The 140,329-nt window shown below is 42.7% G+C and overlaps 13 protein-coding genes across 16 annotated transcripts in view; 9 read left to right on the forward strand and 4 right to left on the reverse strand.

Annotated features, from left to right (window-relative positions):
- Nucleotides 1–4,894: 4,894 nt before the first annotated feature.
- Nucleotides 4,895–13,425, forward strand: lrrc8da (leucine rich repeat containing 8 VRAC subunit Da). Its single transcript, XM_080503182.1, has 2 exons — nucleotides 4,895–5,142; nucleotides 8,807–13,425. Coding segments are annotated over exons 1-2 (2,529 nt in total). The 5' UTR covers nucleotides 4,895–5,141; the 3' UTR covers nucleotides 11,335–13,425.
- A 3,187-nt stretch (nucleotides 13,426–16,612) lies between these two features.
- LOC308135637 (uncharacterized protein) lies at nucleotides 16,613–21,734 on the forward strand. Of its 2 annotated transcripts, none has more exons than XM_080503715.1 (11): nucleotides 16,613–16,749; nucleotides 16,954–17,042; nucleotides 17,569–17,665; nucleotides 18,202–18,613; nucleotides 18,759–18,834; nucleotides 18,960–19,026; nucleotides 19,337–19,484; nucleotides 19,631–19,691; nucleotides 19,788–19,918; nucleotides 20,030–20,119; nucleotides 21,528–21,734. In XM_080503715.1, exons 1-11 carry the CDS (start codon nucleotides 16,673–16,675, stop codon nucleotides 21,546–21,548), a joined length of 1,269 nt encoding a protein of 422 aa, XP_080359841.1. In that variant the 5' UTR covers nucleotides 16,613–16,672; the 3' UTR covers nucleotides 21,549–21,734. The 2 variants fall into 2 exon arrangements, with proteins under 2 accessions (XP_080359841.1, XP_080359842.1); XM_080503716.1 differs by having other exon boundaries at nucleotides 18,220–18,613.
- Nucleotides 21,735–21,997: 263 nt separating this feature from the next.
- znf644a (zinc finger protein 644a) lies at nucleotides 21,998–38,530 on the reverse strand. The gene is made up of 6 exons (XM_080503763.1): nucleotides 38,433–38,530; nucleotides 27,896–30,368; nucleotides 26,713–27,306; nucleotides 26,032–26,157; nucleotides 23,630–23,732; nucleotides 21,998–22,867 (listed from the first exon to the last, which is right to left on the reverse strand). Exons 2-6 carry the CDS (start codon nucleotides 30,363–30,365, stop codon nucleotides 22,672–22,674), a joined length of 3,489 nt encoding a protein of 1,162 aa, XP_080359889.1. The 5' UTR covers nucleotides 30,366–30,368; nucleotides 38,433–38,530; the 3' UTR covers nucleotides 21,998–22,671.
- A 2,073-nt stretch (nucleotides 38,531–40,603) lies between these two features.
- Nucleotides 40,604–52,170, forward strand: hfm1 (helicase for meiosis 1; the record flags this gene model as incomplete). Its single annotated transcript, XM_080503053.1, has 34 exons — nucleotides 40,604–40,674; nucleotides 40,763–40,878; nucleotides 41,312–41,450; nucleotides 41,774–42,108; nucleotides 42,517–42,558; nucleotides 42,687–42,757; nucleotides 42,872–43,004; nucleotides 43,445–43,596; nucleotides 43,727–43,804; nucleotides 44,096–44,251; nucleotides 44,347–44,547; nucleotides 44,638–44,726; nucleotides 44,822–44,865; nucleotides 45,194–45,295; nucleotides 45,644–45,789; nucleotides 45,889–45,983; nucleotides 46,100–46,233; nucleotides 46,346–46,393; nucleotides 46,535–46,615; nucleotides 46,762–46,853; nucleotides 47,112–47,218; nucleotides 47,884–47,931; nucleotides 48,030–48,127; nucleotides 48,209–48,343; nucleotides 48,509–48,594; nucleotides 48,914–48,997; nucleotides 49,319–49,476; nucleotides 49,692–49,795; nucleotides 50,324–50,389; nucleotides 50,516–50,640; nucleotides 50,818–50,900; nucleotides 51,019–51,046; nucleotides 51,702–51,897; nucleotides 52,070–52,170. The coding sequence occupies 34 exons, from the start codon at nucleotides 40,604–40,606 to the stop codon at nucleotides 52,168–52,170; spliced, it is 3,744 nt and encodes a 1,247-aa protein (XP_080359179.1).
- Nucleotides 52,171–54,845: 2,675 nt separating this feature from the next.
- Nucleotides 54,846–59,507, forward strand: cdc7 (cell division cycle 7 homolog; the record flags this gene model as incomplete). Its single annotated transcript, XM_080503054.1, has 11 exons — nucleotides 54,846–54,936; nucleotides 55,449–55,535; nucleotides 55,667–55,802; nucleotides 56,477–56,570; nucleotides 56,675–56,817; nucleotides 56,930–57,305; nucleotides 57,491–57,598; nucleotides 58,205–58,359; nucleotides 58,595–58,677; nucleotides 58,848–58,997; nucleotides 59,116–59,507. 11 exons carry the CDS (start codon nucleotides 54,846–54,848, stop codon nucleotides 59,505–59,507), a joined length of 1,815 nt encoding a protein of 604 aa, XP_080359180.1.
- A 631-nt stretch (nucleotides 59,508–60,138) lies between these two features.
- On the reverse strand, nucleotides 60,139–66,586 carry glmna (glomulin, FKBP associated protein a). The gene is made up of 19 exons (XM_080503934.1): nucleotides 66,553–66,586; nucleotides 66,213–66,276; nucleotides 65,350–65,475; nucleotides 65,129–65,242; nucleotides 64,568–64,676; nucleotides 64,194–64,482; nucleotides 63,791–63,890; nucleotides 63,381–63,562; nucleotides 63,166–63,219; nucleotides 62,923–62,953; nucleotides 62,465–62,554; nucleotides 62,345–62,386; nucleotides 62,106–62,179; nucleotides 61,923–62,007; nucleotides 61,718–61,827; nucleotides 61,461–61,524; nucleotides 61,101–61,233; nucleotides 60,533–60,603; nucleotides 60,139–60,442 (listed from the first exon to the last, which is right to left on the reverse strand). The coding sequence occupies exons 2-19, from the start codon at nucleotides 66,249–66,251 to the stop codon at nucleotides 60,353–60,355; spliced, it is 1,803 nt and encodes a 600-aa protein (XP_080360060.1). The 5' UTR covers nucleotides 66,252–66,276; nucleotides 66,553–66,586; the 3' UTR covers nucleotides 60,139–60,352.
- A 367-nt stretch (nucleotides 66,587–66,953) lies between these two features.
- rpap2 (RNA polymerase II associated protein 2) lies at nucleotides 66,954–74,886 on the forward strand. Its single transcript, XM_080503819.1, has 12 exons — nucleotides 66,954–67,025; nucleotides 67,116–67,161; nucleotides 67,804–67,918; nucleotides 68,583–68,681; nucleotides 68,759–68,824; nucleotides 68,924–69,012; nucleotides 69,129–69,164; nucleotides 69,262–70,189; nucleotides 70,608–70,714; nucleotides 70,927–71,007; nucleotides 72,571–72,639; nucleotides 74,659–74,886. Exons 1-12 carry the CDS (start codon nucleotides 66,974–66,976, stop codon nucleotides 74,801–74,803), a joined length of 1,833 nt encoding a protein of 610 aa, XP_080359945.1. The 5' UTR covers nucleotides 66,954–66,973; the 3' UTR covers nucleotides 74,804–74,886.
- Nucleotides 74,887–75,723: 837 nt separating this feature from the next.
- gfi1aa (growth factor independent 1A transcription repressor a) lies at nucleotides 75,724–78,117 on the reverse strand (the record flags this gene model as incomplete). Its single annotated transcript, XM_080503699.1, has 6 exons — nucleotides 75,724–76,008; nucleotides 76,158–76,323; nucleotides 76,430–76,567; nucleotides 76,749–77,146; nucleotides 77,661–77,858; nucleotides 78,006–78,117. 6 exons carry the CDS (start codon nucleotides 78,115–78,117, stop codon nucleotides 75,830–75,832), a joined length of 1,191 nt encoding a protein of 396 aa, XP_080359825.1. The 3' UTR covers nucleotides 75,724–75,829.
- An 8,501-nt stretch (nucleotides 78,118–86,618) lies between these two features.
- On the forward strand, nucleotides 86,619–90,526 carry rpl5a (ribosomal protein L5a). The gene is made up of 8 exons (XM_080503759.1): nucleotides 86,619–86,729; nucleotides 87,057–87,126; nucleotides 87,948–88,063; nucleotides 88,158–88,292; nucleotides 88,391–88,593; nucleotides 89,018–89,195; nucleotides 90,042–90,130; nucleotides 90,353–90,526. Exons 1-8 carry the CDS (start codon nucleotides 86,727–86,729, stop codon nucleotides 90,453–90,455), a joined length of 897 nt encoding a protein of 298 aa, XP_080359885.1. The 5' UTR covers nucleotides 86,619–86,726; the 3' UTR covers nucleotides 90,456–90,526.
- A 3,004-nt stretch (nucleotides 90,527–93,530) lies between these two features.
- dipk1aa (divergent protein kinase domain 1Aa) lies at nucleotides 93,531–101,051 on the reverse strand. Its single transcript, XM_080503855.1, has 6 exons — nucleotides 100,862–101,051; nucleotides 95,725–95,859; nucleotides 95,448–95,555; nucleotides 95,131–95,307; nucleotides 94,900–95,031; nucleotides 93,531–94,535 (listed from the first exon to the last, which is right to left on the reverse strand). The coding sequence occupies exons 1-6, from the start codon at nucleotides 100,913–100,915 to the stop codon at nucleotides 93,855–93,857; spliced, it is 1,287 nt and encodes a 428-aa protein (XP_080359981.1). The 5' UTR covers nucleotides 100,916–101,051; the 3' UTR covers nucleotides 93,531–93,854.
- A 3,742-nt stretch (nucleotides 101,052–104,793) lies between these two features.
- mtf2 (metal response element binding transcription factor 2) lies at nucleotides 104,794–114,716 on the forward strand. 2 transcript variants are annotated; one of them, XM_080503845.1, is made up of 15 exons: nucleotides 104,794–105,000; nucleotides 106,685–106,883; nucleotides 107,251–107,332; nucleotides 107,888–107,998; nucleotides 108,094–108,194; nucleotides 108,874–109,049; nucleotides 109,139–109,234; nucleotides 109,731–109,799; nucleotides 109,995–110,118; nucleotides 110,437–110,504; nucleotides 110,633–110,803; nucleotides 111,268–111,403; nucleotides 111,623–111,681; nucleotides 111,867–111,968; nucleotides 112,508–114,716. In XM_080503845.1, the coding sequence occupies exons 1-15, from the start codon at nucleotides 104,996–104,998 to the stop codon at nucleotides 112,881–112,883; spliced, it is 1,875 nt and encodes a 624-aa protein (XP_080359971.1). In that variant the 5' UTR covers nucleotides 104,794–104,995; the 3' UTR covers nucleotides 112,884–114,716. The 2 variants fall into 2 exon arrangements, with proteins under 2 accessions (XP_080359971.1, XP_080359972.1); XM_080503846.1 differs by lacking the exon at nucleotides 109,731–109,799.
- A 1,617-nt stretch (nucleotides 114,717–116,333) lies between these two features.
- ccdc18 (coiled-coil domain containing 18) lies at nucleotides 116,334–129,649 on the forward strand (the record flags this gene model as incomplete). Its single annotated transcript, XM_080503119.1, has 23 exons — nucleotides 116,334–116,465; nucleotides 116,605–116,711; nucleotides 116,946–117,074; nucleotides 117,300–117,396; nucleotides 117,493–117,614; nucleotides 117,804–118,086; nucleotides 118,178–118,265; nucleotides 118,715–118,932; nucleotides 119,063–119,173; nucleotides 119,288–119,419; nucleotides 119,505–119,639; nucleotides 119,726–119,803; nucleotides 119,896–120,012; nucleotides 120,143–120,310; nucleotides 121,967–122,109; nucleotides 123,107–123,270; nucleotides 123,451–123,664; nucleotides 124,546–124,645; nucleotides 124,813–124,950; nucleotides 125,803–125,943; nucleotides 126,074–126,211; nucleotides 127,874–128,233; nucleotides 128,324–129,649. The coding sequence occupies 23 exons, from the start codon at nucleotides 116,334–116,336 to the stop codon at nucleotides 128,969–128,971; spliced, it is 3,963 nt and encodes a 1,320-aa protein (XP_080359245.1). The 3' UTR covers nucleotides 128,972–129,649.
- A 6,209-nt stretch (nucleotides 129,650–135,858) lies between these two features.
- scinlb (scinderin like b) overlaps nucleotides 135,859–140,329 on the forward strand; it is a 13,637-nt gene continuing 9,166 nt past the window's right edge. Inside the window, exons 1-3 of one of the 2 annotated variants that reach the window (XM_080503180.1) lie at nucleotides 135,859–135,995; nucleotides 138,187–138,374; nucleotides 139,452–139,606. In XM_080503180.1, coding sequence (XP_080359306.1) covers nucleotides 138,194–138,374; nucleotides 139,452–139,606 — 336 coding nt within the window. In that variant the 5' untranslated portion in view covers nucleotides 135,859–135,995; nucleotides 138,187–138,193. Of the gene's footprint in view, nucleotides 136,016–138,186; nucleotides 138,375–139,451; nucleotides 139,607–140,329 lie in introns of both variants that reach the window. The other variant, XM_080503181.1, reaches the window with a different exon arrangement.

A 140,329-nucleotide genomic window follows, 5' to 3' on the forward strand; every position in this document is an offset into this window, starting at 1 on the left:
GGAACATTTTGATCTTATCTCTTCCATGTTTCCTGTTTGTCAGGCAAGTTATTATATTGTTCACTGTCTTTTGTTTTAATCCCAGGTGACATTTTTGTTGTGTGGAAAAGAACTGTGGTACAAAAACAAAACCGCATCCATGTTGAGGCATTTTCGTGCTTTGCTTGAATATACTGAGGGGAATTTGGCAGACCCAGCCAGTGAGTGGTTTCAATATTGTATAATACCACTGTTGGACTTACTTTTCCATTCCTGACATGTTGCCTTATCAACTATAATGATGAAAATGACGGAACTTACCTATTCTTTGTTATTTGAAACTTGTATTATTTTCTCCCGGTGACCAGCAAGAAGGAGCTGGTTGAGGCCTTGGAGTCAATGATCGTCAGAGACACACAACCATTCAGCATCGTGGATGACAAATGATTCAGCGATTTAGTGGCAAAACTGGATCCAAAGTGTGTCCTCCCAACAAGAAAGGTGTGTTTTGTGACAGGAAGGAAGCATGAGAGTACTAATGAAATTAACTAATTTGAATATCATATAATGAAGAGCTGAAGGTTTGCATTGAGTCTGGACCTGTCTGCAGATGCTCTTCTCACCTTCATTTCTTCTTTTCCTTTAGGATGTGAAGGCAATGGTTGAGGAAAGGTAGAGAGATACAGAAAGCGAAAGCGGCTGTGGCGAATGAAGCAGCAGCATAACAGAGGTATATGTGGACATCTATTCACCTGCTCACATGGCTGTAACCTGCAGTGAAATTCTCTCAGACACACACAGCCAAAACAAAAAAATCTAGCATGTATGGATGAATGAGGAATAGCACATCTGTTTATGTTGTGTAACCCCATATACTATATACTATACTACTATATACTGATGACGAGAGGAAAGAGTTGTGTAATCTGTTTATTTTATCAATGTTCATTGTTACCATGTGTACAATCCTCATATTTAAATGTTAATCTTTGAAAGAAAAATGTATTTTGCTTATTTTATTTGTTGAACACTGACCGAAGAAATAATAAAATAAAAAATAAATAAATAAACACAGTATCATACGTCCACATTTACTGATTTAAAAGTTTTATCTCTAAAAATGTGGTCAGTTTGATCAGACCGGCTTATGATTCCATGACTTTGTATGCAAAGATGATTTTAAACACACACAATTAATTACTTTGACTTTGACTTTGACTTTTTGACTTTGCATACAATTTTCTGTGGTTTCTTCAACTTTTATAATCTCTTGGTGATCACAGTTAAAAAATGACCGGTCATTACATACTCACACTCTCAACATATTTCAGTAACATAAAACATTCCTTGTATACAGTTTGTAATGTATTTCTGAGGCCTTGCTCACAGTAGACTGTGCATTGACATCAATAAAGTATTCCTATGGCAACTTAATTTTACAAATGCTTGTGAAGTAGATGACTTTTTCATGACAAAGCAATGCAAACTGATTCTTTGGCATCTTTTCCGCATCAAATATCTCACCAGTGCCAAGTTTCTTCAAAGACGAAGAAAAGGCCTATAAAAAGTCCATCTGACAGAGCCGGCCTGTGTCTCTGACTCAGTACCAGCCTCTGACTGCACTGCTGCTCTGCATCATACTTCTCGCAGCTGTATAAGAAACCAGAGTCACAAAGAATCACTTGACTTGGTCTAGTTTTCTGGTGACGAAAAGAAAAATTCACATCTGTGATACAAACGAAATATCTACAGCTGAAACCGCTAAAATGCGTGTTTTATTTGGAACAGAAAGTCTTCGTTCTTGTTTTAATCCAGGTAATCTAAATGCAGTTTAGTCATAACCGCTGTTGCATCAGTCAGGAGTTTCTGTATGCAGCAAGACAACAGCAGGTGGAGCTAAACAAAAAGCAGCAGCTTTAGGAACATGATCAGGTTCCACCCCTCTGCACTGATCCACATTGTTCCTGGATGATGATTGCAGTTATTACTTTTCGCGGACAGATCATTGGGTGTTAATCTCCTAACATTGGAGGCCAAACATGTTGGAATCTACATTTTAGGTCAGATGCGTTTGAATAGTAATGGGGCACTCAGCCTTTTCGTCAACAGAGGTGTCAATTTGCCCAGGACAGGTCATTTGAAAGGAGCAGTTTCACTTGACATCTGGCCTGTGTTGACAATTCTGTTGGTTAAAAGACTTTAAGACATCCAGCACTGACCAGGATTAGAAAAAAAAAAACCCACTAACAAAGAAATCTATGTGTGAATCTATGTGTGTGACTGAAGATATGAGTGTAACATGAGCTGTACTAATGTTTTATTGCTACGTGGTGATAGATTTCTGGCTTAAAAAAGGAACATATTTTGAGTAAATATTTAATAGACGTTTCTCAATGACGGCGCACATTATTTTCCAGGCTCACTGTGTGCAAACTCTACCCACAGGAAGAGTCAAAGGTCAGAAAGACAGATATCACAGGTACACAATAGAAGTTAAAATTGCACATGCTCTCTTAATCACATATGTAAACATAGCCACTCAAATGTTCCTTATTGCCTGACTTAATTCTGGGAATAGTTGAGAGCTCCTGTGTTTACTGTGCATACATGAAATTTACTGCAATGGAAACTGATGAGCTTGTTATCAGTTTGTAGCTGTGGAGAAAAGAAAAGAAAACTACATTGGCTGAGCGATTGCTCTCACTTCCATGTGGGCCTAATGTTGTGCAGCTCCAATAGCCCAGGCTGGATACGACAAGGTGTATTCTTTACAAACCAGAGGGGGAGGTCCACGCTGAATAATTTATACCTCACTGAGCCGAGCCTCAACTCACCGAGGTTGTTGCTAGGGGCATTCCAGCCTCGACGGTTGACCCCTGCAGGGGAACGGAGAGAAACCTCCTCGCAGCTCAGCCTCTACTTCCTCTGCTGCCTTTAGAGGGTTAAGATGTTTTTGTTTCTCCCCGCCGCGCCACCAACCACACATCTCATCAATAGTGAAAACATGACTAAAGTTTTGTTTTCCTATTGTTACACTGGTTAATTTTCACCCTGTTACCACTAAAAGGATAACATATAAACACATAGAGCACAAAACAAAAAAAAAAACGACAGAGAGTACCAGTTAAGCATGGGATGTTTTATTGCATTAATTTGTCTTTATTCATATTTACATTCACATATACTAAAAGTATGGCAAAATGACATTGGATCATTTTTTGAATCAACAAACAATGTTGTTTTAATCTCCTAAATCATTATGCAATTTAGCTGAAAAAATACAAATAAAAATGGAGCTCAAAGTGTCAATTTAAAAAAAAAAAGGTCAATTGATTCCAGTCAATTGTGACTTGTGATTTAAAACTAGTTACATATGTATGTCAAATTAGTGCTCATAAAATGTCGTACCAGCATTATGAAGACTGAAGACGTGCAGCGGAAGGTATAAGGCCATTACCCTCATTTATGCCTGCATTTATATGATAAGCACATAACTACAAGTGATGGATTAGCAACAGGTAATGCAGGGCAGAAATTTGAGACAGGTCATATGCAAGAATCACACAAATATACTTGAAGATGATCACACAAACGTGGCTGCATCACCTCACCCTGAATACACACTATTTGTTTTCTCTGGAGGCTGCGGGGGTGGCCAGACAAGAGCAGATACCAGTGTAATGTGTCTGTGGGTTTGGCGTTCATTCAGACACCGCCTCTACATATAAACTTGCATCACTCAGCACGCCTCAGTGGTTACTTTTCTCTCTTTCCCTCCCCCCCCCCCCCTTCCTCTCAAAGTACAGTGGTAGCGTGAGCGAGAACAGACTGGCAACAGCCAGCAGCCCAGGACCGGTTGAAACCTGAATGGATTGCTACTGAGAAGACACTTCCTCCACCCAGTGCATCATCAACCAAATCCAGACAGAGCTGGATATCATGCCAACACACACATCAGATACATACAAGGATGGGCAGATAGCTAGATATGTAGGTAGGTAGGTAGATAGATAGATAGATAGATAGATAGATAGATAGAATTGTTGCATGTGTGAACATAATGCAGTGTGTCGTGTGCACAAAAAGCACATGTGGTGAGTCTTCATAAGTCAGCATTCTGTCTCAGAAACACAGGAAGAAGCTGGTGCTGTGTTCAGGGTGTATGGGAAAGATGATATATCATTAGTTTTGGATATTCTCAGCTTTCCTTGGAGTTTTACAATCCTAAACGTGCTCATCAAAACCGCACTCCGAAAATGAAATATTTAATTAAAAAAATGTCCTTTATTTGCGTAACATGGAAATATATATTTTTTTCCGTTTCAATGGAGTGGGTTTGTTTTATACATGTACGCCATCACTACCTTATGTTTAGTAGTTGTAACGATCTCACATTCATATTTTTAGAAGCACCATGTGACGTATTTGCGCGCAACGTTTATTACATTAAAAACAAATGTTGGTAGTAATAGTGTTTGACGTTTCTGGATATTTCATTCACTCATTTTATTGGATATGTATTTTAAAAAAATCACATTATTTATCGCGGTAGCGGCATAATGTAATAAAGACCAATGGAAGTTTAAAAAAAAAATACGCCCAGTTCATGCTTGTGTGGGTCTTTTCACCACTACGTTTCTCACCTTTTGTCCTCTTGTGTCGTCCGCTTTAAAAGCAACACGTTGAAACGCCCCTCCTCTCTCAGCGTTTGCGCGCCGTGCCCCGCGCGGAGACCCTCGTTTCCCAACGCGGCCTGAACGTAGCATCAGATAAAGTCGCGGGCGGCGTCTCGGCGAACTTGCCGATATCGTCGTCCTCCAATGAGAAGCGCCCTTCACGCCCACAGCAGCGGTCCGTGCAGCTCCATATTGGATCCGTCTCCGCTTAGAAATTCGCCGCTCCGGAGCTCCACCTGCGCGCATTGTCCGACAAAGCAAAGCCGACTGTGGCCGGCGGGCTTCAGGTATGACGGCTCCCCGCCGACCGAGCGCCCCTACACGGACCAGCGTGTCCCCCGGAGCTTCGTTCCACCGAGCGGCGTCGTTCCCTCTGCTTTTTAACGGCGGTGGGAAATTAGGTTAAAGACGCACCTGAGGAGCGGATTGAAAAGTGGCATGCAGGCTGAAGGAGGAATAATTGGATTGAGATAACGCCACACGGGCAGTGAGTATTTTCTCGTTTTACTGGATTCAAACGTGAATATTATTATTTTTTTTATTTTTATTGTTTTGTATCAGCCTAAACTTTTACAGATATGTTGTCCTCCTCCTCCCCGCCTGTTAAGAATATGTGGTAGTTTTATAGCTGAAGTGTGTGGATGCGGGACGCACGCTCACGTTTCTCTCCAGGTCACCTGATCCAAGAGCAACACAAAACAACTTGGTTCCGCAGAAACTCTTCCTCTCGGGATTGTCTCGTTCTCCTCCTCCCCTCCAGGCCGCCACTGATCCATAATACAAACATGTGCCTTCATGTCTGTAGCCTTTGTTTTACCCTGAGATCTGACGTTAACCCTTCTGCCTCCTCGAAGAGGATGTTATTTCCAAGTGATTAAAAAATATTCACAGTAAATAAACGAGTGATAATGATAAAAACCTTCTAAATCAACCCAAACTCAGTGGTAGAGATGGCTCAGTCACTATAATTTATTGATTTTTTTTTTCCTAAACAAAGGGTGAAGTTGTAGGGTTAAACACGGTGACACCAGGTCCTCTGGTCTTTTAAATGTATGATTTGTCTGAATGTTCCCAGTATTCTGCTCAGCAGCAGCAGCAGCCATCACGTGGCAGAGTCCAGGTTCATGTATTCTGTGTGAACTCCTCCACCAGACAGGGACTCTGTGCCACCGGGAGGCCCTCCTGCCAAGGCCCACCTATGGTGGCATCACACTCCTCCCTTTACCCCCCCCCCCCCCCCCCCCCCCCCCCCTGCCCACTCCTCTGCTGTGTGTGCAAAGACAGGGTGTGGGTTGGTAATCACAAACCTCTGGAGAGCCGCAGTACACTTTTGTCACAGTGGTATAGCACACAGGCAGCACGTCCCTGTTCCAATTCAAAGGTTGAGAAATTGTAGAGCTTTTCTATAAAATCGGTAAAAGACAACTTTTGTGCAAAGGCCGAGCCGTTGCCGATTTATTCTATTCTGGTAACATTGCTATTATTGCACTATTCAGACAATCGACAAAACGTCTCTTGCGTCCTACATGTTGCTTCCTTTTAGTCTCTTTAATTCACCGTCTGTCTTTTGGCGCTGGTGCCCCACTGCTGAACGTCAAAAGAAAACTCATGATCGGATCCATTAAAAGGAGGAAACGATGACGGCGTCTCGCACTTGGCGGCAGATTTTTCTGGCTGCACGAGGACCGAGCAGGAGCCTTTTGCATGTCCAGCAACCCCCTTGCCATTCCAGCCTAATCAAATTTCTCATGCGCTAAAAGCCTGTTGAATGCAGGCTTTCTTTACCGCACATATTTCAACCTGTCACAACTGGGGAACGCTCAGGTGTTGCTAATGATATTAACGCCGGGCGCCGGTCTGTCGCGAGTTTTCCCGCAACAGTGAGCCTGAACGCACTGTCCCTTCACTCTCAGACTGACGCACCCGAGCAGGAGCGACTTAATTCCATTATCTGCAGCGGCGGACGGGAGGAAATACCGTTGACGCGTTACGGGACCCGGAGAAAACGCCAACATCTGCTCAGCTCAGTGACCAGTTGTCGCTTTTTTGTTTTTCACGCCACAGTTGGAGGGGACAAGATGCTGGCTTAGTTTTTAAAAGTCAGATAAGCCGTTTTGTCTGTGATCTGTTTGTTTCATAATGAGTTCAAGTTGACCATACTTTAGCTTGTTCAGAGCAGCCGGTGCTCTCGCTGGACTTACTTTGTAGTGATTTTCAAATCCCCTCTAACTAGTCTTTTGATGCTTTAAATCTCACAATATAACACCCATCTCTTAGATATATACAGCAGGAGATCTTGAAGTAAAAAAAAAACCTGATCGGTGACATTTTAAAGCTAATGTATATAAAATCCGCAGCGTGGAAGATTTACATCACTATTTACTTTAAGCTGCCGTTTATAAACACATGATATTATACCACAACCATTTCTAATCAGCTGTTTATCTTAAATATGCAAGCTGCACAATTCTGAATAATCTATTACACCAAACGTGGACTGAGTGGAAAACAAACACTGTGGCTCTCTCTGCATGTGTTATGGTATTGAGTCAAGACGAGACACAAGTGAATGACAGAAATCTAAAGTCCTATAGTTGTGCCACAAGTGTCGAAGAAGACAAACTGTTAATCAGTGCTTTGCATATCAGTTAATCATTTATTAAAGCTTCAGGATTATGTACTCAAGCAGATTATTTGCCTTTATGAAAATCGCATCACAGTGGGTTGATGGATTTAAAAGGGTAAAAATATCAGCAGATATTAATTCAGCTTGTGAACCTTATTAAATCTTACTAATCCGATAACTGTATTACTCTTGTTCAGTCTCTTTAATTTCACTAAACACAACAGGGTTATTGCCATCCTGCTGGCAGTAAGGAGGCCTTTGTCTCTTTTTGCTCCAGTGCAGTGTCACGCGAAACGCAGAGGAGTCGACTTTGCACTGCTACTGACGTATACCCCAACATAATTTATTTCTTCTGTCTTTGTATCCAGCTAAATGAGATGTAGATTGTCATCTGACTCTTTACAGAACGCAAAATAGTGAAATGTACTGTAACGCGAATCCAACTAAAACATTCAGTTGTACGCTCATCTGCTGGCACGAGTCGGTCGTGAGACTTAAAAAGCAGCCCGAGCCATGTACGAGTACTACTTCCTTGGAAAAGTGGTGAAGTATTTAGTGGTTCACTTAAACGAGACACATGTGCCAAAGGTCTCGGTGAGTCAGAGCCGTCGGCCAAAGACATCAAAGGGTTGTGCACAGCCACAGAAACAACACGCCGTAATGCGCCTGGATTTAGCTCAACTTTGGCCCGCCGCTTAAACACGGTTTAAAGTTTTACTGATTTGAAACTAGAGGGAAAAGTTAGAAGCAGTAGAGGGCTTATTGCTGCACGCCACGGGCCACAATGTAATTAATGATCCTGCTCCTCCTCGACAAAGCCTTTCCATAGACTTATCCACAGCTTGTGGGCGTCACGTTTAGCAGCACTGTGATTCATAAATCTTCCCAACCTGGTATGTACAGTATTTGGCCAACAAATGATTAACTTCCTGTACTGTTTGTGCTCCAGAGGATGTTTTGATTAAAAGCACACATCAAAGAGGTTTCATTTCCAGGTTGGAACATAAATGCCACTTTAAAATGTTTAAATTGTGCCCGTTTTTATATGAACTAAAATCAGGAGTTTCATTTTTTCCCACTTAAACGCCAAATACAAAGATGCCATACACAGCTGATACACAACCGCTGACGTGTTCAGGTAAAGTATGAACATGCTGCGGACCAAAGATGATCAAAGAGATGAAACGTAGCATGTGACGGGCATCAGAGCAGAGGTTCTCCATTTTTTTTTTTTTTACATGTTTTATACTTTTTAGAATGTTTAGGTGCACTAAAAGTGTCTAATATGCTCTTCTGCTGTTTATGCTAGTGTAAACCCTGAAGACTAAATTGTTATTCTTTCTTTCTCCTTTTGTTCTCTCTCCTGCTTTCGCCCAGTCTCGGATATCACAAATATCAACAAGTGTGTACACAGTCATTCATTTGCCAAGTGAATTTATAATTGTATTAATCGATTCATTCTTCTAAATGATTAAAGAAGGCATGTATACCAAAATAAGATGAACTCTTCCTCTTTTTGTTGCAGTGATGTTCACGCTCACTGAGGTTGCGTCCTTGAACGACATCCAGCCCACATACCGCATCTTAAAGCCATGGTGGGACGTCTTCATGGATTACCTGGGGCTGGTCATGCTCATGCTGGCCATTTTTGCAATGACCATGCAAATCACCAAGGACCAAGTGGCTTGCCTTCCATATCTGGACGAACTAGATGAGGCCCCAGGGCCCAAACCTGAGCAGAGTGCCCGGGAGGTGGCCTCGGCGGCCACCACCCCGGCCCCTGGGCTCACCAGCGTCCTGATGGACACTAAGGACTTGACGGACGAAGCCGTCCATGAAATCCACGTGGCACACCAACCCGTCAGTCAGCCTCAGCCGACGGGGGTCAAAACTAATCTGGACTACCAACAGTATATTTTTATCAACCAAATATGCTACCATGTTGCCTTGCCCTGGTATTCCAAATACTTTCCATACCTCTGCCTCATCCATACCCTCATCCTCATGGTCAGTAGCAATTTCTGGTTCAAATACCCCAAAACCAGTTCGAAGATTGAGCATTTTGTCTCCATCCTGGGTCGATGTTTTGAGTCTCCTTGGACGACGAAGGCTCTGTCCGAAACGGCCTGCGAGGACTCCGAGGAGAACAAACAGAGGCTGACCGGAGCCTCGTCTGTGCCGAAGCAGGTGTCGTCGGAGGGGAAAGAAGACGCCACCAATGTCAACTCGTCCACGCCCATGCTCGGGGTGAAATTTTCCGCAGACAAGCCCCTTGCAGAGGTCCCAAGTAGCATGACAATCCTGGACAAGAAAGACGGAGAGCAGGCCAAAGCCCTGTTTGAGAAAGTTCGAAAGTTCCGAGCTCACGTGGAGGACAGCGACTTCATCTACAAGCTTTACGTTGCCCAGACTATCGTCAAAACGGTCAAATTCATTTTGATACTGTCCTACACGTCGACTTTTTTAGCTGAAATCAATTTCAAGCACGTGTGCGAGCCGGAGATAAAACATCTTACGGGATATAAGCAGTTCTTTTGTACGCACAACATGGCTTTCATGTTGAACAAGCTGCTCATCAGCTACATGGCTCTGATTCTGATCTATGGCATGACATGCTTGTACTCTCTTTTCTGGGTGTTTCGACGCCCGCTGAAGGAGTATTCATTCGAAAAGGTCAGGGAGGAGAGCAGCTTCAGTGACATTCCTGACGTCAAAAATGATTTTGCATTCCTCTTACACATGGTTGATCAGTACGACCAGCTTTACTCCAAGCGCTTCGGCGTTTTCCTATCTGAAGTCAGCGAAAACAAGCTGAGGGAGATCAGCCTCAACCACGAGTGGACTTTTGAAAAACTCAGGCAGCTCGTGACCCGAAACGTGCAGGACCAGCTGGAGCTGCACCTCTTCATGCTCTCCGGGCTCCCCAACGCCGTCTTTGACCTGACGGACTTGGAAGTGCTCAAACTCGAACTGATCCCCGAGGTGAGGTTCTCGGCGAAGGTCTCCCAAATGACCAGCCTGCAGGAGCTGCATCTCTGCCACTGCCCGGCCAAAGTGGAGCAGACCGGCTTCGCTTTCCTCCGGGACCACCTCCGCTGCCTCCACGTGAAGTTCACAGACGTTGCCGAGATCCCAGCGTGGGTGTACTTGCTGAGGAGTCTAAGGGAGCTCAACCTAATCGGCAACTTGAGCTCCGACAACAACAAAATGATCGGCCTGGAGTCCATGCGAGATTTGAGGCACTTAAAGACATTGTGTCTCAAGAGCAACCTCACCAAAATGCCCACGAACATCACAGAGCTTTCGCCGCACCTGATCCGGTTGGTGGTGCACAACGACGGCACCAAGCTGCTTGTACTGAACAGCCTGAAGAAAATGGTGAGTCTGATTGAACTGGAGCTGCACAATTGTGAACTGGAGAGGATTCCTCACGCCATTTTCAGCCTGACCAACTTGCAGGAGCTTGACCTGAAGTCCAACAACATCCGCACCATAGAGGAGATCATCAGCTTTCAGCACCTGAAGAGGCTGACCTGCCTCAAACTGTGGCACAACAAAATCATCACCATCCCCTCCTCCATCGGGCAAGTCAAGTCCCTGGAGGCGCTGCACCTCTCCCACAACAAACTGGAGTCCCTCCCCCCGGCCCTGTTCACCCTCCCCAAGCTGCGACACTTGGATGTGGGTCACAACTCCATCACGGTGCTTCCTCCAGACGTGGGCCTGCTCCACAACCTCCAGCACCTGGCCATCAACTCCAACAAGCTGGAGGCGCTGCCCAAGCCCCTGTTCAGGTGCACCAAGATGAAGGTGCTGTGTCTGGGGAACAACGCGCTCACCGTGCTGCCGGAGTCCGTGGGTCAGCTGGTGCAGCTCACTCAGCTGGAGCTGAGGGGGAACTGCCTGGACAGGCTGCCGGCGCAGCTGGGAAACTGCCGCCTGCTGCGCAAAACTTGCCTTGTGGTGGAGGACCATCTTTTCGACGCGCTGCCCGTGGATGTCAAGGAGAGCATCAGCCGAGACACCACGGTGTCTTTTACCAGTGGCTTATAGCAGAAAAAAAAAAAAAGCACAAATCAGATGGTCCGGCAAGAAGTGAATTAAGGAGACTTTTTTTTTTTTTTTGTATTATTCATAACAATGAATGCATTTTGTAGACTCTTTTAATGGGTTGTCTTAGTTGATCACATTTTAATAGAGCTTAGAAAACCGCAGCGTGTTTTTCCATGTTGCTCAGGCTGGGTTTAGTAACGCTTTTTCGTCTGTTATTTTTGTAGGTTATAGGAACGAAAATGAGAACATCTAAGCCCTGGTCCCACCACACACAAGTGCCGGGACGGAGTGGAGCGGTACGGAGCAGTATGGAATAGAGACCCCGACTGAAATTTTGGGTCGCGTCCCCACTGCAGAGAGGAGCGTGAAAAGTGGGCGGGGCTTATGAGCTCCGCAGAAATGTGACATTATAACAGAAAAGAACGTCGTCAGATGTAGATCTTATGAATCCTCTGTTGTTGTTTAAATTCTCCACTTTGCAACTGTTATTTTTTGCAGCGGAAAAAAAAAAAGTTACTTTTTGCAGCGGAGAGCTGCAGCGCAACTTCAGTGTTTGTTGTGAGAGAGCGAACGCTCGGCCACTTGCCGGCGACTTGGGGCGACGTGCCCCGCACTCGAGCGCTCGGGTGCGGGGCAAGTGGCCGGAGCGTTCCCCCCGGTTGGCTGAGGCACAGACACGGGAGTCTGAGCTTTCTGCTCAAACGCAGGAGGCTCTCCACTCCGTCGCTGATCGCGGTCCGGCAGCTCAGCGTTGGAACACGGAGGCGCCGAGCTCCGAGCTCCTTTTCATCGCTTCCGCAGTCCGTCCCCGCGATAAAGCGCCACTGACCGCGGCTGAACAGAACGCTGACCGCCTCTGGAAAGCGGAGCTGCCGGAGCGAGGTCAGCGCCAGAGACGAAAGCTCCAGACTCCGGTGTCCCGGATGCGCATCCACGCCACGGCGAGCGCTATGCTGCAAACAGAAAACTCCAACGCGATGCAAAGTCCCGAGCCCCGGTCTCCCCCTGCCTCAAGTCGCTCTTTCACAACAAACACTAAAGTTGAGCAGCAAAGAAAAGAAAATGAAAATAAAAACAACCAGTGCACAGCTGACCACACTGACAACAGAGGATTCAGCCGGCACATTAACATATTGAGGGCGTGTAGTAAATCACTGACCAATCAGCAGACAGCAGCTCAAACTCAGACCCGTTCCATGGTCCCCGGCACCCCAACGGAAGGGTAGCGGAAAAGCGGTCGCCTTTGGAGCGGTTTAGACCGCATTCCTGTCGTGACATGCGAACCGGAGCGGTTTAGATCGGTCTCGGCCGGTACTTTTTGTGCGGTGGAAACGGGGCTTTAGCTTCTTTATGTACCACTCTGTAGACCAAAACCTTGCTACCACTGGCACAGTATAATTGTCATTGTTTAGATACTCAGGTATAATTGTAATAATGGGAACAATCTTTTTTGCCTTAACTGCAACTTTGTTTTCCGTTTTGTACATTAGACATTTTCACAGACGAAAGGCCAAAAATAAATTGTTTTCTTATCATTTTTTTTTTCCCCCCACTATTCACTGAGCTCTTTATAGATGTGACGGGATCAAACCCAATGCAACAATGCAGTTTGGTTTTTTCTTCTTGTTTGAAATCGTGTAACCTACAAATATGTTTCTTTATTTGTAACGTGTTGTAGCCGACAGACTCGAGTCCATGTAGTAACACTCAGGTGGAAACGGAAGCACCAGAAATAAACCTTTACCTTATCGTTGTAGAGATTGTAATACTACGGCCTGTAGTCATTCATTTGCACATTAAAACCCGATGATGTAAAGACGGGTGAATGTCTTTTGTGATGGGCAGAGACCAATGTAAGCTGACACAAGGGGAAGTCTGGATGCGTATTTGAGTCTTGAAAATACAAACGTGTGTGTGTGAACAAATTTGGTCAGTGGGAAGGGGCTTGATCGTCCCCCCCCGTCGTCACAATCGTGTAATTGACACCTGCCTTCGTTTTTGTTTCTCGGTGTACCTCCATGTAGGCCTGTGTGCATTTGTTCTGCACAGCTTCTGTACTCCCTCGGTGATCCGACGCTCAAAGTTCACAACTTTACGGTACAATAAAACAAGGTTTTTAGATAAACGTCTTATCGTTCGTCTGACTTTGCACTCCACCTAAATCACATTGCTGCGAATACAGTGGCGCTGACTGCCAGTTTGTAAATTGCGATTTCATCTTGATTTAATGAGCAGCTCGTTATCGGGCCTTCTGCACAGCGCTGATGTCACATTCGATAGATTTAACTTCGAGGAAGACGTGGGATGATGACCCTGCATGTTGTTTTTGAAACTAATAACCGTATTGATTAGAAAGTAATTTTTCCAGATGGCTCCTGGTCGTAGCCCTGCAAATCCACGATCCCACATGTTTTTAGATGGTTGCCTGCATGGAATCCCTCCATTCTATGAAAGGCGTCTTTGTCAGTCTCCGTACCGTCATATACAACATGTGTGCTGAATAAAGATATTGGCGCCTCTTTAATGAACTGCAGCAAAGTATTTAAAATTAGTGCTTTTCCAATGTCCTCATATTTAAGAGAGCTTGGTGAGAGAATCTCCAGAAAACTGAAGACATGCTTTAACGAGGTCAGTTACTGTGAGAATATTGACGATTCCTCGAAGTTCATTAGTGAAACTATCTGAAATCAAGTTACTTAATTAAGTGTATGAGCTTCAGATATTTTTTTATTAAATAAGTTTGTGATTATGTTCGACCTCATCAGTGTTTCCTGACTCCGGCTGACGAGAAGTCGTGTAAAGATGCTAAAACCTTCACTTTTTCCTGAATGCAATATTTAGATCACATGGTTTGAAAATGTAAATAATTATTTAAATGTTGACCTAAAATGTAATGATATTAAGCATTAATTAATTGACTCTCCACTTTGACTCACGTGGTCGGTTGCATTTCCTTTGAACCTGGATGCTGTACGTGTCAATGCTCCTCTGTCCAGCTTCAACAGGTGAGTCAAGTTGCACAGCCGACGCTTGAATTCATCATGAAATTCAAAACTTAAAATGTGAAACATAAAGACGGAAGTCGTACCACTAATGACGACTGTGTCACCACAGTCACTGGTTACACGCTTCTGTTTAACGTGGTGTTCAGACAGACACCTGATGCTGATGTGACAAATATATTTATATGATCTCAGCCCGATAATAGAGTATTTATTTACATGAATGTCTCTTGTGCATGTGTGTGAATGTCCTACAATGTAAAAAAAAAAAAAAAAACTTTTCTGAGGATTTACATCACAATAATTCTTCAACTGGAATGCACAGCGGTGGAGTGTTCAACATTCTTGCTTCATGGTTAGAATAGTGTGCGTGTGTGTGTGTGTGTGTGTGTGTGTGTGTGTGTGTGTGTGTTGGTGACCCTGCATTGAACCACAGTGTGTTGAGTTCAACTCCACTGACAGAGCTGAGTGTGAAAGATGAATGGATAGTCATCCATATATTTACACTTTTTATTGTCCAGCTGTATCGTATTAAAAAAAAAGAAAAATTAACTGATGTTCTTCTCTGTTAACCTCCTAATCTCATCTGAAGTTTTGGCTTCACTGGAGAGTGACGATCAACAGGACGGTTCTGAAACTTGTACTTGTTGAACTCAAACCTGCTGATACCAGTTTTAGTACCTGTTTTTTTTTTTTTTTCTTTTTCAGCGTGTCATGTGCACTGTGCATCATGGCCTGCATTTTGCTGCCATCTGTTGGAAAGTTTCAACTTATGGTTGTTAGGTTTTTTTTTTTAACATGCGCTGTACTTTTTTTTTGTCTTTCACTAACTGACTCACTGTAATCAATCACAGTTTGTTTGTTTTTTATCACAACTTTTGGTATCATCTCCAAATCATCAAATATGGAAACCTTTGACCCACATTGCTTTATTCATTTACTCAGAATCACAGCACGATTAAACATGCAAAATAACAATCTTAATCAGACAATGTGGGCATTTGAACTGTTCAAATGTTTTCTTATCGTAGTGATGGGACAATAGGGAAGCTTAAGATCCTTCATGCTTCGTGAAAATGTATGTCCAAATGAAGTGATAAAATCCCATTTTTAAATTTTTTTGGGGAATTGTGAGTAAAATGTGAATTGAATGATTTGTAAATACTTCCAACAGAAGTGACGTTCAAAGTGAGACATTCTTCCATTTTGTGAGAAAGGTCACACAAAACTAGTTATTACTATTCATCAAACAAATAACTCTTGTATTTCTTTGAATAGTTTCTCTCAGTGTTCCCTGTCTTGATGATGTACTCTTATATATGTACAGTTTTGAAGTTATGCTCTTTGAGACTGTCTGCAGTATCTTGAGTTTTGTTTTCTGCTCTTTGCTGTGGATTTCAACACTGTTACTTTGGACGTGTAGGCAGAAGCATGTGATGGATAGGTTGCATTTGAGTGAAAGCTGCATAGTGATGGGGTGTGTCAAACGCTCATCGCATGGCAGCGGGATCGTGGGTCTGAGCCCAGACTGGGCCGACGCATCATGTGTACTTCTTTTAACAGGTGTACATTATCAGTTACATTAAATCCAGTTGTGTTCGTAAAGTCAGATACTGAAAAGCAAGAAACAGTAGACTTAGACAGACCTTATTTGTCATTTATATTTGCATCAAAATAAAAATGTAGGTGCAATGGCTCAGAGCACAGCAGGAATACGGATAGAAGCAGTAAATGAGAAAATAGAATGCATTTTTTTGTATGAAAAATGCATAAAAGATACATACATTGCACAGCGAATTTCAGAGGACCTCGAGCACAAGTAATATTAGGGCAGCCATAAAGTAAACTTGGATGTAATTTACTATTCTCGAAGGTTTGATTCGTCTTTACCAGCTGGTGGCGGTAATGTTCTATTTTTGATGATGGACATCGAGCAAGAAGAAGAGGCCTGTCGGACGGAGAAGGCGTCGCAGCCATAGACATATGTGAGTAGACGCTTTGTTTAGCTGCAGCGGGACCTCTTCTTTCCCAGGGCGTTCACTTGTCATATGAAGGAACTCTTTACACAATTGAAATAATCGTAAACCTCCCCAAATTCTGAACGCATTATTACGCAGGTTGTTGTTTTTTTTTTGATAAACATCAGACAAAGACCTCTTGGTCCTCATCCAATATGGCGGTCAGGCCTAAGTCGTCAGCTCCGACACAGCTGTGGTGTTTTTGTTGAGTCTACGTGTATATGTCTATGATTTTCCTCCTCGGGTCAGTAAATGGCAGAGAAACAGAAGAAGACAGGAGGAGCACCAAACACAGTCAGAACATTCCGCTGAGAAACAATGCATCGCTGGAGAAATGTCCCCTACAATCCTTCAGCCGTGCCTCCTCCAGGGACCAAACCACCGCCGCCTGAAAGGTAACTCGTCCTCTGCGGGTCCAAAAAGCGTCGGATTGTGTTGTTTGGACAGAGTTTTCAGATGCTCACGGTCTGACTCAAATCTGCACGCACGCTGCAAAACCAAACGGTGTTGTTTACTTTTCAATTTGCAGCCGAAGCACGGGAGCAGAAACTGTTTCCCTGAGCTGTTTTTGTTTGTAGCTAATTTGTACTTATTTAAAGAAACAGAGTACCAGAAGCCTTCATAGAAGCGATGAAACGACTGGCATCAGAAAAGTCTGGCAAGACTCAGCAAGCGAACCAAGGCAAAGGTAACTATTGTCATTTTCTCCTGCCACGTTGTTCAAATTCTCCTCAATACACATATCAGATCAGACAGTCACCTGGACATGACGAAATAGATCTATGTACATGACCAGTTCAAATTGGGCCTCAGCTTGAGTCTATGCAGATATTTTATTGATCCAAAAGGAAATTTCAAATGGATTTCTATGTTATGTTGAACACGCAGGGACAGGGAAAGAACCAGGCTCTAACACCAGTACTGATAATGAAAATGAGCCACCACTAGACCCATGTTGATATTTATACCGTCTGAAGTTGTTCTCATCATGTTTTCTTTGATTATTTCAGTGTGGTGGAGTGTGTCCAATGTGCAAGTTTTGTCATAGTTGGTATATAGAAAGTCTTTTCAGTGAATCCTAAACTAAAGTTTCATTTTGACACCTCACATTATTTACATTTAGCAGAAATACAACTTGCTTGATTACTTAGTTTTTCTGTCGAGTTCACATGGATGAAGTGGCTTCAGTTCAATTCTTCTTTTGCATTTCACAGCTCGATCATCTGTTGCAAAATGGAAGTCGTCTTTTACGCCAATCGGTGGTGAAGAAGAAGAAGATTCTGAGGACAAAGATGGAGACTGCTCAGAAAGGTGTGTCGACATTCTTCATGGGGGGGATACATTGCACATTTACATCAACTTTTGTGATGGGTTGTTGTTAAAAAAGACTGACTGAGTGACAATAAATGACACGCTTGCATGCGCTATGCATTCAACTCATTTGACTGTTTGAGACTACGTTCACAGCTATTCTATTTTACGTCATGATTTCAACACCACCAAATCGCAAAACCCTTGTTAAAAATGACTAAATCCAACAAAGTCAGTCACCTCTCCCCTTCTGCTGGTGGAAACTGCTGATCAGTGACATCAAGCGTGTACATCACCGCAGTGCTTGAAATAATATAACGTTTACACGTCCTCCCTTTTTGCGGTGCGACTGAACAGAGATTGTTCACCTCAGTGCTCTTTAAGCTTGTGTTAAAAACGTATTTGGATGTAATGTATTTCTCTTTAGATAAGAAGTTTGACTCCGTGTTTTTGTGTAAACGTTCACCGGTTGGAAGTGACTTGTTCCTGTAGTTCATTCTGACCATATTGTAAGAGTGCGATTCCTTTTCATGTAGGCTTTATGACCCGTACAGTCCTCTGACGTCAGACACCGAGGCTGACCTGACGAAGACTGTGGATCCTAGCGTCTCCCCGCCGAGCCACAGGGCCAAATTGATGCGACGGCGTCTGTCTCCGGGCCGGGGCAGTCGCTGGGACTCGCCCTACGCGGAGCCGGGGAGCCGGAACCTGGACGAGCGGGAGTTCGGCACTCGAGGCAGACCTTCGGATGACAGAAGCCCAGAGCCTGAAGCGGTGGATCACCCGGGCTACGGCTCCAGGAGCAGACCCCTGGACCAGAGAGGCTGCAGCCCGGACAGAACCGTTGGCAGCTCTTCCACCCAACGGTTTCCTCCTCCTTACTCCCACCAGGCCATTGAGGAGGAGGAGGAGGAGGAGAGGATAGCTCGGCCAGATTATAGGACAGAGGTATCTGATGCTTTATGGTGGCAGTCGTGTTTCGTGTTCTGTGGTGCTTTAAATAGCTGCTTCTATGTTGCCCAGCATTGTCACTACTTCATTCGTCTACTATTCGATGATAGTGTGGTAATTTGCCGCACGTTTTGTCCGACAGATCGCCGACACTGTAAGATTGTCTCCACCCAGGTTACAGTGGGACTACCAACACCAGCTGCCATTCGTCGACACTGGTACGTTTACACTGCAGGTTGTTGTCTCGCCTGTAATGCCGTCACTTTTTGTGTCGATATCAGAGAAAATCCTTTTCTCAGGGTTGCACATTTGAAGTCCTTTTGTCCGTGACGTTGTTCTGCAGGACTGAACAGAGACCATCTCTCCCCGACCGTGACAAAAAGCAGGAGCAAGAATGTTGTTATGGACAAGTAAGCGACAGACACACAGAAGAGGCACTGGGTAAAGACCCTGCGGGACAAGGACACATTTCATTCCTGTGTCCTTGTGCTAATTTATGTGCAAATGTGCCGGGCTGTCATTAACCTTGACATCTTATTTGTACAGACACAAAGGTCAATCATCCATCTTGGACCCAAGATCACACATTCACTCTTAAAGGCATTTTGTACGCCACCAGTTGGCGGAGACCCGTTAATGAAGCTTATCTCATATCAGGTTTTACCGGTAATACAAAGAAATAGCTTGTGTGTTTATGTTAATAGTTCATATTCTCCTCAGGAACTTCATTGCGTGCGACCTTTGTGACGTTGAGGTCGCCAATGGGCAGGAGCTGGACGACCATTTGGACAGCAAGAGTCACTGGGACACACTGGAGCACATCCAGCAGAACAATAACTATGACGATGTGGCAATAGCCTTTTTACAGGTGAAATAATAGATCAATTTAATCACGTAGTTTCATCTTCACCGTCCCCAGGTTGAGCGTTTAGGCTGTTTTGTGGAGTTCTATTGAATTGGATTTATTTTCATGCTAAACGCACTAAAGGATTTTGCCGGTTTTCTTATTTCTAGGACGTCATGCTGCATAAAAGCCAGCGGTCCAGTCGGGCCATAGAAGACAGCGGGCTTCCAGGTAAAATATATGTCAACCCCAAGCTGTGTTCGCAGCACCGTCTCCTCCATGCAAACAAGCACGCTGATTGTCTCGGTCGGATCCTTCCACATCCAGCTCTGCAGGAAAACGACCACATGACCAAGGTGGAAATGTTCCACTGCGCAGCTTGCAGAGTGTTCGTGTACTCGTCGGCAGCAGAAGTGCAGAGTCACATCACTTCTCACGAACATCTGTCTAACAGAAAGGTGATACTGCCGTTTTAAACCGTGATCCAAACTTTTCCTTCGTTATTTATTTACTAGCGACGGTGTTTACTGGTGTGTTTTTCTTTTCCTTTTTTTTTTTTTTTTGGGAAGGAGTTTGAAGTGCAACAGAGACGGGCCTGTCTCGGCAAGGCCAAAGCCATGATGCAGGAACTGCAGCCACAGCTGGAAATCTTCCTGAAGGTATTATATGTTGATATATATCCTTATTTGGATACATAACTTTGGACACTGTTTCATTAGTCAACATTTAATAAGTTAATATCTTCCAAAAAATCTGACCCTACTACTCATCTCAGCCCTTTATAAAGACTGGAGGATAAATCACTTCTTTTTCAGCATGTAAAGCCTTCCGAAATATAAAAAAATATTCATGTTCTGTATAGTTTCTTTCAACAAATACAGTAGTGAGACATTATGATGAAAATGAAGGGTTGAAAAAAACCTTTCATATATTTTTAGATTTGATCATGATTTTGGAAACTATAGATGACCTTGCACTAAAAGTTATGCAAATTAATCAGTGTTGCAATAAATTGACATGTTGGTAGGCACAAAAAAAAATCCCATTTTTATTTATTATATTTTAAGTAGTATCTAGCATTATAAAGTGGTGATTTTTATAAACTACAACAGTATTTAGAAGGATTACAAATAAGAAGAGCTTCTCTGCATGAGACACTGATGCAAAAGATCCAAACGCCCGACAGCGTCTCGGCATTGTTCTTTGCAAGCGTCCTTTACAGCAGCGGGTGGTTTGTGTGCGTAGCCAATCTGAATCCATGAACCGGATGGTATGTATAATCCTGTCATTTTAGATTACAGCAGACTTCTTCAAACTATTTAAATCATGGCAAACACGAGGCCACAGTGACACTAAGCTGCTCATTATGCAACATTATAGGCGGCCTGATTGGAACTAAATCAAATACGAAAATCGGGTATCTTGACATTAATATTGTCGCGATGACTGTTAATGCATTCAGGAATGCAAAGGAAAAGATTTGAGGGGGATAAAACAGACGTCATAGTGGATAAGGGGCAATCGCAGAACACCTTTGTAAGTTAGCTTTTACCAATCGTGTCAAATTCTGACAGTGGAAGACGGCAGTCCTGTATGTTTTCTATCTGTCCAATCTAGTTATAAGGAGCAGCTTATTAACAGGCTTTCTGCTGAACCTTGGCCCGACACCACTGCAATGACGGTAAAATACTAGGGAAGCACATCAGATTATAATTTCCAAAGTGTCAGATGGCATCTGGTTTCGTGTTGCAGTAAACAATATATTGGCACAAGCTCAGCACTGCAGTCATCCTTTATTCAATCACGGTTGTAAAACATGGCCATTCATGTATACATGTTTTATGAAAATAGCAGAAACAGAAAACTAATAAGCGGATTAGAACTATCTAAAAGTGAATCCAATCTTTTTTTTTTTTTTCTGTGTTTCACCCGCACTGTACTCATCAGGAATCAGTGGAACAAGATGTACAAAGATGATCTGTACATTAAATGTGCACTGCATTACGCCTACCTAAGAGTTGTACACGTGAAGCTATCTAACAACTAAAACAAGCCTTTTCGTTACAGGGCGGCAGCCCATTCCAATGACGGAGAGAGAGAGAGAATCAATCCCAAAATGGTTGACATGGAGAAGCTGTGGGCTCGCGTGAAAAGAACGATTGACCACAAATCTGTTAACTGCTGAATTTATCGATCACGTCCCCAGCAAAAATGGCATACGGGCGATCGGTTCAACATTTGTTTAATAAATGGAAAAAGTCTTTGTTTTCACAAATTGAATCTTTGTGTGGTTTTCATTTCATCACTTGGTTACATCAAAAGACACATTTCATTTGTCTCTTACAGGTCAGGTGCAATTTAAAAAAATAAAACAAAACAAAAAAAAAGGTAAAAGTCAAGTTTCTTTGCTTTTGTTTATTTAGAACAACACAAATGTTTTAAGCATTGTATCTGTGTAATATAGTACATTTGAAATTAAATTATCTTAAAACAGTATATTTAAACATTAAATATAGGTGACATGTATGAAGGGCATGAACAGCACAGGCTGTGCGTGTTAGCTCTTTTCTTTTTCTTCTTTTTTCCTCTTGACCACCTTCAGTTTTAACTTTGTATTAGAAACAATGCAGTTACTGAAAGACTATTTAAAAAAAAAAAAAACACTTTCTATGCATAACAAGTTTGCAGACATTTCTTCTCACACTTTCTTGGAAATATTCATCTCAGTAACTCTGGCCTGAAAAGAGACTCTGGGCTGTTTGACACAAAGGAAACTGATTCTGTGCGTTTCATGTGAATATCGACACAGAAGAAGTGCTCTTAATTGTTGACAAAAAAAAAAAAAAAAAAACCCAAAACGGACCCAAACCATGAGAAATCTGAGGTAAAAGTTGTCTTCATTAGAAATGGGTTCCACACTACATTACTGCATAAAACAGTTTGTCCCCTTGGAATTGGTTTCCACAAAGCGGACCATGTAAAAACAGACAAGGTAACAATATCCAAAATAATTAACCTTTTTTTTTTTCATTTGTCCAAGTTTCCAAACATGTACAATATCGTAAGCATTGAGTAGTATTGTACTTTTGGCCAGTATTATGTCAACTAAAAAATCAAATCAAATAATAAAAAAAACAAAACGAAAAGTGAAAGAACATCCAATGTACATACACATACAGTCTAATGAAATCTAAAAAGGTCCCCATTGGCCTCATGAGGCAGCGTGTGAGACTGTCAAAGAGCTGTCTTTATCAGTCTTGAAGGTCGGGGGCTCCGTGGCCAATGGGGTGACCTCCACCATGCCAAGCCCAGTGTGGGGGACACCAGTGTTCATAATGTGCCTCTGTAAATGTTTAATCCAGTCCTCCTGGACCGACAAGGGACCCTGGAAGACGAGGTCACAGAACCTGCACAATAAATACAAAAGGAGTCACGTTTCAGCGTACTTTACTGTAAACCTATTGCAAGGTGGGGGGGACAAAAAAATCAAATATCATGGGAGTTTAGGCAACAATTGAACCCCTTCAGGGCTCATTTCATGAAGCTGATTTGAAGAACAGTCCCTTTGTTGACACTGAATGATAGCAAAGGAATAAACAAAGTCAGGGTCACTTGGCATCATCACTTACTCTGAATCTGACCTGCTTTCTGGTGGATTTTACACACGAGATTAAAAGGATCTCTTTGGATTGTAAAATCTATTGGGTTGCCTCTAAATAACAGACTGCGAGTGGAGCCCAATTATTTCACAAAGACTTGTGTTGAAGGACGGTCAGAGACCTGCTCAGATCTGCCATCATTCCCACATCAAACAGTGAGATTATTATATTTAATATTGTATTTAATATGATAAAATAATCTCCTTTTTCATATACAACAATCTGCCTGGCCACTGAAACTCCACTTCTGCCTTTTTTCTGTTCACTGACGTCCAATGCTTAACATCTGCAAACAGGATATGAGAGATATCCATGTCAGAACGGGACCGTTTGAGAGTTGAAGAAGGCTACGGGGTGGAGTAGCTGCAGGTTTCTATCGAGATTAGAATGTGGAATGGGATGAAAACAGCCTTTAGACAAAGTCACAGCCCGATTTCTGAAACGAGACCGTTGATTGCTGCCAACAATGTTCACCATCAAAACCAGTAGAGGAGGGAATGAGAACGTCACCTGCAGGTGAGCCTGTACATTTCCTCTGGAGTTTGGGTTAAGGGCAGTGTCTTCTTCTTCGAGCCAGGCCTTGAGCGGGTCCTCACGGCTTTACAGTCAATTGCTGAAACGACAGGATGGGAGTTCAACGATTCGCAGTGCTGCAAGCCAAGTTACAGCACACCCTTCATTATTTGAGCTCTCAAAGAACACAAAATAAGGTAATATTTATCGCTCGTTTCCTGGATTAAAAATGACTGGGAGGCTTAATTGAACCAGCCAGAGGGGCAAGGGCACCCTCTCGTGGTCGTTTTAATTGCCACTGAAACAATGGAGATGAGGTGGCATTAAAAAAAAATTAGAAAGCTCATTAAAAGGCTGGTTGGGGTTTGGATGTAACCAAGTGTTCACACTGAAATTTTTAATGAAAGCATTACATTTTCTCCTCAATCTGACTAAATGGTGCCCAAAATGATAAACTAAAACCCATTTTGTGTTGACTAAATACAAATCAATGTCCAGTTAGGTGGTTGTCGGCACCTAAAAATAGAACAGTATTATAGACTCTGACATGAGGCAATAGGAAGACTGACAAAGCTCTTCTTTTTTTCAAGGGATTCCAGTAAGTCCCAACAATTTTGCATCTTGCTTGATTCCCCACTCCATGTTTTGGCACCACGCCAGTGAGGTGAACAGTCTGACGCCGTCTCATCTGCAGTCTGGCGCAGATGAGCATTAAGCCCCAAGATGGAGGTGTGATGATCTGTGCCTGCAGGAAAAGTCGGCATTGAAGGCCGTCCGCCACCAAGAGGTTGCTCTGCAATTAAAATCTTTGCGGTGTCTCACTTGCTGATGCCCTTCGACATTCTTACCTTGGGGATGACATAAATAACCACGGTTGCACTAAATATAACTCAGATTTGGACGTTAACACCTGCTTTAATATGTAGCGCCACTCAATGTCAATATTCTGATGATATGCAACTGTGGGCTGGTAGAAGTTACTTCATGCACGACTGATTATAATAGTGAGATGACCAATCTATCGTTTCTGCCATGCTACACTCGTGTAGAGTCTTTCTAAGATGGCTTTTCATTGCTTTTAGCAACGTGAATAAAATGACAGTGATAAATGTGAAAAACAATTCCTGAATGCTTGTGTGTGCCTCGTCTGATGTATCATCAATTCAAAACCAAATGTGATCGAAAATCTGTCATATCCTCTCCTTGCCGTATAAAGCACAAGTTCCAACCTGTAGCTCACTTTCTTTCTGTGCGTTTTATTTCCCCATTTTGCCATAAAGGGATAATGTGACTTCTACTAGCCGTTACGTACACTTCGACAAGACGGTTGGTGGCGTCAACATGAATGAGAGGATGAAAAAGAAGGACTGAAGGTGAGATCACAGGAAAGTATAGAATGCAGGTTTTGAATCATTACTGGAGACCCTAGATTAAACTCCTGGTGTGCTTCTCTGAGTGAAAGGGACTATAAATACTGCTCAAATATTTCAATGAGAACTTCCCCTCCCATAAATAAGTGGGTGTTGGTTACAACCAAAAACTCCTGTTCTATTTCAGGCGATTTAAAAAAGAAAAAGAAAAAAAGAAGAAGAAGAAAAGTTTCATCCATGTTGTTAGTGGCGTGGTGGAGAATATGTGATGTTTTTGGTCTGCACTTGTTCAGACAAGCAGATGCAAATTGGGGGAAACTGGATCACAAGTGTACATGACCAGTTGAAATCCAATCAGCCAGAACACTTTCAGAGACGTCTAAACGTGAACATCAGCTGTGACTCACTGAAAAGTGTCCCAAACAAAGCTGCAGAGGATTTCTCAGCAAAGACTCAAACAATAGACAAGTAACCCTCGGGCAATGGTGAACTCCTTTATAGATTCACCTACAACATTTTGTGCCCTCATGCACACGGGTACCAACCAAAAATATTAAGTTGTTACTGGCGAGTTGGTGATCGCTTCCTTCACCTGATGTAGGCTCTCCGCTTCGGAGGTCGTACATGCTTGTTGTATGTGTTTGAGTGTAACACAAGAAGTGGAAGTGACAGCAAGATAACAGAACACACTGTCTTATTTGAATTTGAGGTGATGATTGGTTTACTATTGTTCTCATTTCTTCTTCCGTCTCTGACCAGTACCAATAACAAGGCATTGGTGATATCAAATAGAAATGACCTATTTGTATATTGGCACAAAAGAAAATGACACCTGATAAACACACTATTAGAGATGGGAATGAAAATGCATCAGGTTGTCTGGAGTTAAGTGACGAACTGTCAGATAACTCAAGACGCACATGAACAGGACCGTCTAATATAACCTTTTTAAACCACATTTAAAACGAAGTAAATATTTTAACGCAACATGCTATACATTTAGGGAGTAATAGTATTAGTACTACTTACTGGTTCCCTCAAGTAAGGCAATCCTTTGTCTTTTTGCATATGCGCGGAGGTGATTGGATAAGCTGACTCCACTGTGGAAAGTTGCATTGCAATGAACACAAACCTTCCTGTTGAATTCACCTTTCTCTGTGGAATAAAAACCAAAACCTTGTCAGAAGAGATGCAGTGCAATGAAGGCTGAAGACATGAAATAATTTATACATTATCACACGGATCTCTTTGGTTTCAGCGATAACAAAACTCAATAATGTTTGGCAGAGTAATTATCCGCTTTTATGCTGACGACATCTTATTTTTTTTTTTTACAAAAGAGAAAATCTGATTTTTTTGAAGTTTTAATTTGAAACGGCTCCTGAAATTTTGGAGATGCTTGAGTTTTCTTTTAGAATTAAGCTTTCTTTATAAATTACAAACCACAATGTCTGGATTTAAATAGTTGTTGAATGAATGTGTCGTCATGTTAAAAACAAATAAGCTTGTGTTACATGTGATTTCTGATGTTATGAAGTATAAATGAAATTAACAAAAAAAATAGTAGTACAAGTAGTATAGGTTACATCTTTTCTCTTTTGCAAACCAATTTGTCAAACAGATGTATGTGGTTTAACCTATAGGACTCAAAACACTATGGAGTAGTCCATGTTTTCCAACCATGTGTATATCCGTTAAGAAGTTACTTACCAGATACCAAGTTTGGCAGTGAAGATGCAACTCTCAATCCTGAACTGTGCTCACTGTTTGGGGAAACGGTTAGCGTGCTTCTGGACATCTGAGGGGATCCTTTTAGTCTGACATCTTCCTGACATTTCCTCTTCTTCAGGATTCCTATCAAGGCGGTTGTGCCAGTGAGTGGACTTTTAACTTCCAACTTACTCTCCAGTTGCCTTTTTTCAGATTTGATTTCTCCTAAAGAAAACGCGGGAATCAGTGGTTTGGCATCAGTGCAAAGGCTTGAAATAGAACTACTTTTTGGGATTCCAGTGGGAGGTGATGGGAAACGATCAGCACTGTCGAGCTTTGGTGAAGCACTGTATTGGAAATGGTTTCGTCTCTTTCCCAGGATCTGAACAGCACGCTGGAACTCCTTCTTGTCGCGCATCAACTCCCTCAGTAAAATTAGGGGAGATTTGCTCTTCGTGACAAAGGTTTTACCGAGCTTCTTGAGGTGGCCTCGTATGTGGTTGGACTGCCCAGTCCTGTTGTCAAACGAATCCCCACACAATGGACAGGAGTGAACGCTCTTTACCACCTCAGAATCTGACTCTTGCTGCAATGCTGGGGGGGGGGGGGGACGACAAAATATGAAACATAAATACACATTTTAAAAAAACCTACAGTTGAAGCAAGTAACTTTAAAATACACACAGGCTATATTTAAAAAGAATGTCAGCTTGTGTTTACACTGATGTTCAACTCAACCCCATTATGAGTGCCGTGATAATGCAGTGAATTTTTTTGACGGACATCAGACCAGTTGACCAATTCCACTTAAGTAGGTTTTGGTACGCTTGCAAACATGCTCCGATGTGATTTGATTAAAGTACCAATAGTTGAAAATAAAAACGGTAAATGTTGTGCATCTAATGGTCGTACCATTTGGAGTACCTTCAGGCGATGGTGTATGAGATTATCTTTGCTTTTTTTTTTGTAGTAATCGTTCAAGTAATGATTGCACAAACTAATAGACAACATGAGCAATTAAACTACTTTTCCTATTTAGAGTATTCGTTTCCCACTTTATATGTTAATACCTCTAATGAAGCTGTCATTTCCTTGTTACAAGTGTCTCAGTGTGTTCAGTACGAAATCATGGTTATAAAGCACATTCTAATACACAGTAATGCAAAAACATGCGTTGAAATACCTTTTCTCAATCGCCGCAAGGCAGACATCTTACGCCGAACTCTGGGCCTACTGTCTTGAGAAGTGACTTCCTCAGGAGGGACAACATGGCGTGCATTGTAGCTGAGCCCGACCCTATGCAGGTGTCCTCGTATGTGATTGGACAACCCCACACCTGACTCGAAGATTGCGGGACAGTATGGGCAGTTCTTGGGATCCGATTCCAACTCTGACAGATCGTCTGCGAAGGAGTCACTCAATGGTATTTGGTGGGGGTCAAAGGTTTCTTGAAATACTTCAGTTTCAATGCATTCCTCTTTGATCTCAGGGGTTGTCTTTTCTTGCTCTTCAGACTTGATTTTCTCAAACAGCCTTTTCGATGCTTGTATTGCACCTCTCATGGACATTCTTCTGCTATAGGTATAAATAATGTTTTGTTTTTCTTTTTTGATAACATCATCGAAAAGGTTCCCGTTGGCATCTGTATCCTTAAACTGAAAAATGTCCTTTTCATCGTAGCCTGTCTCCTCGTCCTCCTCCTCTTCTTCCTCCTCTTCTTCTTCTTCGTCGTCGTCTTCGTGATTCATTTTCTTGGGACTTGGCAATGGTTTGGGTAAGATAAAGCATGTATCTTGGTCAGAAGTGTTCCGATACGGGGTGGACATCTTGCGCTTAGAAGGTGACTTTTTGATTCCAGATTTATCCATGATCAGCTTGGGCCCATTTGGGGATGAAGCTAAATCTTCAGCCTTGTGAGTCAAAGCACCTTGTAGCTCTGTACCGCTGTCTTCTGTACCCAAAGACTCCCAATTATTGCTTTCCTTCTTTTGCTCAGCTGTCTTTTTTCCATTTCTTTGTCGAGACAGGAGAACATTTATGGACTTGTCAAGTTTTGACTCTGTCATTTGGGACCTGGGACCTCTCTTAAGTTTACTATTCCTGAACAAGTCTGAAATGTCACTGGCCTCATTGGGCGAACATGATGTTTTAGAAGAGATCTGATTATTTATTGAGATTTTGGAGGTGAACTCTGCATCTTCAACTGGAGTTTTATAAGCATTCATGTACTGCTCCTTGGAATGATGTGCATATAGTTCACTATGTTCGGTAGCTTCATACTCCTCGTAGCTCAGTTGGTGGCGTCGCAGCAGGTGATTCTTAAACACACTTCTGCTAAAAGCTTTATATGTACAAATGTTACAGGAGAAGATTTGATCATTATCATTCTGGATCTGCTTTCTAACTGTAATAACAGTGTGCTGCATAATATTGTGTCTCTGTAGATCATTCTCACTCAGAGTTCTAAAGCTACATTTGTCACATCTGAACTGTCTCTTGTCCTTCTCATGTGTCTTTGCATGCTGAACAAATGTGTTTGGGCAGTCTGTTCCAAATGGGCATTGAGGGCAGAAAAACTTTGCATTTTTGTCCTCTTTTTTTTCATTGGAATCTTTGATCGTGTCAGTGACTTGTGTTTTCTTCCCCTGATGGATGGACATGTGCTCAATAAGTGAACGACTTTGTCTGAAAGTCTGTCCACATTCTCGACATATAAAAGGCTTTGGCGAAATTTTAGGTGGTTCAACGTGAGACTTCATGTGACGTTGCAAATGGTGCTCTTTCTTGAATATCAGCTTGCATTTTGAGCAAGCATAACATGATGGTTTCTCATCTGAAAGAGAATTTATCGTCAGTCTGCCCTTGAGTGATGAAAGGCTGTGGTTTATACTGTTCTCGTGTGAATTTCGTGCGGGGGCGTGGTAAAGAATTTCCTTAATGGCCTTTACAGTTCCATTAGGATAGCCGGAAACTTTTCCCGCTGGTGACGACTGTGATTTTGAGAATTTCCTTGACTTTCTGACTTTTCTGACATGGCTCGAGTCTACCTGAACTTCAGCATCAGACAATTCCTCAGATGACTTGGGGCTCAGATGTGGATAAAGGTCTTCAGAGGGATCCACCATGACAACCATGTCCATTTTACGTTTTCTTCTCCTTTGGCTGTTGGCAGGAGAGACGTCATCTTTCGATTCCTCACCAGGGGAATCACTATGATTCTCCCAAAGAAACTGCATAAACTCTTTGTGAGGGTCCCAATGAAGGTCACTAGCACTAGAAAAGTTATCCAATGAATTCTCTGGTGACTCTACGTCAAAGCCCCAAATTCCTGCTGTGTCAATTTCTTGCACAGTTTTTAGTTGTGTAATGCTCTTTTCCTCCTCTTTCTCAGTGGAGAGACTGTTGAGTTCATGGGCTTGAGTAGCCTGATGTGAAGAAGGTCCATTTCCCAGGCCAACTGGAGACAACATGTCTGTATCCGACATCACATCTAGAACATTGTTTTGCTTCAGAGGAGGCTTTCTAAAAGAAGCAGATGTTGATTCTTGAGCCATTCTCATTGGGTCCTGCAGGAGTGTAAGGGCATTGATCTCAGGATCTGCATCCTTGTCATCTTCGTCAACACCTGCCAGACATGACATTTCAGCTGCCATGACCTGCAAAGGAAAAGTAAAATGTTATTTCCCAGTTACACATGCACAGTTGCCAAATACAACTAACTTCCAATCGACAAACTACAAACAAACATCATTCTCTCGCCCTTCCACAATCCTTGTGATTCAGGTCTTAAAATCTTAATAGGACAGAATAACAAACTTTAGACTAGCAACCGTCTTTTATAATTTTTTTAGGTTCTTTCAAGTTGAATAATGGGTTGCATGGAACTGCAGTGCTTAGTACTGTTGCCTCCCAGACAGAATGTTTCCCGTTCAAAACCTTTATGCGTTTCTTTCAGTTTGGGCTGAATTCCCCGATTCAAGGCCATGACTTTAGGTTGAATAGTGACTAGTTGCCTATAGGCTTATGCATGTGTGTAACTATACCTTTATGTGTTAGCTCGGTCGCCAAAGTTTGCTAGGGTAAGCTCCCGCCCTCTTTGAACTAATGGGTACGAGTAAAAGTTGTAACACAAACTTCATCCATGACAAATACTTTGTTTGCTTTCATTTGTGGGAATTTAACTATACTAACACTAGTGCTTGCAGGCAAACAGGCATTGCAAGGATGTCTTGATGAAATCATTGGCCCTGAATCAAGGTCAATTTTAGCCTTTTATTTTTAATTGATTCGCAAAATGCACGAAATAGTTTGGCCATTCCTGACATATGGTAAAGTCATGTAACAACCCTAACCTGACAGAATCAGAAACACAATGTCTAAAATGATTCAATGGCCATTTGGAAAATCTGCAATACCAGCGTTTCAACAGGCTCAAGTATAACAACTTCTTCAATACAGCGAATTTGATACGGCACCTTAAAATGAAACACCCAGACGAGGCTTCATGGATCGGAAATTCCTGATCTGTGAATTCCGTTGCTATTGGAGCCCGATACCGATACTGGATTGGATAGGCCCCATACCTCGCAACAATCCACAAAAAAGCCCAAAACTTCCAGTCTGTAACCATGTGTTAAAAAGCTTTGGGATTGGTGGTATGCCCTGCAGGCTGGACATTATAATTCAGTTGCCAGCTCATGAGAAGTATACATCGAGCAAGTTTCTTCCCCCCCCAAAAATTAAACATTACAATCAAATGAGTGAAAGGGGATGAAGTGGCCTTTAGCATATAGGCTTGACACTGCAACCAATGGGAGACTCCTCAAATCACCCTGCCTATCAGCATATGAAAGAGCACCTTCAGCAGAGCATGGGCTCACAAATAATACAAAAGGCTCTCTCCATTACTAGTTAGGAAGACAAAGTCTCCCCTAAAGGCTTCCACACACTGCGATTTTAAAAATCTTAGTAGTCACAGACTCTCACACTGTACAAGACGAATGTGAGTAATCGTGCCTGCAGACTGTACGAAGGGAACGTGAGCTGAATTGGAGCGGACTTGCCGTGATAACGCAAGAATAAAACGCCATAAGCAGGTGCCATCCATTCAGGAAAAACAAAGGTGAGAGTGAACAGAACTCTCGCCATTGTGGTATTCTTATGCTTGGAGAAGAATCCACCGATCAGTGTGGGTCTGAACATCAGTCCAGTGTATTTCTGTTGTCACATGGAAAAATACGACATGTCATACTGCAAGACACTGAACCCCAAACTGCCTGAATGAATGCAGTGTGAGAGTGAGTGGTTGGTTGCGGTCGGAAGGGCTGATGGCAGTTTGGCAGCCTGGCATTCGTCAGTCTTGCATACCAAGCTTACCACCATTGAGTATGGACTAAATGAATAATGCAATGTAAAGCATCTTTGAGTGTCCTGAAAAAGCGCTATATAAAACTCATGCATCATTATTATTATTTATTTCTATTGGTTAGTTAAGTTGACGTAATGCAGCTGCTGCTACAATCCCCCTAAAGATCAGACACTGTTTGATATGGATCCTAGGCTTATGACTGACACCTTGGCCCTCTGTGAACCTTGCACAATGTGTAACCTGTCAGAGCTGTAACCATAGAGTTCACCAGCGATCCTCCCACAATCCAATCTTTCATCTCCAATGGCCAAATATCGCATTGTGTGTGGGAGGCTTTAAACAGTTGTAAGTATCAGGAATCTGACAGGGTACAAGATATTACAGGTGCTAGCATCGAACAAGCTGTATTTGTACCCAATAAAAGTTAGATTTTTCCATCCCGAGTACCTTTTCAGGGAACAATGGGAGAAAATGACATTGTTCTCCAATACCAAAGCCAATGCGCACATTAGGAAAACTCCATTAGTTTACTTTGTAGTTGAAAAAATAGCAAGGGCTCTGTGTAGGGCCTAAGCCACTGCAGCTTTTATTAACAGTACATTTATCACAAATATTTTATGCAACACACTTTTTTCCAGCTAATTCAAAGCCTCTCAGGCTCACAAGTTAAGGGAAAGTAGACCTCTGCAATTTATCAGAGTATATATGTCTGGTTTACCGCTTTCGTCCTGAACTAATCAATGAGCCAGGTTTCAACCTTTTCAGGCTTTTCTCCTGGTCTCTGGTCAATGTTCATTCTGGGCGATAGTGCCCTTAAATGAGCAGCTGTTGTAATTGCATGACATTGGTTGATGATTTGGTCTGCTCGAAAAAGTGCAGTGCAAAAGCAAACCAACCCCCTACTGAACCAAGTCCCCGGACTATCGTGGTCTGAAAACACCCTAAGATAAAGTACAGAAGGCAGATAGAGGCTGATTTCAGGAAAAAATAATCTATGTGGAAAGGCATCGAGAACATTACAGAATTCAAACAATGCCATAATGCCCCCTAACCCCCAACCCCAAAGGAGACTTCTCTTCCAGAGAAGCATAACATCTTTTTCTCCCGCTTTTAAGAGGACAGGAGAAAGGCAGAGGACACATAGCTGACGCCATCAGAGCATTACCGACCCCATCACTCCAACACCACAAGGTCATTTAGTCCTGCGTGGCATTAGCCCCAGCAATTCACCAGGACTGGATGGAGTACCATAGAGGATGCCAAAATCATATGCCCAGCAGCTGCCTGCAGCCTTCACCAACATCTTTGACCGTTCGCTGCAGCAAGCCACAGTGCCCATCTGCCTGAAAACTGCCACCACAAACCACATAGCCATAGCAAAAAATTCTTCTGCATATGTGCAAGTAGATGAACAACTATAACAATGGTGTCCTCCAAGGTTGCATGACTATTCTTATGGGACTTGAGAGTTTTATTGTGAGTCACCATCAATAGCAATCTAAATTCATTGTCTGCCCATACGAATGTCTGTGTGCTCACCATTGTTTTTTTTTTAATTAGTATTTTATTGTGATTTTCCAAAATTTACAACAGACAATCCTTCACAATACAGGCACATTTCTCCCAAACTCAATGTCCTTTATGATATCTATACTTGTAACAAAAGGGAATACTCACAATAAACAAAGGAAAATAAACAGATAAGAAAAAGACAAAATATAAAATAAACCAAATTACAAGAAACAGTTGTAGCTTAGAACCAGGGGTAAAAATAAAAAAATGCTTTATATATGTATATATCTGCCCGGCCTCTATAGAAAGTATTACCATCCTCAGACATGCATCCCTCAGACAAGATTAGTCCACAGAAGCATACATACGTTGCAGTAGGTCCTACACAAAGTCAGGTCTATGTTGCTGTATATATAGTAGCCATCCTTTCCAGTTACACTTAAATTTGTCCACTTCCATTCTAAGAGACGCAGTCAATCTTTCCATATTATAAATGTTCAACATTACATCCATCCATTCATCAACAGTCGGCACCAGATCCTGGCGCCATCTCTTGGTTATTGCCTTTTTTCCAGCCAAAACCATAATCCTCAGTAATTTACCATCTTGTTTATTTTTCAAATTCAAAGTCTTTAATAATACAAAATACAAAATCTTAAAACTAGTTGGAATCTTAGTTCCAGAGACCTCCCCTATTATTTTTGCCATCTCTTCCCAATATTGATTAATCAAGGGGCAACCCCAGAATATGTGGAAGTGATCTGCTTTAGCTTCCCCACAGGATCGCCAGCATTTGGTGTCCCCGTGTTTCCTCTGTGCCGGGGTCGCAAAGAACCTTATGGTATTCTTCCATCCATACTCCCTCCAAACCAATGAATTTGTAGTTTTCCACTGGTAATTGCTTATCTCCTCCCATTCCTCTCCTGACAAATCTATGTTAGCTTCTCTCTCCCATTTTTCTTTTACATATTCTGTGTCATCTGCCTTCAGATCCTCTATTGCCTTATAGAGTCTGGCGATTGCTTTCCGCTGTACCTTGGAGCTACATGCATCCATTAAAACCTGTATGATGCCTACCCATGGTGTACTCAGATTAGCTTTTTTAATTTCTTGTCCTAAATAATGCCTCAGCCGTAGATATCTGTGAAAGTCCTGATTCTTGAGGCCATGTTTATCCTTTATGTCTTGGAAACTCATCACTGTCCCATGTTTGATAACTTCCCAATGCATTTTTGGACCATTCTCCCATAATTTAAACCTACTATCTAATTTGTTGGGAGCAAAATCCGAATCGTACGCGATCCATCTGAGGAACCTACATTGACTTCCCAAACTATTTTTCCTCACAATATTCGACCATATTTTGAGTGATACCCCTAACCATGGATTTAGATATTCTTTCCAATGGGACCTTAATTTCTCATCATTTATTATTGTTTGTACTGGGAGCCCCTCAAATAGTCGTTCCTCAATATCTTTCCACCTTGCGGTGTATCCTGGGTCACAGAGATATATCAAAACCCTTAACTGTGCAGCTTGAAAATAGCTTTTTAAACATGGAAGGGCTAGACCGCCATCTCCCTTTGGTAATTGTAATGTTCTATATTTTATTCTGGGTTTTGCACCTTGCCATATGTATCGAGATATTATTTTGTCCCATTCTTTAAATTCTTTCGTAGTTAACTCCACTGGGATGTTCTGAAATAGGTATAGTAGCCTGGGTAGTATGTTCATTTTGACCACCCCTATTCTTGAAGATAAACTCAGGAATGGTATTAGGTTCCATTTGTCCAAATCGTTTTTTATCTCTGATATTTTGTGATCATAGTTTGAGGATTTTAATTTTTCAAGTTCTTTTGGTAAAATGACACCCAGATATTTTATAGTGTCCCGTTCCCAATTCAAATTGTAATTTTGTCCTACTTCTGGATTAGACTCATAATTAAAGGCAATAACTTGTGTTTTTTTAACGTTTACTTTGTACCCTGATAGCTCTCCGAAGTCTTTAAGAGTCATCATCAGTGCAGGAATAGAAGTGTTAGGATTTTCCAGATATAACATAACATCATCTGCGAATAATGCTATTTTCTGTTCGTCACCCTCCATTGTAATCCCTTTGATAGTTATTTTGTTTTATCCATTGGCTTAATGGCTCAAGAAAGATGGCAAATAGAAGTGGACTCACCGAGCACCCTTGACGACACCCCCGTTCTAGTTTGATCTGATCAGACAGGCTTCCATTAACCTTGATTCTTGCTGTTGGATTTGTGTACAAGGTTTGGATAGCCCCAATACATTGCTCGTGAAAGTTAAACTTCTTCATTACCCTGAATAAGCTCACCATTGTTAATGTTTATAGGGTACCCTTTTCTGTGCACCTGTGTGTGGTTTCATTACAAAAACAGAAAATACCACACATTTTCCGTGATTACACCATTTCCATGTAAGCAAACATTGTTTTCAAATAGTTCCTGTGAAAATGCGAAACTTGTTCTGAATGGAAAATGCAAAACTGATGTTTTCCCTTGAAACGTCATGTAAATGAGGCCGAAGAAAGTTTTAGTTGTGACAGTAGAAATTTTGACTACGTGACTTATGCCAACATGACAAGGTAAATTCAAGTTATTGAGAACGCAATAATTCGTACTTTCAGGCCCCGTTTATACAACAACAAAAACATGTGAAATTGTTAAAATTTTCTGATGCTTTGGGTGGCCGTTTACATGACAATGACGCCTAGAAGCAACTGCAAACGTCCCTTTTTCAAATCAGCCCCAAAGGTGGAACTTTTCTTTGATGCTCCTGAACCCCCTAACAGAAACAGCTGGAGGCGACGTTGGTGCACATGAGCAGTAGCACATATGCACCAACGTCGTAGCAGGTAGCTCTTCTGCTCATGTCAACAAACATGGTGGCCTCTGGAGTGGCACGACTCCCAGTCTGTATTCCTGTTTTATAGTCGATATAGGTAGTTTTATAGTTCATATTCAACCCTAAGATCGTCCAATTTGTCATCTGACCATACCAATATTGACTACTCTTGATTGGCTTATCGCGGTATATTCTCTGGACGCCTGTATAGCCTAATTTGCACTGCGCAGTATGTGCCAATACAGCACGGGTTTTTGTGCATTTCCACTGAAAAAGGTTGTGGATTGTACCTCCAGTACATTACCCAACAGTTATCATTTTTCATAACCCCTCCATTGAGGTACCGAGGCCATTGGAACGCATTCCATAAGGAGCTACAAAACAGCCGTCTAATGATTGATAGTGACGATCGTTACTCTCAACACGTCTGCAATATTTAAGTAGCCCATCGACGGTACAAACCCTCCATTGTTCTTTGCGCACACTGGTTGTTTTGTTAACTTGGTTTATTTAAATATCGGTGTGCCCCACAGCACCCTGGTCTTCCGACAAGGTGCAGACAGTGAGAGCTGGACGGTGCTGTTCAGAATGAGAACATTTTCCAAGGTGTCACATAGAAAGGAGGCTCATGGCTTTGCCCGAATGCCTGACCTGTACCGCTGCACCAAATGCGTCCCGCATTTACAGTCTCGTAATGATGTCACATTTGCGCAGCCGTTCACAGTCCTGCCTACTTTTTAATCATATTCTCTACTATGTAACCATGCAACCGAGTTGAGTCTTGGTGCACTTTGCCTTACTGTTCCATACTGCGCAGTGGAAACAAGGTTTATGTGTAGTTTTATTTCAAGATTATCAAACAGCGCCACCTCGTGACCTGGCATGCTCACTACATTGTTTTCAACGTTTCTGCCATTGCTATGTGAATAGAGATCTTCATCAGAACATTGCAGTGTATACGTGGAACGTTTCTGACACGAATGAGGTATTGCCACTCGGAACATTGTCGTGTAAACAGGGCCTTAGGTCATTTAAAATGAACAAATACAGAACTTTAAATGGTATATTGTATTTCAACTGATCAGTCACAAGAAATCTTACTTTTAATATAATTAAGTAGTCCGTTGGTCATTGTATTGTTCAGGAATACTTAATACCACTATGTATTCCTGAACAATACAATGACCAAGGGATCAACGCAATTATTTGGATAATGATCAGCAGAATAATGAATAAATCACGAGCCACTGTCAATAATGCAAACACAGTGATGAGGAAAGTCATTATTTTATGTGCAACTGACAGCTCAATTTAGAATTTTGCTGTATTTTATTAACAATTGGTAATGGTTGGTGATTTGTGTTTTCAATACGGAGAGTAAAGAGTGAACGTATTGGCCACGTCTGTATTCATTCAGTGCTAAATAAACAGCTCTAAATATAAAACCAACTTGACACCTATCTTATTTAAATTATAGCTGTGCATAGTCTCAATAATGAAGGCATGAGAGGTCTTGGTTTTGAAGGACAATAGAAGTGGCTCATCAAGTGTGTGCTCCCGTGGCATATCAAGGTGTTTTTGCACCCCAGCACCGAATATGCAGAGGGATGGCCCCGTGAATGGCTTTTGATGAGCGACTGAGGATTTTGTACAGAGCTAAAACTTTCAGCACAGTAGTGCAGTCATAAGCCAACCCACAATAGTTGTCAGGTTACGTTTCTAAAGGTGACCACTTTCGGAACAATCGGGACCATCTGTAGCCATGTTCCGTTGCGGTATCGTTGCATTTCTTAGTGGTTTGTGTCACGCTGTGTTGTTGGATGCTGCTTGCAGGAGCTGCAGACCATTCCATTAAGGCTGTTCCATACCAAAACCTATTCCTCAGGCTAAACTACAGCTAATGACAATCGCCCTTCGCTTCGCACGATACGCGCGCCAATAGACCGATTAGAAAACAACACGATCTTACCTCCGAGCCGAGTGGATGGCAGCAGGGCACGGTTTATACGCTGCATTGAATTATTTCTTACTTTCGTCTTCCATCTATTTCACAGTCGCCATTTTCCGTGGTGGTCTGGTGTGGGACAGGTCATTTCTTTTGTAAGGGCAGCCGCGCGTACAGTCGGCCCGTCCGCGGACAGAACAGGTCGGTGCTCTAAGAATCACCTTTAAATGTGCGCGTAGTTTAAAAAACAACAATAATTCAAGCGCAACTCCGGTTATTGTCTCATATATTTCCGTCACGTATTGTTACGAGTCGGCGCCGTGCTCCCCCGTAAAACTCCACAATGGTTCGTTCCAGATAGGAGGCATAAAAGCGGAGTTAATGACCACCATCTCTTTTGGGTAGCAGTTTTTTTCTTTTTTTAGGTTAATGGCGGTTAATCACCGTTTCAGTTGAAAAGGGTAAATGAAAAGTAAGTTTGTGTTTGTTTTTAACTGTTTTATGACCTACATTCCATCCAGCTGTTTGAAGTTGTTCCTGAAGCACTGAGAGGGAATTGAGGGGGAGCTATCACCTCTGAACACCCCCCCCCAACTCCCCCCCACTATGGTCAGTGGTCTCCTCAGAGGTCTTTGTTGCGTTTCTGTGATTAGCGGTGTGATTAGCTGCCTTAAGTATTCCATTGTGTGGCTTTTTACATACATACAAAATACACATTAGTGGGTTTTAACACACACCCGTGAAAGTATGAAATGAATTGTGGTGATTTTTGGTTTAATTAATTTTTATTTTTTTTGGGGGGGGGTTGTATGGTAGACTTCCTTGATTTTGGAGTTAAAAGACAAGTATACACATGATTGGTTTTGGTATGGAGCCAACATGGAGAAGAGGAGGCCAAACAAGAAAATCTAGTTTGTGGGGGTCAAGGGTGCAATTAGCTTCATTACACAATGTTCAAACAGCTGTAGAGTAAGTTCAGCAGCTATTTCAGATAAGGACACAATAACAATCAAGCTGTAAACTCACAATGGTCCAATTATATTCACAGTGGTATGTTAGCAAATTGGTTGCTAGCCAAGCTAATGCTATGCGTCATTGTCAATGCCTGTTCCTGGAAAAAAGTTGAATAATTCACCATTTCCCCCACTAAAACATGGTGTTCACTGCCTTTAAAGTAAAGACATGTTCATACATGATAATGCGTATGAAGATAATATACGTCCATTACATGTGTTTTGTTTTACTTGCTAATGCTACATTCTCAGGCCAAGTTAACCATATAAAATATATGTACCAAGGCACTACACAATTTTTATGTTGAGAGGTCATGAATTGTTAAAATAATTATAAAAAAAATAAATAAATCCTTAAGCAACCAACATGTTTAATGCTTTTAATAGCTAACCCTTCATAGCTATATTAGTGTTAATTTAAATCCTATACCTGTGCTTTTAGTTCATCTATGAGTGTTTATAATCATGTATATCGCAAGAATGGTCCCAACATCTATATTATTTATGTCCTGGTCATATTTTCAGATGACTCAAATTGGTGGTGCCGTTGTTAAACATAAGGCCTTTTGGCTGAAGCCAGCCCACCAGAGGTTTCAGTTCGGCCCTTTCGATCACATTGCAAGAGACAATAGCTGTAAAACTTTCAATAGATGTACCTGAATTTGTAGTAGCTGCCTGAATACGGACGCAGTGAGTTGCCTTATTTTAGTAACATTTAGCAACACTGAGATCAAAAATTAACAACCGAATAGCAAGAGGCAGCAGGGAGAGATATCAACACTCCTGCTCACAAAATAGCTTGAGCGATAAATCCATACTTTGATTGTGAGTCTGTGAAACGATTCACTGCTGCATGAACTGAAATGTGTTTGAAACCTCAGGGTTTTGCGTTACTAAATGAGAGTTTAACTATTCTTTAGACAAATATTCAAAAAACAATGATTGATAAACACATTTATTGTACGTGTTCTCCATAGCTGCTGGACCAGAGCTGTTTTGAATTTGTATCAGCATTTACAAAACACAACTCCTGTCATATTCACAATACAAGTACCGTATCTATTGTTTACATGAATAAAAATCTCTGCTCTGTCTTTTCTCTTAAGCCAGAAGTCTCTGACCACCGTTAGTGAGTGTTTGACTTTGTGTTTAAATGTGTGATTTTCTGCATTATCTGTTGAGATGTTGGACCCTGACGACAGCGCTTTACCCATGGATCTTAAGTTTTCTGATAAACCCAATATACACAGAGTGTAAGTGTCAAACAGACGCGCTGCTTCATTCCTTTTCAAGGCATCCCTCTTTGGCTCTTTAATGTATTTTCTCGATTGTGTTGAACAGAAAGCCAATGCCTCAGGAGGCCAGTCGATGGCAGCTGGAAGAACCCCCGTCTCTCAATCATATACCAGCAACTCAAGATATGCAAGAGGAGGCAGAGGCACTCATCACTCTATACAGTATGTTGAGCTCCTTTCATTTGACTTTAGTAAACTCTGTGTTATGCCTATTGAAGTTCCACTTCAATAAATTGTATTAATTAATTAAACGAAAGCTCAAACAGGATTAAACGTTTTCCAGATTTCACATAAACAGTAAATTATGAAAATCCTCTCTTGCTGTCACATAAATATCAAATAAGTGTCAGGAAATGTTATTTTCCTGTGTTAGTCATGTGATCAAATCTGTGAAACATATTTTTCCCTAATTATGAAATGTACGTTTTCAAAAAGGCCCAGATTGCATCTGAAAACACTTTTATTAGGAACTCGTCATCTTCCTCAATTTACTCAATTGGTTTTCCAGAGAAAAAGACATTTCAACCTCCTTTTAAAAGTCCAGCTTGCGTCAAGGCGCCGACATCAAAAAGCAGATATCCTGGATTTTTTGAAGGAGAGAGATTCTGGGACTATCCTCTGGATAGCTGTCGGAGTATCGGTGGCGTCGATGACAGCCTGCAGGGCTTTCGTCATCCAACCACGAGCGGCCTTTTGTCTCTGAACTGCAACAAAAACCCACCGCTACGAAGAAGGTGAGTGTTAGTTTCTTGCTGGAATTACATCACATTCATGAAAAATTGAAAAGAAAAAAAAGAATGATTTAAAGAATGTTTCTTCCAGTATTAAATGCACTTTGGGAATAGACACCTCTTTTATGGATTGGAGATGGAACAAGGTTAAAGATAAAACTGTGCAGTACAAGTGAGATTTATAAATAAAACATGACTATGTTATGAAATACATGATCGCCTTGTGGCTCGCTGTGAGAATACCGACTCAGTTTAGACACCGTTGCAGCAGCACCCTGTCTCCTTCCTCTTTCATTTTAAATTCTTACCCCCACCACCCCCAACAGCTTGTTCAAGATGCAGGGATTGACCAGTGGAGGTGACTCTTCAAAAATGGACGACCTCAGTGGCAGCGGTGGCAGCCAGACAACATCCACACCTCAAACTTTTCCCAGTCAGGTTGCCATGGCGACAGTGCCTCCTCCTCCTCAGCCACCACAGGCGACAGTTGGCCACGCAGTGCCTCCCTTTCCCTCTCAGCCCCCCCACTCAACCCCTCCTCTGGGCTCATCTGCAGCGAGCGGCCGACCCTCGCGGCAGGCGCCACATGCAGAGACGCAGGACATGGGCTCAAAGAGGGCTTTCGTTCCGCCCATGACGCCGCGGCCGCTCCACATACAAGGTGTCACACTGCACTGGCGCTGCGCTCGCCGTGTCGCGCTGGTTTATCAAGCAGCGCTGGGATAGCTTCTGTAGAGCGTCGCAGATAATGAGTGTGCCCGTGTCTCGCCATGGCAGCAGCTGCCACAATGTGTTTGGGTGGGATGAGGTGAAATGAGGTGAGCCCCCCACCCATTGACTGCTCAATTGTAATGATGCAGACTGGTCACTAGGTGGGGAACAGATGGATGGTAGCAGTTAGGCCTTTTTAACTCGTTGTAGTCTACAGTGAGTTACTGTTGACCTGGATAGAAGGCCTTAATTTCACACGTTCACTGTTTGCAAAGATCCTACATTTAAAATGTGTAATTTTGCCAGAAATTGACTGAAAATTAAGGTCATGACATGATATGTGCTCATCACGTTTCAGGTTCCACTGGTTCTGGAGTTTTGCGACCGGTTTCTGAAATCCGTATCCTTTTCCTTGCTGTGTAGCAAATATTCAAAATTGTTGGAGAGTGTCTCAAGTGTGGCCGAGTTTTTGAATTACTGTTATACAAGACGTGCGGTTAGATTTCCTAATACACGGCGTATATACAGCGATCAAGTTCAGATCTGTATTTAACGAGTTCCCCTTCTTCAACTACGTTCAGTCCAAAGCTCTTGATGATGTAAGTCGATTTTGAAAACAACAGAGAAAATATACGGAAGAATATAAACATCTCTTGTCATATCAGGTCACAAGGAAAGGATCTTTTAAAGTAAAGTGTTTGGTTTGTTCACAGGTTCTTTACACAGATAAAAACTTTGTGGCGTGTGCTCCAACTGGATCGGGCAAAACAGTGCTGTTTGAGCTCGCCATCATCCGCCTGTTGATGGAGACACAGGAACCCTGGACTGATGTCAAAGCTGTATATAGTGAGGATTCAGTTTGAACGGGGATGAGCTGCTAAATACCACTTGAGGAAGAGCCTAAATGAATGTGGCTCAGTCACAGCGAGAGTCGTTTCATATCGTCAGAACATTCAAATGAAAACAGCAGCTCGACACAGGATTCCTGCCTGTTGTTGACTTTAAAGATACTCATTGTTTGTGTTTGATCAGCTCATTTTTCTATCACCACAACCACAACGACAGAGTTATTTTAAAATAAAATGTTGGGTTTTTTTGGACGTACGCTTGATGATAAGCTTGATGTTCTCTTTCAAGTTGAATTTGCTTTAGCGCATTTTTTTAAATAGAATTTCTTATGCATTTAATTTCCTTTATGTCACTTTTGATTTAATTAGTTTTCGGGTCTTTCTCTGATATAAAGTTGTCCTTAAAAAGATGCCTTCTTTTTTTTTCTTTCTTGCAAGTGGCCCCTATCAAAGCGCTCTGCAGTCAGTGCTTTGAGAATTGGAAGAAGAAATTTGGCCCCTTTGGGCTGATCTGCAAGGAGCTGACTGGGGACACGGAAATTGACGATTTCTTCGAGATTCAGGACTCCCACATTATCCTGACCACGCCGGTGTGTGACGCTATGCAGCATCTCAGTTTAACAGCAAAAACAAAGGGAGCGAGCGGCTTTGAATCAAACTTTTATTAGGAGTCTTGTATTCTCGTACTACCTCGGTGTATTCTATCATGTATTCTCTCAGGAAAAGTGGGACAGCATGACGAGAAGATGGAAGAGCAACTGTTTGCTGCAGCTGGTCCGGCTGTTTCTCATTGACGAGGTCAGCGAGTATGTCTCAATTTTTCACTCACGTAATGGCCGTTGCTCTCTAAACGAGCTGCATTGACACACAATGAGTCGCTTTTTTTTAAATGTTGGATTTTACTGAAGGTTAACCATTAAATGGTCGCACATCTTGATCTCGGTGAATGTGTTGTGGGGAAGCATTGAGCTCTCCCCCCAATTGTGCTAATCATTGTCAACAATAGTTTATTATGTGGTTTCGCCTCAGTTTACTTGCTCACCAGTATTTGTTTGAACAATGAAAAATGTTTTTTTTTTTTTTTTCCAGGTCCATGTGGTAAAGGATGCCACCCGAGGCGCTACCCTTGAGGTGGTAGTTAGCAGGATGAAGGCGGTTCACGCCTACAGGACCTCACAAAATCCAGAAGCAGGCCTGTCCATGAGGTTTTTGGCTGTGTCAGCTACCATACCCAACATATCTGACGTAAGAAGGGAGCCAGTGACCAACTTTCCGCTGCATATCTACTGTTAATCAGTGTCCTCTGAGAGATTATTGAGCTTCCCAATACTCGTCCCTAGATCGCCGAGTGGCTGGCAAATGAGAGCGGCCCGGCGGCGTGTCTGAATATGGATGAGAGCCATCGTCCGGTAAAATTAAGGAAGGTGATATTAGGATTCCCCTGCAGCTCCAACCAGTCAGAGTTCAAGTTTGACTTGTCACTTAACTACAAGATGGCCAACATCATCCAGACTTACTCTGATCAGAAGCCTGCACTCGTGGTGCGTCCGATATTTGTGTTGTGCACTTGCACAATGATGAAGTGATGTAGGTGTGGGTCACTCCAGTATGAATATTATGTATTATTTTAGTTTTGCTCCACGAGGAAAGGAGCCCAGCAGTCCGCTGCTGTTCTGGCCAAAGACACTCGATTCGTGATGAGCATTGAACACAAGCAGAGGTACGGCGCATCCCGATCGACAATTGTATATGGTTGAATTTATGTCCCTTGACAGCTCGCTCTGCTGGAATCCTGTGACCTGCTTGACTCTGCAGGTTGATGAAATATGCCAGTACTATTCTGGATTCGAAACTGAAAGGTAAGGCTTTGTGCTCGAAGTCACACTTTTGTTCATAAATAGAGGTTGAACAGGTAGTTTTAAGTTATCTAATTTTAACCTTGTCAACTGGGCACAACCCTCAGGATAAGGATGGGCAACTTTGACCACCGTGGCGCCTGGAAAAACCTCACTTTCTCTTCACTATCATGAAGTCTTACGAAAAGCTTGAATGCTGTAGAAAGCGGGGGGAAAATGGATGTGTTGAAATGTTTTTTTGCCTTAAACAACAACTTTGAGCCATAAACACACGTGGTGTAGTATTTATTGACGCTTCCAATTTTAACTTTGCACTGTGACTGTGGTCCAGATCTGGTTATGTTAGGAGTCGGTTTCCACCATGCAGGAGTTCATGTGTCGGATAGGAAGATGATCGAAGAGGCCTTCACTCTGGGAGACCTACCCGTTCTCTGTAAGGCACAAACACAGTTTGATTTTTGTGCTCTCACATAGAGATAGGAAGCAAGGCGTGTAAGACATTATCATATCATCACAAAACTTAAAACAGGACAAACAGGTATCACAAGTTGAATTATAACTCGCACAAATTGTTACAACACACCACAACGCCAACTGTGTAACCGTAAGACGAGTATGTCCAGCGGCAATGTTTAACAAACACCGATGTTGGCCTTTAAGGCTGAACTCATGTCAAAATAATACATAGCAATGGGAACATCACCATATTGAGAAAACTGAATTTTTTGTTGCAGTTCATAATGGTTCGATTGTTATTTGTGCTGCGCTTTCTGCTGCCCAGTTACCACCAGGACTCTGGCCATGGGAGTAAATCTGCCCGCTCACCTGGTTGTGATTAAGTCCACCATGCAGTATGTCGCAGGTTCTTGTGAGGAGTACAGCGAGGCTGACCTGCTGCAGATGATTGGCCGGGCTGGCAGGCCACAGGTAATAAATGGAAATCACAACGGATGAGCTCTTGCAAAAAATGGTCTGTGAAACGACTTGCACGAAAAGATCATTTTCTTTGCGCTTACCCTCTGCCAGTTTGACACGTCAGCCACTGCAGTGATAATGACCAAGATCCAAACCAAAGAGAAATACAGTAAACTTATGAGTGGCATGGAAATCATTGAGAGCAGGTAAAAAAAAAATACCTGCGTCACTTCAGTCTCTTGCTTTCGTTTGGATAGCAACACATACAGGAGAGGGATTTTCTCTTTAATACGTGAGATAATAGCACACTTTGTTTCCACAGCCTCCACGGCCACCTGGTGGAGCACCTGAATGCTGAAATTGTTCTCCAAACCATCAGCGACGTCGGCATGGCTCTGGACTGGATTCGCTCCACCTTCTTGTACATCAGAGCGCTGAAGAACCCCACGTACTATGGTCAGAGCCCAAAAACACACAGCAGCTGTTAGGAACACTGTCCATCATCTATGTCAGTGTTCAATGTCATTTGAAGCTTTACAAACCTCAATTCAGTGTCTTGTCATTTCAGGTTTCTCGGCTGACTTGGACAGATGTGGCATCGAAGCAAAATTGCAAGGTAGATAACATCTGTTCTCTCCATGTGAATATGCACGTTGGTATACGGAGGTTTGGTTCTGAATTAATTCAAGTTTCTATTCTTACGTACACAGTAGTGCCTCATTTCACTGCTGAAGTTTATGATGTTTGATTTTCTTAGAGCTATGTCTGAAGAACTTGAATGCCCTGTCCTCCATTGACCTGATCGATATGGACGAGGACATCAACATCAAACCTTCAGGTGGAATAGGAGTTAGTTAAGATGATTGGGGAGGGGGGGGGGTGCATTATCTGGACATTCTACATCTCTGGTTGTGAAAAACCTGCATCTAAGCAATTGCATTTCCTTCTGAGCTTAAAGAATATCAGACTTTTTCCTCATTGCAGAGGCTGGCACGTTGATGGCGAGATATTGTGTCGCCTTTGAAACCATGAAACAGTTCAGTAAAGTGGTGGGCACGGAGAACCTGTCTGACCTGGTAGGCTTTCTTCACTAATTTATTTCATTGAAACTGTATTCAGCTGTACCCGGAGCCTGTGCTGCTTATGAATCCTTGGTTTTACAGACTTATCCTTGATGCAGAAATGTCTGACCTGCTGTCCTTTCTTTCTCGCCGCATTGATTAGACCAAACTGTTGGTTCTCGTTCAAGGAAATGTACTCTTTTAGTAGTCATGACATGATTAAGCAGCATAAAGAAGTTCACAAAGGTCGTTGCCGTTTGCGTGTTTTGAAAGGTGGAGCTGGTGTCAAAGAGCAGGGAGTTCAGTGCCATTCAGCTGAGAGTGAATGAGAAGAGGTCTTTGAACACTTTGAACAGGGACAAGAACAGGATCACCGTCAGGTAAGAAAGCTTTTCCTCATCACCGACTACATGTACAGCTTCATTACCCCTGATATGAACTTATTGCAGGGGCAACTATTCATTAGGGGCAAGTGGGGTTGATCCCCACCTAGTGTTAACCAGATAGGACTGCATGCAAAGTATGCTTTTCATTTTTTAAGATTATCTACTATATTTTCTTGTCTCTGAATTAAACTTCCTCTTATATAGCACATAACTACTATGTGAGGACAGTGTTCCCTGGTCGTTGGTCTCCTCTCGCGGTTTCAGATTGTTTCTTCCTGGTGGTGCATTAGTGGGGCGAGAAACTTAGTAGTAAACTTAAGGAAACTAGTGGAAACCTGTGTGACGCCATGAACAAAACATTTTAAGAATCACATAAATCAGTGGCTTTACCGGTGGTTGAATGGTTGAGCTGACATCTCTTAAACAGCCAGACCTGGTTTAAATCCTATCATTGACTTTTTTTTTTTTTTTTGATCGGCGATCTCCAAGTCTCAACATTTTTACGGGATCAGCGCCTATATGGCTTAAAGGTTGTGCACCCACTTTACTAGACCTGAATCTTGCCCCACCGAGTATTTACATCGAGAAACGCTACTGACTTATTGTACAACATGGTTAAAGACAAAAACACAAGGGGATATTTGAATTGATTTCCCCAGATTTCCCATGGAAGGAAAAATCAAATCCAGTGACATGAAAGTGAATTGGTAAGTGGAGTCATCCAGTCTGTTTCCTGTTGTAAAACCATTCAGTTTGAGGTGCACAGTCTTGATTGTTTGGTGTGTGTGTGTGTATTACCTTGTAGCTTGATTCAGGCTCAGTTGGGCACTATCTCAATTCAAGAGTTTGGACTGACACAGGACACGGCGAGGATCTTCAGGGTTGGGATGCGCATCAGTCGATGTATGTTGGGCTATCATAGACAAACTGAAGCAAATTGTTCTGGCAACATTTAAAAGCAACTTTGTGTTTGTTTCTAATCAGGTCTATCTGAGTTTCTGAGTCAGCGATCCAAAATAGGTTTCTCTGCCGTGCTCAACTCTCTCATCCTGGCGAAGTGCTTTCGAGCCAAACTATGGGAAAACTCGCCCTATGTGTCCAAACAGCTGGAGAAGATAGGTAAACACACTGCGGTGCCCACAACGTCCACCACAGACATGAATGCACTGTGCAATTTACATGTGAGGTAACAATGTATTCGTACCTCAGTTTCTCTACAGTAAGTAAGTGCAATTAATCAAGTGAATTGTAACATTCGATTAATAACAGCCGGTGTTTTTGCAGGCCAGAGTCTGTCAACTGCCATGGTGAATGCTGGCCTCACAACCCTCAGCAAAATAGAGGAAACCAACCCCAGAGAGCTCGAGTTGGTCAGTTTGAGTTAAAAAAAACAACAAACCAATAACATAAATGAATTTAACTCCAAACGTAATTGTATCATTCAAAACATTTATTTAAAGGCAGCAGGACAGTACAGTGGATAGCACTGTTGCGTTGTCTCACTACAGTCAGGCTTCTCTTTGAATTTGGGTTTGTATGTTGCACATTTGGGATTTTTTTTTCTTCCTCTGTGTTCTTTATCGATACCTTTGTATTTGCTCGACCTGCAGAAAACAAGTAAAAGTCTGTAAAGCAGCCGAAATCAAGATTTTGGTGTCACCTCTGCTCATTTTAATGTTTCTCGTACAGATTCTTAACAGACATCCGCCATTTGGAAACCAAATCAGAGAATCTGTTGTACACCTCCCAAAGTACGACTTTACTCTGGAACAGGTAAATAAGTCCCCGAGTTCTGTTTCTACTTGTCACTCATTAACATTCCCATTGTACCTGTTAGATTAATAAAAAAGAAATGCTGATTCTTAAGAGACTCCGAAACTACATCTTGATTATGGCCCCCACATGAAATCCACTCTGACTTTCTCCCATAAGCTGCGTTTAAAAAAAACAAAAAACTACCAATTTCTGATGTCTTCTTCTAATTACGTAAATGATTTCGTTCATGTGTCATTCCAGATCTACTGTTAAATAAAGCTCTGTCTGTCTCAGTCCTCTCTTCTATCAATCTCAGTGGAGCTATTTTGTGTATTGTAGCTTCCCAGGTACAGCAAGACGACTGCTGAGATTCTTGTGAAAGTAAGCCTGATGAACCGAGTGCAGCTGACCTCCAGGAGAACAACCTCAGACCACCACTACGTCTCCCTGATCATTGGAGACGCTGACAACACCGTGGTCTTTCGACAGAGAATTACGTGAGGAATAAAAAAAACAAACACAAATTTTGGCTTCTCACCGCACAAGAAAACATGTTTGACACGCTAACGCCATCGACACCCATGTGTAGCCCTCGACATATCCCGTCTTCTCTGTGGCCCAGTCACTAAGTCAAAACAAAGAGTATCCATGTCTGTTTAAAAGACGTTATTCTCTTGATTTTCAGCGGCAATCCTTTTTGTGTGTTTTCCAGTGACTCGATGTTATTGAAGTCTGGCAGTTGGTCAAAGAAAATCGAGGTATCAAAGGCCTTGAAAGGAGAAGAAATAAGTGTTCATGTCATCAGCGCAGACTATGGTAAACCAAAGAAATCCCTTTAGATTAAAAAAAACAAAACGTAACACATCACCGTTAAATACAAATACATATTTGTTTACATTCCCATCAGTTTGGTGTTCAGTGTTTCTAACATATTTCAACGCTGACATTGTGGTAAAGATCATATTTTGTTATAACGATTGACATTTAAAAGTTTTTAAAGCAAATACCATTCTTGATACGATAAAAGGAAATCTCATACTTGCTGAGATGCACTGTTCATGGAGAGCACTTGATTCCCTTTTGTCTGCTTGGTAGTGGGCCTGGACGTCCAACAAAAGTTCAGTTTGTGCTTCTCTTCCGCCTGGAAGACTGAACATCCATGCACCACAACACAATATCCCACCAGACAGGAACCACAGCAGTCGACCAAGGGATCATTGTCTGCAACCCAGACTGCAACTGCCACATCCAGTAAAGACCCAGGTAATACACTAGAGATTTGTTATTGGTCATTCTGTTGAAGCATTGCATTGCTGTGTTGAAACCTTCCTCTGTTTGCATCAGTTGCAGGCAATAAAAGACGATGTAACCACGTCTGCAAGAATAAGGAACTCTGTGCTCATGACTGTTGTGAGTAAAAGGGAACATCTTTGACTCTGCACGTGTTTGGTTGCAGTTTGTATTTATTGTGTGTTACTAAAGAATTCTTCTTCTTGCCCTTTATCAAATCGCTTGTGCTGTTTTTTCCCCCTGAAGGTAAACTGGGTGTAACCATGACACGGAAAAGGTCTTCGAACCAAGAATCCAGTTTCACCTCTTATTTGAAAGACTTGAGGAGCAGATGCGACACACTGGAGCGGACCCCGGTCAAACGCCTGAAGGTAGAAACACAATGTTTGAAGGTGGGAACATTTTCGTCTAAAAGTCTCAAATCACGTGTTCGATACATTTGGGAAATTACTTTTCTTGCAAATATTGAGTTTAGCTTTGTCAGAGACACATTTTGGGGTTGATGTTCTTTCTAACCGAAAGTTAATATTTCTGTTTTACTTCCCCAGCTGAAAATGAATGAGGAGTCTGTGTCTGCCAGCATGAAGGAGTTTTCCTACAAACCCAAAGCGATGCTTCGTCCTAATTGCTGGTAAGCAGGGGGAACGTTTCAAATTCAAGCACGTCAATAAGACCGACGAAAAAAACACCCTTGTGAAAATAATTAGTCGACACGATTCACTGGTCTTTTCTATGAATTAAACCTGCAGGTACGATCAAATCCACGCCAAGGACCCAGTGAGACCGCAGGCTGTGGTTGATCTGACCGGTGGAGGCTGCGCTCAAGACATGAATAGTCTAGATGACTTGGACAGAGGTAGTGGCTTTAAGTAATTCAACTAAAACCCGACACATTCCCACATGTGTGCAACAGATCAGGTGATGATGATGTGGACGATTAGCACCAGATGATAGGAAAGTCCGCCCTGACTCCTTCTGCATCCCACTATCAAAGTGTTGTTAATTACTTTACAGTCAAATATACATACAGACAAAACCCATTATTGGTTTTCATGTTCAAATCAAGTCAAAATCAACTGGTACCACCCTGATAGATGTCTTTGTCCTTTCAGTAAACGACCAGTAAGTAATGCAGGAAAGACTGTTTACACATTGCAAAGTACCACACAATCAGAAATTATATGATACTAGAAAAAACAAAGGAAACAACCAGGGATTTATTTGAGGAGATATAGGGTTTCTTTAACATGTTGCAAATGTTCAAAAAAAAGGTGCAGGACAACGTATTGGTGTCGCCATTATTTTTTAAAAACCATCAGATTCCCAGACGTGGAGGATCCCACAAATGAGTGGCAGGAGTCAGAAATCCAACCAGAATTCCCGTCAAATGAATACAACCAGCTCAGCGTCCTCAGCGCCGCGGCCCCACCAGGAAGCGTCTTGGAAGAAGCCTCCCTTTGACCAGATCCCAGGAGTCTGCTTTGAGCTTGGGACTGAATGGCAGGACTCTGGCGACTGGGGCGACTTCGACGAGGACGACCTGGTGCTCGCCAGCGGGTCACTGTCGCCCCCACGTACAGCTGACGCTCAACCTCAGAGCCATCGGCGTCCCTTGTACAGCATCCCTGGTATGGTTGATTTGAGGAGGAGCAACAAAGAAATCAATGCTGTCGCTTTTACATTACATGTATTATTATTATTATTACAACACTTCCAATGTCATGTTTCCAGAAACCTCCAATATTGTTGTTGAGGGATGTACTTTCACAACTGTGACAATTCCTCTTGTGCTTTGTACAGACTTTGTTGCTCCATCCACACCTCCTCCACCTCCACCTCCACCTCTCAGCCGCTCACAAGCCAAACCCCGCGTAACCACGAACACTACCACACAGAGGTGAGGCCAACAAACAAAGCACCCCAAATCACAGTGATAAATTGTTTCAGACATCCAAGAATTTAAAAAAAAAAAGGGTTTTAGAAAAATTCACATTAAAATAGACTCTCCCACTAAAGTTTCATCATTTGTGTGGTTTAGATTGACATCGACCTTGAATCCTGAATTCAGAGACTTGGGCTTTTCACCATTGCCTCAGTTCGTCACGTCGCAAAAGAGAATCACGATCGACTGGAAGAACAAGGTGTGTACGTGTGTAACAGTGTTTCTGTTTGTGGTCAGTTGAAAAATAAACATTCCATGAATTCATTACACAACATTTTAATTTTAATTTAATTCAATTTTCTTTTTCCTTCAAAATATATGTGGTATCTTTTTTTCTAAAATATTAGCTACTGTCAGGAGTGACTTGACTTGACAAACAACCCCTCCCCTCTTTTTTTTTTTTTTTGCAGCCAACAAACATTTGCAGCCAGCAGATTGCCGCTAAAAAACCAGACATTCAACCACAGCTTCCTAATGTTGCCCAGGCAACCACAAGGTTTGATTTCTTCTCAGAAGTCAACATCCCAGCAGCTGCCAGCTCATCTCTAAACACCAGGTGGTTGACAATATATCACTTTAGGATCTTTATTTTGACTCATTACAATACATTTTGTTTGAAAAAATAACCCTTTATCGTCTTTCTATACATTCAGCTACAAGAAGAAAGAAGAGGAGAGTTTCATTGGCATATTTGACGGCATATTTTAGAAGTGACGCTGGCTTTCGTTTGACTGTGACAGTGGTATTTATAGGCAATGTTTTATGTCTCTCGCCTTCGAGATTTAGCTTATAAGTTGTCATTGTTTTAATTGCCTGTTCAAACATGAAGCAAAACAAGTTGTGTTGGTTAGAATGTTAACAATGTAATTGTATCCGTGAGTGTATTTATGAATTTAATAAAGTTGATGTTATTTGGTGTCTCAGCTCCATCTTGACAACTGACTTCTTTGTTTAATAAGTCCTTCTGGATATTTTTCAATTGTTTTTAACAATGTGTAAAGATTTTCAAGTTCAGCCCATTTGGGATAGTTTTACTTATTAGTGGGTCGCTGCTGCCGAGATGTTAGAGAAGTAAATTAACCTCAAGTGGATCAATAAACTTTCAGAAAAATTTACACATTAATGTATTCAGTGACTTAGTGTTTACTGAGGAAGAAAGACATTTAAAACTGAAAAAAGAACAATCACCAAATGAAGAAAATAATCTCTAATTTAAATGTAGTCCACCCCATAAAAAATACATTGGAGGATAAAAATATCAAAACTAAATTCTATACATATAGTAAGAGAATTGTTGCGTGTTTTTTGTGATTGTAACAATATTCCTTTCAGAATAAATAATGGTACAGTATTCCTAAAGAACATACATTTGTGGGATGACCTGCAGGGTTTGTGGGCTGTTCTATTGATTGAACAAGTGTTTTAAAAATAGTACTTTGTTGACTGAAAACATTGTTAAATTAAAAAGTTAAAACATATTTTTTTTACAGCCAACCAACTCTACCTGCTCCATAAAATGTTTCTTTTTTCTTTTTTCTGACAACTCAAATGTTTTGTTTTGTTTTGTTTTTTTCTGATTAAGGAAGGGAATGAAAAGGAATACAGGGACATTGTGGGACACTTTGTTGGCTGGCATTTTAACAACCACCCGCGGCTTAAAACCTCAAAGACAAAATAATTGACTGTAAACTTTTAAAACAGGAGGCCCAAACCTGTTCCGGTCAGAATTAGGGGCACTCAGGTCGAGCTGGTGTCGAGTCTGAGTTCCCATCTGGACGACAGAATGCACTGAAATCCACACGAAAGATGTTATACAAAAAGGGTTAAAGTAGGTCAGACGGCTGGAATCCTTTTAACATCTGGAAGAATCTTTGGCGCACCAGTTGCAGAGCAATCTTCTGTTGACATGGTATACTGTTGACAGCGAGCTAAAAATCGATCCTCTCTTTGAAGCCTTACGATGCCGCAGCAACCTCTTCTAATTTACTCAAAATGAGTTTAATCATAAATAAGATTCCCTTTTTATCTGATCATTTTTACTTTTCTTTATTAGTATTCCTTATGATGTCGCCTTTAAATATTTTTGTGGATTGTGAAATACAATTTATTTTAGGGTCGCAGGAAAAATTATTTCTCATTTAAAAATAGATTATTATATTATATGTGTACTTTTTTTGTTGTTTCCCCATTAATTGGCATTAATGATTTCTTTTGAATGGTTTCTAAACTCACACGTGACCGTTGAGTTGGCGGGGCTCACTGCCTACGTCATCGTATCGCGAGATTTGGCCGACGTCACTTTTAGCGCCGAGTTTGTAGGCGGAAAAATCTTCATGGAGGAAGAGTGACCCAAACTCTTACACCGAGACTTGAACTGATCAACATTCCCCGGATTAATAAACTCTCCACGACTTTGAAAGCGTTTTTTTTGTTTTTAACGCGTGTATTTGAAGTCATTTTGTCCTTTCAAACGAACTGAAGCGGTGAGTGTCTTCTTTGTTTTGCGTCTGTTCGATAGTTCAAACAACTTTATTGACTGCGAACTCCTCGAGTCATTTAAACCAGATACAACTCAAGATTAACTTGTTGGCTGTGTTCCTTATTAAATGTTGGTTTCTCTGCTGTGGTTCCCAGATGGAGGTCTCTCCTCACTGCCCGGATGGCCTCAACTCGGGGGGCTTCGTCCTCCCATCTGACAGAAATCCCAGGAAAAGCAAATTACCAAGTGAGCTCGACATTCGCATATATATGTGTGTGTGTGTATATATATATATATATATATATATATATATGTATAGCACAGATACACTGGCATGTATTCATGGCACAGGCAATTCCTACGTGAATAATCTCCTGTTTTAGTATATAGTCAACATTTGTTCTTGGAGATTAGATCCATTTGATAACTTAATGAAGAATAAAACCTTGATTCATTGATGAAACTTTGCATAAAATCAAAGTGAAGCGATTTAACTGCGAATTCCACCGTCACAACAATCTTGAGTTTAACATTTTTATTCTAAAGAAATGTAAAAAATCGTCTGTATCCATCCGTCGTCTATTACTGCTTATAGACTGTTTGGTGTCAGTCCTGATGGTATAATCCTGATAATAATGTGACTCTTACATCTCTATAATCTCCTGGATCTGCTGTTGGTTGATCTTTAAAGGGAGATATGGCTTTAAATAAAACAATATGTGCATGCGTAACTGGAATATTTCTGTGTGTACCTTCAGGGGACGTGGAGGCGGATATTGAATACCTCTACAGAGCCGTTCCTCAACTGGCCAAGGTTTTCCGCATCATAGACAAAATCGGAGAAGGTACATGGCGCACATTTAACTTTCTCCGCCAGCATTTCACATTTCAGATATGACCGTCATTTGTTTGCTTTATTGGATTTTTCCCGAAGCGGAGCTCTTGATGCATTTAAAGCTTTGTGTCTGTGAGTCAGGTACGTTCAGCTCGGTGTACTTGGCTGAGGCTCACATGCTGGATGGGAAGAGAGAGACGTTTGCCCTGAAGCACCTCATCCCAACCAGCCACCCAACACGCGTCGCCGCTGAGCTGCAGTGTCTCACGGTGGCAGGGTGAGTCTGGCGCTGTCTCTGACAAACCTCGCGGTATTTTTGGATCCCTCTTTTCACCCATTCATCTGTCAAGAATCCGTCTTAGGCCTTTATGTTAGGAGATTTCACTTCATCAAAGAAAAGGGGGGCGGGAAATCCATATAAGTGTTTGAGGCTGGTGGGGGTTGTTTTTTTTTTAGTTTCTGAACCTGTAATAAACAAATTATTGTAACTGTAATCAAGCTTGATTTTGACAAGTCCATAACACTGAGAGATCTGGTTTCACAAGGTGAATATATAATATCTTTTTAGCTGATGTCACACTATTTCACTCCTCTATTTGTATTGATCACACGCTGTAGGAGACGAGACAACTTTGAATATGAAGATGATGAGACTTGCGCTCTACAAGTGGTTGATCCATGATCTTTGTGATAATGATACAAACCTGCGAATCGGGAATAGCTCCATTTAAATATTATTTTTATGCCGTGTCGAATGCGTGTGTGGGCTCCTCATCTGCCTCTTGTCGTATGATTCAGCACGAATCTATGCACTTCAGTGCCGCGTTGGCAGGGTCAGCAGGCTCCGCATGCTTCTGAATGTGCATTTATGATGGGAGGTTTATTTTCTTTTGCTGGGAGTTGGCGTTTGTCAAACATGGCACTGTAAACAAAAAGGTTTCCCTTTTGCAGAGGCACGGAGAACGTGATTGGGGTGACATACTGCTTCAGAAAAGAGGATCATGTGGTCATCGTGATGCCCTACGTGGAGCATCAGGCCATTGTGGTATGTTCTGAATCACGTTGTAACATGTTGAATCTTTTTTTTTTTTTTCCTCAGATTCAATCATAGATTAATTTTTTTTAATTTCCCCACATGTGTTTTTTCAGAATATTATTGAGTCACTCAGTTTCGAGGAGGTCCGTCTGTACATCTACCACCTGCTGAGAGCCCTGAAACACATCCACCAGTTTGGAATCATTCATCGGGACATCAAACCAAACAATTTCCTGTACAACAGGAAACGAAAAGCGTAAGTAATGTTGGATTCCTGTCGTTTTGAGTATTCTTACAACTCGTGTCGTTCTCCCAGTGACCGCTCGTCATCTTTTGAAATCTTGTTTCTTGTGCTTTGGTCAATGCAGGTACGCACTGGTGGACTTCGGCCTGGCTCAGGGTACAGCCGACACCCAGATTGAAATGCTGAAGGTGGTGAGGCAGAAGTCGTTGCAGAAAGGTGTCGGGGCCACTGAGAAGCACGGTTCCACACAGGACAGCAAAGCGCCACTTAGAGTTCCTCCAAAGATCACCAGCAAAGCTGCTGCTGCCGCCACCACTTCCTCCGCTCCACCGCCTCGGCCTGCACAGCAACCAGCGGCCCTGCCACCTTCCTCCTCCTCCTCCTCCTCTTCCTCCTCCACCAGCACGTCCTCCTCTGCCACTCAGAAAGCACCAAATAAAAAAGCGCGTTGCGTCACCACCACCTTTACAACCACCTGCTCACGCACCAAACACACAAAGGTGTCTGCACTGGGTCGATTTTTATATTTGATTACATTTCTTTCTTCCCTACCCTTTGTCCACTGAGAAAGAAGCAGAAATCACAGTTGATGCCACAATATAGAGTTGATGTTGGGTTTGGGATTGTCTGGATAGCTTTACTATGTGACTCACTTTTGGTATTTACGTTTGTATTTTTTCTTTAGGATTTGACCAGACCGTGCAAAGCGCCAAGGCCGGTGTTCGGAGAGAGGAGCCTGAACAGCTGCACACCAACTCCTTCCACCACCAAACAAGCGCCGTGTAAAATAGAAGTGAGTCAGAAGGAAAGTCGGATCCTGAAAGATGACTACGTCGTCACACAGTCCCATTCTTCACCACAACTGTCAAAACTTTTTTTGTCAAAAAAAAAAAGAGAAGAGAAATAAACATAGCATTCTATTTAGAGGGTGATTGTAGGAATCAGTAATTGAATATTATAACAGTGCTGCAGTGTGTTTCTTCAGTGCTGATTACATCATCCACACAGACTTATTTTGATAGCCAGTTTGCACAAACTACAAAAAATACTGAACAAATTCAGTCCTTTTCATGTGTTATTACAATATTGGCTGCAGTTATTACATTTATATATATATATATATATATATATATATATATATATATATATATATATATATATATATATATATGCTACTCCTTAATGAAATAACTTATTAGATTATTGTTCAAATGTTACCATAATCGATTAAAATATCCTATTAAACTGTTGGCATGTATTATGTCATTTGACTTTATATTTAGAATGGCTAAAATCATGATATTATTGGTTTTGATGGTGAATTTCAAATGTTTTAACACAAATGTGTCACTTCCAGTCTTATTTCATCCATAAAACTCTTCCCCTCCCCCCCCTTCAGCTCATGAAGCCGACCAAATCAGTTCCTCTGGCCACTCGGGGCCCAAAGCTGGTGGAGAGTCAGAGCAGCCGTCAGAAAGCTCAGAAGGCGGTGCAGCCGGGCCTCACCTGCCACTGCTACCTCACTAACCAGGTCTGCAACGTCTGCCTGAGCAGGTAACCACGCCAAACCAGAGGACCCAGTCCCGTCTCTCGCCACCGGGCCATATGATGAAAACGTAGAAACCTGCTACTCATTGTCCATGTGAGACATGTCTTCCATTAGGGCAGTGTCTCGAGCAAATCTATAAAACGTTTAACGGTAAAGTGCATGAGTAGATTCTAATGACGTGTATTATGTGAGTGCAACTCTTCACAAGTGCTCTGTTTTGTGTGTCCCGTTCAATCAAAGGAGGCAGCAAGTCGCCCCGAGAGCTGGAACGTCTGGGTTTCGAGCTCCAGAAGTCCTCACCAAGTGTCCCAACCAAGGCACCGGTGGGTCCCGGGAATAACGTTCAAACACACGATGAATAACCAAAAGTCCTAATTACGCAGAAAGCACTGTTCTAGCCTGGGGAAGGAACCTTTTCCTGCGTGTGCTTTAGTAGTAAAAGCTTATTTTCCAGACGAAGGAACACAACCTGCTCTTCTCTCGTGCTCTGCAGCCATCGACGTGTGGTCAGCCGGCGTCATCCTGCTGTCGCTCCTCAGCGGCCGCTACCCGTTCTTCAAAGCCGGCGATGACCTGGTTGCTCTCACTCAGATCATGAGCGTGCGGGGCTCTAAAGAGGCCATCCAGGCGGCCAAGTCATTCGGTTTGTACTCAAATTTTTTGCTGACTAATTTAAGAGGCAGTGCAACATTACTTCTGCATCACTAGGTTTTTTTTGTTGTGGAGAGTAAACTGGTTTCGGTTGTTTGAACTTCACTCAGGCAAAGCGGTGGTGTGCAGTTGGGACTTCGTCCGACAGGACCTCAGGAAAATGTGCGAAAGGCTCCGAAAATGCCGACCGGGTGAAGGCGCGCCGCTTCCTGCTGACGGCAAAGACGATCGCAGGATCCAGGAAGTCCCGCCCCCACGCGGCTCCGCGTCAAAGAACCGCCAAGCTGCAGCCGCTGAGCCTCCCGCCCAGAACGAGCAGGGACATCCAGGCAGCCAGGAAACCAAAACCGTCTTCGCAAAAGGGTTGGTGGAGGACAAGCAGGGCTGGGACAGAGTTCCCGATGAGGCCTACGACCTGCTGGACCGCCTCCTGGACCTGAACCCCAGAACCAGGATCACAGCCGGCGAGGCGCTGCAGCATCCTCTGTTCAAAGACCTGTGAAGCCGAGTTTGACTTTGTCGGTTCAAGTTTCAATTGCAGCTGCGGTGTTGACGAGGAGAACGTTTTAATCAGCTCTGGTCCAGGTTCAGAGCATTACACTGTTTTATATAAAAGTAAAAGTTTGTTTTTTTTATGTTCCCGTTTGTCTTGTTTTGGTAATTCACTTTTACTCTTTATAAAATTGTGTTGTTTTAAAAAGCTGTTGAACTTGAAGGGTTTTTTATTGAATTTGTGGATTAACGCTGTTCCTTCTGTTGTTTATTTATACGAGTGGAAACCACACCAGATTGTAATAAAGACAACGTGTGTTGCATTTCATTTATACCGTGATCCATCCATCCATGATCGACTCAAAATAGTCAAACAAATGTGATGAGAATTATTTAGGACTAATGTTTCATCCTTACTTAATGACATAAGTTAACAGTATCTTGTAGTAGAATAGACAAATCTAAGACTTATTTTTCAGATAAAGTATTTTAAGATTTTTTTAAAATAAATTAACCTTTATCTTAAGTTTACAACATAGAAACATTAAGACAATCAAATTCAAAGCAAACAATTGTAAAAAGCGTCAAACTGCTGGGACTGTTAATAGTGATTTTATAATGTGAATAATTACTCCGGGAACCGCAAGAAATAACACTTTTATTAAGCATCGCATACAAAAGTTTGTAAATTTGTTACAACTGTGATCATTTGGAAACACTTGACAACCTTAAGATTCCTGAAAAATCAAAAAACGGATGTACGGTATGTGTGCCTCCACGTGCTCCGCTTTGTCCAGCTTGTCCTTTCGAGTTGTCTCGGCCCCCCGAGGCGACCGCCATGTCCCGCGGCTGAACTCAGAGGTGCTCCTTCGCCTCAGTCAGTTCCACTATCCGCACCAACACGCTCTCCATCATGTCAAACGTGTGCAGCGCCGAGTGCAGAGCCTGAGAGGACCCATTCAAAAAATGTTTACAGACGCACACAGAATTAAACGGACCGCCACTTTGGGGACGACAATCGAGACGACGGCTGACCTGAACCTGCGACTCGGTCGTCATGTCGGGGAGCGTCTCGTCTCCGACGGACACGGAGACGACGGGCTTCTCTGTGGGGAACGGTTTAGAACGCTTGTCAATTCCTCATCGGGACAAATGCAGGCTTGGATACAGTTTTTTTTTTAACTCATCGACCTGCTTTATCTCGCCCGTCTCTGCTATATTCCACCTGGTTGAGATGGGCCATTTTTCATTCCACCTTCAGGGTACTAATACCAGCAATATCTCGGATCTCGCTTCCAATCTCTTTTGGTTCCTGTTGGCGTTTCCCACCCGACACTAATGGTAAATCTTCATGTCACGTGTGTCTGCAGGCCTCTATTCACACTCTTGTAGTGGTTTGTTGTGTCTGTCCTTGTACCCCATAGTCAATTAAAAATATTTTTTTAAACCTTCCATTTTCTAATCGTTCCTGTTTTTAACACTTCGACTTGTCCGCTTCCTCTCCAGTCCATCCCATTCACTGACAGGTAGTAAAAAGACAATCCGTCTTATTCAGTGTTACTGTTCATAATGAATAAAGTGAGTGAGTGACTGTGGCTCTGACCTTTGGCCTTGTTCTTGGTCTCCCTCATGTTCTGCAGCTCCTTCTCATAATGAGCTCTGGACATGTTCAGTCCAACACGCAGCGGCTTCAGGAACGTATCTTCTATTTTATACAACTCCGTCCAGATCCCCGTCTGCAAGACCAACAGCAGCAACACAGTGAGGCTTGACAGGAACTTTTACGTTGTGTAATTGTGTAACGTTAATGTGCTCAGCGGCACAAGACATCGCCTCTATCAATGCTTTTTTTTTTTATGTCCTTGTTGTGTTGTTTAAATCAATTTTTTGTATGTAATTACCTTTTGTTGTAGATTCACAAATGTCATTTGAATCCAAAATGATTAGTTATTTTGCTGCTCACCTGGTTTTCTGTCACTTTGTCTCTGATGAGGAGGAAACGCAGCAGATTCAGAGACTCCATCATTCTGCAGAACACAGACAATAGGTCATTCATATTTTCAGAACACATTTGGTTCCCCAGAGATGAGTTGCTGATCAAAGTAGAGGCAGATAACAGTGTGTGTGTGTGTGTGTGTGTGTGTGTGTGTGTGTGTGTGTGTGTGTGTGTGTGTGTGTGTGTGTGTGTGTGTGTGTGTGTGTGTGTGTGTGTGTGCAGACCTGTCCAGGTATTGCAGGAGATCAGTCTCCGGACCGTCTGGAAGACTGAAAACTTTACGCAGCAGCGGCAGCAGCTGAACCCCCTCAAACCAGATGTTGCTCTTCCCTGGCTGGAGACGTGTGGATATATTAAAAGCAGACTTTGACGTGAATGTCGTGAGGATTAATAAAAAAAAAAAAAAACCACAACGTGATGTTGTCTCACCTGCAGGGCAATGCTTATTTGAGTCTTTATATTTTGAATGATGTAACCTTCGACTCCAGAGTGATTGCTCGTCTTCAGCATGTACCTGAGACAAGGTGACCGACAGCCACCGCAGTGAGAGGAGGAAGAGAGGGAAACCTCTCCAGTGACTTGGAAAACGATAAAGGAAATGGTGGCGCTTACTGGAAAAATCTGTATTTGGCTTCAGTGTCAAACTTATCAATGCTCAGCTTTAACACCTTGAGTCCTTTAGTTCTCTGGACACAAACACATCAAGACATCGATCATAATTCAACAAGCGATTCAAAATTAGAATAGCAGACGTGGAAATGCACGTCGGGGAGACTTTCGATCTCGCCAGAGTGACACGACCATTGATACGCCGTAAAAATGTCTGGCAGAGTACAAAACGACGAACGTACCAAATCGTGCCTCGGACATGTTGCCATGACTTTCACCAAGTTCTGGAAACAGACACTGAAAATCAACACCGCTGACATCCGCTGACATCGGCGTCATGAATCGTGTGTCGGTAGGATCACCTGAGGGACTGTGAGGAACGTTTTGATCTCCAGCAGGTCGGCGGGCAGACCGCCGTCCTCCACCCGCACCAGACTCTTCTCGTATAACTCCTGTGTGATTACAAACATTAACATGTGCTCATTCTCCCCTCTGTAAATACACTTCACTGCTGTTCAATTCAATTAAATCCACTTTTATTTGCCAGTTCGCTGCTTCCTTCTTTTTTTCTTTTTTCTTCCAATTCATTGCAACTGTAGCCCTGGATAGGTTTTAACCCCTGATGCCCTTTAAAACACAGGTTCTCAGTCATTTAACCTGATTGTTAATGGACACGGTTTATTCGTACACTAAAACATCACCGCAGAGACAGAATCGAGCATTTAACCGCGTCGGCTGAGGCAAAAACAAACTGTCACATCGCCGAAGAAATTGAAAGCGTTTTAACAAAAGTGTAAATAATGAAAGACACTCAACTCACCAGGCCTTTCTGGAGCTTGGACTCCTCAGTACTGACAAAAACCAGATTGAAATCTTTTAGACATGGAGGGATTCAATCGGATGCAGCAACAGGTAGAGGATGTGTATCGAAATATCAGAGTAACATTAAACCACAAAAAATTATTACATTTATTACATACAACAAATGCAAAGTTTGATAATGATTGAATGTTTTTTTTTCTTTAAAGAAAAGAGGAACAGGCTGTAAAGAATCACGAGTCACCTGGACAGGAGGAGGAAGACGTGCTCCATGTTGAACCGAAGGCAGAACACAGGGCTGTGGTCCAGACACGGTGAGATCAATGATTCAGAAATTACAAAACGACTCATTTACAGAAACTACGAGCATTCAGGATTTTGGATTTTTATACTCTTCGCCGTTTTTAAATCGCACCTCGCCCACATCAGCCGCGAACCTTCAAGCACTGTATAACGTACCTGAAAACACTGGGGAATGTATCTGCTGCCAGGTGGTGCACAAACACCAGGTGAGCCAAGCTGGCCAGAGACTCTTTCGGGTAGCACACCTCCTCCTCCAGGAAGCCCGGGAGCTGCTTCCTCTTCATCAGAGGCTGGCTCACCAGAGCAGGGAGGGCCTCGCCGAGGGCTCCCAGGGTATTCTGCACGACAGTTGCACCAACACAAATGTAATCACTGTCAACAGAGTGCAATAACATTTAGAATTGTGCATGTAGTTTGTCAGCCAGAAGCTTTTTGTGATTTTTACACGGACAATCCTAAAATCCTTTAGGATTTTAACTCAAATCAGAGACATCGTCACGCTGAGGCAGGAGTGTTCCTCCTCGCCTCGTGTCCACTATATTTACAGGACGAATCAAACCGATTACCAAAATCTCTGTGGCGAAAGTCCGAAGAGGAGAATCGGGAAAGGTGTCCGGATCCTTCAGATGTACCCCCAGCAGAGGAAAACTCAGAGCCTTCATACAGCTGTGGAGCAGAAATTCCCTGAGTCTTGATGTCATCACAAAAAAATTAACGAGCTTCTGTCTATAACATATGGGAAACGGGCGTCTTTATTAAAAACAAAGACAATGCCTACTCGACCGACTGAGAATTTGTATTCCCCCTTTTGTATTAGTTTTGGGTTTTTTTTATCTGTTCTTGCTGTCTATATATAAACAAAACTAAATAAAGAGTTACATCTGACAAACAGGATTTTTACTTTGCCGGTCTAAATTGAAAATGTTCCTAACATTTACGTTTTTTTTGTTGTTGTTTTTTTTAACTCACAACTTCAGAAGTTCCGTCTGCAGCTCGTCCTCTGTCTCGCCGTCTCGTTTGCCCGCCCTGCTGCCTTTGCTCTCGCTCTCCGCCTTGCCGGCGAGGAGGTTTTCTCTGACCTCGTCGACAAAGGGCCTGACGAAGTCGGTCAGGTCGGCGCAGCAGCGGCAGAGGAAGAAGACGTCGTCCTCCTCTTGCTCCTTGGTGTGAGGCAGAGGCAGCTTGGCCACCTGGTCCAGGACGGAGGACAGCGCCATGCCGAGGGACGACGGCTTTCTGCTGCCCAGGCACAGCAGCACTGACGGGGAGACACGGGGAGGGTGAGGACAGGGAGACGCGTCTCAGAGCGCCGACTGTAAAGACTTTTTCGACGGGTCGTATACCTTTCTGGAGAGGCTTCAACAGCAGGTGAAGACTCTCTGCTATAGTATCAGGGTCGTCCTGCTCCAGCTGCTCTAACAGACCGATCAGCAGCTCTTTGGGTTGACAGGTCTGGAACAGCGAAGATTACTTATGTCAGCGGACATTGTTTACATTGTTCACAGAGTTACCCTGTCCACACTTGGTTTATGTTAAGTTCTGGGAGATGGAGTTCCATTCTCACCTTTAAATGATCAATTGAAATCTTAAAAATCAACTTTAAAATGGACAAGTGATCAGTGCAGTGGAGCTGAATGTGACATGATGCGTTCCATTTTCCTGTGGCAGGTTGCTTTAAGTGAATTATTATTATTGTTAGGCAAGTATTATTTGTGGGGTCAAAAGAGAAAAAGAGCTTGGAATCACCTGCAGAAAAGTGGAAATTGATAGTGTATGCATAATACCTGTCTCAGTGGGCCCAGGACTGATGCGTGAGGTACACCACAACATAAACTGATAATAACAGCGCACATCCAGTTTTGGGAGAAAACAAAACAAACATAACGTGAAGTGTGTTCACAGACCTCCAGCAGGTGGTTAAAGATGGCCACGCACTGAGAAAGGCGTTTGTCGTCTTTGTTTAGCATAACCCGAGTCAGAGGCGGCAGCAGATTCCAGCCCATACATCTGACGACTTGCTGTGTAGACAGAGAGAGATAAAGGTGTGTCACATGGTACGACACGCAACACATCTGATCAACTGTATGGTGAAACACTGATCAATGCGGACTCTTGAACAATATACCTGATTTTTTTCACCGAGAACAATACTGAGGACCTGCGCAGTGTTTCCCTCCTCGATGCAGCTCCGACCAGAGATTGTAAAAACATCATGATCCTCTGGGGTGTAGCGGTCATCTGGGAGCGCTTGCTGTGTGAAAGACAAACAAGTACAGTCACCTGCGATAAACCAAAAAATGATAAAAACAGGACAGGAGTCAATCAGTCAGTCGAGAGGTTTTAACTGAGCATCTCAGGTTCCTAAAAAACAGAAAGCTTGTACAAGTTCTACAGCCCTTGATATATAATGCAACTCAAACTAAGTTGAATATGAATGAAAGCTGTGACACTTCAACATACATAATACTTATTACACAGAAATGTAAAAAAAAAAAAAAAATTCTAATCAAATAAACTTATGAAAATGTAAAACCTGCTTGAAATGTTTGTGCATATCTTATGAAGTCCGAAATAACTAACAAAAATATTAACTTGTCATTGATATTCTAACGTTAGGAGATGCTCATGTATGCAAACTCCTAATAACAAAATAAAGATAGAACATCTGGTTTGTTTAACAACAACAATCAAGAGAGAAAGTATTAAAAGGAACTTTATGTCTGTATGCTATATATCTCTATAGCTGTTTTTGTGTACGTTCACATTATTTATCTGCTGTGATGGGATGTTTTCTGTGATCACTGTGAAGAAACCCCATAAGTGTGTGTATCCTGAAATATAACTGATGGAGGAAAATGAAGGCTATTCAGGTAAAAATACATCTGATGAGGTGTGTCGATGACCGCATGAATTCGACTCAGGTTGTGTATGAAGGCAGTGAGTGAATATTAGTATTATGGAGCTGTTGTGGTTCTCATAAGGACTTACACATCTCTGGACCACTTCACTGAGCTGCTCCAGAGCCATCCCTGCTGCCTTCAGCTACAGGAATCTACCAAAACAAAAAAGGGACAATCTGAGTCAGATATATATGCACTGTATCACCCGAGCATTGGGTCACATGAGTCCAGTACCAGTATGGGCTGTATAAACTGCAGTTTGAAGCTAGTCCTCAAATTGTATCAGTTAACTACCAATCTGAATAATATCGACTCTCAGTGAGCTATTAGCGAGACAAACACTGTCTGCGTGGCTCAGCACTGTTGAATAAAATATAATACATAAACAGACAGAGCTAGACACTTAATATTCTGTAATAAACTCATACCTTAGCTGCTGCAGACTGCGAAAAAGCGTTACCTGGTGTCTTGGATTAATTGGTTTTCCCGTTAACTGGTGACCAACTCGGGAAGGAATCCGGAGCTGTCCCGGCGAACGCCGTTTCAATTGTATCCGCAATAAACTCTATCATTATTTGAGTCTCTGTCCTTGTTTGACGAGCAGATCATGACTTTTACTCACCTAAAGCTGCACGCTCTCACGGGTTTATGTTTTATTTAATTTGTTTACTGTCAGCTGTTACGAGTCGCAACAAGTTTGTCTCGAGGACGTCGGTCACCAGTTAACAAGGAAACCAGTTAATCCGATACACCAACAAATACAACGCGAAGCGGCTCAACGCCGGCCGTGCGGGCCGCCGTAGACGACGTAATTGCGTCAAAGGTGAACGCGAAGAAAACAGAGCCAGCATGGAGGCTGGTGAGAAAAAGATGAGAAGTTCCGCTAAAAACTCCAGAAAAGGTCTTTATTTTTCGAGTGAATTTAACGCTTTCAGTTGAAGAGTTTTGGCGCTGACTATTCATAAACATGTTGTGTTTGTTTACGTGGTAGGTGGAAAACACAGTAAAACCCTGACAGCCGAAGAAGAAGCCAGAAGGTACCAGAGATCATTATTTCTCCAAATAAGACACACTTTCAGACTGTGCAGGTGGTAACAGAGGTTTTATCTTTGTGCACAACTGTGGGACAGTTTTCATATTCGTGGCAACTGCCAGAGAAAACTTTCATGAATGTATGGGAGATTAAACACAGACATATTTAACAAAATCGACTTCCTTAATTTTGTACCAAACGCTATCAAACAAATATATCAACACAATCTATATACACAAATGTCCATGTTGATTGTCTTGGTATGCGATGTTTCTCTGACATCTATAGCTTCTCTAACAAAGGCAAAGGCCGTTTATTTCCACAGCACGACACAAGGCACTTCACAGTGCTTTACAAGGAAATGCAGTAAAACAGGGCGATTAATAATGTAGGAATAGGAATTATAACGTCATATGAACTACAAGTTGTTCCATCTTGTGAGCTTCTGACTCTGAGAGCACTAAGTAAACCTCTTCCTGAGGTTTCAAGTCAATCTGACATGTATTTAGGCCCCGAGACCATTCAAATCTGCATCAGCCAGTGTTAAGACTCTAGTGTAACGTCCTTTGTATTGCATTGGTTTTAAAGCGTCAATTCAACACTTCTTCACTTGTGTGTGTGTGTGTGTTATTTTTTCTCACTTCAGGAGAGAAGAAATAAAGGAGCAGCTGAGAGAAAAGTTGGAGTTGGAGAGAAGAGCTGTGAAGGTGGTGGAGCGGCTCCTGGAGGACAGTGTGGCTGAAGACTTTCTGGTTGACTGTGTATGTTTCTCTCTCTCTGCTCATCCATGAAGTCAATCAGCAGACTCAGCTGAGCGACACTAAAGGGAGACGTGCATTTTCTTTTAACAAAAATTTCAAAGTGACGGCCAACGTAATGACGCCAAAACTATACGTTCTTTCATGTTTTAAGTTGGAAGAAACACAAACTGACCAGCTGCAGGATTTCAAACTTTCGGTATTGGAAGCGGTAAAGGGACACGAATCTAGGAGATATGAAAAAATGTAAATAAAGATAAGTATGACATGTTCTGGGTTCTAGAACCTGATATCACTTTAAAGGGCTGGCTTTAATTTGTTATTATTGTAGAGCTGCAGTATACCGCACATATTTGTTGTCGCAATATCAACATATACATTGAAATTCCCCCCCCCCCCCAAAAAAAAAAACCTGACTAAACTTAGGTGAATTATATTTTCCTGCAGTATTCAGTATCTCAAATCAAATCACGATACTCAACAATTCAACATGTTTACCTGATTTCATGCGGCCCTATTATTCAGACACATTTAGATTATAAATCTAAACACTTGTGACATGTAAGAACATAATTTTGTTCAAGAAGGATTTTCTTTTTTCGAATGTGACCCCGAAATCAAAGTAACATAGCTTGTCCAACATGTTTTCGAACTTTTTATTTCACAGGCCAAGTTTATTACTGCCGCTAATTACAAAGACACGATTGAGGAGAGATTCATCGCTAAACTGTGTGGATATCCTCTATGTCCAAACAAACTGGGCAAGGTAAGGACCTTTTTAATACTTCACAACCATCCTGAATGTGTCTCTTTGTGAAAACGACGCTGCTCTGCACCTTGTAGGTCCCGACTCAACAGTACAAGATTTCTACTAAGACCAATAAGGTGTACGACATTACAGAGCGCAAGGTATGCGTCTCTGTCTGACGATTGTTTGTGCGCGTCAACAAAAGTGTCATTACATAATGACTCAACATGGTTGCCTCATTGTTTAACTCTGTTTTTCAGTGCTTTTGCTGTAATTTCTGCTACAAAGCCTCCAAGGAGTTTGAGCTGCAAATATCAAAGACGCCTCTTTGGCTGAGGCCGCATGAAAGGTGCGTGTGCGGCTTTCAAATGCCTGTCTTTGAATTACAATCATGAATGTAATGGTTGAATATAAGTTCTGCTTTTTTTTTTTTTTTTTTATTGAATATTTCTTCCTCATTCACAGTCCTGACGAAATTAAACTGTTGAAGAAAGGAGATGGGTACGTGCTCACTTCATGTTCGTGGTTTTGGATATTCAGAGTTGATTAAAAAAAAAAACATCAGCCTCGCTCATTATTTGCATGTTCGTGTGTCCAGCGGGCGCTCCGGCGAGGAGGTGATGCTGACGGAGAGGCATCTCAAGGAGGAGGACATTGAGAACCCGTCGACGACTCGGACCGAGGACCCTCCCGGCTCCCGGCAGCCCGCTGGCGAGGCGAGTCGGGGCAACAGCGACGTCAGCGACGGTGAACAGGAGCAGGACTTTGTCTCCAGCGTGGTCTCCCAGCAGCAGAGGCCCCGCGTGCACTGGGGTGACCTGCCCCGTCACGCAGGTGGAGACGGGGAAGAGGCGCGAGGACAGAAAAAGGGTCAATCCGATCGGGGACCGGCAGGAGCGAGCGAGGAGGGGCGAGTTCCACAAGTGTGTGACACAGGCGTTCAAGCCGACGACCCCGGCACGCAAGCGCTGGTCGCTCAGATTGATTTGTGCAGCTTTGCGGAAAAGGTCGGTGACGCTCCGCTGCGGGCCGCCTCGAGTGCCCCCGAGGCGGGACACGGGGACTCGGCGTCACGGAAGCAGCCCAACTTCGACATCACCCAGGTGGGTATGAGCAGGCGAGGGGCTGCTGGGCTGCAGGGGCTCCTGAAAACCCCCACCGAACCAGACGAACCACCCTCGCTACGCCGGCGTCTCATCAGGTACCTGAAGAGAATGCTGAACGACTGGTGCACCGACGAGACCCTGAGGTTCTTGTACGGAGACGCTCATCCTCCGGGTTCGCCGTTCGCTGACGTCACAGAGGGAAAAGGGCAGGGTGAAGAAGAGGAGGAGGAGGAGGAGCTGGATGAAGATGACCTTGAGGACGAGCCGCCTGCGACCAATGCCAGGAAGAGCGAGAGACCGTCTGCCGCTGCACCAGACTACGACGCACTGCGGAGGGAGACGGAGCAGCTGGAGCTCAAGGTCAGGGAGTTTTATCAGGGCTCGTGTCGTCTTCTGCCCGAGGAGGCGGATGGAAACGAGGTAAGCGACGGGAAAACCTGGCTGTCAATTAAAACCGCCTGCTCTTATCGACCACTCCCCACAAACACTTTGTAAATTCATACAAAATCTGGTTCAATTGTGTGCAGAGCTGTGGAAGATTGACGAAGAAATTTGTTATTTTGATGAGTAAAATAAGATGAAATACAAACTGAAGTGGAAACAAAAAGTACTTTCAAGATTTGAAGACACAAAAATGAAGCTGATTTAAATAAAAAAATCTGAAAAAGTTTTAAATGCTGAAACGTCATCAGTAATAATGAACTGTAAATTTGACGCGAAGCCGAAACTGATTTTTAACATACTTCTATCAAGATTTCAACACTTGTTGTCCTCAGATTTTCAGGTGGAAGCGTGAAATTTAACATATCAAATGTTGTTTTGTTTCCTTCCGCTCCAGATGACTGTCCGGGATCAGGAAACGAGGGATGCCTCTCTGCCGCTCACTGACTCTCGGGCTCAGCATGTCATTCAGAAAAAAATCACAGTGGAGAAGCTCTCCGGCTGGTGAGAACTTACTGGTTTTTTTGGTTTTTTTTAATCTTTAAGTGAGTCAGAAAAGTAGAGTATTAAAATTAGAGTAAACCATTTTGTAACTACTTATGCACACACACGTGTGTTGTATTGTTGAAACAGTGTACAACATATTCTATATACTTGTTTGTCAGGGCAACATTTGAAGTGTATTTACTTTCCCCTCATCCTCACACACTGTGCAGCCTCAGGAACATGGTGGGTCCGCTGCGCCTCGCCATGGCCGACGTCTCCACCCACTTGAACCACCTGGTGAGGACGTTCAGGTCAGTGCTGCACTGCACGTTTTTGTTATTTGTGTCGGTGTGTTAATGTAGAGGTGACGTGACACGCATGTACTCCAGAACACTAACGTGTGTCCCAAAAACTGGATTTCAAAAACCAGATTTTTCTTCAGTTGGAGAAAGGGAAACAGCCGTGGAGGTTTAAAAGAACATTAACCACAGAATCCCACATGTTACTGGTCTGGAATTCGTCTGTTTTATTCATGCAACAGAAACAGCTGCGCATTTCAAGTATCATTATCAATAGAGCTTTCCTCAGCAAACGCAATATAACGATCACTTCTCAGATTTGGTTTATGGTAATAATTGGGAATGTTAATAAAACACTAATTGCTTAAACTCACATTTACATCAGAACTAGTGACGCATTGTAATTCATAAACTTTATATAACTGTATTTTCTTAACCCAAAACATTTCTAGGCAAGTGATTTCATGTTGGATTTGGGCCTTTTATTTCACAAGGTTGAGGGATATTGAGTGAACTCTAGTGCCCCCCAGAGGTCATCATTGAACATGACAAGCCTGTTCTAATACTTTATATATAGTATCAAAGTAATGCCTCAGTGAGGCAGGATGACGCCAAAACAAAACCAAACAAAAAATAGAAGTATCAAGACACTTTTCTGTGTCATATTTCAGTTTTTAATTCTTCACGGTTACAACCTTTCCCTTATCTTCACAGATGGAATCAGAAGTTAATTATAGTTCAGCTCAGGCTGACACACGAGGGACTTCTGCTTCCCAAACCACTTTTTATATCTTCAGATAGTCGGCTTTGTTCCAATTGTCCCAGGAAGTTACAACAGTGTGAGTCCATAGACGCGAGATCGGGGATCAAACAATCAACCTTTGAATTAAAAAAGGAAACACAGAACCATCCATTGCTGTTTTAATCTGGAAAAATATACTTTCAATTAAGCACAGTACACACAATTGTAGGCCAAAGTCTTTAAAAGGTGCGTAAAAGTCCTATGTGGATGAGAGTGCTGTGATTATTAATAAAAGAAAAACTAAAATGCAGACAGGTTGTGTCACACAATCAAGACTTTCCTGCTATAGACGGGTCCTGTTTTCCCCTTGGCTGGTTTGGATGCTTTCAACAAACGCCGCTTATTAAATCACCGAGTCTGAGATTTCAAAGCACATCAGGCAGCAGAGCAACGCCTGCTGCTTCCAGGAATCCACTCCACGCCGTGGAGGAGGCTCACACCAAAGAGAACCCACAGCCCTGTCAGAGAGACGTACGGCCCTGCAGCACTCGCTGTGGTTGGTTTAACCCCTCGTACAGTGTGTTTCCCCATCCGTGTGGTGTTTTGTGACACCTGCTCAAACGACGTCTGCACATACTACAAACCGAGTAAAGAAATGTTTTAAATTGAAAAGAAGAAGAAGAAGAAAGAAAAAAAAAAGATGTCATCCTCCTGTCTTTAAATCTGACTGAAAACTACAGACGGAGCTGAAACGTGCCACTGCAGAACCTCATGCGGGGGACTCCTCACTTTTTAATTAGTTTTTTTTGTTTGTTTTGTTTGTTTGTTTACAGACTCACCAACACAAACATCATCCACAAAACTCCAGAGTGGACTCTCATAGCTGTGATTCTCCTGCACCTGTAAGTTGAAAATAAAGAGCCGTGGATCTGAAACTTCAGCTGTGCTCCTCAACTTGCGAATGAGAAAATTGGGGGGGGGGGGAGTATTGTTTTTCAAGATATACACCCTGTTTTTCAAGATATACACCCTGGCGGCTTCTATACTGGTCGGGCCAAAGCTGAGTAACAGTCTGATCCATTTTCAGATAACAGGGCTAATAAAGCAAGTGTTTTCGAACCGCATGTGTGCTGTTGGCAGTTCGCGAACAGTTCCGTGCTGCTCCCGTCTGAGTACACACAGGCCTCATGGCCTTATCACCACCTGATTAGCCCTCGCTAGATCCGTGATGCACGACAGAAGACACACACACACACACACACTGGGGAAAGCTTTCACCTGATTCCTGGATGACTTGGATTTATGACTCTCAGTAGTTGTAACTTCAGTTGGTATTCACATCGTATGTAACGTTACTTTTATTGAGAAAAGTCAGTATTTTGCAGCCTGGGGGCACAATCAGGTGCAAAACTGTAACCATGGCCTGAAACAGATTGGGTTACACAAACTGACACTCAGCTTTATAGGCTGGAGATTTTCTTGTTAGTCATGTTGTTAAATGTCTTTTTAAACCTCAGGAATGAATCATGGCATTGATGCAAATGCTGGTATGGAGCCGAATCAAACTAACCGAGGTGAAACGGTTACACGTTGAAGACATCCTGCGAAGGGCAGGATGCAGTCTGGACGGGTCGCCGGTCCATCACAGGACCAAGAAAAACTCCTCTGATGTGATTAAATGGATCAACTGGATGGTGGCATAACGTGCTCGTTGGGTCGACTTTCCACATGAGGACTTCTTCATAGTCCTCCATTTTCAGACAATCGGGTCTTTTGTCCTGTCCACCACGTGTCCAATCTGTACTCTATGATTTCATTTGTTCCCATTTAGCTTCCATTCCACTCCGTCCTTCCATTCCTCCATCATGAATAATTTGGCGCGCTGTCTTATCTCTGTGCTGCGTGGCAGCTGTGGAGCTCGTCTGGCCTCTATTGTTCAGGCCAGTTGAATAATGGATGACCCCCGCTGCAACACTAGACCCCAGGGCGAACCGGAGATTAACCAGCAGTGCACCTATACCCCGGTGGACAGGTAGAGGGAGGAGGAGGAGGAGGAGGAGGTGGAGGAGGTGGAGGTGACCGGGACACACTCGAAAGTTACAAATGGTGGATTTGGAGAATTTATCTTCTGCTCATGCTGAAGATGCTCAATTAGCCCAAGTGGCGTGAAGATTATGCATTGAGAAATACAGATTTCTATCCAAGTCTTTTGTGAAGTAGTCAAGGCAGCACACAAGTGTGGATATCCATGTGACTGTGTCGGGATTCATTCAGCTTGTTGTTGAATCTCATATTGTATTATCCTCGTTTATGAAGGTAGACCTCCATCCATGTTGACTTGGAGAAAACAAAAACTTGGCACTTTCACAAACTACCAAATTCGAAGTTGAGTGGAGGTAACGGCACTGCAATTTGAGCTGAATGTGCCTCATAATCTGGCACCATCAAACCAACCTTCTGAAGCACAGGAGGTGCAATGTGTGGCATTTTCACAGTCTTATCACGTGATTGAAGGGTTGTGGTTTGTTCATTTCAGTGTGGATCATCTTCTTCTTTTTAGTGGTTTTGAATTCAGTTGACTTCAGGTTTATTCGCAGTTTCGGGATCAACGTCCAGACTTGTTCACGTCTGTATTTCGATAAATCTGTATCTCGATAACTCGGCTGAGTTAAAGCGAAAGACTCCGTCAAATCTACACTTTGTTCCAGGTGTGTTTTATTACAGAAACGTGTCCATATGACTAAAGAATCATCTTTCCTTTGTCAACAAATTCTGAAACGGTACAGACAAGTTTGTCTTCCACTTTGAGCCTGCTTCATTATCCCTGCTGTGTTTCAGTGATCTATTAGTGTTTGTTTGTTGGTGTTTCGTCTGTGCCTGATGAACGGCGCGCTGATCAGAGTGCGATATTTGTGTTTCAGGCTGTCAGAAGTGTCCCCGGTGGTGCGTGAAGCGTTGGCGACGGCGACGTCGGCGGAGTATTTAAACACGTTGATGGAGGAGCTCGGCCTGCACCGGCAAGACCTACTGAACCTCGTCCAGCTGTTTAAATCTCCAGCACAGTGACACCGAGTGATGAAATATTAACTCTGGAGTCAAGGTGTGTGACGAAATAAAAAAATAATAAATAAAGTCCTTCCTCTGGCGGTTATTTTTCCACAAATAAATGTGAAAAAAAACAAAAAACAAAGTTTCATGTGATTCATTTACAAACTTCTCAGCGACACCACAAACTGATCTAGGATGTGGGTGGAGACACTGCCGATTATCAGTGGATCAGCATTATGTCCACAATCTGTGGTGAGATGTGTGCAAATCAGATCCTTGAAGGTTTAGTGCAACTGATGTTTAACCTGCGCTAAAAACCAAATAAATCACACCCAGCTTTTTTTTTTTTTCCCAGTGAAAGCGCCATGTGGATACGCTGCTTAATCGCAGGCGGGAGGAGTTGCTCCTGCCATATAACCTGCACCGCACTTCCTTTGCGCGCAGGTTTTATGGCGCCATAATGTCATTTGGTATATGGGTATGTGAGCAATTCCTCTGATAATATTTGATTTTGACCAGGTGGCGCATGCAGCGAAACGTTGCTCGACGTGATATTTTGCAGATAGACGTTTGACCTGTCACGCAGATTGGGGGATGTGATTGATGGTCTGCATGGTTGAAGACTGCTTCTTGTTTTTGTTTTTTTCCATAACGCTCGTTCAATCAGTGAACCATTGCAAAGACAGATTTAAATTCAGAGGGTGTTGCTGTATGGATTACAGGGATTACAGTTTTATAAATATAACAAGATGTTTGATGGTGAAAAATATGTCAAAATAATCACAAACTGGTCTCCTTAAGTTAATGTTTAATCCACAATTATATTACAAATCGAGTCCATTTAAAAAGCTGATTTAATTCAACTTTGGAAATGAAATGCATAAAACTTTTTCCCCCACAATATTAATAAAGTGTAAAAACACATTTGATAAATAGGCAAATAACACATTTCACAGCGAATACTTTTTTTTTTTTTTTTACATCCGGGACAGAAGCTGCCTTGTATAGGTAGAACACAACGATCAAATGCACGACGTCGTGTGTTTATTTGAGTCCATGCTGCGTCTCCTTGTGCCTCCTCAGGTCCACTTTCCTCTGGAAACCCTTCCCGCAGAGGTCACAGCCGAAAGGCTTGAAGCCCGTGTGTTTCCTGCTGTGTGTGATCAGGTTGGAGCTCTGGCTGAAGGCCTTGCCACACACCTGACACTTGTGTGGCTTCTCGCCTGCAGCACAAACAATAATAAGCGTCAGGTTATTTTACAGCATGTTGACGAGAAAATGTATGTTGAATTATTTTAACAAAAGGGGCTCAGATCGTCTGGTCGAACGATGGGAAGAAGAAAAAATTGCTCTTCAGCTTGGAGCTCCTCACCTGTGTGGATGAAGGTGTGCTTCTTCATGTCGGACTTTTGGTGGAACCTCTTCCCGCAGTACTGGCACGGGTAAGGCCTCGTGTCCGAGTGGATGAGGAGGTGCGTGGAGAGCGTGGAGGAGCGCTTGAAGCTTTTCCCGCAGATCTTGCAGCTGAAGCTCCTGTCCTGTAAAACATGCGCAGAGTGAGGCGCAGAGGGCCTCGAAAACAAAGAGGCCAGTGCGCTCGAGTCGAACGGCCCTATAAAAGGCCTTTTGGTACAAACGTCGAACCTGCGAGTGGACCGCCCGGTGCTGATCCAGGCTCACTGCGTGTCCGAAGGTTTTCCCGCAAATCCCGCACTCAAACGGCCGCGTCCCGCTGTGCGACCGGCGCACGTGAACCTCCAGGCCGTGAGGTGTGGAGAACACCTGTTGGGAACGAAATAGGTAACAGTGAAACGAGTGAAGGGTCAGTTGGAAATTAAATGACCAAAATAATAATAATAATAATAATAATAATAATAATAAATTAAATCATGACATTACTCAATAATAATAATAATAAAAAAAAAAACTTTGTTCTGAGCCAGAAAGGCCTGTAAACACGCACCTTGCAACATTTGATGCACTTAAAGGATCCGCCTGCTTCCAGGTTGGAGCGGATGAAATCGTTTTCGGTCTTGATTTCCGCGACGTCCTCTTGCTGTTTGACGTCCAGATACAGCTCGTCTCCGTCCCGCATCCTGCAGAGCTGTTGCGCAGCAGACGAATAATCTGGGCAACATCCTGCCCCGAGGCCCCGCTGTGCGTAAAGCGCCTCGGCGGCGTTGTCCTCCGCCCCGTAGCCGCTGACGGCGGAGTGAGACTCCCGGTGGCTCTGCAGGTGGTGGTGATAAGACCCCTGGACCAGATGCCTCAGCTCCGACCGGGAGTATGCCGACCAGGAGTAGGGAAACAGCGGGACGCTGTAGGGACCGTCCTCCGCTGGAGTGGAGCCTTTCTCCGAATCTGGAAATTAATGTTGACTTTCAGTGCAAACTGAGGCATTATCGCTCGTCTTGAAAAGAGTTATAAAAGTATAGTATTATTAGTATTAAATTAAATGGCTGCATAACTAAGAAAACGAAACAATAGAAAAAAAAATGTGCTTCAGTTTGTAAGTTTTCCGATTTCCCCCCCTCTCAAAACTGCTATAAACAACTTTAGCAATACCTGCTGTCATATATAAAAATTACAAACACCTTCACAAGTTTTTAATACTGAATCCTTCCCTGAATATCTGTATTAGATACCTTTTTATATGTGCAATATTAATTTCTAAATTGCAATAATAATAATAATAATAATAATAATAATGATAATAATAATAATAATAATAATAATTATTATTATTATTATTATTGTTATTATTATTATTATTACTACTACTACTACTGTTATTATTATTTAATTCTTGGATATTACAGTACCAGGCTTAGAAAAATAAACCAACGAAATAAATAAAAAAATACTTTGAGCAGACCTGGTGAGGATGAAGGAGACGGGGGACGCCAGAAATCACAGTCGGAGGACCGATCATACACGCTGCCTCCGCAGCTCAGCGGGGAGCTGGAGGACAGCGACCCGGGGGAGCGCAGCCTCGACCCGGGGGACAGCCTGTCAGCGCTCACATCCTCCTGCGGCTCCAAGTTGGCTTCAGACTCCTCTTCAGGTTTGGTCTCTGTTGACAGCGGAATAGAATCGTCAAGCTGACTCATTCTGAGTGCGCAACATGTGCCTGGTGCGAGTTCCATTCCGTTTTTACATATATTACATTAGGACGAGAATAAATCGGTTTGTTTTGTGCGTAATTACGCATCAAACCCACCTGGGCACACATGGGCCAGAAGAGTGTCCAGTCTGCTGTAGTCATCGTCCAGGTAGCGGGGCTGATGGTAGCTGTGGGCCCTTTTACTCTTGACCAGGAAGGACCTCGGCATGTTGGTTCAACTTTTTTTTTTGTTATGAGGACTGCCCCGGTGTGCCACTGCTCCTCAAATCCTTCACTTCTCTCCACCTCCACCCTGCTCTGACTTTATCTCTGGAGAGATTGAGACACTATTGGTTGTCGGCTGAAAAGGCGTTGGGATTTTTGGCAGGCTATTACGCGTGCGCAAAGGGGCCGTATCGTTTACCAGGTGTCGCCAGGCAGCTGGTCAGAAGATAGACCACCGACCGTCCCCGACAAGGGGTCCCGGTCCAAGACCTGACGAAGAGATATTGTGTGTCCACACGGGACACTATGGACGGACGTCTTTCGATTCACTTAAGAACCCTGTATGTATATTTTATAGCCCATATAGCCTCGTGCACAGCTGGCTGACTGTATCATCCATATTGAAGCACACGTTAGATTAAGTATTGATCCACGTGAGCTATTACTATTGCAGAACATAAGATTGGGCAATTATTCATGTCTAATTAAATAGCAAAGGAAATCCTAAATATGACCCGAATCTACCTTTCATGTAAACCAATGTTGAAATTTCTGCACAGGTAAACATTTTGATGGGATCGGGATTTATATCAACTTATGTTCTCGCTCTGACAACTATAAATATAGCACGTTATGTGTTCAAATGTTCAAATACGCCGTGTGCGTTTGAGGCCGGACAGCGCGCGCAGTGCTGGATAACGAGCTGTTTGTTTGGCTGCTTGTAAAGTGATCCTGTTAATGAGACGCGCGGCTGCGACGCACAACAGCCTGCCGGTGGGGAGCTGAAGTATCCTTTTACAGTTACACTGCTTCAGCTTACCCGCACTGACTTCAGCCTGATTGCTTTGCATCATTAAAAAAAAAAAACCCTCTTCTGCTCCATGCACGCGCCTAATTAGGCTGTCCAATGAACAAAAAAACCCCAGAAAAACGCAGGAATAGACGCACAGATGCGCCAGTTGGAGCAGAAGAAAAAAAAAAACGACGCAGTGCACACGAGGATAAAAGTCCCCCCCCCCCCCCAGTAAATCTGTCAGGCTCAAAATGCAAATCATAGCGAAGATTTGGGCTATGTTCAAGGTCAGACCAAAGCAAAGCGACAGCTATCGATTTTTTTCCCTTTTTTTTTTTTCGACGTGGGAACAGAGTTTGTTTGACGCAGCTGCAGCAAGTTGGAGACCTGCAAGCAAATAGCAGATAGAAACGCCGTAAAGCATGTAAACACATGTGGCATATACTCACACAGCACTGGCTGCTGTTGCAGGGACTGGATCCCAGCTCTGAAGCAACACACCGTCCAGATCTATTTCCACATCGGGTCAGAGTGTCAATCAAAAAAAAAAAAAAAAAAAAAAAACCCAGAAAGGAGCCACAAACTGCTGCTCACGCCGACTTAGACACACAAACACTTCTTCTCTCCCCCTCCCTGAGATAATAATGTTCATGTCAGTCGGCCATCGGAGTGACACAAAACACTGATTCATGGTTTGATAAACCAGTCCAGCAGTTTTATAATCTTTCTATATTTGCATAGTACAAAAAAAAAAAGAAAAAAAAAAGACCATGGTGTCTTTTTTTAAACTGATTTCATTTGATAAGTGCAGGTTTATATCTTTCACTTCCTTTCTTTGATGGCAAATAAACTGCAGCCAATACTCAAATCTGGCAATAAAAACATATGTTTTGGAAAGAAAAAAATCTAGAACGTCATCATTATAAGGGCAAACGACATGAAGGCAGAGTCACATTTTGTGCCCCGGTTGCTTATCGGCTCCAGAACAGCATCAGGACGATACAGTCGACTCTGATTGTTGTTAAAAATGAGTGGCGCAGGGGAAAGCAGAGATAATGTGACATTAAAAGTTTGAGTTGCACACTGACTCAGAACAGGAAGCCAAAGGCAGTGGAGAAGACACTATCAGTGAAGCCACAGCACCCCCACCCCCACCCTTCCCTCTCCACCTCCACCCCCTCTTCACATGCAGGCCTTGATTCTCGCCGGGCTACAGAGAGAAGTGATTCAAACAGAAGCAGTGATCACAGTCAAGGCATTATTATTATTATTATTTTTCTTTTTTTCATGGCAGCGGTTTGATCTCAAACTTTGTCGAAGGTGCAGATTATGGTCAGGTTAAATAAAGACTTGAGTTGAGCAATAAGACCCCCCCCCCCCCCCCACGCGCACACACACACACACACACACACACACACACACACACACACACACACACACACACCACCACCACCACCACAAATGTAACTTCTGAGTCGCTTTTCGGGGCCTTATGAGGATAGACAGGGGACTCGCCAGAGTTTTAAATACACCCGAGGCCGCAGCTTTTATAGTACATGTATGTGAATGTTGACATGAGGTGCAAAAAGTGCACCACAGCTCTGCAGGAGTCTTGATTTTGGTGGAGTGTCGCTCTCGCCGAGGCAGGGCTGAATAACCGGAGGCAAAGAAGCAGCTGCTGCTGCTGCAACCTGTGAGAACTGAGACTGCTAATAGAAGCACATGCAACTCATTTAAACTGTTGATGGTAAACTGGCTAAAAGTCAGTTGCAACACCAATCGATTCTAATCAGTATTAATCTATTCATATTGCACCAATGAATTGATATTTGTCTCATGGCACCTTGCATTAGATTGATATATATATATAAACAACATGGGCTTTAACAGGGTTTTAACTCAACTTTGGTCTTGGTTGCTCATATATGACAAATTGGTCTAATTCAAATTTTGGGAGTATATACTAATTTTTTTATTAAATTTTTTTTCTAACCTGCACTTGGTATTTGTAAAAGCAGCTCGTTTTGGCCAAGCCCAGCGATCTGGATTGGATGTAATGTGCGAAAAAAGCTTAAAGTTAATCAAAGTGGTCCCATAGTCTTGACATTTTTAACAACAACTTCAAATCTTTAAAAAAATCTTAAAAAAAAAAAAAAAAAAAATCTAAAATGTCCGAGGATCCAGTGTAAGGAGGCCCGTACCGATGTGATACGAACTGCATTGTGTGCAACCAGCACTTGATTTCGCAGCAGTTCTCTTCTCCAATACACCGTCGCTATAATCTGACTAAGTGTTTGCTTGCTGCAGACCCATGCAATAATAGCCTATTGTGGCCCAACTGACTTTCCCTGGTTTATGTCCCTGTTTAGTCCCGGGTACTTCACCTCGGCAGCACCCTTGCTGTGGCATCTCAGTGAAAACCACATCATGCTATCTCATCCCCTCACAGGTTCCTTTGGCTCTGGAGCGCTAAACCACAGTTTGACATCCCCATTCTCTTGCTTTTAAACTCTCTTCACTGTTTTCCCTCCAGCGAGGCAATCAGATTTTAGTCTCTTTCCTCCGAGTTAACTGTGGGCAGCACACACACACACGCGCACACACACACACACGCACACACACACACACACTCCACCTCCGGGAGTGGCGGCAGAATCTCATCAGACTTTCAGCCGGCCCCACCTGCAGCCACCAGATAGGGACGGGAGTGCGAACACAATGAATGATTTACTGGATGTTGCTGACCGCAAGGCAGTTCTTCTTTCACACGCACGTCTTGTTTTTCTCGTCGACTCTCACTGCAGATCTTTTCCCCTCCCGTCGACGTGGAAGAGTTTGTTGTTGGTTCAAGTGATTTACTCGGTTTAAAGATTTCGACTTATGAAAATTGAGCGTTCTGATTGAACGCTGATTGTTTCTGGTTCCAAAACAGAGAAGAAACTTTAGGGTTTTTTTCCCGCCGCTCCGGCTGATCCGTGAAATTTATGCCATAAACAACTCCACAAATCAAACACCTCATCCATCACTGTGATCAGCAGCTCCCTTGTTTGCAACCATCACAAGCGTTTCTGGTTGTAAATTTCCCTCCCTCCTATAAGAACCCCATTGAAGACGCTGGTGAAGAAAGTTGCTCGGTGTTTCCTGGTCATTGTGTCTGTGTGCATTTCTAGGAAGGTGAGACAATCATCTGAGAGGTCAGAGGTCAGAAGACATAACCAAACCTGAATAGGCTTTCAGTTCACGTAAAGTTCTGCACTTTCACTTTGCCTTCTTTATTGTGGATTAAAAAAAAAACTAAAATGGATTATTTTAATAGCTTCTACCCTCTCTTGTTATTATGTTTTGTTGTTTTGTTACTAGTTTTCTCTCGTACAAGTGCCAGTTTCTTTCTCTGAGTTTTGTGGTCTGACACAACGTATTTTTACTGAAAAACAAAGGCACAGACGCTGATCAATGTGTTTTCACGCACAGTGTGAAACACAGATCTCACGGGTAAAGAGAAAACAAAAACCAAAAAAAAACGGCAGGGTGTTTTCACACAAATGTCTTCATCTCAGCACCATCTTTGCAGTTCCTCATATAGTCGGTCGACTGTTAAATTGAGCAGAACTCGATTTGGTTTCAACAGAACTGATTTGGCTTGTCTGACTACTTTGCTTGAGTCACACACTTGGCTGTTTGCCACCGTGTCTCATACAGAACGGAGCAGGTCACGTTTTGTGTGTTTCAATATATTTCCAACCCACTGACAAGCCGAATTTCTATTTGCATCTTGTTGTGTTTTTGATTATTGGCACCTAATGGCTGCCGCCGTCACTTTTTGCAGCTGCTTTTTCAAATGCAAATGGCAGACAAGCCAGGAAATCCAAGACTGCGTCGCATGTGAACTGACTTCTTTCTTCTTATCTGTGACGTAACTGTGAAAACATCTGTGGATGTGTGAATTTGTGCTCATCATTTGTTGTCCAATGCCACCGCAGCATCATCTCCTTTCAAAATTTCAAAATTTTAGGGTTAAAAAAAACAATTTGCTGAAAAATATTATCCCAGCACAGGCTGTGAAGGGGGGAAAAAAACAACCTATATTTCAGTTGGGAAATCAAACTTCACTGGCAGCTCAGGAGTTTTTACTGCACTACAAGATGCTGTCGGGTCACTCACCCACCATGCCCTCCGCCCAGCATGTAAACTCTTATCGACCGCTGGCCACTGCAGCCGAGGGATGACTGGACGATCGCCCGTCTCAATTGTGAAATCAGTTTTGCAGAAGCCGAGCTTGAGCGGCGACAAAGACGCTTTCCACGAGAGTGACTCTGTGACTTTTCTTATCTAACAGTGAGAACATCTGCACCCAGAGTGACAGTGAGGGAATTTATCTATCTCACACAAACAGAAAAGCAGAAGACCAGACTTCCTTTTTTTTTTTTTTTTCTCCAAGTAGCTCTTGATAGAGTTAACATACAGACTCCGAGTTGCTGGTTTATTAATGTTTTGTTCTTTTTTATTCCTGGGACATAAAGTGATTGTCAACTTCTTAGGATCCCATGACTCCAGATGAATGTAGACTTAAACTGATAAAACTAAATGTAAATGTTTTCTTCAGATAAGCTGAGACTATTCTATTTCTCACGTAAAGAGAGGCCAGAGGTGTTGGGTGTGAAGAGAAAAAAAATGCAATACAACTTGAACTTATTTAATCAGGTAACAGTTTTAAATGGGACAAGGTTGATCTTAAGGAGAGCAATCAAGTTTTTATTTTACTCATAACTTTTCAGCTGTACTCACTACAGCACACGTATGTACATTTTCAAAATAAATTCTTTATTTTAATTAGCATTACAGAGGGATAATTAGGCTTTTGCATGGATGTGAGACTGTCAAAAAAAATGAAAACAACGGGGGGAAAAAAAACAACCCTAAAAAGACCATGAAAGAGAAGGAGACATGACAGCAGATAAAACCTGTGATGTCTGGGGGAATTAGCAGTCGTCTGGCTGAAGTGAACTGGGAAATGTAAAGTGGGAAACTGAAATAGCCGCTTCAAAGGGCTCCTTTTCACTTTCAGTGAAGATCAAAGTCTATATGTTTCGGCCTTTATTTGAGTGAAGCAGTCGAGATTGTGTTGTTTCGCATCAGTATCTGTCATTCGGTAGAGGAAGACTGTACTTTTGCCACCTCTTTTAATTGGCGACTCTAAATCAGCCACAGGTGTGATTTCATGCACGGATGGTTGAGTTTCTCTCATCTTTTGCTCAGTGTCGGCGGGGATAAGCTCCTCGCCTTGTATCTATCCTTCGCAGGATAACGTGTGTTTAGATAAAGGATGGATGGATGATCTAAGAAGACAATGTTTATGGGAGATGGTGGGGATTGTAAAGTATGTCTTTCATGGTGTTTGCAGGTTTTATGTCTTTCTGCTCCCACAAGTAGATTAGTTGTCAGACTTCTACAGCGCTTTGTAAGAATTTTAGATGTCAAATTATTTCTAGTTTGCAATATTACTCAAATATCAAATGACTCAAACTTGAAGTGTCTCTCGATAGCCCCAATTTTTTTCAAAGCTGACTGGCAAAGTAAATTCCACAAATAATCAAATGTAATTATTGCTGGTGGTGCATGAGGTTGAGTCTTGACTCTAAATGTGGAAGAGCTGCATTTGAAACCCATGAGCTAGGGCTCCCTCTGCCTGCAAGGGTTTTCTCCAGGTTGTCAGGTTTATTACAGATTAAAAAAAAAAAAAAAAAAAAAATCACATGATTCACGCCTTCAAAATCCGGAAAGCATTACATTTTTGTTCTAATTTATTGTTTCAAACTCACTTGTGTTCTAGAGGGACAAGCAGCTAAATTTGAGTGAGCCACACCAAAAAAAAACCCAAAACATAATAATCAATAAATAAGCACAACTTCAAATGATTCCCTTTTGGTTTAATGCAAAAAAAGGTACAAGTATATAAAAGAAATAAATCAATATCTTTATGCAAAAGTAAAATTATGACATTATGCGAAACTGTCGGCCAAAATTTGCATTGATTTTTGTAAATATCACATCCCCATCGCCTCAAGACAGATAACATCAACGCACACACACATGCACTTAATTTCACACAAATTCAGGAAACGCACGTGCGTCTGGAGAAACCCCGAGCACCTGAAGGTAACCCACACAAGCTGAAGAGAACAAGATAACATCCCCCCCAGAGATCCCCAAGCCTGAGCTCAAACGGGGAACAATCTGTAACTGTGAGACAAGAATACGAACCGCTATTCCACCGTGCAGCCGGTGTTTTACTGACACCAACAGGAGCAACAGAGACAAACCGAGGCAGTGAGAGTTCAACATACGCTCAGGTATACAGTTTGTCTTTGAACCACAGGTTTTTATAAGTCATTATGTCATTAAACTCCCTTTTAACATAAACTCTGATTTACTGCATCTGTAATTTTCTACACAAAATTATTTGCATGGAAACAATTTGATCTGTATTTTGTTCGACAAAAAGGTTAAGCTTCTCATTTCCTTCCATTTTTGACTAAGTAAAGTCAGTAATCATGACTTAACAGAAGGACTCTGCGGCTGCAGCACCGACAGCATTTCAAGTGTGAAGTCCTGGGTCCTGTGTTGTGTTGCACACAGCATATTTCTCACCATGCACACAGGAACATGTTTATAATATATGGATTGTGAAGGACTTCTCTGGAATTTAAGCCAACCCAAATGCACTTTGGCCTTTTCACATGAAATAATGACTAAATTGTTGCTACACTTTATTTCACAACATGACGAGGCAGTGACAGAACTAACAGTGGGTTTCAGGATGTGTGTCCTCAACAGGCCTCTGCATTATCGTCGGCCGCTTGTTCGGTGACCTCAGCAAAACATATTCACTGGTCAATAGAAATTCTAATGTTATATAAATATAAAATTGGCCTTTTGCCAATAGAGATTTTATAATCACTTATTTATGATGATGGTGGAATGATGAGCTCTCTGGCATCTTCCCTGGCTGATTATTGCCTTGATGTTGAATCTTCATGTTCTCTCTCAGCATGTGTGGACTTTCTCCAGATGCTCAGTTTTCCTCTCACAGTTCAGGTTAAATTCTGACTCCAACTGTCTGCATGAGCGAATGAGAGTGTCTGTCTTTCTGTTTGTCCTGTGATTGATAATTGACAGCTGGGATCAGCTCCTCGCAACACAAGTTGCTCATAAATACAGATATATAAATATATTTTTTACAAGTGATGCTCTTATCCATTGCTCCAAACTATATTGATGCAACTGTAGTGATTCTATTATGATTATGATCGTAGGCTCATTTTAGCTTAAAGTTATTAGATGTTCTTCTGCCCAAAATACATCATTGCTGCTGCAACTTACATGTTGGCAAGATCATGCAATATATTGATGAATATCATTGCAGTTCAAACATTCATTCATGATTTATTAATGTTAAGTATCAATAATTATGTTCTAAGCATGTTGCTTTGATGTAAGTTTAATATAATAAATAGGTTTTAAACTATGTCTTTGGCAGAACGTTGTATCTTTGTCTGTTTAAAAAAAAATCATTATTAACTTATTTTTACGTTTTATGTGTTTTTATGTGATTTCAGTTAATAATGCAGTATTGCAGGTTTGATCGAAGATGAGCTGTACTGCCCCCTGCTGGCCCCGGTGGTGTGTCCTCCGGGGCGGCAGGGGGCGCTGAGCGCTCACCACGAATCGACGTCACAAGAAGCTCAAGGGAAGCGTCAGACTTCCTTTTTCGACGAGACCGCCGCTGCTATCGGGAGGGAAAACGCAGCCATCGGTCTAAAATGGTGAGTAATTTCACCGCATATACTCATCGGGTAGCCTGTCCGAGTGTGTACCGATGTGTTTTCGGTCAGCGGGGCGATTGTGGAGCCGTTAGAGGGCCAGATGGAGCTGGATGATGGCGGACTTCACGCCGGTGTTCCAGCGTGGAGCTTCGTGGCTGACGAAACAAGCCATTGCACACTTCCTGCACACGCGACATGAGCTTTATAACACGAATTAAAACCCCTTCCTCCCTCCTTTTCCACATTAAAGGTTCATTCTAACTATATGTGTTCGCGCGCGTTGTGTGTCAAGCGTCTCTTCACGCCGAATGTGTTCGTTTTTTCCAGGGGTTCGTCAAAGTGGTGAAGAGTAAGGCCTACTTCAAGAGGTACCAAGTTAAATTCAGGAGAAGGAGAGGTAAATCTCACTGCACACCGCTTCTGTTCTCACCAACATTAACGTGCATCACGTCTCATTGCACGCTTTTTATTATCCAATATACTTCTGTCATGTATTTTCCAGTTTTATGTCTAAGTAAAAAATGTTCAGGTCTGGTGAAAGGGTCACTCATTGAATCAAAGATGTCGACGTGCACATTTTAAACAAGGCTCCTGTTAAATGATCGCGTGCTCTACTTGATTGTTCTGGCTCAAGGGTTTCTAGTCCTGGAAGGCCTCTTGTCCTGCAGGGTGTAGATCTCCCCAAGTTGCAATAGGAGCTGGATGATGATCCCGTCATACTTGATGGAAGTAGTTCAAAATGACAACTTTAAAATACACATTGGCATCTATGGACCAATCACAACAAGCCCCCTGGCTTTTAAGTTCCGATTGAAACACAGAGTAATCTGTGTTTCAATCGGCAGTCAGAATGCAGAAAGTATTTATATAAAACCAATTTGATTCGCTTATGAATCGGCTGTGGCCATTGTACATGTGTTAAACAATTTTGGACCACGCAATAGTGTGAATCACTCTCCAAAGTTCAGGTTAACAGTCTACCTGAAGCTGGGACAGTTACGACCCCACACATGTAATCCAACCTGAAATAAACATGTCTGTCACCTCTGAGTGCAGTAAATAATGTTCATCTTATCCGTCAGAGGCCAATTTAATGAAATGATTACCTTGTCCCCGACTTAACTGCATGTATTAGATGCATTTTTACCATGAAATGCGTTCGTTTATGCAGTAATTTGACACTAGTCTTAAGCAATTCCCTTCATCTGATCTCTCCAGAGGGGAAAACTGACTTTTTCGCACGCAAGCGGCTGGTCGTGCAGGACAAGAACAAGTACAACACCCCCAAGTACAGAATGATCGTCCGGCTCTCCAACAGGGACATCTGCTGCCAGGTAAGGAGCCTCGAGACCACGCGAAACGCTGTAATGCTGCAACGCGTCGGAACGGACCCGCCTAACTATCTCTCTCTCGTCTCCTGCTCTTTAGATTGCCTATGCAAAGATCGAGGGAGACCACATGGTGTGTGCCGCGTACTCCCACGAGCTGCCCAAATATGGCATCATGGTCGGCCTCACAAACTACGCCGCAGCCTATTGCACTGGGCTCCTTCTTGCTCGCCGGGTAAACTTGCGTCGCGTGGCTGCATTGAAGGGAAAGTGAGTCTCTGAGGGGTTTGGTAACCGGAAACTATTAACGCCCCCAACCGTGTCGATCCTCAGGTGCTGCAAAAGTTTAACATGGACCAGGTGTACGAGGGTCAAGTGGAGGTGACGGGAGACGAGTTCGACGTGGAGAGCGTGGACGGGCAGCCGGGGGCCTTCACCTGCTACCTGGACGCCGGACTGACCAGAACCACCACAGGCAACAAGGTGTTTGGCGCGCTGAAGGGGGCGGTCGACGGAGGACTGTCCATCCCGCACAGGTCAGTGTGACGTACCTTCTGTAGTTCCACGTGGAGCTTCTTGGGTTAGATGTGGACGAGTCGTTTCCTGGTTCTCTTGCTTCTTGATGATGATGACAAACGCACTGAGCAAAATGTAGTTGGTCCTTCATTTGCATTCGCTGATGTGTACTGTCGTTTTCAAGACGGGGCTGAGAGAAGTAAGACGAACCGGAGCGAACCCCCTTGTTGTGTCAAGAGGGTTTATTATATGTTCATTGGGGTTATTTTAATGGTTAGCTTAGCTTCCACGGAATCGAGTAGAAAATCTTTTAAGCTGCATTTTCACCGCGGCCTTTAACCCGCTCGTCACTCAAAAAACTAACATTGCAAAAAAAGCTGAGAGATGTGCCCTTTATCGTAACTAAAATAGAAGAGGCTCAATCTTGATTGTTTCTGCTTTCAGCCTGAAACGCTTCCCCGGCTACGACACGGAGAGCAAAGAATTCAACGCAGACGTGCACAGGAAACACATCATGGGCATGAACGTGGCCGACTACATGTCCTACCTGATGGAGGAGGACGAAGACGCCTACAAGAAACAGTTTTCGCGTTTCATCAAGAACGGCGTGGCGCCAGACGCGGTGAGATGACGGCTCGGAGCTGCTCAAAGTAGAAACGTCCCATGTTTTTTTAGGCGCCGATGTGCCGTGTTGGTTTGTTGTCGGGAGCAGTTGTGTAACTGCTGCAGTCGACCTCAAAACCCCCTGATCTAATCGGAGCTGCTTGCAGTCGGAATTTTAATTGCACGAGTGGAAAATAATGTCAGCGGTTTGTGCAGCCAAATCAACAGTGGTGACGTTTGTACAGTTACAGAGCGTGTCCACTCGGGGGCAACAAAGAGTTGATTTTGGATTTGGTGATTACAGTTAAGAACTGTCACGTTTGAAATTCCAAGTAAATGTAAACGTGGCAACAATGGCTCCTTTATATTTAAACAACTCTGCCAAGAGAAGGGAATTGCAGAGTTCAACTTTTCTGTAGAAAAGACATCACAGAAACATTCCCCAACTCAAATGATCATTTATTTTTAGTTTAATGGCTGGAAATTTATGTTAATATATTACAATTGTATTCTTTATTATCTACATGTTTTGTATGGGTTAGGGTTAAGCAATTAAAAAGAAGAAATTATCATGTGGGATGACGACTAGTCAAATTTAAGGTCCACTGTGGATTTGATTTTATATTCTAATACTTGCTTGGTCGCCGCAAGTCTTCCTGAAATTCATTGGTTATTTATAACTTCTGCTTCTTGATGATGATAAAAATGATGCTGAGCAAAATGTAGTTGGTCCTTCATTTGCATTGGCTGATGTTCACTGTCGTTTTCAAGACGGGGCTGAGAGAAGCAGAGGAAATATTCAGTGGGCGCCGAGGGGGAGACACTGTTCAGCTCTCCTGTTTTTAACACTCATTCGTGTCTTCAGGTGGAGGAAATGTATAAGAAAGCGCACGCCGCCATCAGAGCGAACCCAAAACATGTCAAGAAACCCAAAAAAGACGTCAAGAAGAAGAGGTGGGTTCCTGATTTGCATATCTTAATAGCCTTGATGGCACATCACCTTTGTTTTTCAAAACGACTCACAGCACTGCTGCCTTTAGAAAAGAAATGACTTCATTTCATGCCAAAGCCCCCATCCAAGTGTTGAATCGCTAATGGGAAGATCCCAGTGCAAATGTTTCTCTCAGCTGAGGTGGCGAATGTTAATGGCGCTGCCGTTGTGTCTGTTTCCGGCAGGTGGAACCGCGCCAAGTTGTCTCTGGCACAGAGGAAGGACCGCGTCGCTCAGAAAAAGGCCAGCTACTTACGAGCGCAAGAACAAGAAGCAGGCGATGGTTAGGGTCTCGGTGTGGCGCTCCACTGAAGAATGGCAACATGCACCACAGATCAATAAAATTATTTCAACGCAAACCTTTTGGCTCCGTCTCTGTATTTACAGGTGCTGGTCATATTATTAGAATATCATGAAAAAGTTGATTTATTTCATTAATTCCATTTAGAAAGTCCAACGTGTAGAATGTATATATTAATTCCAAACAGACGGATATATTTCAAGTGTTTTTTGCCAAAAAAAAGGTTGATTATAGCTGACAACCAATGAAAACCCTAAATTCATTATCTCAGAAAATTAGAATATGGAGAAAAGGTCAGATATTGAAGACACCTGGTGCCACAGTCTAATTAGCGAATTAACTCAAAACACCTGGAAAAGCCTTTAAATGGTCTCGGTTTGATTCTGTATGACACACAATCATGGGGAAGACTGCTGACCTGACAACTGTCCAAAAGACGACCATTGACACTTTAAAGAAGGAGGGCAAGACACAAAATTTCATTGCCATTGTTCACAGAGCTCTGTGTCCAAGCACATTAATAGAGGCGAAGGGAAGAAAAAGATGTGGTAGAAAAAAGTGTCCAGGGTCAATGCAGCAGTCTACCAGGAAGTTTTAGAGCACTTTATGCTTCCTGCCGCTGACCAACTTTATGGAGGTGAAGAATTCATTTTCCAACATGGCTTGGCACCTGCACACAGCCAAATCTCCCGAATAAAAGAAATAAACATTTCAAATATATAACTGTGTGTAATGAATTGATATAATATGCAAGTTTCACGTTCTGAATATAATTACTGAAATAAATCAACTTTTTCATGGTATTCTAGTAATATGACCAGCACCTGTAGTTCAAAGAAAGGCAGTGGTGACTGATTAGATGTAGACCCGATTAGATTTGCACCATAGAAACACTTAAATCTGATATCAGTCCATGTAAACGGCACATCGGGTTACATACAATAAATGTATTTATTATATTGGCTTGTTAATGATTCAGTTATAATTAACTGATAGAAGCAGATCATGGTAACAGTGCAGAACTTTAAAAAGTGTATTGCTGCCAGTGTTGAATAGTAGAATACCAGGACCTGCTTGTGGATGTCAGTGTGAAGCCTGCAGCTACTGTTGATAGGGTTGAGCACTCTGGCAGTAGTGTGGGAATGTGTTGTTGGCATCCGAGACAAATGAGAGGTTAACTGAAATTTCAAGCTGTGTAGATATGCTTTATTTACACAAAGATGTTTTCTCTGTTATTTCGGAATGAGAATGTCGATTAAAATTCCAGTTGAGGAACCGGCAACGCTTATATATTGTGGTGGGAAACAATGACTAAACATTTAACTGTGATCATTTTTAATCCTCACGATAACTTGATATGACACTTATTCACAGCATTGTGAGGTCTGGCTGACCAGACTAGAATTAAAATGGGTTACAGTGAAGTGGTACACAGTTTAATTGTGCAAAATCATGCTGGTTTCTTCAAATAGTAAACGTTTCATACACTCAAAAAGTCAAAACGGCAACACCGACCACGGGCTCGACGTGCTCCACAGGCCATGTCTGCTGCACACCGACGTTGGTAAAACGGGTCCATGAATTCAATCGCAGAACAGACTGGTGCGGTCGTGGGAAATCTTTTAGTACAGTATCAAATGTGAGCACTAAAGTTTAATCAATACCACTGTAAATGGTAAACATTCATCCATCACATGATTTCAGCATGGTCTCAATGGCACTGATTTAAAAAAAAAAAAAAAAAAAAAAGCAATACAGTACAATACAACAAACGCTTTTGCAGTGAGAAATACAAACGGCTAACATTCACTAATATTTCATTTTATCATTGATTCAGCATTGTCGATGTTGCCGGAGATGTACAGCGTAGTGAAATACACTGAAACAGCATGATTATGAATTCTTCACTTCATCCTCGGGTTCATAATCCCAGCGTACTGCCAAACAGACGGGTTACAAAGAGAAAGCCACCAAACGGATCCTGTGGTCCTCAGATGAGCATATAAAGGAATCTTCAAAAAAAAACAACTCCTTCACTTTTACAATCCTTCAAAATAAGTCTGACCGAGGTCAATATAGAGAAAGTTAAATATTGTCCACTGGTGCTTCAAAAAGACATTCACCCATTGGTCTTTGATAAATAAAAGTAATCTGGCTAGTACAGAGTGTACAGCATGTCTGTAACAGAGCGATAAAGAAGATATTAAATACTGTGTTTAGGGATAGATTCCAAAAGGTAATTCTCAAGTTCCACTTTAAAATCCACCCAGACGACTGTTGGCTGATCTCCTGGAGCGTGCTGCCCTCTGGCAGGAGGACCTCGCTTCACTGAGGTCGCAGACAAACAGACTCGGGGGGGCCAGATTGGACAAGACAAAAAAACGCTTCATCGACATAAACGCCCGAGTACATTGAGCAATGTACATTTTAGGCTAATCTATGCACATTTTATTCTGTATATATTGCAGTGCCTTTCTTTTTTCTTTTCTTTCATTCTTGTGGCTCTCTTTAGCTTTTTACAGCAAAGGCTTAAACTCTTATTACTGATTACGGTTAGCTCCGTGCTGCGCCGGGTGACCTCTTCCTTCATCACGACCAACGTGGGACCGGTAGTTTATGTTTAGCTTAAATATTGACTTGTGTCAACAGTGAGCGTTGCACTGTTTGCGCTCGTTTGGGTAATCTTTGCTGGAAACTAATGTGGAGCAACTTTGAAGAAAATGCGCAGTGCGCAGCTCCTCATTCTGCTCACGAAAATTGTCAAGAGAGCTGATGAGACAAACTAATACTAAAGTGGTTTTGGTCCTTTTTGTTGTCTCTCAAGGTGTTGACACGTTGTCAAACTGATTGTATAAACATTCACTCCCTGACTACGCCAAGATTCTTCATGAAATGAGGAAGTTCGTCTGTGTGACGCTGCAGATTTCCACTTAAAGGAACTTTGAGCGCTTATCCTTGCAATCCTTGTTTTTCTGGATCTATTAAGGCCGACATGCATATTTCCCGACCTGACTGAAACTTCACTTTACTGTCCGAGACGCCGTCGAGTAAACCCGGTTTTCCAAGGAGTGTACTCACAACATTCCATTATGGTGAACAACACGATACAGTGTGATGCGTTTCTATTGTGTGAAAGTGTGATGCACGGAAACATGCGACAAACGGTTTCTCTTTTAGTCTTTTGAAAGCACTCAAAGCAACTATCCAGGTCCCAGGCTATTTAGATTGGAGCAGAGGAGGTAGGTCCATCGGTCTGGCCATTCGCAAGAGTCAGAAGTTGATCGAAATGACTTCAATAAATGTGCTACTATTAAATCACAGCATCTTCTCTGTGTGAGTCGGCCCTTTCTGAAGAGCCACGATTCCAGAAGGACAAGCTCTTCTTGTCACGAGTCCTTGGTGTGTGAGATCTGTCTCCAAAGCAGAGCTTTCAGGTTGTTGAGGATGAGCGAGTGCTCCATGTTCATCTGTCCGGCATTGCCTTTGAGAGCCATGCAGGCGTACAACTGTCTCTCCAGCTCCTCTCTCATCCCCGACGGCGCCCCGCGCAGCAGGTAGTCCTTCAGCGTGCTGCACGCCTTGGCCAGGTTGGGCTGAACCGGCTCCTCCTTGCAGCGCTTCTCCGACAGGTTGCACGACGTGCGGCAGTCCGTCCCGTAGACGCAGTCGGCGTCCGACTCGCACTTCAGTGCTCGCATGGTGCGTCTGAACTCGTCCTCGGGAACCACCGCCCGGGTGTTCGTCAGGCGGAGCTCGTGCCGGTCCGTGTAGCCGAAGTGTGCCGCGGCCACGTCGCAGATCAGAAAGCTACCGTACGTCCCGTGAAAGATGTCCTCCACGAGCTCCAACAGGCCCATGGAGATCTTGGCTTTGCGGGGCCAGGAGGGGGTGAACCACTGGTCCATTGTGCGCTGCACACCGTTGGGTACCCAGGACACGAGTGGCCAGGGTAGAGATAAACCGTACAGGGGCCCATAGGGGATACGCTCCGTCATGTACAGGTCCCCGCAGTAGCCCAGCAGGCGAGGAGTGTGTCCACGGTCCTGGAGCAGCAGGCCCAGCAACACCTCAAAGAACAGAGAAGATAGTCAAGATAACACAGTGCATCCAGCCACCCTTACTCATATAACCAGAACATGTCAAATCTCCCAGACTACCTTGTAACACTTGACCGTTTACTTCAAAAACTAAAAAAAAAAAGGAACACACTTTATAAAACAGATTTCCATCAAAACGATCTTTACAATACAAAAGAGATAAGCCAGACTACTGTACACCGATCAACCATTCAGATGAGTATAAAATATGTGTTTGCTTTAACTGAAGCGCAGGAAGCAAACAAAGATCTGCAGCCTTGCTCCCGACTTGGCGTTCAGCGCAGAAAAGTGATCAGATGAATTTTTGATGGTGGCACTCGGTTCCTTGTGATACCTCGTCCATTTGAAGGAGCGCCCATGTGGAGCGGGCTTCTGGCAGCGACACCCGCCCGTCTCTGTTGCCATCGGCGACCGAAAGGATCTGGCTGACGAGGCTGGCGAGGTTGGCCTGCTCTCCGAGTTTGGACTGGTGGACAGCGAGAGACAAAGAGGAGGCTGTTACAGGCCCCCGACAGACTTACTTCTTTCTAAATGTCTTTGCGGCTCACAACTTATGTTTCTCTACCTTGAGGTGATTAAAGACCATCTCTCTGAACTTCTCGACGGACGTGCCTCTGGTCGGCTTGTCGAACACGGGAGTTTCTCTCCGTGGCTCTGGTTCCTCGCCCAGCTCATAGTGTACTACCTCCCCCAGTTTACAGCGGATGATCCCGTCATGGTCTCCCCAGCTTCCCGTGTACACCTTGCAAACAAAGGAAGACCAAATTAAGTACACACAATATAAAATCACCTTTATTATCAGAATCACATGGGATCATAGTAAGTTAGTTTAATGAATTGTTGAAGCCTTTTTTTTGTGTGTGTCAATGTCTCATTTGCTACCTGGTTATTTGGCAGCGTAGACAAACACCTTCCCATGTAGAGGGTTTCCTTGTCACACAGACTGCTGCAAGCGGAGCCATCGATGATGCCCTTCCTGTATTTATCGCACTTTCGGAAAGACAAGGACAATTACTTCTCAGGGAGATTCTCAAATACGTGGCGACATGTAGCTGCAATCCAGAAATCTGATTGTGTCATGAAGTCGACATGTGCCATTCCCCCCCCCCCCCCCCCCCCCCAACGGGAATGTAATTAACTCGACATTGCCGTCACTCACAATGGCGTTCTTGCACTCATGTCCTCTGCACAGCTCTGTGTAGGTGGAGTACTGCACGTAGAGCACCCAGCTCCCCACAAGCACCGTCAGCCATGTCAGGAACAGGTACTTCACCCGCACAAAGGAGATGCGGGCCTGTTGTGGCAGAGCAGAAACAAACAAACATATATCAAGGTCATCAAACAAAAAAATAAATAAATGAATAATGTAAAACGCAGTCAGTTGTTTTTGTTAAAAAAACAACGTTTCTTTGCATGCTGATCATGTTTTATTAAAAAAAAATTTAAAGAAGGCAACTGCAGTCAGTCTCTCCATGTTGAGCCAAGTAAGATAATCAACCCCAATCACATAATGGGGGTTACCATGGTAACATCATGGGGGTGTCCCATGACATTGCAGACGCTGTCAGTGAAGCTGCAATGTGCAACAATAGCTCATTAGACTGAAAAGAAATGTTTTGGAGGGAGAAGACAAGTTATTTCTGTGCGACATGCCACTTTGTGGATGCTTAAAAAAAAATAAAAAAATCCAATTACTGTCTTGAGTCACAGGATGCACACGTCACATGTCTCACAGTACCGAGCTGAATAGAAATCCGCTCTGAAACACTGTGCAGTGAGGGAAGTCTGACTTATTTTCAGATTTGATAAAACACAAGAATGCAGTGATACAATAACTCAAACCTTAACCTCAAAGAGAAAGCTTGGTTTCACTGTCAGTTCCTCTTAATTTAATGACTAAATCTTCTCATCCACTCACTCAAGACATTTAGTTGGGTCAAACTTTTAAACGCCTTTAATTTTGAGCATTTACTTGAGTGAATTACTTCAAGTAGCATGCACAGTTTGCATGTTCTCTCTTTGCATACATGCAAAGAGAGAACATGCAAATTTTGTACAATAAGTCCACCAACCTGAGTAACTGCTTGGGAACTATTGCAGTATTGAGCAATGAAGATAAAATACATCATGTCAAAGTGAGCAGGAGCTCTGGCCAAAAAAACAAAAGAACAAGCTTTTGACAATTAAAAAAAACAATGATAAACATAGGACTTAATGTCCCATACTGTCCAACTGTGTCAGGCAATAGTGACAAAATGTTGTAGAGTAAGATCATTCTTATTGGACACTGAATGACCACGGGGGTTTGGCGCCGTCACTCTTTGCACCCAAAACTGCATCATTTCCTCTAAATACATTTGGAGACTGGAGTTCTGTCCAAAAACACTGAACCAGTCAGAGAGTTTCATGTGGATGTAAACTGGCTCAAATTCTTCCGTCTCTTCCAAACAGACGCCACCAAGTTAGTCAAGATAGTACTTAATGACATCATCTATATAAATGGGAGTATTGTGCACTGCTGCAGAGAAAGTCTGGAACCATTCAGGAGCGCCCCCTTGTTGATACTGCAAGATGAGATATTGCATTTCTTTCAGATATGCATTAAACTTTTTTTTTTTTTTTTTGCCATTTCTTTCCCCAAACTATATATTAGATAAGGTAAATGCATTCCATATACAACTAATAATATCATTTACCTCTTGTGTCAGCATTATGTCTACTAAGTGCACATTTAGGAAAAAAAGAAGCAAAAGTATCAATCCGCAGGAAAAGGCGCTTGAATAACACCCCGGCTCCACATGTGCCTGTTGTACCTCAGAAAACAAAGTGCTAAAAGCGACTTTACAATGGCTATAAAAGGAAAAAACAGTGGAGACAGTAAAGAATGGAGAGGACCAGAATGAGGACGCCGTCTCAGTGTTTCACTATGTGAGTAGCACATTCAGAGTGAAGGTGTCAGCAGAGTGATTAAGATTTATGGTGGTGTAGTTAGTATTCTGGACAAATAGCGAGGCTGTCCACGGTTCGAGGCCAGCAGGGCCTTTTTGGTGTGGAGGTTGCGTGTTCTTCTAGTGCATACTTGTATTTTGTCTAAATTGCCTGTATGTGGAGGCGTCTCTGGAGGAGCCGTGTGACAAAATCGATGACCACTGCAGGTTGAACCCTATTTCATCCATGGTCATCTGGGGAAATAGTTAGCTCCTGCAGACCACGGCCCAGAAAAATGGAATAAACCCAGATAGGACCGGGGTGGATTTATTGGAAATTTACTCACAAATGACCACATTACTAAAAAGCAAAAAGTGCTCTCTACAGAGTAGAGGTACAGAAAACTGTTGTAATGTCTTACCATCCAATAATCAGGAATTTGCTGCTGGACAGCAGATTAAATTGTTCCTCTTTTGTTAAACTATCAAATAGAAGATCTGATTTTTTTTTAAATTAATTAATTTATTTATTGAGAACATGATTAAATGATCTTTTCAGTAGTGTACGCAGCAAGTGAAAAACAAACCTAGCGGAGAAGTAAAACAAATTTTTGGAAAGTCAAGTAAAGCAATGAAAAGAATTTAGGTCAAACTGCCTGTGCCAGCCACAACACTCAACTTTTACTAAAACAAAACTGCAGTTAGATTTTCTCTGAGGACTCCCACTTTTACTTGGGAGGATAAAATCATTTGGCGTCTCACTTTGATCTCAAGGCAGGGACTGCTCATGTCGTGTGTATCTTGGCAGCGTCGTTCATTCAGCCTCAGCACTGCTTCCAAATCCTAACAAAATATGCAGCCAGTGTGGGAGGAATCAAGTCTTTTTTTTTGTTTTTTTTCCTTTTTCTTTTTTTCAATCTTTGATGTGCTGCGATTACTGTAGTGTGTAAACAGGACATAAGCCCACTCTGCGTCGGCTCCGCACAAACTGCAGAATGTAATCCACGGGAGTCGCAGTCAAAATTACAGCTGGAAGTTCACGCTGTATAGATTTAGAGCACACAAGTTCAGTGAATGAAAGGAGGTGAAACACTGCAGAAACACAGGCAGGATATAGGAAAACAATAAATTTCCTGCCTCTGTCTTTTCGGGGGCATTTCACCAAATTGCCTATTGACCACAGCAGGTTTATTGGAGCCTCAGAAGCAGCGTTGTGTTGTTCTTTGCAAAGCTGTCAGGCTTTTACATAACACGAGTCTCCAAAAGACGAAGAAAACAGATAGTGAGCACCCCCAGTGTCACATCAGAACTCAGTATGTTTGTAGGCCTACGTGTGTGTAAATGACAGACAATACGGTGGCAGTAACAGGCGAGCGGCGGTGAATCATGTGTGCATGTGTCTCGGCACATGACGCTGCCTCCAAGTTAAAGAAGTGAAACCTGAGCAGCGAGGAGCTTAGTCCTGCAATAATCTCCCTGCTCTGAGAATGTCTTCTCTTAGGAGACTCGCATGGGGTGTCTGTTTTGACAATGAAAGTGTTTTTTTGCTTGATTGGTCGTGCATAGGAAACTATAAATTGGCTGAATTCTGAGTTGTAGTTTACAAGGTGATACTATAAACAGTTGATTGATAATAAAAAAGTACCACTGCATGCAATAGCCCAGGAGTTAAGTACACATAAGTTGAAAATGTAAAAGCAGAAGGAGTCAACCGTCTTCACGATATAAAACAGTACAAAACAGTTGAAGCTGCATGATACTGACACATCGAGAGGCTGGTGATGAAGAGTGCAGACAGGAAAAAAATGTCAGATGTGATTGCTCAAACTGTAGGGTTACGCCTGTCACCAGTATGATTCATTAACCCAGCACCAACCCTCGTGAGGCATCACGGTCTTCATGACAAAAGACCTGCAGTAGCTCATCTTCACGCCGTCTACGGTGTCTCGTAAAGCCGACAGGATTCCTGAGGACAGAGCCGTCGCAGACCACGCAAACTGAGACCTTAGTAACCGAGCCTGCTATGAATACAACAGTTGATGACATTGCAGAGTAATACTGTGCAATTAGATTCATAAATTGCCCGGCGATCATGTGGCTTTCTTAACATGGGTGTTTCCATCATGCATGAACACTCTAAAGCCATTTCTACCATTTGATTAGAATTGTCCAATAGGTATGGCTGGAGCGTGCAGTGATCTGGATAACTTAGATCCTCTAATCCTCTCAAATATGGTGGAAACATCTCAACATTTTAGTCCTACACAGTTCCAGACGTGGTGAGCCAGGTGCCATTATGAGGATGTGCAAGCCTTTTATAATAACTCTACAAAAAGCATGGCACTGCTTAATTATAATTCCAAACCTTTCTTTTACTGACCTGTAAACCCCTGTGCTTAAATAGAAATGGAACTAAACCTATAAGATATTCAGAAGCACCCAAAGACGTCTTTCAACTCAAAACAAACCAATTTCTGAATCTGGTATGACTCTAAAAGAGAAGTATGTGCAGGAGTGTGGCACGACACAACTGTGACCAGTCTTAGTTTAATTAATCCTCCCACAAGGCCAAGGTTGAAGAAGCATCCACCTCCTGGGTTCCTTGTTTCAGCTTTCAGAGGAGTTCAGACATACAGCGTGACAAGCTTATATCCAGAAAAGAAATACACCAACCACTGTGGGAACATATGAAGAAATACAATCCTGCATTCCCCTTTGCTGGCAGTGGAAGTTGCTGGCAGTAGACAAATGGTACCCCATAAAAAAGAGGTTTCAGCCCTTATTATTATTATTATTATACAGCCTCAGGGATTACTGCTCTGCCACTGTTAGGGGTAACGAAACAACAGTGGGCCACAGCTTTGTCATCTTTTATGAGAAAGTCAAATGCTAGAGGGCAATAGTTTGACAGAAGAGAGATGAAATGATTAAAAAAAAAAAAAAAAAAAAAAAAAACAGACTCGTTCTTAAAGACCTGTCATGTATTACCAGTTTCTCCGGTAGGCCTGCATAGAGCAATCTGGGCCAATGCCATGGGTTGAAAAGCATTCATCAGGTATTTAAAAAGGGGGATTGAGCCACCAGAGGAGCTCCGAGGAGGGACATGTCTGCTGCCAGCTGTGAGTCTGATGTGACACCACGTCGACCACCCCATTACAAACACACACACACACACACACACACACACACACACACACACACACACACACACACACACACACACACACACACACACACACACACACACACACACACACACACACACACACACACACACACACACACACATCAACATATACGTGCATTTAATCTGCCACATCGCTGCAATCTGCTCCACACAACGTGTGACAATAGGAGATGGAATTCTACCTGGAAGTAGAAGGACTTTTTCACCCAGGCCCGTGGAAACAGAGCCTTCGCCATCACAAAAATAGATCATCTCAATGCGCGGCGGACCTGGCTGCGGAGGATCATTCAAACGCACGCAGCGCGGCGGAGAGGGAGAGAGCGGTCCTCCACACCGACACCGGCACCGCGCCGAACCGCAGATACAGAACCGCCGCGTGCTTCCGGATCTCGACCCGCCTGAAGATGCACTGCGAGTCCCGTCGGCGGGGTCTCGTGTGTGCGAGTCGCTGCGATATGATGGCTCTCAGCCGGCCCCCTCGCTCCGTGCAGCAGCTGCTGATTTCCAAGCAAAGCGACACATACCTCAAGCTGAGGGAAAAAAAAAAAAAAAGAAACATCGGAGGTTGAAAGCGCATGCGCAGCGTGTCCCTCTGCTAGTCACGCGTTTCCCCCCCCCCCTTTTGTTTTTTTTTTTTTTAAGTTTTCAGACACAAGACCGTGATTACTTTTAAACACGCTGTTTCACCGGTGTGAACGCCCAGCAGAGAGACACGGGCATATTTTAATTGATGATCTTTTAACCAAATGATAATAACCCGGTCAAGTTGACAATCAGGATGTCGAACAACACCTGCCACAATAAAAGTCACTTGGTGCGAAGCGACGTGTTAATACAACTTCCGGTCATTGATTCCCTGCAAGCAAAAAACCAGCACAAAATACAGGAGTGGAATTATTCAATACCCATTTACTGTAATGGGTGAAAATGTGAATGGATGACATGTCAAGTATTACTGCATACAGTATAAACCAGTGTCCTATCCCCCCCCCCCCCCCCCCAGAATAAACCTAATAAAGTCACCCAATAAATAAGTAATTTCTAAAGGAACAAAAACAGACAATAAACACAAGGTCTCGTTTAATGGAGGACAAAAGGTTGATAAGAATGCACATGACTCCTGTTGAACTCCACCATGTGTCTGCCAACATCCCGGATGTATGCAATAAATGTGTAAAGGAGGAGGGTACTTCATTGGAATGTGATAAGAGTCCAACATTTTGGGAAATAATGTTATACAATGTTTGTCAGGCATGTTTCATGCTATAAAAACCTACATGCTAAACTATGTGTGCTTGCAACATACTCCAAAAACTTTTCACATAACTCTATAAAGTTCTGGACTTTGGACTACAGGGTAGGAGAGCTATTGCACCTTATTGGAAGAGTATGTATGTGTGGACAAGGGAACTTTCCAGACACTGGACCTGAACTGCTGGATTACAGTACTTGGGAATAAATGTATACATGCAAGTTAGTAAACTTATTGCTGTCCATGGAGAAGGGGTGAAAAGAAAATTAGAATATATATATTGTGGAAAACAGAAGTGAAGTATTTCACTTGAATGTGTGAAATTCCAGCAGACACGTGCAATACCTCCAGCTGCAAAGGTTTTTCTTTGATTAACCTCGTTTTAAGGACATGCTATTGAAATGATGCTGTGGTAAAGTAGTGGTCAATGTAAACACAATAACTTCCAACTCCAATTGTTTAGGAAGTTATGAGCTTGTTCAACTGTTTTCAGTAAAATGACCATTACTCCACAGATTACAGTCATTCAATTCTGTGATACATACTTAAATATAAGTTCAATAGTTTTCTGACACTGCTCCTGTCTGTGTCTTTATTGAATTAGTCATAAGAATACAAACTTAAGGAAAAAGAAGTCACATCCATTTTTAACTTCTCGGACTACGGTAATAGAAAACATTATTCATGTTTGATTTTTTTTGGTTTTTTTGGTTTTTTTTAAACAGAACAACAAAAACGTGAAGCTTCACTCAGTTACAGTTCTGATGTATATCATGAACAAAGATGAGAGGCCTATTGGAAAAACACATATCAGTCCAGTTTGATTTGGACTGATATGTAAGGGTCTTCTTATGATAATTTTTAATATAGTTCAGAAAACTTAAATGTCTGGTCCTTCAGCCAGAAGCTGAGCTTAAAGGCATGACTTCCATTGCGCTTCAGATTCAATATAGTATGATGGGGTGAATGTCTGAAACCTCCTTAAAAGAACATTTTTCTTTGCACTTAAAAGAAACATGTAATGCAACTTCAGAGAATTGAAAAAAAATTAAAACACAGTCAAAGCTGCAGTAAAAAAAAAAAGTTTTAATTCTTTGACATGGTATTATGGTTTTTTGATTATGATATTTTGAAATTGTAGGATTAACGATGTGGCCATTCGGTGGGCCAAACATGGAGTCTCCATGACCATAAAGTGTAACGCTTTAACCCTGTTGGCAAATACACAACATGAGGAATATATATTCCATCCCACTTTTCATTCTCAATAGACTCTCTGAAATCAGCCTCCACATTTCGTCTCTGGGGAACCTTGGTGGAAATATTCAATTGTATATCATTTTTAACCACAAAAACAAACATTTCACACGATGCTATTTTTATGTTTGCTTGGTTGTCATAAACTAATCCGCGTCAACGTTTACTGAGGAAAACATCCAAATATTGTCTCATTGCACCATCTCGTGGTGTCAGGTCATAATTGTTCCCGGAAGATTGCAAATGAAATCATTTTAAATAATAAAACGGTGATTTAAAATGTTGCTCATTCCTTTTTGTAAGTAAAGTGCACGAGAAGAAGTCTTATTTTTTTAATGTAATAGATTAAAACAATTCTGCTTAAAAAACCCCAAATAGGGTTCAGTTTAAACAGCAGCATTAATGCTGAAACACGCCCATTGTTTTGTCAATAAATATAAGGCGTGTTTACCAATGCATAATCTGTTTTTTTCTAATATTTTGCAGTAGACAACAGTGCAGTTGACAGAGACAATATTCTAACCATGCAGTTGGAAATTTCTTGTTGTGCTGCTTGTACAACCAATGGCCACAGTTTGTAAGTTTTACCCCTATTGTTTGTTTGGAATAAACAACAACACTAGCAGCCTGAGCAAATAATTGTGTTTTAATACCTGTTCGAAAAGAAGTGAGTGTGTCAGGAGTTGTTAGGTGTTCAGGACGTTTGTTCAACAGGTGAGGAGTGTAGTGACTAAAAACTTGCTTTGCTTTGCTTGCTTCTGATTCTGGAAACACTGAACCTCTTCTGGATATTTAATGTTATAAATCTGATAAATTTAGGCCCAAGACGATGCAAATTGTTATTGACAAGTAAGATTTTGAAATCGATCCTTTGCCACACAGGTAAGCAGGGCAGGGATTTAAGCACAGATGTAATGTGCTCATCTTTGTGATGGTGAGGACTCAGCGTTCGTTTTAAATGCATGTTTCTGGACTGTTGGGGGAAGCCTACACGTGCATGTGAAGAACAGATCTCTGCACAGAAGAGTCCACAAGGACAGATGCAAATTGGGCATCTCTATATCTATTTATTTTTGACTATAGATGCTAAACTAATGTGTCTTTGGAGCAAACAAAAAACAAAAAACAGACGCTTTGTCATGATTTGGAACATAATTAAACCTTTGTGAAAGAAGAATGCATGATAGTCCTATTTTATAAATTTATAGTGTGAAAAATCACAATGTGTTGTATTTCTGACATGGCCAACAATTGCAATATGTTCTTTTTTTGTAGTTATACAACATCTTACACACAAGTGGCGACAGTTTGAATATGTATTTATGTTTCAGGAAACTCTCATTTGATCTAATTAGACTGGCTTTAATCCGCAGCAACCGTGCGAGCGAAGACTTGGGTTGAAAAACGCAGTAAGACCAAAAATAAAGACACTTAATGGTGCTTTAAATGGGCGGATATGCTTGTGCAGAGTGAATGCCCTGCCTACAATTTCAAATGTTGTAAAAAAAAAAAAAAAAAAAAGCAAAAAAAGCGAGGTGAACCCGCAGCAGCGGCAGCAGCAGCTCCTTCCCATAATGCACTCCCCTCATCAGCGGGAAACCAAAATGGCGAACGTGCTGGGGGAAAATGAGCCGTTTGTTATTTTCTGAAGAAAGCAGCAGTCCCGCAACTTTCACGCCCGCTCTCCGAGGATAGGTCCCGCGGCCGGAGCGGCGGGGTCACACGGGCGTTTGTGTGTTGTTGTTGTTGTTTTTTTTTTATATATATATATCGTCCCCCAGTGGGCTGAAGACGCGGAGGAGACCGAATGAGGTATTGTTGTCATGTTTTCCTCCGTCGGGGTGGGGGGGTGGTATGTAGGACGGGTCCGACGGTCAGCGACCCGGCCGGCTGTGCGGCTCCTCCGCACCGGGACTATAGCCGCTACCGGCCCGGTCTGGCCCGCTCCGGTAGTCCACCGACAAGTCAACTTTAGCATGCGGTGTTGCCCCCCAAAATGCCCCTTTCGCCTCTGCAAAGGGCTGCTTGTGACCGCTTCGCTTCCTTATCTGAACAAAGGGACCCCGAAAATTACGCATATACAGTACTTGAATTGGTTTCAGCTAAACGTTACACTCATTTTCTCCCCACATTTGCATAAAAAAAAATCAGCGCTCACTGATTATGCTGTTGGTCAAGCTTTGGCCGAGTGGCTGCATGTGTGGTTAATTACCAATTAGCACTAATTATGAGGATAATCACCTGTTGTGTGGAGGAACTGGAGGGGAAACGGCAGCTTCCACTCTTTGTTTCCAATGTTTCTTTTGTACAGATTCCTCATTAGGACCACACGTATACAAAAATACACTCTCATGCCTTCATGTGCTAGTTTTTCCATTGGCGGGGATGTCCGCACACATACTTTTGCCATGAAAAATATTATCAAAGTTTTCATTCTGCCCGGTTTTTTTTATACCGTGTTTACCACTTTGCTCTATCATAGTGGAATAATAAAATAAAAATTCTATCCACTGCTCATAAATCAATGTCTTGCTGTCTGAGTGCAGGCTTTTTTTTATTTTTTTATTTTAGAAATGTGGGTAATACTTGATCCATACATGTCTGCGCATTTGGCAGATTTTCACAATTTCTTTAGTCTTCATAAGACCCTGCTTGGTGGCACGTGGAGATAAACCTTGAGTCTTCGAGACCAGGGTGCAAATGCAGTTATAGTTTAAATCCATCCGATTGTATAGTGAAAGTTGCAATGACTTCCTGTGGTGACCCCAGTAGAAGGGAACAGCCAACTCCACCCTCAGTGTCTTTTGGCTGCCTCTCAGGCCAATCTTTTAAAACATGTTTAATTGCCCAGTCATTAACTTTTTTTCCCTTCCAAATAAAAAGCTCACAAGTCTGCAGCTATTCAAAGTAATTTCAGAAGTGATACTAAGATGATGTCATCAAAGTAAAATAATCAAAACATCAGTGCACCACTTACAAAATTAGCCACGGTCTGCACAGAAGAAGAAAAAGCGCCACATGTCTGCGTTCACTTTTTAGTCTTTGTTTGAAATACTTCCTGATTTGATGGTTGATTTCATAATAATCCCTCCTAATACACGGAGTAGTCCTCCATGTCAGTCATGCAAACAGAATTTTAGTATTCTATATGATGCAGCTAGTTTGTGAGCCGTTCCAGCATGGAAACATTGTTTACACCGCTTTCTGTGGAGAGGACCCTGTAACCTTGAATGGGTCATGTGCGTGAACCGGAGTGGTCGATATTCCAGCGTACACACAAATCACACACTGACCTGCAGAGTTTGTGAGCACAGTTGACAAACTGCATCTCAAACTTGAACAAATATTTGCAAACAACCAGATTGGAGGAGGAAGCTCTAATGAGTCATGTGCATAGGGGCAGAGAGATGAGGAAATGTGGACAGTGACGTGAAAAAAAAAATAACCCAATCTATTTTGTTCATGACAGTAAATGCCAGTATCTGTTTTTTTCCAGAGACTCCGGGGTCGTGGATCACCTGTCCGTCCATCTCAGAGGTCACCCCCAGCGGAGGCAGCAGGATGCGTCCCTGTCTCCCACCAGCCTCTCTGCTCGGGGAGACTATGGCGAGGACACGGCGGACAGGTTTGCCGAGGGACAGGACGTCTTGGCCAGGTGGTCAGATGGCTTGTTCTACTTGGGTACAATCACAAAGGTTAGTGTGGGGGATTAACCCGTTTTTATCACTTTTTATCAATTCTTATTTGGCTTTATTGATTCAGGTTATCCTCTTTTTCCTCGTCAACAACTGAGTTGTACTTTATGGTTCCATATTAATATAAAAAAAAATAAATCATACAATTTGTCGCTGTAGATGTATAATAATTGACTGCACTATTTTACTGGTATTGATTGAAGCCGAGTTTCATTAAGTTAAATATTATGTGCAACCTCTGTACTTCTGTCTTAATTGTAGTAGTTGTCTTTAATGCCAACATTATCTTCTTCCTGAAGCTCTGCGGTCACTATGCACACATCCAATGCTGTGTTTTTAAACAACTACATATTTTGTTATTTTCCAGATAGATCGGGAGAAGCAGCGATGTTTTGTTGTTTTTGAGGATCGGTCAAAGTCTTGGGTTCTTTGGAAAGACATTCAAACAGGTACGTTCTTTAAGGCACCTCTAATGCATTCCCTTAAAATACAACTTGCTTGAAATCTGGAAATACACACCTGCAGTGTGTTATTAAGTTTTTATTGAGGGTCTTCAGTTTAAAGTTTGTTTTGTTTTTTTAACTTTTGATGTTTTATGTATTGTTAAATTGGTGTCATGCTGCTCATACCCCGTACCCGGTCCTCTGTTATCTCTTTGTCCTTGACGCTGACAGTTAACTGCTCGAGGTATCAGTACAGTAGCAGTGCACCGTTGACTTGTAAACATGACTGGACTGGACAAGATACTCCCAGAGGCTGGAGTTCATTTTCTTTAAGAGCTATCAGTTAAAATGCAAATATGAACTGCATTTCTTCAGGGGGGGGAAAAAAAGGTGTGAATTGTGATATATTCCACACTAATCGCTTGCTACTGGATATGACTTTACACTTGCTGGTGATATATCTTCCGATATATTTTATAAATCTATAGATTCTGGTGATTGATGAGTGTTTGTTCTTTCATGAGGTTCGCTGTTTGACTGAATGTTTTTTTTTCTTCTTAGGGGATGAGGATGATGAGGACGAAGATGAGGATGACATCGTGTGCTCCATATGTCAGGATGAAACTTCAGAGGAACCCAATGAGATCGTCATCTGTGACAAGTGTGGACAGGGTATGGTTGAAGGACTCAGACTCTCATAACGCAAAACTTATTTTATGTTCTATTATAAATGAACTTTGTGTGTAAATGTGTTCATCATCATTCAGGCTACCATCAGCTGTGTCACACTCCCATCATCGACGCTGCCGTTATTGACTCTGATGACAAGTGGCTTTGCTCGGAATGTGAGCTCCCGCCCATATCCAAGGTACATCTTCTGTTCTGAGCATGAATCAGTGTTTTGTTTCAGACTGTGTTCAAACTTGTGATAAGATTACCTCGGTTGCAGCATCAGGGGAAATGCTGGGCTTCGCCTTTATCCCTACCGGGTTTGTTTTCATTTAATTCCGATTAAAAATAGACCGACACAGACTGCACAAACTCTTTTAAAAAGCAGTGGAGGTACTTTTATACAGAGGAGTTTTAATGAACTTATTTTTTACATTGTCTTGTCTTTAATTCTTCTTATTATGAAGAATTTGAGTTTTAATCTGTGAAAACTGCTATATAAATTAATTTTATTCACTATAATAAATGTAGGGTTAAACTATTACAATTGGTGGCAAGTTTATTGAAGACAAATTAAACAACTTGTGCAATATGCTGTAATATTGAAGTTTTGTGAAAAGGAAGAAGTTTAAAATTAAAAGCATCTAACTCGCACAAGAAATGTTATTTTTGTCTATGGAGCTTGTACTGGGGGGGCACAGTCTGCTTTAAGCTCTTTACTGGGGGCTTATGTTTACACGCTTTGAGACACCTGGCTTAAATGGCCATTTATTTGCTTTGAATATAGTTATTAAATTAAATTACGGAAAACTGACACGACAAATCATTAACGTTTGTGTTTTTTGAAAAGCATAACATTGTGTGTCTGGTGTTTACAGAGGGGGAGTGCACACAGAAGGGGAGCATCTGCTAAAGCCTTTCTGAAGCAAGAGCAGGATGAGCAGCACACAGATTACCATCTGTCGTTCCCCTACAACCTGGAGGAACTGGTGTGGGATCAGGGCCACAAGACTAATATGCAGCAGTGCTACTGCTACTGTGGTGGTCCTGGCGAGTGAGTAACACTGTACATGCAGCAACTGTGGTTCAAGAAAAGAATCCTCTCATGGCTGAGCTAATCCGTCACCATCTATTTGCCTCTAGTTGGTACCTGAAGATGATGCAGTGTAACCGGTGTCAGCAGTGGTTCCATGAAGCTTGTCTGCACTGCCTACAAATGCCCATGCTCTTTGGAGATAGGTACAACTCTGCTGACTTCTAAACTAAACACAATGAGCGTGAACAATGTGAACACATGAGCTGGAGGTCATGTAAAGACGACCCTGACGCTCCTCCCACTGTGGCAGAATGTGCTGTGGACGTGAGCATTCTTAAACGGAGTTTTGGAGGCTTGCTCAAATACATGAATACACAAGAACGGTGGCAATAAAAGCGTTTGCAGGATTATTTTTGCAACCTTCAGACTAACTCTGACTCTTTTATTTTTTTTTGGGGGGGGGGGGGGACATTACTTTAAGAGTCACTCTATAGTGCCATTGTACAATCTGTGCTTCAAATAAGATTTGTACATTACAGTAGATGGATGTAACAGTAGTTGATATTTCTGTTAAATGCTTTAAATTTAGCATTGGGAATAATACTTTGCTTGTGATGGTTTACTGTATTGCTCATGTGCATCATTTTGTTGTATAAAAGCACCAGCTGATGTATATAGATATTTTTTTTTCCTTTCCAGGTTTTATGTGTTTGTTTGTTCAGTTTGTAACTGTGGACCGGAGTACATCAGCAGACTGCCTCTCTGCTGGTGAGTGAAAATGCATGTTAAACTTTGATCCATTGTTAGAAATCATCTAATATAGAATACACGAGCATGAGATTAACGTTTTTTGGAGATGAATGACCTGATTTGGCCGCACCACTATAAACACTGTTCATCCCTAAAGCCTATTTTCCTTTCTGAACAAGTCTTGAGAAAACGTCTTTTATGAAATTGTTTCAGGAAGGACGTCACACACCTGAGCCTCTATAACCTGAGTGTCATTCACAAAAAGAAGTACTTTGATTCAGAGATGGACCTGATGGCTTACATTAATGACAACTGGGAGCTTCTGCAGCTGGGAGATGTAAGGATGCATTTCATGCAGTGCACTATCTGTAAACCTTGAGGTGGCATACATTTTTAAACAAAGATACTTTTACTCTATAATCCATTTTATATTGTATCGGCACAGATTGTCAGGTACAAGTTGGTGTTTTACATATCTCTTCATGGCTTAAATCTGTAAACGACTCCAATTGAATAGTAGCCAGATAATCTTAGTGTTTGTCTATCTTAAAGAGTTGATTATTCCTAAACTCAAAACTGCCGTGACGAGGAAACTATCTTAAAAGCGTTTTTGGCAATATTTAATATCTCGTCTTTTCGATCCATGCATCTTTAGCTCGCCATGACGCCAAGATCAGAACGATACAAAAGCGTTTTGGAGGCCCTAAACAACAATAGCTGCATGTAAGTACTGTGTTCATATTCATGATGTGAGAAGTGAGATGAGTTACGGTTCACAGACGGCGCTTTGAAGTGGATGTAATGAAAAATCTGGAAAGACCAAATATTGTCCTTTTTTGTCTCCTCTTCAGGTTCATGTCAGGGAAGGAGGTGAAGAAAAAGAAACACTTGTTTGGCCTTAGGATCCGTTTCCCTCCTTCTGCCCCCAACTGTGACGAGCCAGCTGGCAGAATGATGGAGAAAGCTTCACATGAGATCACCATCAAAGGATGCAAACCCACCAAAGGCCTGGGTGGCATGAGGCATGAGTTTAAGCTCTTTATCATGCATCCTACCAATAAACACATTGGGGTTTTTAGATGTTTGATTAGAAGTTGCTGCTAAAACCGGCATCATGGTTTTGGTTCTTAAATTGTAAAACTGATTATTGGTGCCGATGTTTTTTGAATTCTTGAAGACAAACTCAAGGTTTAAAATCAAGTGACCTTCCTGCTATCATGATGGTTTTTAATGTTCCATGTTAAAACGTATATTCCATCACTAACTTGCATGTCAAACGATCAGATTGTTTCACCTGTTACCACAAGCTGGTAATATTTAGTTTTAAACATCAATACTAAGAATTGGTAGAAGTGAGCATGTAAATGTAACCAACTCTTATCCGAGTTGTTTTAACTTCACGCTTTAAACAACAATATAACCGTTTTTCAGTCACACAACAGCCACCACGTGAAACTGTTTTGAAATGTTGGTGTTGTTGCTCCAGGGCTCCCAGTACTTTAACTAATGGCACAGAGAAGGAGAAGAAGAAGAAGAGGAAAAAGAAGAAAAACAGGAAGCAAGGAGTACGGTCTCTGGAGGTTCTGGCTAAACCACAACGCTCCAGTGAGCTCTTGTCCCAGGTGTGTGTGTGTGTGATTTGTCCTGTGTGTGTGTTGTAGTGGGCGTGACCAAGGAGTGTACATAGTTTTGAGGGGGGTGGGTGCACTTTGCATTGGTATTTTGTATAGGTGTCAGTGCAGAGGCTCAGCCACTCTGGTGAGAAAACTCTGTTCTCTTACTGTACATGTTGAGCCTGGGTCAGAGTACAAACTTGCTGATATTTTGTTTTGTTTTGACAGGAAATGAGAATTCCTCTACCACTAGAGTCTCGTACATTGGATCAGTTGACCTCTATCAAGTAAGTACACTGTTGAATGTGGTTGTCACGTCATGACTGTTGTACTGTGATCGATCGCATTGCTTTTATTTTATTAAGCGTTTCCTTTTGAATAATGGTCAAAACGGTCAAAACTTTCTTTTCCTGTACATAATGTTTGCATCCTCTCTTGTCTCCTTTCCATTTGACTGTGGCCACCACACCAGGAGTGAGAGGTGTCTGTTGCCCTTGCGGACTTCAGATGTGGACTCCATAGGAACCCTGAGCACCTCAGAAACTACCTCAACTAGCATTTCAAGACAGTCCAGGTACGCTTAATGAGAAGCTGGAACATTATCGCTGTGGCCATATCGGCTCACTTTAAAATGTCACACTTGATCAAACAGCAAGCCAGAAAAAGACCAGGGTTTGACTTCAGTGGATCTTCTGCTGGCTGTATATTCAGGAGATGAACAAAGCACAGTCAGAAATTTATTTTGTGTCCAGAAGAATTTAAAGGACATCTGTCAAGAAATTTCATACATAATATATCACATGTACCCTCAGAATAGCAACAAGGGAAAGCCACATTGTGTATGTCACTATTAAAGAAGTCATCGCACTAATAAAGTGTGTATTCTACCTATAGGTGGTCATGTTTGCGTTTCCTGATTAAATCATCTTTGTTTGGCCGATTGAGTGGATTGTGTTTCATCTCCCAGTTCGATCTCCGCCTGAAGAGTTTAAAAACTAGCAATATGACAAGCTATTATCCGTTGTGGTGCCTGGCATTCACGTTTAGCTCACAGGCTTGCTTCAAATGTCTTCTGTATTGATCTGCGCTTCTTAATCCTTCTCTCTTCTCCAGCCTCTGCAGCTCCAGCAAGCAACGATCAACAGCCTCCATCATGCCCGCCTCCCCTCCACCTCTAAAGAGAAAACGTGGCCGACCACGACGGGCCCTCCAGCCCCCCAATCCAGAGATCCCCCCTCCCTGCCACACCGACACCAACCCCTCAGCCGAAGAGCTGCTGAGCCCCCTCCCGGGCCTTCACTCGTCAGACATAGTTCACGGCATGGACCCCAACAGCCAGCTGTCCCACCTCAAGAGCTCCATCAGCAGCTACTTCGGAGCAGCAGGGCGTCTGGCATGTGGAGAAAAATATAAAGTCCTGGCCAGACGGGTCACACTCGACGGCAAGGTGCAGTACTTGGTGGAGTGGGAAGGAGTGACTGCTTCCTAGACTCATCACATTGACTCCAACCAGCATCTACTAAGGTTTCGAGCTGTGAGGACACTTTATTCAGAGCATTAATTGATAAATACCTTCGCTGAGTTTCATCAGGAGTATTTTTCCTGTTAAGCTTCCTGTAAAACCTGCACTGGGATCCTGAGGGACTGTCAAACATAAAAACACATGTATTTCTTTCATGTGCTTCTTGGACTACAGTTGACTGGTTAAGCTCAAGAGTTGTCAGTGTACAACGCATCATCGTATATTATTGTGCTTCTAATTGTAATTCCCTGTTTTGAACGTTTACAGAAACACCCGATGATCCAAGGAAATATTTCTCTGTACACTGCACATGCGAGCTTTCAGTGGTCTTTCAATGTGCTTGATTTTGAATCCAGAGATATGCTTTTCATTTATAGACCAGTAACTGATGGTCTTTGTAGACAGAATGTAGTCAGTCAGGTATTATTCACAGAGAAAAAGAAGTGGTGGGGAGGCTTCAGTAAAATAGTTTGTCATGTTTTCCTTCATGCAACAAACGGCTATTTTTTGGTTTTAATTTCCTTTATCAAACATGGAGATGAAAATGTCTTTCCTTTTACAGTCATACTTCACCCCGGCGAGAGTACCTCTGGCCTTCACTGGGCCTTTGTTTTCCACTCAGTTCAGATTTGAAGAGGATAAACTCAACAAAAGAGACATGCTGCTGCAAATGTTTATTTTATATAGAAGTGTACCACATTTATTATTATTAACCTTTCTTTTTGTTCTCTTGCTTGGATTTGCTGTTTAGTTTGGCACATTTTCTCTGTACTTAATTCATTTGAACATATCAATTCATACCTGTTAGGATTACATCTCTTTCTAAACGGATTATTGGGGCTTTTCACCTTGTATGAGACTACGAGATGGTGCTTTTTTTTTTTTTTTTTTAAGGTGCCCAAAGTTTACAAGCAAACACTTGAGTGGTTGTTTTGTAAATTATCTACTCACCAAAACAAGTGTTATTTTCAAAGAATCTGTATAAGGCTTGTGTCCGTTTAAAAAAAAAAAAAAAAAAAAAAAAAAAAAAAAATCAATTTGTCTTGGGTAAAATGACTAATTTAGTTAAAGCTTGTTGGAGAGACTAATAAAATTGTAGGCATCGTAATCCCAGTTTTCTCATCAAGAGTTCACAATAGTTTTTGTGCTGCCTATGCAAAGTTAGTCATGGATAATGTAAATTATGACAATTTGACTCAGGCGCTCAATTCTTTTGCAGTTGGATTACTGGAACAAACTTTTACGTGAAACTTCTTTGTACACTCAGGGTTTGCCCCCCAAAATCCACTGTTCTGCAGTGGATGGATGTGCAGCTTGTTGGAGGATTTCAGAATGAGTTGTTCTCCGTTGTTGGTCATTGTTACCATACGAGATTAGGTTTATTCATTTCTTAGGGTCATATTCATCAGTGTAAGCGTTTTGTTTATTTTGCAAATGTATTCTTCTGCTTTACTGATAACACTTGCTTCTTTAATTCAAGTCAACAAAACAATCACTGGAAAACTAAAATGCTGTAAGTCATTGCAAGAGGTAAATATATTACTATCTCATTTTGGAGATCATTCTGCTTTTTGTTGAAGACACTCTTGAGAGATGCAGTCGGTGTACTTTCACCCTCTTTCTCCAGTGTCGGCACTCAGCAGGCTTCTGCAGCCAAAGAACATACATCAAACGTCTGATTTGTCTTGAGATTCTTCTTACATTTTTTTTATACATCATTATATAGGTTGAAGTGTAACCTGTGAGACTGTTGTGTTTTTTTTTGTTTTTTTTTTAAAGATTAAAAACCGATATTTTGGACTGTTTTGAGTTTTGAGTAATTTCCCACGCTTGGAGCTCCCGTTGCCGAGCAGCAGAGGAGGTACGTGAATGCAACACCGTTGGAGAGCGCGCCGTGGTTCGCGGCTGACAACGTCTCACCAATCACTGCACAAAGAGTCCTGTTGCAGCTAATCACAAGGCGCGTTGTTGGTAAGTGGGCGGAGACTCGGAATTACAAACTATGGACGTCTTTTTCTGTTTTGCTGCGTCTGCTCTCCACTCCACTGGCTTTGTTCACGTAAGCTCTGGAAATAATTTGATATCCTCACGGCGACAACACATCAAATGTATCTTTTACTCCGACGCTCTGGATGTTGGTCTTTTTCGGAGTTTTTTTTGTATAAACTGCGATAGCGACCGCTCGCTACTCGCCACCTGTTGACCCGGGCAGCATCATTGTTGACATTCAGCAAACTAATTTTCTTTTTCGCGTGGGGCAAGAAAAACCCAGGCAAGCATAGACTGATTTCACAAACCGAGTCTAAGCGTGGCCAGGTTACTTTTGCAGTGATTTAATGGACTCGATCCTTCCTTGATTTCCCAACTGCTTCGTTTGTACAGACCACGTCAATGGCAGTGTTCAGTTCGCTCCTTTCGTATAAGACATCTGATGAACCTCAGTTCAACTCTTGGCCGGGAGAGGTCCCTCAGTGGGGGGCCTGAGAGGCAGCTCTTCATAGCATCCCACCATTTTCCAGCTTGAAGGTGAGAAAGAAAACATTGGGGGATTTATTTTGCTCGTGAAGTCATAATACGTGTGTTTTATATGTTGACTAAACATAATTTTAATAAAGACAAGCGATCCATCCACAAATTGGGCATAGAAACAAAACAGAACAAAAAAAAAAAGCTCAATATGTTCGCTCAAGATACATATATGTATATATTAATAGCTGTATAGTACTAATGTATAGTCAATTATAGCCATATAGTGAGATGATGCAGCCATATCTTTTAAAAGTAGTTGATCCCTTCTTGCCACACTATGCAATGTTTTTTTTTTTTTGTTTGTTTTTTAACAGGGAGACACTCAGATCATTGTCTAAATGTTATACAGTGTGTAGAAGGGAAAATACTTTACCACCCTGACTATACTGTAGTGGAAGCGATTAACTATGTACAGTTCACAATCTAGACATGTTATTTCAGATATAAGGATTATTTCTTGATCATTCTTGTCTGCCACAGCCACACTGTACACAATACTTAAACATCCTGTTGATCTTTTCACATACAGTGAGACTCATTCCTTATCAAGTTTCAAATATGACTGTGCCTGAACCAGAACCAAAATGTTACTTTTCTGGAAATTAATTTCTAATTTTCTATATTTTATTTAAAGTTTTTGTTTTGAGAATCGATGACTTGGATCATGAATTGACAAACTGAGTTATGTTGGATATCTTTGTTACTGTTCTACAGCTTACTACAGCTACAAGAATTTCAATACATTCAGAGCAGAGCAGCACAATTACACAATTTGCTGATTACCTTATTGTCCTGCATCTCTTCTCGTAGAAAAACACCGCTCACACACGCATCCAATGTTTTCTCCCACTATCCAGTGTGCCTCACTCGAAAGCCCAGTCTCCGGACATGGAGTCTGTTTCTGCAAGAAAGAAGGTTGGCGGCATGCGGCAAGAGAACACGCGTCTCACAATAAAGAACGAGGAACACATCAGCAACTTCGATCCTCTTCAGTATGAACTACCCACCTCGAAGTCCCAGGTATCACAACGTTGAGGCATCAGTGTGAGGGTTTATTGGGTGTTGCGTGGTTACGAAAATATAAGCTAATCACATATATTAATACGAAATCTGTCAAACCTATAGTGTACTGGATAGATAGAAGTGTTTTCTTTTACAGGTTTCACTGAGAGTCCCTGGTGTTGGGATTAACAGCAATGTGGCTGTCTTGAGTGAACAGATTGATCATCTTGAAGTGGAGTTGGAGGCTCAGGCTCAAGACTTAAAGTGAGTCTTCAGCCTCACCATTTTTTTTCCATGTTGCCCTGAATTTGTAACCGTAATGTTCTATTTGCATGCCTGTCTCCACAAACGATGTACTGATTTGTTAAGACTGGAATACAAGTCATCCATAAAAACTGGATTAACAGATTTCAAAGACCACCTTCCCTGTGGGCTACGCCGTGAGTTTCAAATAAGTTTCACTTTTTTTTTTTTTTTTTATGCTGCCGTGTTTCCCAGGGCAGCCGAGCTGAGAGCAGAGTGCTGTCAGGAAGCAGCCGCTCACAGTGACACTGTGGTGGCGACTCTCACAGAGGAGCTGAACGTGCTCAGAGAAGAGCTTGACGAGAGGACCGCACTTGGAAAGAGGTTGAGCATATGGGTTTCAATAACAATTATATTCTATCAGATTATGGTTCTCAGTGTCTGATGCTATTCAATATGGCAACAAAAAATGGAATTGAGTGGAGCTTTTTATGTGAAGATCAAAATAAGATTTTGTCAGCTTGTTTCCAATTCGGTTTTGTGAAAATTAAGTTGTTTTGTAGTTTTTTGTTGTTTTAAACACTGCATGTTCTCCGTCTCCACTTTCAGGGCTGAACAACAAAGAAACCAGGCGCTTCAAAATGCAGAGCAGCTGAAAGACGCATTTAAAAACTACAAGGCCACTATTTCCGTGAAGCTTCAGAAGGTATATGTTTTGTGCTTATTTTTCAAATAAATGATTACATGTATGTTGATGCCAAAAAAACAAAAACAAAAAACGTTTTCAATTTGTGTTTTTAAGGTAACAGAGAGTGAAAGCAAACTGAAGCAGAGTCTTGTTGAGTGTGATCATGAAAAAGAAGAACTCGAAATGAAGTTTGCGGCGTCGGAGCGAGAGAAAGCTGACCAGAGCCAGAAACTAAAGTACTCGCTGCACTTTATTCTTTTTAATTTGAACGAAACAAAAACAAAAAACAACCCAACCCAAAATATGCCAAGGATTTCTCATCATCTTTCAGTTTACCACTTTACTCTTCTTGATATTGCCAGAGTAATGACTGTACTTTGCGGCATTAATACCTAACGCTTGTTTTACTCCTCAAATTTTTCCAGCCATTTGAATGACGAGGTGAAGCAGGCCAGAGCTGCGGCGGCTGGTTTCCAAGCCGAGATCGAAGACGCCGCACGGAAGGCTTCGCACCTGGAGCGTCAGCTTGTTGAACAAGGTGTGGAGTGCAGAGAGAAGATTTCCTCTCTGCACCGGGAGCTGGAGGACCTCCGCGCACTGAACCACAGCCAGGAGCAGAGGGTGGCCCAGAGCCACCGAGAGGCTCAGCAGTGTCAGGCGGAGCTGGCCGGCCTGGAGGCCGTACTGGCTCTTTTACATCTACGAGAGGTAGAGGAGTCCCTCTGTCACTCGTTAAAGTTCAGTCACACTGTGCATGGGGTTGACCGCCTGTTGTAATTTCATATACTTTCAATTTAAGGGTCCAGTCATGCAACTCTGTGCTGGTCCGTGTATGCTGCCTCCAATGGATTACTCAGGAACTGCACATTTATTAAAACTGAAGCCAGGTAGGCTGAGAGAAACGTCTGATGGAGTCATTAATTTGTCTTTTAAGTTCCTTGCCCCTTACCCGAACCAGGGTCTGTATCCCTACCCCAATGTGTCTCTCTGTCCTATCCTTTCCTCTCTTCTATCTCTGTTAAAAACACCTAGAAGTGACTGTGTTGTATGAGTTGCTTTATAAATATAGTTGAATTAACAGAACTGCCATTCTTTAAGCCTTTACATCAAATTATTGTTTTTAAAATCTTGTGTATCCACTGAACCTCTGTTTATAGCCCTTTTATGAGGAGATATTTTTTTTCTGATTATTGTTTTCCTCTGAATTACTTGAAATCCTAAAAGAAAGTTTATGCAACTCCAAATTGAAATGGACCACATGCTATTCCCGAAGTTGCCAGGGAAGGTCAGAGAAGTAGATATATTCCAGTGGTCTCGTTTCCCCCCCTGGACGCAGGTGAAGGCTACCAGCAGCTGCTGCGAGTGGTGCAGTCGGAGGACGCCGAGCGGCGGCGACAGAGCGGCGTGATCGAGCGGCTCCAGGAGCGACTCAGCCGGGCTCAAGAGGAGGTCTCCTCACTGCAGAGCTCCATGGCCCAGAGAGCCTCCCACTACCAGAGTCTCCACACTGAGCTGCTGGACAAAGTCAGCCAAGCCACTGACACAGAGAAAGAGGTCATTTAAAAAAAATCTCTTCACTTTCCCTTGTTCCGTATTTCAACGCAAATTTTCCAGAGTTGGAGAGATTATGATTGTGAAAATTCACTTGTCAATCTTAACTGTTTTTGCTTTTCTTCCACTTCAGTTGAAAAGAAAAAGTTCCCGAGTTGCTGCTCTGGAGAAACAGTTACAGGAGAAAAGCTCGGCTTATGGTCAGGCTGCCCTGAAAAACACTGAGTTGGAGAATCAGCTACAGGTGCAGCCACACACATGTTCATGACTGCATGTTAATCCTTTTGGTTTTTTACCTTCAGGACTACTGCTAGCAGAGACAAAGAAACAAGTTGTTTAGTTTTTTTTTCAATTGCAGGAGAAGACCAGCGCCGTTCAGCATTATCAAACACTGTTGACCAAAAAGCAAAAAGAGCACCAGCAAGCGCTGGAGAAGTGTAAACACGTTCAGTCCCATCAATACACGGAGCAACAACACAGGATAGAAATGGTGTGTTTGCTTACACAAAAAAAAAGTACTGACAGCAAAGCCTGTTCAGAAGTGGTCTCACCTTTTCATGTCCTGCTTGTTGTAGTTGCAGCTGTCTGTGGACAAGGCTCAGTCTCGCCTGTTGGAGATGGAGCCCGAGCTCTGTTCCCTCCAGAGGGAGCGGGACGAGGCCCAGAAAGCAGCCCTGCAGCTGCAGACTTCTCTGAACCAACTCCACCAGGTAAGGACGCTTTTAGCGACGGTTGGTCATTGAACCCTGGAGACGAACGGTTGTCGATGGATGGAAAGTGAGAACTCTCATTGCAGGAGAAGCGGGTTGAAGTCCGACTCAAGGAGGAGATGCTGCGGAGCTTCAAGGAGCAGGAGGCTCGTTCTGCTGCTGAGGTTTGTTACAAACTGGTGACTAAAACAAACGCGTCTACGTTGACCGGAAAAAAACCAAGCGCACCGTTCCTGACCTTGTGCTTCTGTGTCAGGTGTCTGAACTTCATGCGTCTCTGTACGCGTGTAGAGAAGAGTTGAACTTGCGCCTGCAGCAGATGGAGGAGGCGAAGAAGAGTTATGAGGCGGAGCTGCAGAAGAGCAACGAGCAGGTAAAGTATCAAGCACAATAAAGCAGTCTCTCTCTCTCTCTCTCTCTCTCTCTCAAATAGCCATATATGCTTTCTTTTTAATTTCCTGATCTCAGTGCAGTATTTCTTTTTTTCCCCCCTCTCTTCCCAGGTGTCTTCTTTGCAGGAGAAGCTCTGTAGCGCTCGCCTGCTCTGCGAGAGCTCCAGTGAGCAGAACCTGCAGCTGCAGCTCTCCCTGCAGCAGCAGCAGACCATGCTGACGGAGAGTGCCGCCCGAGTTTCCGAGCTCGAGGAAAGCCAGAGCCGACTGCAACACGAGGCGAGTCATATGAAGCGTTAGAAAGCTTTGCTGTTCACAGTGGACGGGGTGAAGATGATGGTGCCTCATGTACAATAGACACAGATTGCTGGAGGATCGCGTCGCTGTTTGCGCTTTTGCTTTCCATCACAAGAAGACCTCCATTCGATTCCTTGGTCTTGTGTAGGGATGGGAATCGATACGATTTTTTTGGGGAGATTCCCATTCCATTTTCGATTCGGTTCTTTCGGGATTGTCTCATTGATTTTTCAGTTGGTAAAAAGGATCTGCAGTCATTTGCAGTGTTAACAGCAGAGGACGTGTGAACGTTGCTGCTGGGTTGAGATTCTCTCCAGAGCCCATAGAAGATACAACGTTCATGCTGTGCATACAAATTCTTCTGCATGTCGGTAGTATTTCATTCCTTTCGATGAAGTATCCACTTTGCAAGTGTTGCTCGTTTCCCTGTTGTCGGCCTTCTCATGAGATGGAGCTAAACTTTCCAGCGTTTGGGCCTCTTGAGCGCCATTGCGTCCTTCTGGCTGCACCGGCGAACGAAGTCGCCACGCACATCGTGTGGCTTGTGTAAGCCACGCAACGTGCACGGTGACGTCTGGGGACTGGTTCTCAACAAGAACCGGTTTTCCAGATAGCGGATTACAGATAGCAACATGCGCCGCTTCACTCTTCTCTCCTATAATAGAATATGACAGATTGTAGCTTGTCTAAGAATAGTTTCAGGGAGAATATGCTGGCTTTAGGTTCAACCTACATGCAAACAGTAGAAGCTTTAAAAGACATTTTAAACATGTGAGGTTCTTTATACAGCAGGCCTTTTTTATGGTCAAATAAGCAGGGCTCAGCCTGAGGGGTGTTCTTGTTATTATTTTTGATATTGAAAAAAAAAAATCAAACAAACAAGAAGGAAAAAAAAAAAAAAAAAAGTAGGAGTTCAGAAAGACTGGACCGTGCAGATATAACGCGGTGTCATATCCTTCATATATCTTACAAACGTGTGTTAAATTTACACCATCGCTTCAGGGGGGCGAAAAATTCCACTGAACTTGTGATTTCAGTTCATCAATAGCCGAGTACATTTCAAGTAATAGCTGATGCAAGTTTGTTGCTCAAAACAACCCAGCAGAAAGGACTCCTTTCAGTGAGGAGAGTCAGCAGACGGGGAGGTCTGATTATGGGTGACGGGCAAGACGTCCTACCATAAGGGTGAACGGCAAACAAACCGATTTGGTGACGTACTGGTTGGTACTCACGCTTCACAGTGAGAATATTCTCAGTTCAAGGTGTGTGTGTGTGTGTGTGTGTGTGTGTGTGTGTGTGTGTGTGTGTGTGTGTGTGTGTGTGTGTGTGTGTGTGTGTGTGTGTGTGTGTGTGTGTGTGTGTGTGTGTGTGTGTGTGTGTGTGTGTGTGTGTGTGTGTGTGTGTGTGTGTGTGCCTTATCTTCAGGTACTGCAGTTTCCTCACACTCTCCAGAAACATGCATTTGAGACTATTTGGTGTCTCTAAACTAGTAAAATTGGTAATTTTTCTCTCTCTGTGTGCCTGTCCGGGGTGTAACTTGTCTCCTCTCACTCGTCGTAAGCTGGGTTCTGCTGCGTACGTATTTCAGGTCAAAGACATAAACAGAGCTTATGTTGACGATGCGTTGCTTGTCTTTAGGTGTCGAATCTGGAGGTTCAGCTGGAACGAGCCCGGGTTTCCCTGCAGGATGAAGTCAGGAACAGAGACCAGGATGCTCAGGTTAAAGACAAGAACCTGCAGGACATGAATCAGCAGAATGCCGATCTCTCTCAGTCTGTTAGGTAAAAAAAACAAAACAACAATATGCACAATACAACTCCTATTTGGGGTAAATACACATTCTTTCCAGTTTGGTCTGTTTAAAAGCACTCCATGGTGTTTGCAAGTGACCAAGCTGCCATGTTGCAGAAGCATGAACGCTGCCATTTGAGACCTGGCGGGTGCAAACAATTACAGTTGGACGAAGTCTGTTTAGAAAGCGACGGCCTCGGTTTGAATGAGGAACAAGAGAATTGAAGCTTTGTTCCTCTCATTAACTCACGTGTGTGAAACAGTTCGGGACACGGAGCCACTTTTGCTCTCAAACAAATCTGATGGAAAAACAACAGTTCCAAATGTTCTATTTTAATTGAAACATTTAAGCTCAAATGCCTTTTTTTTGGTCATTTTTAAACTTCAAAACAACTAATCTGTCAAATACAGTTTGCATAAATGTTTTCTTGTTTGTATTTTCTGAATACTTTTGCATGTATACTACATCTCTTGGCCTGAGGGGAAAAAAAAACAATCAAAGGTCTCTGTCTTATGAGTACACCACATCCCCTTTCCCTTGGCATGCGCCTGTCCCCCCCCCCCCCCCCCCCCACCCCCACCCTCTGGATATGTGTGTATAAATGTGAACGCTGCTTGTTCAAAGTTGCGAATTTAAGCCCGGTGCGTTTCAGAGCAAGCCGGCCCGAGTAGAAAAAAGTATGTTGGGCATTCAAATGATCCGTTGAGATTCACTATTACTGAGGTAATTTTAGTATCTCTGACGCTTCTGAAGGATTCTTCCTCTCTGTGCGCACAATGGGAGCCATGCTCACTCTCAGGTAAGGAAGAGCGTCGTGTGCGCGTTGCATTATTCCTTCGTTGTCTGCGGCGCTCCGAAAACGTATTATTTAATTCATTAAGTCTTTTGACTCATGAATGCAGTTTATTCGCCTCCAGGGCAAATTCCCAAAAAGGAAAAAAAGAGTATGAATGTAACTTCTTTTTCCTCCAACATTGTTTCTGCAGCCATCTGACGTCCGAGATGAAAAGGTGTCGCGTCGAGTTGGTGTCTAAAGAGTCGGACATGAAGTACCTGAGGGCGGACCTGAACAAAAAGACTTCTCAGATCACTTGTCTGGAGGAGAGTCTGCAGCATGTGAGGAGCCAACTCGCCAGCAAGAGTGAAACCGGTATGAATTTTGCACGTTTAAGGAGTTTTTCTTAATTTATTGAAATTATTTTGTCTGCAGAAAAAGATTCTTGTGCCCAGAACTAAATGTGCAGTATTGTGAGTTCATCATGTGACCGTTTTAAGTCACGGTTTTTTTTCCCTGATCGTATTCTTTCTTGCACTTCTGCCCCAACCTCAGTCCTGGATCTGGAGGAGAAGCTCCATCGCTGTGAGGCTGACCGTCTCGGCTGCGCTCAGCAGGTCCAGAGCCTCCGGGGGCAGCTGCAGGCGGTGAGGGCGGAGCTGGCCGACACTCTTGAGACGCTAAAAGAGCTCAGGGACGTCCTGCAGAGAACCCAAACTGTTTCAGACGAGCGGAAGGCCTCGGTGGAAAAACTCACTGTGCAACTTAGGTGAGGTGACACAAAGGTTCAAATGGGGGGGAGATGAGCTTCTCACCCCGCTGGGATTGAACACTCTTATTGTTCAAGTGTATCACAAACACAATATCTCCATCCTTGTTGGATTTATAAACATTTAGTGTTGTTCGTCCTCTTTATTTTTTTTTTTTGTAAGGTGAAATGTTGATTTTTTGTATATTTGTACAGAAAAAGGAATCCATGCTGTTCACATTTTAGGATTACTGTGTGTTTTGTATCGAAAGGTTATTTTCTACCCAAAGTGGAGCCTGTGTAATAAATCATCAGAGTTTTTGTTTCTATTTCACAATGACTTATGATGCAAAATACGGCGGTGTCGCCGACAGAGAAGTGAACTTTGCACATTGGAGCCTCGCAGTTTGTGTGACACAGTGTGAAATATTGTACATCAAGCACTTACATGGATGAACCTCCATGAATAGTAAAAACAGGATGCTGCACTCTTCATCTCACGAATCACCCCTCATGTTATTTTTTTATTCTTGACAAGATAAACAATACAGTCATCAGTATAGAAGATTCACACACACACTGTTCACAGGTCTTCACGCCCTGAAGCTGTGAAATGATACTTTCACCGAAGTTCCTCTCTGTTTTCAAATCTGAACTTCAGAAAATACGATCAGTGCTGCTTCTTTAAACTGCTGCAGTTTGCAGTTTGGATCGACGTTATTTAGACTGATTCTGTGTGTGTGTGTGTGTGTGTGTGTGTGTGTGTGTGTGTGTGTGTGTGTGTGTGTGTGTGTGTGTGTGTGTGTGTGTGTGTGTGTGTGTGTGTGTGTGTGTGTGTGTGTGTGTGTGTGTGTGTGTGTGTGTGTGTGTGTGTGTGTGTGTGTGTGTGTGTGACTTCACAGTGAGACTCGGAGGGAGTTGGAGGAAAGAACTCACGAGGTCTTAGACATTGATAACGCTCTAAAAGAAAGACAGGGGGAGCTCCAGCACAGAGCTAAACTGGTACAACACACACACACACACACACACCCACACACACACACACACACACACACACACACCCCTAATTGAATTTAATTCACATTTCATTTTATCCTCAAAATACATTTTTGTTGCCACCTTGTCTGATTTGTCCTTCCCCCCCCGGTGTCCCGTGGTTCCGTCCCCAGCTGAACCAGCTGGATGTGGCCATCAGGCAGCACAAGCAGGAGCTGGAGAGGAAGGTGGAGTCTCTGCAGCAGAGCCTGGAGGAGAGGGAGAGCGAGCTGAGAGCTGCACAGAGGGACCTCAGAGACAGAAACACAAAGGTTAGGACTCAGAGAACCGGACAAAATGTGTGTGAGTGGTATCTAGTGGTGTCATGTGTGGGTTTGAAATCCCAGGACCAATTCAAGTCTGTGGTCACAATACGACGGAACAGTTCAATCATTTTCACAGTCCTTGACTCATTTCTCAGCATAATAGGCCAGGGGGTGGGCGAGGGCAAGGAGAGGGGCAACACAGGGTAATCCTCCGACATGATGAGTGCTATTCCCACAATCGTAACATGACGATGCTGTGTCTTTCAAAAATATCAAACCATTTTGTTGCATGTATTATGTAGTCTTAATTTTCACCAGTTTATCATTGACGCTTAGCAGATGCGCCGTTTTTTACTGTAGATAAACTGATTAAAAGCAAATCCTGATGACTTTAGAAATGTAATTATTACGTTGAGACAAATCACAGTGCAAAGTTTGTGTTAAATCATTTCACGAGTAACAATTAATACATAATTTAGTCAAAGCTCGGGACGCATTCAAGTGCTACATTTAGGATTCAGAGATGTTCTCTCTCATCAGTTCCTTTCAGGACACATCTGTATACAGTGTCAAGTCAATGTGAAACGCAGCTCAGAGACTATCAGGGTTGTGATTAAGTTCTAATTGTACAGAGTTTGTAAATATTTGCTCACCTCCTGCTTGCTTTTGTTTTATGAGGTATATATATATATATATATATATATATATATATATATTAAAAAAAAATCAATTGGTTTGATTCTGCTCCTGTCTGCTATTTGCAGCACCGAGTAGATTTGGTTGAGGGCCGTTTAATGAATCCCAACGTTAATCTGATTTCCACTAAACAACTGTTGCTGTTTGCCTCTCTGCTGTCAGGAGGCCCAGGAGCTGAGTCAGCAGCTGTGTGCATGTCAGCAGAAACTGAAGAAACTTCTGGAAGAGCTTGAAGAAGCTCAGTCTCAGTGTGAAGCTCTAACCAGAGATCTGGATGCCGCCAAGCTGCAGACCAAAGAGACGGTACGCTGAAGATACTGAACTCATCCTTCCAGTAGCTGCACCTTGTTATGTTAAAGAGGGTTAAAGAGGTCGACTCACTTTAGTCCTACAAGTGAGAGCAAACCTATTCACACGGACGGCCTTCCTGCAGGAGGCCCGGCTGCGTGCCGCGGAGGAGGACCTGACTGTGAAGGAGGCGCAGTGGCTGCAGGCGGAGGCTGAGCTGCAGTGCATGGTCACGGCTCTGGAGCGGGAGCTGGAGCTGGAAAAGGAGCAGCACAGCAAGGAGGTACAGCAGCGACGGGAGTCTGTTGTTGTGTGATAGACTGACGTGACCCAGATAATATAAGATCGGGAGCTCTGTAGGAATGAAAACATCTACTCCTGATTATGAGCGTTACAGCGACACCGTGTGTTCAAAAGAGTGAAATACAAGTTAGTCCCTTGGTTATTTCCGCAACATATTTGACTCATGGGGCAGATCAGTCGTATATAGAGGGCAGCAGTCTTGCCGCAAAGTGAGAATATTCCTGTTTTAAGTCCTTTTTCTATGGAATTGGCATTTTTTTAATCAACATGCATGTATTAAATGTTTTTTGTTTTTTTTTACTTTGAATTGTAATGCCTACTAGAATAATTACAACTCATCCAATGCAGTTAGACAAGAAAGGACCAATCTGAGTAACCAGATGCAATGCAAAGACAATACCCAGAGGTTTTTTTTTTTTTTAACACTTTATTTATAAAACTTTTCCATGCATGGTACAGAACCTTAGCATGGGTGGCTAGCCCATGTTGCAGCTCTATACAAGACTAAGGATACCAGAATGTACCGAAAGACAACAAATAAGGAATTCTAATGAACACTCAATAAATGAATTAGATTAAATTAATATAAACCAAAACAAACGGATCACGTGAAGACATTAACACAAAAGAAAAGGGCAACAGAACAAGTCGTGCATGTAAATATGAAACAGACAATCCAGAGATCCAAACCAGGTAAACTGTTCACATCGTCTATTAATGAGTTTCAGGTCTTGTGACATTTCTTGGTGGAGCTGTTAAGGCTGCATCTTAATTTTTCCAACTCTGCATTACATCCTTGAGTGACGTCCTTTCATTTAAACTAAATTAATCGTCGCACTAAAAAGGGCCGATATCACTAGAAGCTGGGAAAACACCAAAAATACCAAAAATAGGAGAGGTACCCAGAGTGTTTTGTTTCTCATTCATCCATGTTTGTAGAGTTGAGCCGGGGTCGTGTAAAAGGTACCTTTCGTCCTGAGTGACTCAGAAGACCTTGTGAAGCCGTGAGAAGCCTTTTGTTGTTCCTCATTGTATTTTATTTTTGTCTGACTTCTTTTCCTCTTTTTACTTTTCTTTCCTCAAAGAAACGTAAGCCTCAGTCCACAAGTTCCTCATTTCATTCCACCTTCAGTTTCTCTACGTAATACGTCAAATCTTTTGTGTTCCGACCCATTATTAATTCGCTTTTTGCTTTTCTTGCTCAGATTAACTCTTTATCATGCAAGTGGTCCTATATGGCAACTTCCTAATTTCTTCATATTCCTTCCACACTAACAATGACAATATATGGTTAAAATAGTTTTGCTATACATTGAGATTGCATTTCTCTTACTCCCTCTAATGTCCAATCAGATTTATGTCTTTTGCATGTAACTCATTTCATTGGACTGCAGCGTTCAGTGAAACAGGAAGTACCAAGAGCGTAACTTAATGCCGACACAGAAAATCTAAAAGTGTCATTTGTGCCACTTTTAAGCATTAAATAGTAAAAAGAACTATGATTAAAGGATGACTGGTTAAGAATCAAAAGTCAGTCCAACTAATAAAAGGCAGATTTGACAAAGTCCTCATGTCTGAAGCAGAAAATGTAGTTTTAACTACGGTCATTCAGCCTTCTGCGTTTCTCCTCTGCCGCTCGCAGCTGGACTCCTTGCAGCAAAGCCGAGGTCAGCTCCTCAAAGTCTCCGAGCAGATCTCCTCCACCATGCGCTCCTCCCAGGAGCAGCTCGCCGGGAAGCTCCAGCAGAGCCAGAGCCAGCTGGAGCAAACCAGCACGGAGCTGGCTCGCTCCCAGACGCAGCTCCGCCAGAGCCAGGAGCAGCTCCTTCAGGCCGCGAGCCAGCTGCAGCAGGGCAGAGTGCAGAACGGCCACCTGCACGCCCAGATGCAGCGGCTGTCGGCTCAGTTAAATCAGTCTCGAGTCCAGGCGGCGCAGCTCCGCGCTCAGCTCCTGGCCTCGGAGAGGTCTGTGGAGAGCTCCGACGACTCTCTGCTCATCAAGGTAAAAAAGATGTTTCGGCAAATGAAAACTCCGTCGTGGATGGGGTTGTTTTTTTTTTTATCGTCTGATCAAAAGTCGTCTTCCTTGCAGGAGTCCGAGGTGAGTCGTCTTCAGGCCAGGATCTCCAGTCTCGGACGAGCGGCCGAGCAACAGAACCTGTACGATCACTCCCTCTCACTCCCCGCCCCGCACACGCTCACGGAGCACCCCCCGCCCGCACCCCCGCAAAACCTGCAAACCGCCGTCGGCTCTCCCTCACATCCACCCCACTCGCCGGCGCGCTCCCCAACACACACCCGCTTTCCCCCCACGGATCTTTCGGCCCCGGAGCCGCCCGGGAGCCATCCGCTGTGCGACAGCAGCCTGGGCTCCTCGCTGGACCTGCCCCTGAGCCTGAAGGCCGCTCTGAGGGAGGCGTTCGGCAAGTCGCCGTGCGAGTCCACCTCGCCGGACGCAGCCGACCACGGCCGGCAGGGCCTCGGTGCCGCCGACACCACGGCGAGCTCAGACCTCTCCTTCAACCCGCTCACGTACGTGGCGGACTGGAGGGACATGCAGGAGGGAGAGGACGAGCTGGACAGTGAGTCCAGGAGAGAGTCGGTGAGCACTCTGGTGGGTGAGGAGGACGACCAAGACCTGAGCTCACTCACGGGGATGCTGAGGTTTGTGAATCAGACGCTGGCCATGCAGGAGGAGTCGTCGTCGTCATGGAGCTCCACAAAGCTACCGGGGAGCTGACCCTTCAGGTGAAAACACCGTCCTCTGATGGAGGAGCCGACCGGCTGTTAATCAGCCATTTTTTAACACCTTTTAAGATTTGATGACAAACTGATTTGGAGGAGACAGAAACGGATGTTACCGTTACAGTGGATACAAATACTGTGACAGACAAAGTAGGTGGAAGCTGCCTCAGGCAGACGTCTCCAAGAACAAAAGGAGAACAAAGAAAAGAAGAAGAAACGATTGACTAAACTGATGAAAGATCCTGAGCTGTTGTAACATCTGCAGAAAGCTGATAACATCTGCTTGTGGTAACACACAAGTTTCATGACAATTGTGTTTTTATTCATGGGAAATAGAAATAAACGCTTAGAAATCAGTTTTTATTTTAATAATTGGCTTCTTAAACAAAGAAATATCCACATTAAGTGAAGTTTATGAGATAAATGTCTCACTGATGCATTTCTTGGTTCTTTGTTTTGTTTTTGTTTTTTTCCAGAAACATGGTGCGGACACTGGGGTGAAGAGAAGCTGTTTACATGCTCACACTAGTCCTGGACTTAATTTTGTTTTAAAATCTGCTGTTTTAGTCCAAGTTGAGTTTTGATGTTTTCTACAGTCAAGACATTTCCAGTGCTTGTGGAAAAATCTTTGCAATGTTTTTTTTTTTTTTCTTTAATAAATGTAGGATTTGTATATATTCTTAACGGAGCCAGTATTTATTAATTTTTTTCCCAGAATTAAATAAGCGAATTAAAGTGTTTCTATATAAAACCTTAATAGTTTCTTTCTTACTCCCCGGAGAACCACAAAGTCCTTTGCTCTCAGTAAAATCTTGTTCCTATGCTGGTGGGTTTTTGTTTCCAGAACAACCGGCTGTTTTCTGTCGAAGGGAGGAATTTCTGGCCTGCGACTGTTGGGGGGAGGGGGCTTCAACGCTGAGTCGGACATTAAAAACCAGAGCCGGGTAAATTGGGTTTCATGTGTTGTTGCATAACAAAAACGTCGGAAATGTTTGGCCTTGAGAAAGTGCAGTGAATGGTTACACTTTGAAACACTTTTAACTCGTTCAGATGAGACCAGACGCGGGCGTTGTGTAGCCCGAGGGTCACATGTGGCCCCCTGCGTCTTCCTACAAAAGATTATAAATGTAAGAAAACAAATCACTGAACAAGATGCACAGAGCACAACTGCCGAGGTGGCTGCTTTATTGTACACAATTCAATTGTTGCACAACTTTCTCACCTCTGTAAAAGCTTTACCTTCTTTCAGATTCTGTGTGTTTGCCATTACAGTTCATAAAAAAGAAGGTTATCATTAAAGCAAATACATCTGGGCTAAAGAAAATCTACACATGGTGAAGCCTGAATATGAGATGACATACAGGTCACTTCAGGTAAAGAGGTTATTAGACACAGGAGAAAGAAATTATTTAGAGATATAGATTAATATTTGGATGCAATCTTTACTGTAACATTGTAATAACTGAATGAAGATATTTCTTTCATTGAACAGTACATTTTTGCTAAATGTCTTCTGTAAAGGTAATAAATGTATTTAGATAAAAGGTATTGGTATTGTGTATTGGGTGAGGCAGTTGTAGGCAATATTCAACAGCTGTCCGTCACTTTCAGGATAAATCCTCTCTTCCTCTATACGCTAGATTGTTGGTTTTGCTTCTGTGTCCTCGTCATTGTCAAACGTCAGAACACAGGAAGTGCGGCAGTGAACTAAAAACAGCAGCTCTGTGAGAGAAGGCAGTGCGTGACACTGTGTGACAGAACAGTAAGACTATTTTAAGATAAGCAACACATTTGTTTTCAAACTATTTCTTGATATCGCAGTGTCACTCGATGAGCTTCAGAGGTGATTTCAGGTGGATTCTGTTACCTTTGCACCTTTTCCCTGGTTTCCTTTCTCGACGATGAGATAAGATAACAAGCTGCTCCCTTCAGATTATCTCACTCAAATGAAAAACATTAACTTGAATGAACCTTCAATGATCCTCATGTTAAAAAAAAAAGTTGTTTTATATCCAGTCCAGTTTAGAAGTGGGGTCACGAGTTGCACGTCATATATTGTGTGATATGTTAACGATCTATTAAATTGCATTTTTATTGCTTTCAATGACACAGAAAGTAAACAACAACAGCAAACATACAGAATATTGTGGACAGGGCCGGCTGGCCGTGTTTACATTTCCTCCCCACTGGGCTCACGACCTATCTTTATGTGTGTGTGTGTGTGTGTGTGTGTGTGTGTGTGTGTGTGTGTGTGTGTGTGTGTGTGTGTGTTTAGTGTGCTACGCATGGTTTATGTGTGTTTACACTGGAGGCAAACACTGCAGTCAAAACCAAACAGATCATTGTGACGGGCTCATGTTGCAGGTCTTCAGGTGTTCATTTAAAGTGGACTGACTCTTCTTATCGACAACGATACTAGAGAGTTTTTGGAACCATCTCCGTCCTCCTGTTCTCTTTTCTTTTTTCTTTTTTTTTAACTTCTCAGGAACTTGTCAGAGCAGAGGATGTGGTTCAGTCAGTGGTGGATCGCGTGCAATTTATGCCATGCTGAAGTTCCTCTGTGAAACTTTTCTCTGCACACTCTTTGCATTAATTTTCTCAATTGCATACTTCAACATAAAGCACCTCTCATCTGTTGAAACCAGCTGATTACAGTTTAGATCAATGATTAGAAACATTGAACCTGATTTTTCCTCCAGTGTGGTCTTCTTGTTCCACTTTTAGTTCTTGTCTCAACGCTTCCAGTACATCATATATCCATCATTTCACATTCTGTTCATGAAGCTCGGGGTCATGTGGGACTGGAACTCACTCAGTATGAAAGCAGGATATAAACTGAAGGATACAAACTGGATTATAGAGCAAACAGAGTGATGGTCACACACACATTGTGCAATGATTCTAACATAACGTCCACCAGAGCAAATCGACATCTTCAATAGAAGAATTTTTGAATACATGTAATAAAACAAAAGCAAAACAGAAGAGACCGTTTGTTCGTTGCTTTAAAAGGTGTTGCAAATTTTGCACAGCCTGACGTAAAACCACAGTGGCAAACCTGCAAAGCGGGGCTCATCGTCTGCACCCGGGTTAACCACACTGAGAGAGGCAGTTGCTAACCGTCTGTCTGGCACACGACTTAACCACAGATGGCGACATATTGAACCATGCAAATACAACACACAACACAAAGCACTGAACTGTAAAGCAATATGATGATAAAAGTGATCAGACCCTCGTTTTTGCCATTGTAAAAGCAGGATGTTGGCACTGTGGGCTGAACTGCTGTTCAATAACAATAAAAAAAAAAAAATCAAACAGCTGCAGAGGCACAAGATTCAGGACACTGTTGATTCTGTGTTTTCCTCACTAAATTATATCTGTAGAAAAGTCAACCTCGGTTTGAATTTACTATTTTGTGTTATGACTGGCTGTCTATTTTGATCCCAGAGGTGAGTGCGCGAGACAAAACAGGTTATCTGACGCTTTGCTGCCGACCGTCTCCTTGGCAACACTGGAAGAGATAAATGATGATCACCATGGAGTCTGTATCCGACCGTTGAGGGAGAGGGAGGCCGGGACCCTGGTCGGATCCTGTTCAAGCTGAGCTGCCGTGCACCTGGAGAAGATTTGACTTGGTGCTCTTTAGTCAAACGACACCTCCAGTTGGGCGGTGAGGTTTGACTCACGTCGATGCAAAACAACCGGTTAATGGTCGTTGTTATCTCCAATGCTCCGCAATCATCAACTCGCTGCTCGCTGCTTTTGACCTTTTGAATTAGATGAAAAAAAAAAGGAGACTGGAGCTTTTGGTTTGGCTCATGCTTGTGGCTCAGTGATTCACACCGTGTCATGTGCAACTTTGCGGTTGCTCTATTTCCACATCGGCTATCAGAAATGGGTTGCGGACATTTCCTGGAACATGTGAGCAATCTCCAACTTTGATGTTTCTTATACAGATGATGCAGTTACTTACTGCACTGCACTGGGGCAACATGTGACCTGCACCATTCTATCAAGTAGTGTTGCAGAAATGACAAAGTTTTAAAGGGCCTTGTTTGTTCAAATCAGATTCAGAAACTCAACTGATGTCACACTGGATTGCAAATGAAACACTATCAGAGCCCTAGAAGTTCCCATCACCTTGTCTTCAGTTTGAAACGCACAGATCACCTTCTCTTAATGACCTGTCAGTGGTCATGTTGCATTGTTTGATCATGTAGACAAGCTGTAGATCTGACTGACTTTCCCCAAATATGTTCATTATCTCATCCTTTTCCAACATGTTGAACTAACGAACACAAGGATGCTACTTATCAACTGATATCTCAAACGCAAAGCAAAGAATCGTGTTGCTGCAAATATGGAAATATCCCTTTAAAACTAAGACATGCACCGATCAACTTACAAAAACGCTGAAATGTAGATGAATTGCTGGGAAAGGTAGATCGCAACTTTGCTGTAATTCATGCAAAGGTGTAGTTTGTGACAACATTGGCCTTGTGCCTCACGAACTGCATTTTTTACTTCCACGTCACAGTTACGACCCTTCAGTTTTATTCTAACACAAAAAGCATTTTAAGTGTGCAACACTTCACTAAATTTGGCATAATCACAGTAAATGTAAGAGATATAAATTGATGGTTGGTACAAGGTTGGACTAATGGTTGACATGTTACTTGGCCTCTCGCTTATTCACTGACCGTCGGGAGGACATTTCTGCAGGGTCCATGTTGGTGAACTTCAGTGACATTTAAGCCTCTGATACGAGGGCTCTAATCCATTCTGGGTGAGTTGCATTGTGGCTGAGGATGTGCATCAGTCAGTTGTCAGTGTGCCTCACACAATGTGCACGTCCTGTTTGACAAAGAAGACCCGGAGCCCCGGTTTCACCACTGAGGTCCTGCTGCCCGCAGATAAACACGCCTCCAGAGTAGTGAAGCTTGCTCCACATTCCTGATGAAATCATTACAAATAAGCTCCTTTCACACACAAATTAGCTTGGTTGATGTGAAGAAAACTGATAGAGAAAGCTGTTGATTGCAGTGTATGGAAAGACAGTGGCACAGATGTTTCCTGTTTTTTTTATTATCATTCAGCACCTTCTGTCAAATACCATTTGAATATTAGTTATATTTAGGATTCTAGTGCACACATCACCAAGACCACCTTTTAAACTGTGCCGTGGCGCCTTGATCAGCTGTACTAATAACTTGAAAACCTTCACCTCGGTGTTCACAAACTTCTCCAGCTTAATCTGGTGTGTTTGGGACAAAATGAAAACTCAGACCAGACCAGTTTTGTGGAGATTGTTTTTTTTTTCAAAATTGTCTCAATGAAATGTCCCATGGGAACATCGTAACTAACTCCCATTTACATGGCTGAAAGCACCACAGTTACACAATTAACGCCAGCAGTCACATGATAGTTGTTTGCTCTGCTCTGTCTTGTATTGTGGGTTGTGGTTTTGTTGGAGCCATCAGATTAAGACAGATGTGAGCAGCTGGTAAAATCAGTCGGTATCAACACACCAGATCAAGAGGGACTTGCTTGTGCTGGATTCTCAAGATCAGCTCCGAAACTCAATCTTCATCTGTGAATAGAACTGTCCATCCATTCATTAATGCATCTTCCAAACCAGCAATTTAATTTAAAGTTTTTTAGTTTTTTTGAGGGATTGGGTTCTTTTCTGTGTAAAGTTTGCATTGAGGCGAATTGCCTGTCGGAATGTGACTGTGTGCAACTGTCTGTCTTCCTCTGTTTTCCCGGGGACAGGCTGCTGGGATTGGCTCCAGCACCTTGCAAACTGATGTCTGAAGTGTCTGTCTTAAATGATCTTCTTGCAGGATGTATACAGAGTAGTGTGACGCTTGTTTGAGTAACATTCACGAATAAACAGGAGAGCTGCTCGTCGCCTCTGATGTGAGGAATCCGCCCACTGTGTGGACTGTGTGTGAGCATGCCTGCAGATTTAGAGAGGGATTTGACGTGCAGGAAAAAAAATGAGAGAGAAAAAAAAGGAAAAGATGAGCTGCTCAGCAGGTTCTGGGCTGGCTGTGACATGCTTTTCATAATGTGTTTGGTGCAAACGTAATAACACAGTACGAGTACAAAGTATAGGTTTCTCCTATTGTTAGTGGTATTTCTAGAAGAGGCAGTTGTTATTTTCTTTATCTAAATGGAATTTGAAATAAACAAATCATCATCACAGTCAAATTCCATATCTGAATTGCTGAAATTCTGAACAGAACTTCTCTGATACAGCCACTGCAACAGTTTCCTCTCATTTCACATGTGGATTCAGGGGATTCAGGTGGAGTTTCAACTGAGTGTTTGTCAGCTGCTTCTTTGTGGAGTCGCCATAGATTACATAATCTGATTTAGTGACCCACAGTGGGACTCAAGCCAGCAGCATTCCATAACTTCTAGACCCCTACTGTCCCATTAGAATAAACTCTACCGGGAGTGGCTTTCTTTCAATGGCAACCACTTATTGCAGAGCAGACATACTTTCCATGCTGACTTAATTCCAGAGCTTGTTTATTTTTTTAAAGTAACATTTTAGAGAGATTAATTCAGGCATAATAAAACCCTGACAAGCTTGATCACTCGCAACAGATGAAAGATGGCAACCCTGCTTCACTAAAAATTGTGAAGACATTAATCCCAGCAAATCCAAAACAAGAAAGAAAGAGGAAACCATGACCGAAATGAACTTTGTCCCATGCTGTGAGCAAACTTCAGCTCACAGATCAAGTTCATGCACACAGGCACCAAAGACGGGGAAAAAACTTCACTCCCCAAAACTTTGAAAACATTCCATGAGCGCACAGTGTGGCACAGTGTTGGCGCAGTGGACCAATCGGCGCAGACGGACGGAGCCGTGCAGTGAACACTCCTCCTCCTTTACAACGCATTAAAAAGCGCACGAAGACGCGTCTCGCTCGCTCCACACTGCCTCAACCTCAACCTCCAACATCCATCTGCTCTCCTCTCCGGCGTGATTCATCCCGCAAACTGTGAGTTCACTGTCAACCAGGTACACGGACATGCTCGGACTGTTCTCACGCGCACATCTGCCACTTTTTAAAACCTTCTCACGTCGTGCGCAATTGTTTTAAGCCCGTTTTAAACGGTTCGTGCCGCTCCCGTGAATGGTGCACTTCTTTTTTCTTCTTCTTTCTTTTGCTCTTTGATTTCATTGTTAAATGTAAAAAAAAAAAAAAAAAAGTGAGTGTGTTTCCAGATGTGGAAAGTCTGTCATCTCGTCTCTTTCCTGAGTCACTGCAGAAAATATAGGAAACGACCTCCCAGATCAGGGATGTTGCGTCAGTTATTATGGAGACCTCTGTTGTTGGCGTCATTCTGCCTTTCTTGTCTAGTGAATGAAATGCAACAGAAAAGGAGCTGCCAGCAGATTCTACAGGAAGCAGCATATGACAGTTTATTTGTTATGGCATGTTTAAAAAAAGAAGAAGAAAGAAAGACGGGAAGTAAATGGAAGTGTCGTTGATTCATTTTGTTGTGGTTGCAAATGCCTTTTTTTTTTTTTAACATAAATGTGCATGAGAATCCTACACAAACTACATTGTGCTTGGTCAGCAGTGGAGAAGCAACTTGTGGAAGCAGACAAATTGAATAAATCCAGACGGACTCTCTGCTGCATTTCTCCTCTCTGGCCTGCTGTGTTATGCTCATTACTGTGTCATGTTACTGCTATTACTGGTGCATCTGATTCCAGACAAGTAAAGTCCATTAATCTTATGTGCTCTGGAGAATTGGCCCACTGATGCAGCATTTATTGATCAGCCGGCCCGTTACAGGAAGTCCACTGGGTGTTTTCCTCTCTATCACTGAAACCTGAGCTGCAGGGCCGCTCACTTAACACACAGCTGAGCAAACCCCTGCTGACAATCCCGCTTCTGGATGGTGCTGATGATGGGGTGTGATTGTTTGGATTATAGGTGTTTGGTGTGGCTGGCATGTTTAGTTTTTTTTTTTTTTTTCCCCTCAAGGATGTGCGATAATCCTTTAAATACACCTTGCAGACAATCAGCCAAGTGTAGGTTGGAGTTACCAGTGTACGGCTCGCAGGGGGAAAGTGCACGAAGAGTAAGGTCTGTGTTTTGCAGCAGGGAGGAGGAAGTGGACGTGGCGAGGGCTGTGCCATCACAGACGACGTCAGCCTCGCTGCAGCAATAATCCTGCAGCCACACACACACACACACACACACACACACACACACACACACACACACACACACACACACACACACACACACACACACACACACACACACACACACACACACACACACACACACACACACACACACACATAATCTTGCTCTTGTGTAATCAGGGCAAATGGCCAATATGAATATTCTTTCTGCCTTGGCGAGGCAAAGACATGCTTACTGTAAAGCTAAATGTAGGGAGATTGTGTTGCAGTTTATTTACTGAATTAGTTTATTCAAAGAATACGGTTTAAAAGGCCCGTCATGCTGTGTAGCTTTCTGGGTGTGTCTGTGTGGTGATTGTCTTGTTTGTTTTGGCAAGTATTGATTTACTGATCATATATCTGCATATCACGGTGCAAAGTTCCTGCATCATTCTGGTTGACGTTTTCAAAAGCATGCTCTAGTCCATCAATCTATAGGTGTACTCCTGCATTTTCACACGGAATCATATAATTGCGTTTTACGTGAACTTGATCTGAAACAACCTGAAATGGAGCTGAACTATTTTTGGGGAAAATCAATGTGATTCAAAGCAATGAAAATATTTAAGCATACGGAAAATATAAAACAGCGACACTTCTGCTAAGCAGAATTGATAATAATGACAGAGCAGCATATCGACCCTCAAAACTAAAACGAGTTTCTCTTGTTTGGTCTCAACACGTAACATCTTGTTATGACAGGTTATATAAGCACTGTGGGTAAGCGTCCCTCACACAGCTAAAAAGATCTTTATTTCAGCAAACACAGTCTGAAGCCATAACAAAAATAAAAACAAATGCATGATGTGCAACTTCTTTTTTCTGTTCACCCTGATTCTGGTTAGGCTTTTCAAAGCTCCAGTTGCGGTGAGGCATCCCGATGCAAAAACATTGAAATCACTCCATGTCTTTTTCCGTGTGTCCCTTTGGCCTTGTGGTTTTTCCATACTCTCTCCCATTCTGTCTCCGTGTTGCTGTGTGTGTGTCAGAGCCGTCATGGTTTGCCACAAGGAGTTTGAAACTGCTGGGAAGGCACCAGGACTGCAGGTGTGGCGTATTGAGAACCTGGACCTGAAGCCAGTTCCCAAACAGCTGCATGGCAGCTTTTACAGCGGGGACGCCTACCTGCTGCTCTTCACCACCGCGGCGCCTTCATACAACATCCACATGTGGCATGGTAAGACGTGGACACGCATGTCAGTGGCTGTGGCTTCATGTCGGAGCTGTTATAATGTCATAATCTCATTTCAACTGCTTTAAGTGTTCAGAAATAATAATCTTACATGGATGAAAGGCTTTTAGTTGCAGACATAACTGTTTCAACATGCAATAGGTGTCAGCGATCCTTACAAAACAGGAACAGGCTTGCATTTGACATTTTTCTATCAGAAAACCATTCTGACTTGTTGCCTAAATGTTAGAATTAGTTCCCCCATGTTCTTGTGTTTGTGTAGCGGCTGGTATGTTTCATTACTGTCCTGCTGCGGTTCATCGCTCTATGCGTCTGCATGAATGGTTTTATACACTCCCAAGTTCCTCTTTTGATAAGCAAACTTCTCATGGCTTAAACCTCAACAATAATTGTAGTTTTTTCAGGGTTTTTTCCGAGGTCATTGCAAGAACGTTCACTATCGTGTGAGTGTGAAATCTGCCATCCTGAAAGTGACAGCAGTTCTCTGCTGCATACTTCTGTGCTCTTCTCTCAGTGCAGCTTCTGCTTGGGCCTGCACAGAACACACAGTCAGTCTCAGGGAACACAAAGTCTTTTCCAAAAGCCTCTGTTAATTTCCAGTTACATAACCAAAAACTGAGTCCCAAAAACCGCTGCATGACTCACATCTGGAAAGCTGCTCTGGGCCACAGAAGACATGCACTTGTCCCTCCAGGCTTGCCTTGCTCCCTACCAACTCTCATCTTAGTGCCAGCACACAGACTAAAACCATCTGGAAGATGTTACCCAAGAGAAGAAAAAAACCAAAACATGGGAACATAATTAATCCCTCTGTTCGAGATCAACTTTTTTCATATTGAAAATGAAACAGTTTGGGCCATGCCGTGCACCATCTAGCAGTAATAGCAGGATACTAAGAGGATCAGCTGCAGAGGTGGATAATGATTTAAACACTCCATTTCTGAGTCGGATGTCCCAGATGGACATAAGTGCCTCAGTTTACGCCGTTTGAAAGCTCCATCCTGTCGCAACAGTGTGAAGAAATTACAAGTTTTGTTTTGGTTGAATGCGTGTGTGCTGCAGGTGACGAGTGCACGCAGGATGAGAGTGGATCGTTGGCGATATTTGCCATGCAGCTGGATGACTACCTGGGCGGTGGGCCGGTGCAGTACAGGGAGATGCAGAACTATGAGTCCAACATGTTTCTGGGGTATTTCAAGAAAGGCATCAAGTACCAGGTGAGCTTCACAGACATATTTCGAGACACTTTGGATGCGTGACGTCACTGTCTGGATGAAAAAAAACACTTCGATCAGTGTTTCCAAACCTGGGTGGCCCAAAACGGGACTGAAACAGATGTTTTTTTGTTGTTGTTGTTTTTTTTTTTACATCCTTAGTTCTTTTTAAAATGTATTATTAGAAAAGCACGCATTACATCATTTCATCCTTTTATTAACTGTGCCTATTAAGCTATACATGTGTCAGTGGCATTTTAGATGATTTTTCTTTATTTTAATGAATTTAAGAAACAAAAACACTCAGTAGCACTTATTTTTCAATACAGATTTTACACCACTCATATTTGCACACATTAACAGGAACTTAACAGTTGAGCCATTCGGTTTGCAGTCCCCAGCTCTTGGCCTGTCCCTTACACAGACCTGAAAACCCGAGATACACACAAATGGAAAATCTCCAGACCTTAATCTAGAACAAAAGGCCTGTTATATAGTCGTACCAATAAGGTAATAAAACTCATATCTGAGCTTTTATATCATGAGATCCTGTTTAGGTAGTGACAGGTAGATACTGTTTAATCAAAACGTCTGACATTTATACTCTCTGCTTTTGTCTTTGCCAGTAAAGTGTGAGTTGCCATACAAAGCTCTAAATGACTCTCTTTGGCCTGTCAGTCTGCAGTTGATAAATACAATAAATAAAATATAAAATGAACATATCTC

The sequence above is a fragment of the Blennius ocellaris genome (genome assembly GCF_963422515.1).
Source record: "Blennius ocellaris genome assembly, chromosome: 10".
In the NCBI taxonomy this organism is placed as follows: domain Eukaryota; kingdom Metazoa; phylum Chordata; class Actinopteri; order Blenniiformes; family Blenniidae; genus Blennius; species Blennius ocellaris.

Coding starts and splice junctions, on each gene's coding strand:
- znf644a (XM_080503763.1), bottom strand. CDS start 30,365: ATGGCAGCTGAAATGTCATGTCTGGCAGGTGTTGACGAAGATGACAAG. Junction 26,158..26,712: donor ACTGCCAAACTTGGTATCTG/GTAAGTAACTTC, acceptor TTTATTCCACAG/AGAAAGGTGAATTCAACAGG. Junction 22,868..23,629: donor ATGTACAGGCTCACCTGCAG/GTGACGTTCTCA, acceptor TTTATTGTGCAG/GTTCTGTGACCTCGTCTTCC.
- mtf2 (XM_080503845.1), top strand. Junction 110,505..110,632: donor CTAAACAACAATAGCTGCAT/GTAAGTACTGTG, acceptor TCTCCTCTTCAG/GTTCATGTCAGGGAAGGAGG. Junction 111,682..111,866: donor GATCAGTTGACCTCTATCAA/GTAAGTACACTG, acceptor CCACCACACCAG/GAGTGAGAGGTGTCTGTTGC.
- rpap2 (XM_080503819.1), top strand. CDS start 66,974: ATGGAGGCTGGTGAGAAAAAGATGAGAAGTTCCGCTAAAAACTCCAGA. Junction 69,013..69,128: donor TGGCTGAGGCCGCATGAAAG/GTGCGTGTGCGG, acceptor CCTCATTCACAG/TCCTGACGAAATTAAACTGT. Junction 70,190..70,607: donor AGGAGGCGGATGGAAACGAG/GTAAGCGACGGG, acceptor CTTCCGCTCCAG/ATGACTGTCCGGGATCAGGA.
- LOC308135637 (XM_080503715.1), top strand. CDS start 16,673: ATGCATCGCTGGAGAAATGTCCCCTACAATCCTTCAGCCGTGCCTCCT. Junction 19,485..19,630: donor TGGCAATAGCCTTTTTACAG/GTGAAATAATAG, acceptor TCTTATTTCTAG/GACGTCATGCTGCATAAAAG. Junction 19,692..19,787: donor AGAAGACAGCGGGCTTCCAG/GTAAAATATATG, acceptor TTCCACATCCAG/CTCTGCAGGAAAACGACCAC.
- dipk1aa (XM_080503855.1), bottom strand. CDS start 100,915: ATGGCGAAGGCTCTGTTTCCACGGGCCTGGGTGAAAAAGTCCTTCTAC. Junction 95,308..95,447: donor CTACGCTGCCAAATAACCAG/GTAGCAAATGAG, acceptor TTTGTTTGCAAG/GTGTACACGGGAAGCTGGGG. Junction 94,536..94,899: donor CGCTCCTTCAAATGGACGAG/GTATCACAAGGA, acceptor CTGTTCTTTGAG/GTGTTGCTGGGCCTGCTGCT.
- rpl5a (XM_080503759.1), top strand. Junction 87,127..87,947: donor TAAATTCAGGAGAAGGAGAG/GTAAATCTCACT, acceptor TGATCTCTCCAG/AGGGGAAAACTGACTTTTTC. Junction 88,293..88,390: donor GGCTCCTTCTTGCTCGCCGG/GTAAACTTGCGT, acceptor GTCGATCCTCAG/GTGCTGCAAAAGTTTAACAT.
- glmna (XM_080503934.1), bottom strand. CDS start 66,251: ATGGCTCTGGAGCAGCTCAGTGAAGTGGTCCAGAGATGT. Junction 65,243..65,349: donor TTCTCGGTGAAAAAAATCAG/GTATATTGTTCA, acceptor CTGTCTACACAG/CAAGTCGTCAGATGTATGGG. Junction 60,443..60,532: donor CGACCGAGTCGCAGGTTCAG/GTCAGCCGTCGT, acceptor GGGTCCTCTCAG/GCTCTGCACTCGGCGCTGCA.